At 46.0% G+C, this 128,409-nt stretch overlaps 3 protein-coding genes across 9 annotated transcripts; 1 reads left to right on the top strand and 2 right to left on the bottom strand.

Annotated features, from left to right (window-relative positions):
• Positions 1 to 4,855: 4,855 nt before the first annotated feature.
• LOC119171843 (cytochrome P450 3A4) lies at positions 4,856 to 41,674 on the bottom strand. Of its 3 annotated transcripts, none has more exons than XM_075892483.1 (14): positions 41,572 to 41,674; positions 30,487 to 30,583; positions 29,496 to 29,548; positions 26,998 to 27,094; positions 24,260 to 24,385; positions 20,767 to 21,007; positions 19,206 to 19,339; positions 18,544 to 18,619; positions 16,280 to 16,358; positions 14,233 to 14,341; positions 13,082 to 13,173; positions 12,857 to 12,997; positions 9,437 to 9,599; positions 4,856 to 5,288 (listed from the first exon to the last, which is right to left on the bottom strand). In XM_075892483.1, exons 1-14 carry the CDS (start codon positions 41,646 to 41,648, stop codon positions 5,193 to 5,195), a joined length of 1,581 nt encoding a protein of 526 aa, XP_075748598.1. In that variant the 5' UTR covers positions 41,649 to 41,674; the 3' UTR covers positions 4,856 to 5,192. The 3 variants fall into 3 exon arrangements, with proteins under 3 accessions (XP_075748598.1, XP_075748599.1, XP_075748600.1); XM_075892484.1 differs by having other exon boundaries at positions 16,280 to 16,352; XM_075892485.1 differs by lacking the exons at positions 12,857 to 12,997; positions 13,082 to 13,173.
• A 14,526-nt stretch (positions 41,675 to 56,200) lies between these two features.
• On the top strand, positions 56,201 to 57,685 carry LOC142814332 (uncharacterized). Its single transcript, XM_075893012.1, has one exon. It carries the CDS (start codon positions 56,312 to 56,314, stop codon positions 57,683 to 57,685), a length of 1,374 nt encoding a protein of 457 aa, XP_075749127.1. The 5' UTR covers positions 56,201 to 56,311.
• A 1,263-nt stretch (positions 57,686 to 58,948) lies between these two features.
• Positions 58,949 to 111,671, bottom strand: Cbs (Cystathionine beta-synthase). Of its 5 annotated transcripts, none has more exons than XM_075892482.1 (14): positions 111,451 to 111,671; positions 79,262 to 79,400; positions 77,302 to 77,408; positions 75,717 to 75,851; positions 74,039 to 74,253; positions 72,960 to 73,121; positions 71,958 to 72,083; positions 67,141 to 67,225; positions 66,237 to 66,420; positions 64,111 to 64,245; positions 63,482 to 63,590; positions 62,667 to 62,751; positions 61,835 to 61,894; positions 58,949 to 59,119 (listed from the first exon to the last, which is right to left on the bottom strand). In XM_075892482.1, the coding sequence occupies exons 1-14, from the start codon at positions 111,464 to 111,466 to the stop codon at positions 58,992 to 58,994; spliced, it is 1,686 nt and encodes a 561-aa protein (XP_075748597.1). In that variant the 5' UTR covers positions 111,467 to 111,671; the 3' UTR covers positions 58,949 to 58,991. The 5 variants fall into 5 exon arrangements, with proteins under 5 accessions (XP_075748597.1, XP_075748594.1, XP_075748593.1 ...); XM_075892479.1 differs by lacking the exon at positions 111,451 to 111,671 and adding an exon at positions 110,193 to 110,316; XM_075892478.1 differs by lacking the exon at positions 111,451 to 111,671 and adding an exon at positions 89,265 to 89,416.
• Between the last annotated feature and the right edge of the window lie 16,738 nt (positions 111,672 to 128,409).

Here is a 128,409-nt window from a genome sequence, read left to right as displayed (position 1 = left end):
TGTTTTTTTTTATTCTGCTCTTGGCTAACTTACAAGCTACAGATCAGTTACTGCTGCTTGTACAAAGTTCCAATTAAGGCTTGCTTTAATTTACTATAATAAAAAAATGCTCTAGGAACATTGCAGGCCAAAATTTCTATTGGTTTGGTATGGTCACTCAAAAGACATTAAAGTTTTGATTATAGGGAGTCGACTGTTATGCATGGGCAATGCATTCGCACCTGTAATATTGATATCGAAGGAGGCACGGACACCGACAAGCATTAGCAGTGGTATAGCGCGCACCATCCAGTCCTAGCCATGGACATGCGCAATGCTGCCGACTTGAGTGTTGTTGTTGTGTCGGTGGCGATGACTGAATAGCGCGCACTATACAATTTCGAATGCCTGCTACTGTTCACGTTTGGTTTGATGCCAATAGCACTTGCAAAGGAATATCCTGTGTGCTTGAAAATATACGCCAGCTTAGGCATAGCATGGAAGTGTGTTGTTTGTTTTGTGAATGTGTAATGCCGCACATGTGGCAAGAGTTCATAGGTGGGCTAGTTGGTATAGTTTCATTATGGGACATCATCTTGGCTGTGCAAATCAATGGGACAAAGAGTAGGACTACGAATAAGCGGATCTGTCAATTATTTCTGTGCGTATTCGTGTCCTACTCTTTTTTTCTCTCGCTTGTTTGCGCTGCGAAGTTGTCATAATGCATATCTGGCATTTTATGCTGAAGTGTTGTTCTTCCCCGTTTTTATTGCTGAATGCCGCTACAGAAGGTGACGCTCTGCCTGTTTCCGACGTTGCCACATCCTCAAAGCAGTCAATGCAACTTGCTTAAATTCCAGCGTTCACAGTATGAAGCTTTACTAGTTGTGATGCTCATGCATTGTTCGTTTCCGAAACCATTATGTAGGAGTCACTGCAAATGCCGCAGCATCTCTAGTCGCAGTAATGTTTGTGTGTTAGCACTGTTGCCATTGGATGAACTTAGGGAACCTATATGATGCATGATTAAAGGGGAGCTGGTAGGAATGATGTTTCGGTTATAGCTTCTCACTCATCTGGTGTTACATTTGTTGCTGAACACTGTGAGTGCCATCATATCCTGAGTTGTGGCTCACACATTTTGTGACCACTATTCGATAAATGAGGTTTCAGGCAGTCCCTGCATCTGCATAATGCGTGCAGCCAAGAATAAAGAATAACTGGGAGTGCCCTGTGATTGGTGTGGCTTGAGCAGTGTCTTCCAACTCTGTCCATGCAATTTTTTATTCAAACTCAAGTCCCTTTGAAGGAGTCGGAGGAAGTGCAGCATTCAACTTGAAGAAACTGCAAGCTTTTATATTTTCTGGATGACTGCAACATAACTGGTTTCGTGAAGCCCTCATGCAGTGTCTGCTCACTACCCCCTTTCAGACTTATTTCTTAATGTTCCCACCAATGAACAAAAGCAGAAATGATTGGACATTGCACAGAAATGTGCAGGGACCCTCCATTAACACTAGAATATTATACAGGTCACTTTAGTGTAGGAAATAAGGTGAATGAAATGTATTATTGAAGAGGTGCTCCGGTTAGTTCTATTGAGTTCCTTTGTATCACAGTGCTTTTAAATCACTCTTGTGTCAGGTGGCTCTCACTGGAAGTATTCACTGGCACTTTTAGGTATATAAAAAATGTGTCATTTTCAAGACAGTGTGTCAGCTATATAAGGTATACATCTGGGGTAACTTCATTTTCCTGACAGTGAACTGTCTCGTAGAATGTTCCAGGTGTTTATGCTACAAGTTCCAATTCTTCTTAAAAGGTTGAAATTTTTCATCTTGAAAAATAAATGTCGAAATTCGGACACCGTAAGAACACTCAAACTTTGAGTTCTGAAGAGGTAATGAATGTGCTTGTGAGTTTTCTATGAGGTAAAGTGTACAAATGCTGCCCAAATGTGCAAGAGTTGTTTCAGTGCAGTCGATAGATCGTGCATCCGTCACTCTTGTGGGGTGGACTATATCACAGAGCATTTTGTTAAAGGAGTGTTGGAGATCATATCTTGAGGTTTCATTCTGTATTTCACTCCGAATCTGTATTGCAGTGGCGAAAATGGCATTATTCTTTAAGCACTCTGCTTGCCCTTGGCATAAACAATGTGTGGTGTTTAGCGATTAAGTTGGAGTGAGAGAACTGGTGTGCAGTTGAACCCATGATGACTGTTGGGAGGTCACAGTTTGTCACAAGCAGCTGCTACTATATCTGCATCACTATTAAAGGATGCTTTGTTGATTGTAACTTTTATACTCAGTTATACCCAGATCAGTTTGCCATTTATCACATAGGAATGCAGTTACTTCAAAAAGCTTTAGTGACAAGAAGTCATCGTTTTTAGTGCCATTGTGAGCTTGTAAGTTCATGGTAATTGTTAGCTGAATACTCGGCTGGTGTTCACTAAGCAGCCAATTTTTTAGAATTTTTTTTCATGTTCATTGCCAAATAGAGCAGTCATGAAAGCCAATTCAGCTGGACGGTCCTAATGATATTGTTTTGCTTTTCTGTGCAGTTTTAATGGACCTGTCAAATGTGTTTGTTTAAGCTATTGCAATCTGTACTGTGTGTGAATGCATGAAGATGTATGTCAATGCTTGCTTATAACGAACTGGTAAAAATTTTATATAGAGTCTGAAATCTACAACACAAGTTAGTTTTGTTGTACATAGCTTAGTTGCGCATGGTGCCTTAGTTTAGACCATGCAGATTTTTCATGAAAAGGCTATGAGTAACAAACTTGATATCTATGCAGGAGGATATCTATGCAAGCAGAACATACCTCGGCACCAATCATACGAGTTGCAGAACACTAATGAAAACCTGTCATTGAACTTTTTGGTAGCTCCTTGGAAACAGCTGTTTGTAATGCAAATTAGGAGGCAGTCACATTTCATTGCACCAAACACTTTCTTTTTAGTCTTCAAGATTGTCTCATGCTGAATATCAGTGGTCAATCCAGGCAATATCCAATCCAAAGCCTTGCGTAGTGCTGAGGAGGCTTGTCATCTTACTATACGCGGCGGAAAACACCCCTTGACAAAAAGCACAGCGAGGTACGAAACAAAGCATCATGACGGCAGCTAAACTTGCCATGTGGGACTCTGCTACATTCTGCCATATTAGTGTATTTTCTGCAACGCACCCTAATTCAAGATTAGTCGTGGTGTGTTCTGCTTACATTGAATGTTGCTGTTTCATTAGGAATATCGCAAGCTTTATGCAGTTTTTAGTATTTTCAGAAAGCACAGGAGTAATAAAATTGTGGCTACTTTCAAACTGGCTTTATAGACATCAACTTTCATGCCAAGTTAGGTTGTTGCATTTGACTACCTTATTTCTCTGTCTTATCTTTCTTTTGTTGGTTGAGCTACTGCCAGGACACAGTCTCTTTGTTGAAGATTAGAAAAAGTGTCCTTATGTTGTGAATTTTGATGAATTAGCCATGTCTTTAAGCTTCCTGCTTGTCGGATTTCAATAGCATGATGTCCTAATACTCTTTGTATACTTACTTTGGTACATAGCTGCACCAGTGCAGTGGAAATTCTGGGCATTGTCACTACATTTAGCTGGTTCAGATGTTCTTATTTTAACATTAAGTTGACTTGTTGCATTTGAACGAGCCATTCCTTAAGACAGGTACTATATACTACAGACAAAATAAATTAAAAGCTGCAAAAATTTCATTTTTCTTGTTCACATAAAACCAGGGCAAGCATTCCCTGAACCTTTTCTATGGTCTGATCAGCAAATGGATTTCGCTGAAGCAATCTCTATTCTGTTACATGTTCTCTCTCTATCTGTTGTTGGTGCGAATGTGTGGCAACATTGTCTGACTAGCCCAAGTTACTGAACCCGACTAGGTGTACTCTGCTGTATGAAATATATATGTGTGTGTGTGGACAGCCGTATACAAGAACAATGTGCACGGCCTTGGCGGCCCATGTCTATTGTTTTCAAAGTGTTTTGCCGTTGCTGCTGTCTCGGCATCCACTTGTATCAAGGTCTTCCCTCGGCGCATGGTGCCATGTGTGCAGCTGATGCTGGAGTGCTCTCTCGCATGCTCTGCCACTATTGTTGCTATTTTATTAAATAAAGTTTGTTTTGTATGCTACAAAATTAGTCTCCGAGAACAAGTTCTTTTGGAGAATCCTGAAATCATGTGGAAATATAGCAAATATTGCGAATGTTGTATACATCGACTGTACACATTGCTTCACATAGCTAAAGGGGATGTCAAGCATCGCCAGTGACCTTGACTGAAATGTACAGACATGTGGCCTCTTTCATGGGCTAAGAAGGTAGATGTGCATGGTCATTCAAATGCGATGTACAGTCAAATCTTGTCGACATGACAGTGTGCAACACGTTTATCTGCCTTATGCATTTTTTTTCGCTGCCAGCCAGCCTTATTGGTTAACATGATTTTTGCATAATGCATTCTATTTTCCGGTTCCTGTGACAACTGTATCAACAAGATTCCATTGTACTTCGAGCTCACAACTGTCATCGCCTGATGCGTTTATGATATAGTGGCTATTCGTGGCGCATATTGCGCCTGCTTTAGTTCTGCCAGCGTCACCAGTTGTACAATCTACTTAGCCCACGATGTGATGCCAATCAAAGGCGTGAGCACGGAGGGGGTAATGGCGCCCCCTAATCACCAAAATTGGTGGGGGAAGGATGGCGCAAGGTCTGCCCCACGCGCTTACTCAGTTATGATCACACAGGTTTTTATTTATAACAGCGGCTGAAGGGCCCTGATGATTTCGAAAGGATTCCAAAAACGTACCCTTCGTATTCATGAAAGCCAGAGACCAAAGGCTGGCTATTGTCGGAAGCATGTCATTGCTTCATTTTTATTTATTTTTTATCAATTGTGAACCATGTTCTTTGGACTCGACCAGCGGGCAGGAAGGGAGGAGGAGGTCTTGCAATGTAACTTTCCCTTAACAGGGTACCCTGGGCAAGCCCGTTATCCTGATTGTAACAGCAGTTAGTACAGTGTAATGCGATGTAGTCTAGTGTGAAAGTGCTTTTGTGATGCAGTGCTTTTGGGCACAGTTCTGTGCACCCTTAAATAATCTTGTGAGCGTATGTGGAGGAAAGGTAGTTCATGTGGCGGTGAATGCAAACGATGCTGATTCTGCTGGCTCCGATGTTCAGGCTTGCTCTTCATCCGGTATGGGCTTGAATTTGATCCAAGGGCCCTCACGAGGCTCGCACACCATTGAGTAGAAGCGAAGCTCGAGGTTTTCCTGAAACCGGTTGCATCAACCTCGCTTAAATTTTGGCAAAAAATGAGTATCATCAGTGACCCTTAGTATCTATTAAACCCGCAGGGACAGCCAAAGCGGAGGTGTATGTATACGGCGCATGCATGACTTCATCGAAGAGCTCTCGGCTCGTACGTCTGCTAAGGAACGCAATGACACACAGCACTTTCCACGGTAGAAAAATGGTTAACAATATTCAGAGCACTTCCACTGATGTGAAAACAAAAACCATCGGCTGCGGTTGCTCGTTTTCCGTCCCCTCCATGGAAAGTCCGTCGAGTAACTGCTGATTGGAGAGGTTTAACAGGTGTGGAAATATGGTTAGGCAGCACGGTAACGCTCTTCCTTTCCCGCTCGTTGTGCTTTTGCTGCTCCCAGTTCCAGTGACAGTGCATCCCCGAAGGACACGGCACGTGTCTTGTTAACAATGCATAGGCTGACAGGCATCGATGAGGCGCGACAAGCCCACAGTAATTTTTCAAAAAAGCTTTTGTAGTGTTGGGGTGCCTTCACTGGCAAATTGTCAACGACTGGAAAAGGAGGAGCGGTACCGTCATATGGTAGTGTACTTTCATACCGTTTTTGCGCAACTTGCTAAAACTATAATTAATAGAACTAACTGACAACAATGCCAATTGTAGAGGGGATGATGTTAGATGCAATTGTAACGCAAACGGGAAGAGAAACGTGGACGAAACCCGGCAGGAGCATGTCACGTGAGTGGTGATGATTGATATGTGGGGTTTAACGTCCCAAAACCACTATATGATTATGAGAGACGCCGTAGTGGAGGGCTCCGGAAATTTAGACCACCTGGGGTTCTTTAACGTGCACCCAAATCTGAGTACACGGGCCTACAACATTTCCGCCTCCATCGGAAATGCAGCCGCCGCAGCCGGGATTCGAACCCGCGCCCTGCGGGTCAGCAGCCGAGTACCTTAGCCACTAGAACACCGCGGCGGGGCCGTGAGTGGTGTTAAGTGGTTTTGCGTCGCGTGGTAGTGCTAAGTGAATTTAGCGGGAACATGTCACGTGAGCAGTGTTATATAATTTGAGCGGGAACACGTAACGCGACTTGCTACGTGATTTTAACGAAATGCGTCACGTGACTATAGGTTTACGTGATTTTATCGGGAAATTGTCTCGTGACCAGTGCTAAGTGAATTTTGCGTGAACGTTTCACGAAGCAAGTGTTGCTTATTCTGGCGGGAAAATTGCACGTGCCTAGTGTTACGGAATTTTACGTTCCATCGACAAACAGTATTATTGCATCCCACGCAGCACAAATCGGCACATGTTTCTTTTTTATATATATAAGAAGGAGAAGATGGAAGAGGACGAAGACAGCATCGTTTCTTGGTGATGATAATTTCTGTATGCATTATATGGCGCACTAAAAGGGAAAGCAGCTGCACTGTTAAAAAAAAAGCACAGAAGAAGTATTCTTATAGAACCAAAGACCGATACCAGTCTAAAAATAATAAAGGATTGCATACAGGGATATTGTAAACACGAGAACCACGAAACTAACAACTTTGTTGAAGGATATATGAACGGCCCTCTTTCAGTCAATGATATTTTCCCCCTATTTATGCACACATGCGATGGACAAATTTCAATGCATTGCGAAAAAGAAGCTTGTCACCAATCGCATCCTGCGGATAATTACACCGAAATCAGTCACAGAAAAGATAAATCTAATATGATTGTGGTGGGACGCTATACTGAAATAACGAGAATGACACTATCTTTATAAGTGCGAGGAAGCGTCACTGGCAACTACCAACAGGCAACTAAGTGTACGTGTACGCACAATAAGCTGCATACATATCGAATCCCGGCTGCGGCGGCTGCATTTCCGATGGAGGCGGAAATGTAGGCCCGTGTGCTCAGATTTGGGTGCACGTTAAAGAACCCCAGGTGGGCGAAATTTCCGGAGCCCTCCACTACGGCGTCTCTCATATTCATATGGTAGTTTTGGGGCGTTAAACCCCACATATCAATCAATGCATACATATCGAATGAATAGCCATTGCACGCAGTGCATAAAATTAGGCGAAATTCGGAAACGGCATCACGTTGGGCGAGTGCACGATGTTATTGACCCGAGGCAAAACAAAACTGAAATTGTGACATGCTTTTGAGATATGCTGGTGCTGGCGTGAATAACTCGACCGTAGGGGTAGAAATAGAAAAAAAAACATAGAATTAGTATAAAATATCTATTCGAAAAGTGTCCTAGTGTGAGGGCGTGTGCTGCTGCGCTCAATGTAGGAAAAAAAAAAGAAAGTAGAAAGGCCTGCATTAGCATAAAACATGGCCAAAGACAAACGTTTGAAAGAGAAAAATTCAACGCAATTAGCAGCGCGCAGATATCAGCTTTCTTGGCCAAGGCGACGTCCCTTCATTCATGTCGTTTCAATTTTATTGTTTTCAACGCATCACCTGTCAAGAGAATTAGGGTATGGTTTAAGGCAGAATAGACTGTTTGACCGAACAGCAAGGCAAGCGGGCGGGTGCGTAGGTTGAGAGGAAGGACGCAGTCGATGAAGGGTGGTTCTCCTTTACTATAATGGGGTTCATGTTGGACACCGCAACAGTGCCACACATGCAAAAAATTGGCCCCGTATCTGCATGTTTCACGATAAATGTCGTGAAAGACGACATTGTCTTGCGTCTGGAGAGAGTGAACAAAACATTCATTTGATGTTCTGCGCGAGAAAATCGATGAATTGTACTTTGGAAGCGCTGCGTTTGAGTGTCTGGATGCGTGCAGCAGAGGCGAACGAGCGCATCGAGGCATGCGAGACACGAGCGCAATCTGGCAGTCATCTCCGAAAACGATGGCGTGCGCGCCTGTCTCGGAGTCGATAAGGTGTAGAACGCAAAGCGACGGGTAGGCACCACCACCGTGTTGTCTTAGCAAAGCTGGGGAAATGGTAGTATATATAGGTGTTCTGGGGCTATGGGGCATTGTAGTTACCCTATCAAAGCGTTGGGAACGCTTGCCTTTTTGTGCATAGCGTTGCATTGTCAGCGCATGCAGCGTGATAAACGCTACGGTCCTTAGAATTACTTATGTATGCCTTCTCTAGTACAAAGAGACACATAGAGAATATTTACATGTTGTTATTATGCCTCAGATATGCACACTAATTGATTTTTCATTGACAATCGCACAAGTATGGACGCTGAAACTTGAGCATAGTGTGCACGTGCGTCACGCAGCGCCCCTTCGTCACTTCCGAAATGCGCCACCGCCATGCCCGGGTACCTACCGACTCCGTGGACTACCGCTGCCGTGTTGTCTCCTCGTGCATGCGCCCATTTAGTTTTGCCTCACGATGCAAGTTTGAGGGCTGCTAATGCAGCAAGTTGATTTAGTAGTCCCCGAAGAGTGAGCAGAGCTTCGGGGTGTTTCTTCGGGGGGGGGGGGGGGGGATGCTGCTGCTTTGATGGCGTGGGCCACAGCAGTATATTAATATTAATATTATATATCCTGGAAACTTTCCTAGCTCTGTACGACTCGTTTTCGATGGGAGCTGCGGCGCTTCGCTCATCGACTCTTAAAATTGCGGCTCGAGAGACTTTGGGCTTTCACTTGGGCCACGCAATTTGTGGTGTTTGTAGTGAAAGCGAGATAACGGGCCCTCGTAGGTCGTGGCGGGCAGCCGGTGTACGCGGTGGCTGGCATCCGTGTCGCGCATCTTGATTTTCTGGTCCTGAATCTTGTGAACAAACGAGGCCTTCTTGATCCGATGAGCTCGTTAAAGTACGACAACCAAAACCACAGTGCTTCTCTTTCAACATCGTACACAGCAACAGATAACGAGCCCCCCCCCCCCCCGAATCGCACTGCAGCACGCGAACTGCCGTAGGTACCCAGGGAGGTACCCAGACATGGCGGGAGAGGGCGACAACGGCGGAAGTGACATCACATGAACACTATGTATATTGGCGGACGCTGCGGATGGGGTTGGATTTCGGCCAGACAGACAGACGGACAGACCAAAATGTCTGCGTTGAAGTACCCCACGTTTCCCAAGAAAGGCTATCGTCTTTAAAAGGTGGCGTGAGTGAGAGAGGCGAGGCGAGAGAAAGCGCGCACGTGTCGTGCGAGTCGCACTCACCTTCTGCGAAGGACCAGGCTCGAGGCTGAAGCGTTCCACAATGCGACCCACCGTGTAGATGATCTCGATAAGCGCAAGCCTCTTTCCGATGCAGTTGCGGGGCCCTTGACCGAATGGCTGGTACGCCATGCCGTGCTGTTGGGCCACATTTTCCGGCAGGAATCTGCGCGGAAAAAGGGTCGCGACACTGGAATACCTGAAAAGCATGAGGCCCGTGTAGCTTTATTCGTCAAGGCGAACCTTTCGTTGAGCCTTAACAGCAAAGTGTGGTGGTTCGGGCTAGTTGCCAGGACATGATGACAGTTATAGCGCGAGAACAGAAGGATGACAAAGAGACAAGAAGGAGACGAGCACTCATCTTCTTCTTGTCCATTTGTCGTCGTTTTTTTCTGTGCTGTAACTTATCATTAACAGCAAAGCTGTTTAGCAAATCGTGTGAGTCAATCGCCGAGAGCTATCTTCATTCTCACGTGTATACGTGTCCGTGTGCAACATACCAGATAAATCCCACTATTCATCACCATTCCACAAAAAATAAACAAGGCAACAGTTAGCCTCGGTGACCAACTCTGGGCCGTCCAGCAGGCCCACGAGGTGGCGGTCAGGCAAGGTCTTGGCGTCCCCACGCGGGAGACCTAAGGTCCGGTCGGTGAAAGCTCTGCCAGTCTTCCAATAAAGTTCTTACCAACCAACCAAACAGTTAGCCCAACAAAGAGCTGCGAAGAGTGGGCGGCGAGCCGAAGACTCCAAGTATGTAAGATAGTATGCGTACAAGTACGTAAAAGAAGTACGATGATGTCCCTCCTTTCCCGCTCGTTGCGCTTATGCCGCTACTAGCTGTAGTGACAGTGTTCCCTGATCGACAGGTGTCTCATGAACAGTGTGGAGGCTGACAGACAGGATTGAGGCGTGACGACGACGCCACTGTAATTTTTGAAAAAAAGAAAGAAAGTTGTGTGGTATTGGGGTGCCTCCACCGGTTCAAACGGTCGATGACCAGGAAAGGGTCGGTATCGTCATACAATAGCTTAATTGCGTACCGTAGTTCTTTAACTTGCTAAAGTCCTCTACCTACTTCGCGTGCTGACGCTCATGGTGAGAAACCGAGCGATACTGCATTGAGTCGTCTTTGACTTAGGCAGACAGCATACACAGTGCATGAAACAGGTTCCGCATCAGTCGTTCCTTCTTTCCCACAACAAGCCATCATATCAAGCCCTTCGTGGCTATTTACTCTGGAGTTTGGCTAACGTCGTATCTGTGACTGCCTGGTTTAACTCGAACATCTCTGTGCTGTAGGAGCAGACAGTCTTCAGAATAGTCCAGTTTTCTTTGTGTGCGGGTGTGTGAGTGTGTGTGTGTGTGTGTGTGTGTGTGTGTGTGTGTGTGTGTGTGTGTGTGCGTCTGCGTGTGTGTGTCAAGCCTTGCGCGGCTTGTTGCAAGTGATCGCCATTTTTTTAAGATGCGAAGTTCAATCCAATGTGCGTAACCTCCCTTACTGCGCGTGCGCAACAGCTAGCCCAAGCACTGCCAGAACGCGCCCACGCGTTAGCGCGTTCCAGCCTGTGTAACGGGCTGGGTAGGACGCTGTAACCTCCCCCCTCACACCATCTCCTCAGTCACGTGATTGCATCGGAGAACGTTATTCTGCAGACGCGCGATGACCCCACGTGCTCCCGCGTGGCGTGGCGACGAGCCCGCGTGGCGTGCCCCAACAAAAGTTCGGGCTGCGTAACAGCAACAGAAACTACAGTGAATTCACGGTGTGCTCCACTATCAAGGGCGCGTTAATATCGGACACGGTGCCCGTGATGAACGGAATATTTAGTCGACCCATGCGCTGCTTCACATGCTACTCGATCATGAGGGGTGTAGCCAGCGGGTAGCACACCAGGCACTTGTCCTGCTCCCTCCTCCACCACCGAAATTTCTTTTTCGCCATAGCAAAGAAAACAAAAATGGCCATTTTAAGGGCGTGCCTCTCCCGAAATCGAGAAGACAGGGTGAGGTCATTCAAGATGGGCGTTGTGATTATCTATACACGGAATAATGCCCTCTCCTGGGGTGCCTCTCCCGAAATCAAGGGGACAGGGTGAAGTCACACAAGATAAGCGTTGTGATTATCTATACCACGGAATAATGCCCTCTCCTGGGGTGCCTCTCCCGAAATCAAGGGGACAGGGTGAAGTCACACAAGATAAGCGTTGTGATTATCTATACCACGGAATAATGCCCTCTCCTGGGGTGCCTCTCCCGAAATCAAGGGGACAGGGTGAAGTCACACAAGATAAGCGTTGTGATTATCTATACCACGGAATAATGCCCTCTCCTGGGGTGCCTCTCCCGAAATCAAGGGGACAGGGTGAAGTCACACAAGATAAGCGTTGTGATTATCTATACACGGAATAATGCCCTCTCCTGGGGTGCCTCTCCCGAAATCAAGGGGACAGGGTGAAGTCACACAAGATAAGCGTTGTGATTATCTATACCACGGAATAATGCCCTCTCCTGGGGTGCCTCTCCCGAAATCAAGGGGACAGGGTGAAGTCACACAAGATAAGCGTTGTGATTATCTATACCACGGAATAATGCCCTCTCCTGGGGTGCCTCTCCCGAAATCAAGGGGACAGGGTGAAGTCACACAAGATAAGCGTTGTGATTATCTATACCACGGAATAATGCCCTCTCCTGGGGTGCCTCTCCCGAAATCAAGGGGACAGGGTGAAGTCACACAAGATAAGCGTTGTGATTATCTATACACGGAATAATGCCCTCTCCTGGGGTGCCTCTCCCGAAATCAAGGGGACAGGGTGAAGTCACACAAGATAAGCGTTGTGATTATCTATACCACGGAATAATGCCCTCTCCTGCACCTGACGTTCTAAACTTCTGGAAGAACAAGTAACTATTCCAAGCTTGATATGAGCTTCAGAAAAGATATATTGGTAATTGCGGCTATTACGCAGTGCGAGCAGCGAACAGACCTTCAGTTAGTCGGGATATGCGACGCAGGTGCGCCGCACTTCACTGAAGCCTGAATCATTTGGATAGCTTATTTTTGCAGGACAACTCTTAATCGATGTATGTGCCGACTTTCACATGTGTCATTTGCTTACGTTTCACTTTGTTATGTTGAATAAAGTGCCACATTATTGGAAAACGACATTTTGCCTCCGCAGAAAAACTTCATATTGTCAGCATGGACGGGGCCGGACCCGGGCCTTTGTTTTCGTACGCCAGCCTGGGCCAGGCGGTCTCACAGCCGTCTAGCATCGAACGGTTCTTAGACGCAATCAGCGGGCCCGGGCCGGGCTCTCAAAATTCAGCCCGCGTGCAGCTCTATAACTTTTTGGGGGCTATTGCCCCTTTTGCAGCCCCCATTCCAATACCCATGGGCTCAGGTCAAGGGATGTTCCGTACCTATCAGGATCGAAGCGTTCGGGTTCGGTCCATGTTTTGGGATCCTTCTGAACTACCATGGTAGGAGACATGATGCTCAGGCCGGCGCTGTACTTCACGCCTTTGTACTCGAAGCCTTCTCGCGCAGACCGAGTGGTGAACCTGCAGTCGAGTATAGCACATTGTTAAACGACGCGGTTCAACATAGGTGCCTTACAGGTGGGGTCTTAGATGAATCATACGCACGCAACGACCACAGGGAATACACGTAATGTCTCATCCACCACGCAGGACAGGTACTTGAGGCCCTGCGCCACCGCCGTGTAGTCCAGGGTGCCCTGCATCGACATTACTATAGTGGGACAGCGAACAACAATCGTTTTTTAGATGGTTTCACATATTAAGTTCGTACGGAATGTCGTATTGCTATAGGGTGGGGTCTTAAACTGACATCAGGTAGCGGGTCGCTGCGACAAAACTTTGAAATTTGGTATCCCGCAGAGGCCGGGACTGTGACAAAACATAAATCAAGGTTGGAGAGTTGTTTGAAAAAGGTGTCGACTTTCGTCGTCACTTAAATGAAAGCAGGCTTTACTTATATCCTATATCCGAGTCATTTCTGAAAGAAATGCGCGACATCGGAACTGAAAGGTTATCGACATTTCAACTCCATTATAACGCCAAAATCTCAATGGAAAGCGCATGCAGATTATTTTAATGTAGGTGAGAAATTATAACATGGTAAGTCTTAAAATGTTCATTCCTCAGAAACCACATAATTGAAGTTTGTCATAAATATATGAACGATACATAAGCTTAAAGAAATAATGATATACTGCTTATACGATAAAGGTAACGTGAGAAAATGCAATTCAGGTCCAAGCAAGAAAATTACCAAAAGCAAGATGGTAAACTAAAAAAAATCGCCGTAGATAGCATTCTGTAGAAATTCTAGAAGTAAAATTTTAAGTTTGCTGTCTAGAATGCTTTTTTTTTTGCTGCTATTTTTTCACGGGATCTTGGGAAACTACTTTTTTTATAGGGCGGCCTTTTTGAACTAATCACAGGAACATCAATGTCTAGTAGCTTTTCTATTTCGGCCGGAGAGCTCATGATAATGCACATTTGACACAGCCATTTGACACGGGCTCTAAACATAACTGTAACCATTTTCCCCTTTAAATTTCTATTGTCAAGAAACTAGAGAAATTCAACTCTACAGCACAAGCAAGAAAGAAATTTGCTAACTTTAGGAGAAAAGAAACACGCGTTTGTCGATTAGCATTTCCTTTCAAATTTTTTTACTATACTTTCTTTCAAAGCTTTTTTTTGTTGTTTTCAGCCAGAAGCAAATGCGAGCACATTAGATAATGGAAACACTATTTATGTGCACTTACATATTTTCTCCTGACTTGCCTCACTTCATCCCTGACTCTCTCCTGGATGTTGGGGTGATTCGCGAGCATGTAGCACACGAAGCTCAGAGCCACGGAGGTCGTCCCAAAACTGGAACGGGACAGCATGCAGAGTGCATTTAGTTAGACCATGCCACCATCCTCCTGTCCGGCTAGGTTTTGTTGCACAGGTTTTTAGAAACCTCATTAGGGGCAAGAATTTCCTCATAAGCATGCTTCAGTTGCACGTTCGAAATAATCGGGCTGTCAAACGAAGAAAAAGATTAAATAGGCGAATAGGAATATGAAACGGTAAAAATGCGAACTGACAAGTGTCACAGTTTGAGAAAACAAAGAACAAACGCATATATGTTCCAGAGGGGTTGAACCCATAAACATTAGGACCCACTGAGGCCTTAAATAAGGCAAGCATTATTTCATAAACTGTTTTGTTTTAATGAGCACGCCTTAAAAGCTGGTTTCGATGTGCGCTGGCATGCTATCGCAGGGTGAGCTAACGCATTCATTACGTGTCGAGTCCCTCCCGACAGCCCCAATTGCGTCTTGGGCCGTAGCTATTCTCGCAATGCTTAGCCGCTTGATAGCGCAGCCGACTAAGACCGCACTAGCAAACTGCAGTGTTATATTTGGGCAATATAATTTCATCCAGAAGCACATTTGGTTTTAAATTTTAATGCGTACAAGTTTTCGTTAACTGACTCTCGAACATTTGGACCGACCAACTGACTGTGACATGACGTCTCTTCTCTCTCTCTCTCTCTCTCTCTCTCTCTCTCTCTCTCTCTCTCTCTCTAGCACACACAAATACACGTGCGCACACACAAACACGCGCGCAAATGTGTAAGCGTGCATACAGTGAGTGATGCTACGCGCACACACGAGTGACAGCGCACACGCGCACAAGATGAACAAGAATAAAACAATTTTTTAAATATTTCAAATGCATGATATGAAGTGAAGGTTAACACAGTTAGTTGTAAACTGAGAACAAATTTAAGTTCCACCCGTACAACCATGTTGCCGTTGCGCTTCCGAAAGGCCACAGCAGATCCTGCCAGCTGATAATTTTCGGAGCGTAAATACTTCATATCCACGAATGTGCACGTGCACTAAGCGCACTAAGAAATTCGTTTAGCTGCTGCTGTCAAGGTCTCTGATTATATTTACGGGAACATTGTTTTTGACACAAAGCCAACTGCACACATGCTTACATGACAAAATTAACGATTTTGAAAACGCGAAAGTCATGGCATCCTAAAATGAGCGAGCGCAATACAATTTGTGCAAGCTTTTTTTTGTTGCTTGTAGTGCAACGACTCAGAACAGGACTTACGTATTTGACTTTACACTGTAAGCGACTAGAGTACAGAAGCGCGATACTGAACACTACGCCACAGGCGTGGTCGCGGTGAATACTTCTGCTGAGGTAATTACGCCTCTTCCTGTTTGAAAAAGTCAGTAGCAAGTTAAATTTGAAGTCGAAAAAACCTCTGTGCACTTACTAGTGTGCTGAGCATGAACTGACGTCATCTCATGACAGCACAATTTTCGGTGATATGTGACGTCATGACGACGCCACATGATGACGCCATAGCAAACTGCTCGCTCTCCAGACGCCACTCACTCGGAGGAGCTGACATGATAGTGGCGTGATTGCACGCCATCGTAGCTTTGACAAAGGTTCTCCGATCACAGAGGCCGTGAAAAATCAGTTGAGGTGTCTCTAATCCCGGAGGCAATGAGAACAACGTTCGGCGCTGAAGGATTTCGGAGGGTAGCGTGGCAAGGCAAATACATCGACTGAGAGAAGATTGCTTTCGCCTATGCTGTCGTCTATAGGTGAGTGCCTATGGGACCCTGTGAGATACCACGCTGCTAAGGTTTTCGTCTTAGTAATCAAGTTGCCTCGTTTTCCTTGTGCAGGGATGCGAATCCTGCCTTGGCGGCGTTTTACGGACTGAGAGATGAGTGCCGCATACTCACGCGAATAATCGCGATAAATAGTTACACAGGCTGCGCGTTGTCTTACCCAGCGATTAGAAGCATTGCCGTGTTTACAGAGAGTTCCGTCGAAGACATCTTCTTGTCGACTTTCAACTGACCTGAAACTAATAAAAAATAATTGGGGTCAGTTTGCACTAACGTCGCGCTAAGGTTGGCTCAGAAAAGCACCAGCGACGTAGCCGCTCCTCGTTGAGTGGCACGTTCAGCTTCAATATGCGCGGCTTCTTCCTCGGTCGCTTTACTCTACCCTTCTCCTTTCCCTCCTCTTCACCCTCGCATCTCTCCTGACGCTCACTTTCCTTTTTCACCCCTTTGCCGCACTATGCTATACAAGACACTGGTAGCGTGCTTGGATAGCCGGAAACGTTCTTTAGGTAAATAGCCATTCGCATCGCAGTATTGTATTGCGCAACCAACCGACGGGACGCATGAAAGGCATCCACACAACAGAGCGCCCAAACAACGAATAATGAATTTTATCGAATTTTCTGGCAGAATAAATACAAACATATGAGCAAGGAAACTCTTTTGCATAGGTCGACTGACGCCATGCGAATACGCACAAGTCACACAGGTGCGCGATTTCGCCTTTTTCAATTATCTCGCCCGCCAGTTTATGGCCATTTCTTTCTCACGACGAAGAATTTTTCACAGATTGGTTGGCATCCGCAATTGCACAACAAATTTTATTTAATTTAATTTTATTTATCCATTTACAAATACTACTAATTCGTCGAAGGATTATAGCAGGAAGAACAAGAATGATGACAAAACAATGAATAAACAAACTACACACACACGCGGCGCATATATATATATATATATATATATATATATATATATATATATATTATTAGCGCAAAATACAAAATACAAATACAAAAGGTATCTACAGTGTCAATTTTTATGAAAGGAAACGCGGCGACGCGTGGCCTGCGCGCTTCGGAAGCTGCTGGCAGCGCGTTCAAGCGGGAGCGATATCAATCAACCACAGTCTCTTTTCGCTCCATCTCATGGCGAGAAAAACAACCATTCATTGCTTATATAGAACGTCGAACTTACCAGCTCTCGCGTAATCGCCTTGAAGGGGGAGAGGGGTCGCAATCTTGGCGCTGCTTCCATAACAGCAACGAATGGTTGTTTTGCTCGCCGCGAGATGACGTGAAAAGACTGTGGTTGCTATCACTCTCACTTGAACACACTGCCAGCAGCCGCCGGATTGCGCAGGCCACGCGCTCCTATGTCCCCTTTCATAAAAATTGACACTGTACATCGTATAACATTCAGAATGTGGCCACTAGTTACAAATAACTTTTTTTTTAGAACTTGAAACAAACGCCTCAAGATAGTGTGCGCAGGTGTATCTAATACATAGACGTATAATTATGCACGATGTCAGAGTAAAAAGCGTACATCTACAGTAGTAATCCCGAGGGGTCCAGCAATTTTTCGTCTTACGTTATAATTGTGCTCCTTTAACCGGTCGTTTCGACAGCGCCACGTCTATCTTATATAAATTGCGCCACATATATACTTTCTAAACCACTCCTTCAGTGTTGCGCATTGAACACGCGCGAAAGAGTCGTAACAATGTCCTACATTCACTCAATTGCGCTTCGTGTAAAGAAATTGTGCAAAATATCCGATGTCATAATTTCCGTACAGCGAAAACTGGTGAAAGTTTGTTGGTTGGTCAACCCGGGTGCTAAACAAAATCGAGGCTGTGAAACAAGACAAGAAAAAGTTTGTTGACTATGCTGAAGGAGTGACAGCCAACACATATGGCAACAAAAAATGTATTAATCGCAACTCAATGACATTTTTATTTTTTGATACTAAATTTAGAGTCAAGGAAAAAAATTCTTTGTTGGCGATGTATTTTGTTTTTTTTGTATACATGTTTAGGATTTGTTCTGTATGATATGCTAATGTGTAGGGTCATTGTGTGTGTCAAGTTACCACACGGCGTTATGCGTATCCATATTCAACATTCCAGCACGCATGGATGGATGGATGAAAAAGTTTTATTGGGGTTCTGAAGGATTCCACCCCTGTTTTACGGTGGTTGGATCACGGGCCGCTCCCGGACGGGGAGGCCCAGCCTCGCACCACCGCATCGTGGGCCTTCTGGGCAGCCTTGAGGTGTTGTATGAGAACCGGACTTGTGGGCATTAAATTAAAGAAGTTTTCGGAAAATTTTTCTTTTTTTTTGTAAAGAGGCACCTCCAGCATGCTTGATATCAAAAAGGTGAAAAGTGTTTCAAAAAAACCTCATCATGTTTAACCTACCGTTGGTAACTTCATCTTTGACCTCTTCTTCGGTTTCAGCGTCTAGAAGTATCTGCAGGATGTCCTTCTTTCCATTCTGAAGAAAATTAAAAGTGAAATAAACGAGTATAACAAAGTTAATATATATGTATTACTTCTAAAAAGAGCCCCTTCAACATATACGACATTGAGGTCACTTCTTTATTGAATATCAACACCATGTACAGAATACTAGGATGGTGTCTTTAGCGACAACTCGCAAGAAAAAAAAAGAGAAAGTCAAAATGCAATCCCATCTGCTGAATCTAACTCTACATATTTGTAGAAACAGAGACAGGCAGACATCGATGCTGGAAGTCCAACAATTATATATTTTAGCAGCTCTTTTGTCGGACGAGAACAAACATATGCAGCCGCTTCGTGCTTGTCGTGTCGCCATCGTGTTCTCCTATTTGGATTCTTGTGACATATGCTAGCGCGATTGGCGTTCAATCTAACGTACTTGGAATAAAACCATAACAGTCAGGCTGTATGCACTTTGGTACCCATATATATGCACTGTCAATGTGACAACTCGACGGCATACAGCCTTGCCCGGACTATTGACATATCGTAAATGATTCGAAAATTCGTCATGTGAAAAAAAAAAATCAAAGAAGTGTAGAAGTAGATGTGCTGCTCACGGGCAGTGGGTTCTTGCGCCTGACGTCGACGGCCTGGTAGGCAAGCTTCGCAAAGCGATCGTAAGTGAAGCTGCCAATCTTGCTGTTCAGCCAAAACAATGGAGCCATCATGCTTTGCAACGTCGTCGTACACTCTGCGAGACAGAAAAGGTTCGTAAGCATGGTAAACTATAACTTATTCCGGGTATATAGAGAGTCAGACAACTTTCTACATATTCCACATTCAACCAAATAGCATTGATATGTCGCTACTCTAGAAATATTTCTATAGCACAACTCCACAACGCCACCATAGTTTCTACGAGAACTGAATTTGGGCGAATCGGTAAGAACACATTTGAGCAGGTAGCGCAAAGTACGAAGAAACAGGCACTCGTCTATTCTATTTGTCCAGTGCTTGTGCCTTCGTATCTTACGCTACTTGCCCAAGAATGCACCACAGCGCCATTCTAACACAACTCTAACGCTGCTCTAGGATAACTCCAGCTCATCATCAACACCTAATATTTATACTTGTCGCATGTTTGCCACGAAGCCTTCGAATAAATGTGGCGTAATAGGGATTCTCGAATTCTCTGATTGGGTGTTTTCACCGCATGATGCTTGCACGTCTTCTGAGCTGCTTTTGCCGTGAGACACGGGCCAAATAGAGATGGCGCCAGTGTTCCCACTGTGGTGCCACCTGACGGTGAGGATACATGGAGTCCATAAGGAACGACGCTCTTTTCTCTTGGCCCTGGTTGCTCGTCAAGCGTGTTGAGGAACTGCTCTTGGACGATTTCATGGAGTACTTCCGGTTACCCCGAATGTGCTTCCGTTTGCTAGGCATGACATAAAAACGGATAACTTACTACTTGATGATCATAGCACTCCAATATTAAAAAAAAAACATGCCAATTAAATTACACGTCATTGGTAATCTAAGCTTCGTTATAAATTGTCACCGAGTGGTCTGGCACGTAGTCATTAGACGATACAATAAACAACAAAAATAGTTAATATATGAATGGGAAAACAATAGAAGTCAATCCCGTTGGAGCACGCATACGTAGATTTCTAAAGGAGAATTTCTGAGAATTTCGGGTAAGGAAAGTGAGATTTACGCAGCAGTTTTTCAAGAAAGAACAAGTAAAAAAATAACGAAAGGGAAGCTTATAAAACGATAAGTATGTAGCAGGAGAGAAACCTTTGCGAGGTCTCTCTCAAACACTTTCAGAAATCAATACAATTCTGCGTCGGCTCGTACAAGAAGATAGTATCCGAGTACCTGTATTGAATGAACTTGAATGGTGTCGTGACGTCATTGTAATGAGGGAGCGTATTTGGGCAGTATATTCACAAAATTATTTTTCCTCTATAGCAAACTGGCATATACATATACTGCGCTGTTAGGCTGTCATCGGCATGTGACGCCATAACCGGGACCTGCGTATGGCATTTCTGCAAATGGAAGTCGTCGATTCGTAGACTTTGTCCAACAGAAGTTATTTAGTCCATCGTGCGCACCGTGCATATGCTACATTAGGTCTACCTGCCAAGACGAAAAAACGTTGAGACTCACGGGCGATCATGTGCATGGGGCCGGTCATGGTTCCTGGAAGCACCTGAACGGCCATACGGAAGAGTGGGTGCTGTGTGGCCTCCTGAAAGTTGTTTGCGATACCGAAGCTGCCACGGGAAATGTACTCCATGGCGAGTGGTTTGAACAGCTCGTAGGCGGCGACCTCTTTCTCACCACCATCACCCGCTTTGACCAGCAGGTCCAGGAGCCGGTCGCTCGCGTCGTCCAGGTGTGGAAATACCTGCAGTAAACAAAAAAAAAACACAAAAATGCTTTATCCCTCCGTCATAGGAATCGGTAAACGACAAAAGTAAAACGCGCCCTTACAGTAGTTTAATGTTTACTGTACATTGATGTAAGAGAGCCTAGACAATGTCTATTGTTGTTCGACAGCTATAACACCGCTTAACGTGGATGCGTCCACGCTGACGCTTAGTTATAACTTCATCTCAAAACAAACCCTTGTGGTCGTAAGTGAGTACGGAACTATCTCGAGAGAGTGGTGTGACAGCCAGAAGAATGCGACTGAGTGCGCAACGCTGAACTTGGGCTATAAGGTCACGGCATGTTGGAGCTATTGAACGCGCCACGGCCAGACCAGAGGGGAATTCAGTGCGCATTGTGTCTTGTCTGTTGGCCGGCCACGACGAGTGTCAGCGGCGAACGCTCAGTACATCCAGACTATATCTATAAGATAATCCAGATGAAGCAGGTGCATTGCTCTATGCGTTGCAGAACTATTTTTCTTTTTTGTATGGATGAATGCTATGAGTGACACTGACGCTTGGGGTATATTTATATGATCACTGCCTGGGGGCGGGGTTTGGCGTTGACAGAAATTGCACATACTCCTTTTAGAAACGCGCCGTGTGAGCTACACGCTTATATAAAAACGACGCGTTGAAGGATGAACTAATCGGGGATGTCACGATCATGATGCTTTACTGAACTTTACCAAGAACGCTGAGAGGACTCTGGTAGACATAAAAGGCGTATTTTTGAATGGTTCAAACTATGTGACTATGGCGCAGAGGATAGCATGACTGGCATTTGCTGCCACGGACCCAGAGGTCATGGGTTCTCCCTTGGCAGAATTTTTTATCTACTGATCGTGAGTGTTTTTTGACGTCACTTCCGTGAAGGAAATACGTCAATGACGTCCTGGTGGGCTCCGGCATAAAACGCTTTCCTGTAAAAATGGTCGAGTTTTTGCCAACATATATGGACTTTGCATATAACGGTGAAACGTGCACGTATTCATTGTACTTCCACAGCGCGGGTCTTGTTCACGACAAGCTTCCTGCATTTTCACGAGGCATGTTTTGTCGGTTCGATAGTCCGTATTTTGAGAGCATAGAGTTTTCTAAAATTAACTGGAGGGGACACTGGCGCTGCGATCGTTCATCTACCATAGGAATTATGGGTATGACGTAGATTTGCTTATTCTTCGCACGTGTGGGCGGCGAACTGCCCTTGTGGCTTTGTTTATTGCTGTGTTTCGGTTTAGTTTCGAAGGAAAGAATAAACCGTCTTGAACTTCGTGACCCGTTTTGAAACGGCAAGCCTAAAAGAATAAGGTGGTGAAGCGCAACCGCTGAACATTTCCTGATTTTTGTTTCGTGATAAAACAGCTCCAAGCCACACGAACACGCACGGGATCGGAAGTACGAATATTAGACAAATCCGTGTACTACCCATCATTCCCATGCTCGCTGAAGCGTCGTGCGTTGTAGCTCCCATAGACACTAGCGCCAGAGTTTCCTCTAGCGTATATTTAGGAAACTTCATGTTTGAGAGAGTTCACGCCCATTAAATTCAGTTTCATGCTAATACGACATAACGACAAAACACACCGTGCAAGGCCTACACTACGTCTATCACAAATAGAGATATTTTGCTATATCGCCAAACACGGAACCTGTGCCTTGCGAGCTATGCCAGGAAATAGTCATCAGCCACATGAATTGTTCGTTGTTTCTTAACATATATAAACGGCGTAATAACACATTAACATATGTGTTAATACGCCTTCATTTTGATTCTGAAGGTCACAGGTTTTATCCGCGCCGCAATGGTCACATTTCGACGGAGGGGAACTGCTGCAGGGCCGTATTCTGGGCGATATCCATGCACATAAAAAAATACCCGATAGTCAAAATTTCCGGAGCCCTACTCTGCAGCGTCTCTTATAATCATCATGATTTTGTTGTGTTAAACCCCGTATTGCGGCACTGTTGGAGACACTGAGCGCCCTTTTCCTGCCATTCAGATCTATTTGCAGGAAAAGGCTGCGCTGCAAAGTTGAGGACGAAAAACTGGATTGGCACAGGGATTTGGCCGTTCCCTTTATATAGTTGAAAAGCCATGCGTCGCAGGCCTTTGGCCTTTTCTTGTTACGTTGTGACTTGTTGACATTCATTGGTATGTTAATCTACATTCATGTTACCGTATCTGCCGGATAAGGATGATTCGTCACTCGATATATGTTGACGTTGTAGCGGACTTCCCTAGGAAATAGCGCAGACGAGACTGGACGATAAAGAAAACAATATTATCTGCTTTCGACAAGTGCCGCAGAAGATACATTGTTTTGCATGCGTTATCAATCAACGACGTCCGCCACTAAGCCCAACTGCGCGCGGTACGAAAACAAGGTCGCGTTAAATATCGTGTATAGGGAACGGAAGACAAGGTAAAAAAAAAACAAAATGCGAGTTTGCGATGGAGATTCAACATTCCGCATAATGCATACAAAAATGTCCAGAGACTCACGAATGAAGCCTGTCTCACAAACTACTGCTAATATTTGCGGTTTTAGGTTGGTGTAACGTCACCTCCAACCCAGTTACACAAAAATCAACAATTTAGAAAGGGTTGGAAACTGTGCGAAATTGGTATAATTATTAGCGTAAGGCACTGCGCCTGTGTGGCAGATTTTTCAGGCACACCGCATAGCAATGGTCTGCATAGTAGTTTTGCACGTCCAGGTTATTTTCACCTGTATCCCATATGCAAACATTATTAAGAACCTTGCATATAGTCCAAAGATCAAGTATTGTTTATAATGTTGGTTTTATGTACGTTAATGCATCTGTAATAGTTTTATATTTCGTTAAATGTACTGTGCGCTGCAGACATTGAGGTGATTATTTTGGTGCGTTTTTTTTTCTTCTACATCGAGTCGTATACTATCTTCTAAATACTTAATCGTCTAACTCTGTGAAGAGTGCATGCATGTGGTTGACGTAGTTTAGCTGTATGCACGTCCCGCTCTCTGACCGCTTGCACTCGAATTTGTCGGCGCAATAGTTCAAGGAACTGCTAAATCGAGTTCGGGAGATGTATGACTGAAAAAAAAGCGCCAAGTGAAAAAAGCGCCAAGATCGTGATGGGCTTCAGCACCAAATGATCTCGTTGAGGGTCGGAAAACGGGTCAATGAGGCTGATACTCTCAACGAGCTTCAGCGCAGATGCCTTGAGTCAGCCGACGTACCTGTCTGAACTTGGCAGCGGTGAAGGCGTGCGACGTGACGCTCCTGGTGCGCTTCCACTGCAAGTCGCGGGCGTGCAGCAGACCTTGTTTCAGGAGTGGATGCTGCTGGTCGGTGCGCATTGTGGTCTGCGCATACAAATTACATCGCTGCATGACGCGGGTCTTCAGCGAAACTTACGGCAGAAGCAATAACAACAGCGCTGTCGAGGGGGTAGAGCCAAAAGTCGTTTAGAATAAGCTAAGTGGACTTGGCACAGCACACGCTAATATACATGTGAACAAGAGCTTGGTAAACTGACAACTACATACACACACGCGCGCACACACAGGTACTACAGTTGAACCCAGTTATAACATTACTGATGTGCTGCTGAAATTCCATGGTTACAACCAATAATTTCCATAAACGGGTTGCACGACGAAAAGCAAAATATGGTGGCAGGCTGTTGCAAGAAAACTATAATATCGCATTGGATATGCCAACAGGCATTGGCGATACGAATAACAAGGCTGCGAATTTTTCGGACATGCTCGAAAATTCTACGCTTTCATGCGACCACCACAAGCTGTGTAGAACCAATGTAATGCAACATCTAAAATTCTGGATGCTGAAATTATTCGAAGTCTCAACTTTTTACCGAAGTTCCGAAAGTGCATTAACAGAAACCACCACCCCTCCCGCGGCAAAGCGCATTTTGACAGTTAGATTTTTCACAGCACTTAATCGTTGTGCTGCGGTGAAGTATATTGCACACCGAAGAGACGTGGCGGCAAGTTGGGATCGTGGATGCCTTTTCAGTAGCTCGAATTTACAATTTCCGTCTTCGAAGGATTTCGTGACCCACTACGTTTTGATTGATTGATTGATATGTGGGGTTTAACGTCCCAAAACCACTATATGATTATGAGAGACGCCGTAGTGGAGGGCTCCGGAAATTTAGACCACCTGGGTTTTTTTGACATGCATCCAAATCTGAGAACACGGGCCTACAACATTTTCGTCTCCATCGAAAATGCAGCCACCGCAGCCGGGATTCGAACCCGCGCCCTGCGGGTCAGCAGCCGAGTACCTTAGCCACTGGACCACCGCGGCGGGGCACCCGCTACGTTTTGTAATGGACACTAAACAGCCATAATTAATCTTCATAACCGACAATGTGGCCTGCAAGGATTGTTGTAAGTGGGTTTGTTTGTTTCTTTGATTGTTTGATTGGTACGTGGGGTTCAACGTCCCAAAACCACCACATGATTATGAGAGACGCCGTAGTGGAGGGCTCCAGAAATTTTGACCACCTGGGTTTTTTTGACATGCATCCAAATCTGAGAACACGGGCCTACAACATTTTAGTCTCCATCGAAAATGCAGCCACCGCAGCCGGGATTCGATCCCGTGACCTGCGGTTCAGCAGACCAGTACCTTATCCACTAGACCACCACGGTGGGGCAAGTGGGTTTGTTTCACTATAGAAAATATATAAAGGTTGACGGTGCAGCAGCTTCTGATAGTTATAACCGAGACATTGTTAAAACCGAGATACCATTAAAACCGACATCGTTATAGGTGGGCGCGACTTATTAAACAAAAAATTGAAACTGGCACTAAGTCGCAAAAGTCCTGAAACAGCTGAACTAGACGATTCTCAAGACTAACCAGGTTGCTCTTATGCTGTTTCTAGGTAGAAGACGTTGCTAGTTTATTTCTACGTTTATTCTCAGAGCAGAGAAGGTCGAGTTTCTAGTGGCACATAGCCGTTTAAGACGATGATAGTTTTTTTTTTGTTTCGACAGGTCGCACAGTGGTACGTACATATGCGATAGGCCGCACGTATACTACGACTAACCTTAGCAGCTTACATACACCAACTCGCGCAAGGCAAGGTACCGCTTAGCTGGTGAGTACCGAATTGCCCCTCGCTCATCTGAGCTTTTACCTTCTCACCTCTATTCCCACGTTCAGTACTATACCGTATTATACTATTCATGTGTATGCTTTCTCTGTGCGTTTCTATCTTGTTCTCGGTTTCTTTCCTTTCTTTCTATTTACTTCTTTCTCTCGTTCACTAGAGTTATTGCGTCCGACACTGGACCATTCAGCGGTGTGTTCTGTGAGTGAAGATGAAGAGGATGAAGAGAGCATGCACCGATTCATGACGATGATGATTCTCTTTCTACGACAAGTGGCAAACATCACCGCAAATATGCAGTGATGCCCTGCTCCCATCAATGTAGTCAAAGCAAACTGTCGCTTTTTTTAATGCTACTTTTAACTGAGCTTGCACAGAATTGTCGTCTTCGCGTGACAACGAAGACGCGTCATGGTGGCACGTTGAAGGAACCCGAATGCGCCACTTTGCCTAGCGTGATGCGGTCCGAAACTGACCTGTCCTGGATGAAGCTCTGAAGAGGCATTGTTCCTAGAGTCTTCACTGTATTTTAGACTGGATTTACAACTTGCGATCAAATTGCGGTGGACTTGCATTTTTTTGTACCTTTGTTTTCAGGTCTACAGTTATCCTCTATGTCTTGTCGAGAATACGGGGGCTGTACAGGAAAGGTTTACCTATAGTGTATGAATAGTTTTTCTTAACGCGCCATGTAAACGGTTAACGGTTTCTTAACGCGCCATGTAAACGTGCACTATAACCTCTCGCACGAGTGCATACGCTTGAGAATTCCAAATATAGTAAAAAATAGAGACATTGTACTGTCAACAGTAGAAGTGAACATGCTTCGCTTACCCCTCGGTTCATAAAGTTGCCGAAGTCTTTCACCAGCACGTAGGACAAGAAATCAAGATCTTTGACGACGAGCGTCGGCACATCTCCATTGTAAAACCTGCAAAGGGAACGGAAATGTAGTACGTTCAGCTTGGCATTGAACCGAATTCAAATCGGGTTAATTTGATGAACACCGAAGGATCGTTACAAGCGGTGAGACGGACTGATAACTGATGGGCGGTGCGATATACGTGGCTCAAAATAAAAGGCGGTATTGGCAACCCTGCAGTTTTATATGAACTCACCCAATTTTTTTGTGTTACTGAGGACGGGTTAAATCTAAAGGCAATAATAGGGACGTTATAGGCAGGGTCAAATGAATATACAGACTGCACAGAAGATGCACTGGTACAATACTACGAGAATTACCCCACTTGCCAATACATATGTACTAACCATTTCCACGCTTAGTGAAAAAAAAATAAAGGCGTGTTGCAGAAAGTAATGTATCTTTATATTTTCGTACGTAGGTTTTTTTCCTCGTTCTATCAGATTTGTGCATGGCTTGATTTTATTCTACGATGACATGACAGATCTTTATCCTCCAACAGCGTTGTTAGCCTTTGCTTTCATTAAAACGTCAGTAGTCACCACTTGCAGGTCGCGTGAACGCGATATGGGCACCAATTCAGATACAGCAGTTTCATTATTTCACCTATTTATCTCTCTTTCTCTCTTTTTACACACACACGCACGCACGCACACACGCACGCAAGTACGCACGCAAGTACGCACGCAAGTACGCACGCATGACTAAACGTAGGTTGTATTAGAAAATGGAAGGAAGTGCAAGTCATTGTTGAGTGTCACTATTAAAGTTGTGTATAGTCTTCGAGTGGTGTGATACAGTCGGCACTCTTAAAAGTTAATAAGTAATATAGAGATTAATGGATTTATACGTACAACCTTTGTAAAGAACAAACAAACAGAAAAAACAGGAATAAAACAATCGGAAGAATGCAAATTTAATAAGACAGTGAGAGAAGCAACATGTCAAAATTCATCTTGTGTGGATGTTTTGGACGAAACCAAATTTTAAGTTTTATATTCGCGATTATTTTCTTAATAATAATAAATATAGAAGTTCCCTAGCGTGGTCAATATCCATTGTATTGCTCAACTATGTATGCTTGTTAAGTAAGTTAATATATATCATCATCATCATCATCATCATCATCCTGACTACGCCCACTGCAGGGCGTATACCTCTTCCGCGTTTCGCCAATCAACCCGGTTTTGTGCTTCCTGCCGCCACGTTATACCTGAAAACGTTTTAAACTTATCGGCTTCAAATCTTATCGGATAGTACGATGTTTGAAACCTTGAAACGAGAGGAGAGGACGAGGAAGTTGGTTTTGGGGCGAGGCCTTGTTGCGACTTCAATGAAGAATCTTTGCAGGCTATTTATAGGAATTTCTAGAGGGTACAAGTTAGCCTGACAAGAGTAATGCATCTAATAAAACTGAATTCCATCGGACGGTCGAGCACGTGAGAGAGCGGGTGCATGGGATACCGCAGCTGGCGCTCTAGGGGCACCCCAATGTTAGCCATAATATCATCAACGTGGTCACTGCAGGCACGGAATTCGTTGTGTTTTCTGATGCGAAATAGTTAGCGCAGTCGTACCAGCGAATCCCTGGTGCTATTTAGCAAGAACGCCTAAATAATAAACTGAAACCTTTCAAGTGCTGTGCTGAAGGCGTCGTACGTAAAAGTAGCCTCAGTAGTGGGAAGTCTTTATTGGACAAATATCGTGGTGTATTAACGACCGGCTCAGGGAGCATGCCAATGGTATTGGTAGAAGTGGGGGTGCGCATCTGCCGCCGTAGCGTAATTCATGCCCGTGGTCTCCGCGTCTCACGCAAGTTTAAATTGTTGGCAAAAACAGAGACCGAACGGCGAGGAAAGTAATAAAAGCGTATCATAATCAGAAAGAAAAGATCCACCTGTGTCAGTGACGCATCTATATTGTGCTACACCGACCTGAATTGTGATTTTTTTCTTCAATGCAGAACTTCTGCGATGAAAAGTCTGACGTCACGCTCCCACGCCACTGCGCATGCTTGAAAGTTAACTTTTTTCCCACACTTGTACTTCAATCAATAGTTGGTTGTTGGCGCCTCACATTCTTTACGCTTGGATCATTGCGCCAGGTATAATAAGTTTATCAAGCATAAATACTAACTAGCCAGAAACAAGTTCTCTGTGAGCATAAACTAAGATTGTGATGCTAACATGTAAAATTGGAACATTGATCAAGATTTTTTTAATGTTCAGAAATTTTATTTCTACTTCTTTAAAAAAGTTGCGTCTAAAAGCAACTAGAAAGTAAAAAGCACTGAATATGTAAAAAAAAGGCTTAATATGTAAGGCACTATGTAACGCAGTCATTACTGGCAGAGAATGAAAGCAATATTTCAGTGGTATACAATCTTAGCTATATATGCACACGCACTCACCCGAACACGTCTCCGTACTTCTCACACCAATCGGCAATGGCATTTGTGATCCCCTGCGGCGAAAAGGATAGGCTCAAAGCCAATGTTAAAGTCTCGCGGCCACACCCGACACTCTTAAGATTGTGTCTTCTGAAACCCCATCGAGATCTATATATCTCCTTAACTTTGCATCTACCAAAATTAGCATAAATTTTCGTAATAGTCAGGACAGTGCAAGTACTACGAAAGAAAACAAGCGGACGCACCCAAGCCTAGCTTTCGTCAACCTACAATGGCGAGAAGAGACATCGAAACTTTTGTGAGACACTCTGAATGGGTTAAACACGAGAAATACATACTGTTTGTTCACCAAGCAACCACGCAGTACAGATCACAACGTAACGTATCGCATAAGTGGTTGCAGTGACGCCAATGACCGCTAATTATGATATGTATGCACATAATCGTAGCGTACACTTCGTTTCAATAACACTGACATCTGTCCTCCAACGAGAGTGCATATGTTTCATATTATCATTTCTTCAGGTTCCAATGTTGTCGACGTGTCTGGAAAGTGCACGATATCCACAAAACTACTTGTATCTGACAACGATGTTGAAAGGTCGCCTAACACTTTGCTCAAAGCAAAAATATGGTGCGTACGCAGCTCCTCACTGCCTGATATTATGAAATCGATTCCCAGAATGATAGAGATCTGGTGGAATTTTTTTTGCACCGGTAACTATACATTAATAGCGCAGAGAAGACAAGGATTGTAACAAAGATGGGTAACCCAAATTACGAATATCTGGAGATATCGTATAGACAACGGGAAATGCAATTAGACTTCTATACACTAGCGTGGCGGCTAAAACGTTTGAGCACAAGACATCTGAATCTACGAGCGTTCCGGAGGCCCGAGCGCTTGCGACAAATAATCCCAACATTGTTGTTTACTGGCTCAGTGTAATGAGTGATTTCTGCATTCCTAAGTGATCAATCATGCATATACCTTGTGGTGATATTCCCATAAGTTTCCCCAGAAGATGTTGGGAGTCGGTCCAGGAACTCCGAGATCTTTGAAATAGCTGAAGTGTCTTTTTCGCCAACTGCAGTAGAATAAATCCACCAATTGAAACAAGATAGAAACTGCCTGCTGTTTGCGTAGCATAGTGGCGAATATTAAACGCCAGAAAATTAAAATAGGATCTACACACAGAAGTCGCCGATTGCGAACAGGTAAAAGTTATCTAACATAATATTCTTACAAATTCATTTACTTATTAATTCATTTATTTCTTTATTCTGCAGAAACAATGAGCGAGGGGAGACAGAGCAATGGATAGAGGCAACTGGAAAAATATAACGCAGGATTTTCATACAAGTACAACCATGGACGCTATACATAAAATAGCGGCAGTGTTACAAAACAGGTCTAAATCAGTATGCAGCGGAAGAGAAGCGAAATCGTTACACAGTATTAAAATGTCTATCTGGTTGTTCATGAAAATGGTTACGGTTAGTGACTGCGAGAACAACTTCGGAAAGCACATGCCAAATCGAAAAGGCACGTTGCAGTGAGGATGAATTTAGTTTGATGTTCAGGTTTTTGCGTAGATTTCGTATGTACTCATCGGGGCTTAAACTGATTAGCAACGAGACGATACAATATGAACGCATCTACGCAGTAGACATCAAAATGACATTAACATAATGATTATAATGTTAATAAGTGAAGCTTTATACAATTATTAATATAAAGGGTGTTCTTCAGGGGGTTGCTATCAAGGTAAAACGGTTTTATTACACATGAAGGTTTTTGTCTTTCTTAATTTGCACTGTTTTAACTGGGGTACTCTGGCTAAAGATACAATTATTAGTTTATGGTTTCTTTTCTTCAAATACACCCACTTCTGTAGTTTCGTAGCAGAATTTCTAAGTGTGTGTACGTATGTAGTATATTTGCGTAACATATATAGCAAGGTGTGTAATGTTTAATTCTGGAAGCTGTGGGTTAGTGTTTTACTGAAGACAGGCACAAACACTATACCGCTTCACGACACGGTACCCTAGACACGACTTATTTATGCCATTTTGTTCCCTGTTGGAAAGAAAGAGACCACGAACATTGAGAGTATGGCAAGCGAAACATTCTTATTACCTAAAGGTCCCTTAAGTCGCTTCTGGTTGAAATATTTCCCCAGGAATGACCACTTTGGAGTAGACAGCATTGTGTTACGGTCGCTGGATAAAAAAAAGTTTTTTTTTTATCCAGCGGCCATGACTGTGCTTAACGAGGAGCACGTCCTTCAACGCTCAAACGGCAATCTATCTATATCTGCCACTTGCCGCTGCTTACGGGCATCTCGGGGGGGAGGGGGGCTATCATGTTTTCAGCATTACCAGCAAGATGGCGAAATGAGCTCGCGTAGCAACATCATCACGACGCGGCGGGGCGCGCTCTCATCTCCCACACGCACTTTGCCCCGCGAAAAGCGGGGAATTGACGCTCACTCGCGGGCCCTTATCTCGCGGTGGGGAGGAGCGTACGTTTTGGCTGGCCTTTGGCTTTTACCGGAACGATTTTGTTTTAGTTACCTGGCGCAGAAAGGTCACTGCAATCGTTGCACAGTATCCGTTTGCGAAAAGAGGACACTTTTCAGTCACAGCGAAGTAACAACTGAAACGCTTATTCACGTTCATGTGCACATGAGAGTACGTTTCATGCGCCATTCGTGCGTGAGAAACGTGGGGCACGTTTCAATCAGCTGGCCATTATGCGCACGACCTTCCAATTTGTTGCTATTGCGTTCATTGCTTCGTCTTTGCGGCAAAGCTGTGACTTTGTTTAAAAGCATACCTAAATATGAGCATACATATATTGGGAATTCCGCTCCCAGTTAAAATGTCACACGGCAATTCCGTTTTATTACTGCCGTATCATTCCATTTTATGTTTTCAGGGCACCTTTTAGAGGGGCCCTGCTACACTTCCCCAAGTAGCCATAGAATAAATTCGCTAAAAGAACTTATTGCCTCAAAAATTTACCGCCGCGCTGAAATCGCAATCTCTCTTTTCTCGTCCCGATGAAGCTGGAAGCTTTATTTTTATTTAAATAGAAAATAAACGTAGAAGTTCTGGTCACCGTTACTTGGCGACGGCTGAAGCTGCATGAACAGGGAGGGATGGCACGGGTAAAGAAAATACGTCACGCGCGGCCCATGACCTTGAGCACTTTTTCTTCGCGTTTTAGGGGCGAAGCTCCTTAGGGCGTGGGCTGTGCGTCCCCTGTAGCCTGTATGTAGCCACCTCTAGTTTAGTTCTTGCAGTGTTCACTAGATGGCGGTACCGTCCCCTGTATGTAGCCACCTCTAGTTTAGTTCTTGCAGTGTTCACTAGATGGCGGTACCGTCCCCTGTATGTAGCCACCTCTAGTTTAGTTCTTGCAGTGTTTACTAGATGGCGGTACTTGTAGCTGATGATGAAAAGATGCAAGATGTTATAAACTAGAAAGCGGTACTTGTAGTTGATGAAAGACGCGAGATCTTGTAAAATAGGAATGATGTCACATATGGCGCGTGTCATTGGTTGAAGGCAATCGTTCGATTTAGTGCGGCGACGTACGCTAGGGGGAGCGATGTAATAAAATCGAGTGGGCAAAATGTACAGATGATTCATGGTTTACCAGGTTTACCTCCGGAGCTTCGCCCACTTATCATCATTCACTTCGTGGATATGGCGGAATTTTTTCGAATACGCGGATCTTCAGTGGGATCACGCGCACGCGTGAAGAAGTCGCGGCCTCCCACGGCGACTGTTTTAACGACCGATTGCGTCATGCTCAAATAAGCCAACAGCCTTTTACAATAACTGGGACCAACAATTTTTGAGCTTTTATTGTAATTTGTGGAGATTATAACAAGCAATTTTCAGCTGACATTGAGAATTAATAGTGAATTACAACCCACGCGCTGCACTGTAATATTTCACTCGCGTGTTCTCGGCAGCCTCGACTATATCGGCAGCGTTTTTTGACTATGTTAAAAAGTGTTGTAGGGCTTCTTAGTACGTAAGCGTCAAGCTTTTACTTGATAAAAATATTTCTCTGTAATGGAACCACAAGCGTTTGACATCAAGTAAACCTTACCGCATAACAAGTGATCCACAGTGCAGCAGTTGCACACCTAACAAGAACACGACGAAAGTGCATGGTATAGAGCCTGGTTTTTGTTACCGCCGAGTCAGTGAAACGTTGCACACACTATTTAATATTCTTCATGTTAGAGAGTGACGCCGAGTACACTTTACGATGTGCTTGAATAAGAAGGCGGAACCCACACTGAAATGACGCTGGTGAACGGAGAGTACGACCACAATATACAGCACTCACGAAAGTTAGCTGAACAAACCACCATTTGAGGACGTGCATAATGAAAACGACCAGAAAAGGCAGGCAAATATCACGTCTGCCTTTTCTTTCAGTACTCAAGTGGCTGTAGCTATTATATTATTCGTTTCCACGTGTGCAGGATAAACCTTCAGCTGGTTATTTAAGAAGCTGAAATCATATAGTTTAGAAGAGAACAGGTTTTGGCCAGTTGCGTTTATTGCGCTTCATTTCATCATGAATGAATGAAATTTAGGCTTTGTGGGAAAAGTATATATCATCACGTTTCAAGATTCTGATTTGAGAAATTCGCTGCACTCAGCTCTCAAATTTTCACGCTTATCCCATTTAGTTAATTTGGAACAAAAATAATCGTTAGTATACGAAAACATGGGCAATGAGCAAGAAATGGAAAACGTATTCTGATCTTAAGGCGCGGCTAACGCAATCACTTCGTCGACATTATTTGCGCGATTTCGCTCATACCGGGTTTTTCTCCAAGGTCCCGTTCGCATAAGGCGTATATGAGCCTTTCAATTCTCACAAGGCAGCCGCATAGAACAGCCACAGGAGTCCCGGATTGCGGTCCCCCTCCACACAAGCTGAAACGATGCGACTATAGCCTCTGGTGTAACAGAGCTCACTACCTCCTCTCTCTCTCTCTCTCTCTCTCTCTCTCTCTCTCTCTCTCTATTATAGCTGTGTGCCTTCTTTTCAGCATCTGTCACAGTGCTTAAACATTGCCAAGTGTCTACTAGCTGCTACCCTGGTTATCGAAAAAACCGTGCCCCATTGACATTGACTCGCGGTGAAATGTAGCGCACCTTAGGTTGATGAACTGTAGGAGTTTGCGGTGATAAAACGGGAGCAAAGAGCACGCGGGATAGGCAACGTTTACCATCATTCACGCACGTGGAAACACTTGAGTCTTTCTACATAACAATGAAACCATTGACTCGTTCAAAACTTGACAGCCTGTTTTGTTGACGCACGTGACGTGATTGCCTATCTCTGCGCAGATACCGTGCTTTTGTTGGACTTCCGCTCAATGCTTCTGTATAGTATATTGCATTTCCTAGTTATAAACCACTGGTTGTTAGTTCAGCACCCTGTCTGTTGTTCTATCACCGTCACGCGTCTACAGCAGTGTTTTTTTCTTCTTTGTCTTAATTGATGAGCTGTGTGCCTGCAGATTTAGTTGCACGTTAAAGAACACCAAGTGGTCGAAATTTCTGGAGCCATCCACTGTGGCACCTCACAATCGTATGGTGGTTTTGGGACGCTGAAGCCCAACAATTATTATTTTTCATTTATGAACTATGAGCGACAGTACCTGTCGTGCGTGATTGACTGAACATTCAAAGCACAACACTAATGCACCCAATAACTGCAGAGCCGATTTTGACGACAGTGTGCCGCTCTTCTGACCAGTCGCGTCGAAACAAAACTCGTCTCGAGGCGCAACCCGCTGATAGCGACACTCGCCCGATAGCGTATACAACGCAGTACATGAATGCTGCAATAGCTGCAGACCACGGGGGCCAATAACTGCACTACAGGTCAACGTTGCGTAGAGTGCGTCAGCAGGTCTGTGGCTCCACTCAGCATGAGTAAGGTCATAATTTCTTTGTGTGCAACGGTAACTCGCTGACTATGAAGATATGCTGCCGAGCACGCATTAATTCACCTTTGTCTCCTCAAATGGCCCCTGAACCACACCGAGTTCAAAGGTGAAAGAGAGAAAGAAACGTTTATTTAGAAACAGTGTTCCGAGCGAGACCCGGTATCACCCTAAACTGAGAGGGTTCCGCAGTCCAGGAACCCTGTGGCTTCGACTGCCTTCTTGGCCCTGGCGACGAGTGGTCGCTGGTCTTCCAAGTCCTCGAAGACGAGTTTGGCCTCCCACATTTCTATTAGGTGGTCGTCGTTTATTCTTGGGGCTTGGTCCCGCTCCAGTTGCGTGCCGTGGTTTGCATGGCATTGACATTCCAGGAGCAAGTGAGCCAGGGTGTCCTGTACGCTGCAGAGCCGGCACATGTAGCCATGTGTCGTCGGGTAGAGGTGGTGCATTATATATGCCATGTATGTAAGTGTTGCTTTGTAGGCGTCTGAAAATCTCGCTCTCTTCTTTGGTTAGTTTTGGATGGGGTGGAGGAATTCATTCGTCATATTCACCACCATTTTTACAAGCGCTATCTCCATCTCGCCAAGTCATTTCTTCATAAAACGCGTGGAATGTTGGCACTAAGCGCTGATCCAGTCGGTATTTTGTGGTTTTCTACAACACGCTGCTATCTGCACATGCATGCGAAGTCGCAAACGCAAAAGACGAAGTAAAGCTAGTTTATCGCCCCCGATAGCCATGCGAGACATGTCTCGTGCGTCGACCGTTCGAGAGCTTATTTGATAATGACGTCACGTGAGCAACACCTGTCGTCCCGGATAGTGCCGCAAAAACAGAAAACGCCGGGAGAGAACAACGCTCTTGTTTTTTTTATTATTTACAAAAGTTGTTAGGGGATATTTAAAGAGCATTAGGGGCGATAGGATGTTTCATCGGTATACAGGAGAGGTCTCAAACACGCGTTCCGCGAACGTAGTACATGCGGCCCACCAGTTTACGAGGAATAAAATGCTTGTGACTTGGCGAAACGCTACTCGCGTTGTTTACTCGCATTGTTTACTCACCCGTATAGCGATCAATAACGCTTTGTTTGCGTAAGCGACATGACTAGTCTCAAGCATATTTTTCGTGAAGAACCCGATGCGGTCAGTCACTTGTGTTAAGAGTAATCGCGGAATAAGATGTCTGTATTCCACAGACTTGAATAATTGTGGAGATCAGTATCGATATGGCGGTCGAATCTTGACATAGTATCCGCGTTAGAAATGATCCATACAGGAGACATGCTGAATACGTTGTTTTAAATGGTGGAACAATTTTGATATTCAAGTCATTTTTTCCATGGCGCACCTACAGACGTCGTGGATACTAGCTTAATGTCGGGCTACAGTGTACTCAATGTGGTGACTTCACGCAGCAGGCTGGCTGGTTGTGATCACGTCAGGTACCGAAACTTCTAAGATGCTCACTTGTGCGTCACCAAAACATTCAAAATGGCCATTTGTGCATTCCAAACGGAGCCACGGGGCGGAGCGACTGTGAAAGCGTGGCGATATTTTGTGCGAGCATGCCACGAAAGAATCGTACCATGTTGTGACGTCTGGGCGCACAGTGGGAACCGAAACTAGCTTTCAGAAAAGCTACTTTTTAGGGTGCACTCACACTTAACAGTGCATTTTCTCGGCTCCTGAGGACCAGGCTTTTCATCTGACGCAGAATATGACGACTGAAAGTTTCCGCGTCAAGATCCCTTTATTAACACTAGATTACTGAAATTTTCGCGTGTCCCAAAGTCCAAGTCTGTAAAATTCGCAGCTGTGAGCTGCGTTTTTCAGTGAAATGTATCCAAATGCATCCAGTGAAGTGTATTTAAATTGCATGTATAGTAAATCAACTGCGTTTTACTAGTCAATGCTGGCTTTAAAGTGAACGCCATCGGGTCTCCGACATATGGGGCTTACGGTGAACGCAAGATGTCGTATACATCTTTGCATGCACTCCACAAGATATGAATAGACTTTTTTTTTGTACAATCAATTGGTCATTGCGAGATCATTTAAAGTGATTGCATTCAGCTGTTAGTACTATATGCCAGGAAATATAAATAATGATATACTGATTGATGGATATGTGGAGTTGGATATGTGGATATGTGGAGATTGATATGTGGAAAGAACGTCCCAAAACCATCATATGATTATGAGAGACGCCGTAGTGGAGGGCTCCAGAAGTTTCGACCACCTGGGGTTCTTTAACATGCACCCAAATATGAGCACACGTGCCTACGACATGTCCGCCTCCATCGGAAATGCAGCCGCTGCAGCCGGGATTCGATCCCGCGACCTGCAGGTCAGCAGCCGAGTACCTTAGCCACTAAACTACCGCGGCGGGGCAATAATAATATACTACACAGCTGCGTTAAGTCTACGCGCACTAAGCACACACCGCGAAACGGCATAAACTTGAACGCGACTAGCCGCGTTAGCTGAGCACGTATGCTGCCGCACCCAAAGTCACAGGCTTGATTCATGGCCACGTCGGCAGCGCTTCTATTGGGGTGAAATGCCAATGAGAACTCCCTTGTGTTCAGATACTTAGTGCATGGTAGGTAGTCAGAGCTCAATGCGTAGTAATTGAGTAATAATCCCGACAGCTGCTTCGTCGTTGAGATATTTCATGGTTTTTACAAAGCGTATACTTTCGCAGTTTGTACTTGAAAACTATTTAGTAATTTCTATCGAATAAAACGCGCCGCTGTTTAAATGGTTTCGTTATACACAAGCTGACCTTAGTTCGTTTGCATCATTGAGTTTTTATGCATTATGCAAGCCAAACGATACTTGTCTACTAATGCTTTGACCATTATAAATGTTCTTAGGGCTACTTTATCTCACATTTCACCCGCTTCTCATCGGCTGTAAAATAGATGTTTGAAAATTTTGACACGTGTGTCTGGTAATTTGATGGATTTCGCATGTTTTGCTACAAAAAACCAATCGTTTAGTGCATGCATCTTAGTGCGAGCGTAGTTGTCGCTTGAACAATAATTAGCCACATTTGCACAGTTTGTATCACTTATTGTTGGATTTTATCGCAACAATTTTCTAGAAACAACTTCGGCCACTGGATCGGCAGTCTGGCTGCTTAAAGTTAGCTAAATTATTGTTGTGTTTAAGTGCGAATAACTTCAGGGGCCTGGCATGTTCATTTATGTATACCATAAGGCACGATTACACCCGCAGTTAAGTGCTCACTAGTCCATAATAAAACTATCAATACTCCAAAACCAGGTTAAAATGAACACTCAAGGCTTAAAATACTATAATAACAAAAATAATCAGTAAATAATCAAAACAGTTAGCTTGAAATTGCTAAAAATGCTTTTAAAACATGGCTCAACACCTGCACCGCACTAGAAAGGCCCCTACAACAACGCTAAAAGCGTGATTTTTTCTGGCAGGAGCAACGACACTTAATATCGTAGAATATTCCATGGAATATCACCGGCGTTTTGTCGATACAATTGAAGGGCCAAAACTACCTGAATGAACTCGCTGCAGATGACACGTACCTCAACTGCCATGAAATGCAAGAAAAGGATAAAGCCCATACTAAAATGGACAGAGATGAACACACAGCGCGACGTGACGCACGCGCTCGGGCGCTGGAACGACAATTTGGACAGAAGCCAGGTGTGTACTACGTGGACGTTGCTGGCCCCACCTCCAAGGGGTGGTACACGGCGGCTGCTATTCACGAGGGCACACAGGTGGATGGGCTAACCTTTAGGGCGTATTCTGTAACACAGGCTGAGGAGGTCGCCATTGCCCTTGCGGCCTCTCACAGTAATTCCCGGTATATTATCACGGATTCGCGCCGAGCGTGTCGTAATTATACAGCCGGGTACATATCACCGTTAGCCGAGACAATACTGCGCAACTGCATAAGAGACACGGACCCTCATCCGAAACGCATTATATGGACACCGGGCCATCAGGGATTGCGGGGAAATGAGGCTGCAGATGCGGCTGCCCGAGCGCTCATTTCCGGGCTACCTTCGTCAATGCCGATGGAGACCGATGAGGAGGGTTACCCTCTCCTCCGATATAAGGAAATTCTTTATTATTATCGGGAAAGTCATCGCCGCTACCCTCCCCCCGCACGGGGGTTGAAGAAAGCAGAGGAGCGCATTTTGCTTCGCCTCCAGACGAATACATTGCTATGTCCTGCCATAGTCAAACATTTCGACCCTACGGTCACAGGACAGTGCCAGCACTGTGGGGAGGTGGCAGACACCTACCACATGGTGTGGGCCTGCCAAGCTAACGCAGCCATTACTCCTAACCCAAACCCTAGGCGAGAGGACTGGGAGGCGGCCCTGCTCGGCTGCTCAGACCTTCAGGCCCAGCAGGCCTTGGTCCAGAGAGCCAAGACGGCGGCTTTAACCAATGGGGTCCCGGAATAGAGACTCCACCTAGTCTGTAGGGGCCTCTACAGAGGTCCTACACCTCTCTTTTGTAAATAAATGTTTTTCACCACCACCACCATACAAAATATAGCGTGCATGTCGCACACCGAGTCTGTGAACCCACCACACCTGCCGGCTGCTGACAAACGCACAGATAAGGTTCATCTGCGTATTCTACCTATGCTCCGAGAAAAAAGTTGACATGCTGCCACGTGTCAATACATCGTTGCACCATATCGGGGATCGGCTCACGTTGTGTGCCGGTGAATGACAACGACGGAAAAAATTTCGACCAACGATACCACAGTTTCCTTGTAAAATAGTATGTAACTGCGAAGTTGCAGCGTTCCGTTAAAAAAAAGTGTATGATCTGCATGCATACCACAAAGTTGCACAAAACAAACTTGTAGAGGCCGATTCAGTGAAGAGTCGCTGCTGAAGAGGAAAAAAGTGCAAGTTCGGGGATCGGACCTAAGGGCATCACCTGATGCGAAAAATGAAGCTACCCAACCTTGCGTTCTAAACGCTGCCTGGAAGGTTTTTTCAGAAGCGAAGCTTACTTCCCGGGAAACTTGTCCTCTTACCCTCCTACTTTTTTGAAGAGCTTTAAAAATTGCGTACTACAATACTTTTTTTTTAACCAACGTGCCTTCTGAACTTGCTCTAAGGTGGCGGAAATCATACACGGCATAACAATGCTACTAACAATTGTTCACGAGCACAAAACAAGCACTGTGCACGTGTTTAGTTCTAATGAAAAGCGTATTCTTGAGCACTTTTTTGTTTTCATTTTGTTACTTGCGGAATTTGTGAGACTGTCCGCACTGAACGCAGTGTTTTCCGACTCCGTCTCTGACTGTACATGCATTGGTGTTCTCCGACATAGCTGCCCACTTTTATGCAACATTTTCCATGTCCATTCTGATACACAGCACAATGGCGATTCACCACGGGTATGTCCCGATTATCACTAGACTATCCACCACAGTGGTCTAAAGGTTATGGTACTCGATGGCTGACCTGCAGGTCGTGGTATCGAATACCGGGATAGGCGGCCGCATTTTCAATGAAGGCGTAAATGAATAGGGCCTGTGCATACTTAGATATAGGCGCACGTTAAAGAACACCCATGGTAGTAGCCGAAATTTTCGGCGTTCTCCGCTAAGGTGTCTCTCATAATCACATCGTGGTTTTAAGAGAATAAACCGTAACAAAGAAAGGAGTGTACATTTAAGGGCTAGTTTTCTTGGTTCGACACACTAATGATATCTAACAGACAATAATACCAAGGAATGTATAGGGAGTGTTATTAGAAGTAACTGTAACATAAATGTGAGAAAAAGAAAGTGGATGCGCTGCCCACGGCAAGTTATATTTTTGTACACTTTTCTTTCTTCACATTTACACTACATTTAATAACATCCCCTATACATTACTTGGCATTATTGTCAGATCTCCTTAATACCATAACGATTATTTAAAACTTATGCGCGCGGTAATACCCCAGATGGGCTCAATTTCGGGGAGCCTCCACTACGGCGTCCCTCATAACCGTGGTTTCGGAACGCGAAACCTCTGCAGTTATAATATAGCCGTACTAAAGCACAATCTTACTCACCGCAGAAGTTGAAAAATGGCGATGGTGGTGCCCAAGATGGTTACTGTCCAGACGACCAGCGCTACCGTAGCTAGCATGGTTAGGCAGCCAAAAGAGAAGTACCGTGAACGATAACAAACGCTGCGATTTATGGCTGCGTCGTACGGCCAGACGTTGTCTAAACCGACGTCAAACAATGGCCCAGCGATAACGTGGCTGCAGATAGTGTGGTTTCGCAGTATGGAAACAAGCTTACAGTTCATCTTTGGCACTTCATTTGCTTAATCAATAGTTTCTCTGCGTGTAACTTCGATACGATGACCTGCGCGTTCAACCTTGTAAAATGCCCCCCGTATCTAAGTGATCCAGGGCAATGAGCGAGGTCACAACTTCTCGTGATATGCACGGGAATCGTCTTCGTGGTGAGTTTTTTTTTTTCATATTAGGCTCTAGATCCTAAATTTTCATATTAATTTTTAGACATGTAGGTATTGTAATGATGACAAAGCGGCGATCGTGCTCGGCGCATACGTGGCGGGACGGAGAAGAAGAAAGAGGAGAAAGCAGAATAAGAACAGCCGGCCTGCAGCAAAGGCGTTGTCTCTTATTTCTCGTCGCTACAATGGCGCAGTCGCGAACTACCGACCCCGATATCCCTGCGTCCACTACACTTCGAAGTGGACGAGTGCTCTCGAACTCCCCACCGATCACGGACGGCGTCCAAGCCTCCACGGCGGCACCGCATCATGACTGCAGCGAGGCCATTTCTCGAGGCTTCTCTCTGTTCGCCCAAGAGCTCAAGACATCCGGGTTTGGCTGCGCCTCTTTTGGATCGTTCAACGAGAACGAAATTCCATATTTTCATGGATTCAAGGATGACCCTACCAACTGGGTAAGCGTGATAAACTCGGTTGCCCTTAAATACTCGTGGAGCGACACGATTAAGAAGTCGGTCGCTGAAGGACGTTTGCGAGGATCTGCCCAAGCGTGGCATCGTTTCCAAGGCAGTACATACGCTACATGGCAAACATGGAGCGCGGCCCTGATGTCCGCGTTTGCGCCGCTTCCGAGCGCTTACGACGACCGTTTCATGACCATGCGGTCACGCCGGCAAGGTGCAACCGAGGACGTCGCGACTTACATCTACGACAAGCTGGACCTTTTACAAGCTTGCGATATACAGTGGACCTCCTCCGCAGCCAGGCAGTACATCATCGACGGGATCCATGACTCGACGCACGCAGCCGTCTTGTCCGCCTACAACCACCCAGTCCACATCTCCACTTTCGTACGCCAGGCAATGGAGTTGCAGGACACGTCTCATCGCCGGGCGGCTGCAGTTGGCACAAAGGAGCCAGCTTCACCGAGACGCGGATGCTATACGTGTGGCCGCATCGGGCATGGGTATAAAAGCTGCCCACAGAGCCAACCTCAAGCGATGCAATATCAATCACGCCCACTTCCAACCCTCAAGGTCCGCGTCGACGGCATCGGAGAACTGACAGCTCTCGTTGATACCGGAGCTCAACGTACGGCGTTGCTTCGCCGCCACGCCTCCGAACCTCTCCAGCCTTGGACTGAGCCACCACTGCGGGGTCTCGGTGGCGACGTACTACCGGTCGGTGCCCTAAACCTGCAACTCAACACCGAGGCCGGCAGCAAGTTTTTGTCCTCGGTGCCCGTCTTCGACGACCTGCCCACAGACATGGTTTTAGGGGCCGACTACCTGCTCTCCGGGGAAGTGCGCCTCACGGTGGAAGGAAATACCGTCAACCTCCATCCTGTGGCTCCAAGTGTGCCTCCGGCGCAATCCCAAGGTGAGCTGACGACGCCACTTACACTTCCCGCAATACTCGAGAGGCACGCATCGCTCTTCGCTGATACTACTAATCAGCTTCCCGGAACTAGCGTGCTAGTGCACCATATTACTACCGACAATCATCCGCCGGTGTCCATACCGTTACGTAGATATGCCGAACGAGAGCGGATATTAATTGACCAGCAGGTGCAAGAAATGCTTGCCGCAAGCATAATCAGGCCATCTTCTAGCCCGTGGGCAGCACCTGTTGTCCTAGTCCGTAAAAAGGACGGCAATCTCCGATTCTGTGTTGACTACCGAGAGCTGAACAAGCACACCATACCAGACTCGTACCCGCTGCCACGCATTGACGACGCTATTGACGCCGTACGAAAAGCGAGGTTCTTTTCGTCGCTAGATTTAAAAGCAGGGTATTGGCAGATCAACGTGGCTGAAGAAGATAAGTTTAAGACGGCCTTCCGAACACCATCTGGCTTGTACGAGTTTAATCGGATGCCGTTCGGTCTGCGAACTGCTCCAAGCACCTTTCAGCGTGCCATGAACACAGTGTTAGGCACACTGATAGACCGTGCCTGCGTCGTGTACCTCGATGACGTTCTAGTCATCGGGGAAACAGAAAAACAACATCTACAAAATCTCGACACGGTTCTGCAGAGGCTACACAACACCGGCTTTCGACTTAACCGCGAGAAGTGCCAGTTTGGGTTGACGACAATATCTTATCTTGGTTATCAGATATCTCATAATGGCGTACGACCCTTGCCTGAACGCATAGACGCCGTTGCCAAATACCCTGCACCAACATCTATAAAACAGCTCCAGGTATTCCTAGGAATGGCGTCATACTTGCGCAAGTTTGTACCGAGCTTTGCGTCAACTGCTGCTCCACTCACGGACTTACTGAAGAAAAACGCCCAATTTCAGTGGGGTCCTTTGCAGGATAACGCCTTCCAAACCCTCAAACACCAGCTTACACATAGCCCGGTGCTCTGCCACTTTAATGAAGATTGGATGACAGAAGTCCATACTGATGCGAGTCAGATTGGCCTAGGGGCGGTTTTACTTCAACGTGACTCGAGTGGGCGTGGGCACGTCATCTGCTACGCCAGTCGTAAACTATCGGACGCAGAACGGCATTATCATTCGAATGAACTGGAGTGTTTGGCTGTAGTATGGAGTGTGGATGAAAAGTTCCGCCACTACTTGTTTGGCCGACACTTCACGGTAGTAACAGACAACTCCGCGATTGCGTGGATGTTCCAGAAGCAGCACCTCAAGCACAAGTTTGCCCGATGGATTGTTCGGCTCCAAGACTATACGTACGACATCCGTCACCGTGCTGGAGCACAAAATCAGCTTGCGGACGCTTTATCGCGAAATCCGATCGAGGAATTCTCCACACAAAATCGAGAAACCTGGATCCTGTTTTCTCAACAGGACGTGACCAAGGCTCAGCAAGCCGATGAAAGACTCGCATCCGTTATAGACTCCATTGGCGATGCGGGACGCAATGCCAAGTTTGTCTTACGTAATGGAACGCTGTATCGGCGTCACTGGGCCGATAAAAGCACCGAGTGTCATCTCCTGGTCATTCCTGACACCTTAAGATCGAGCGTACTACGCGCCATCCATGACACTCCCGAGGGAGGCCATGTTGGCTACAGAGCAGAATAAGAACAGCCGGCCTGCAGCAAAGGCGTTGTCTCTTATTTCTCGTCGCTACAATGGCGCAGTCGCGAACTACCGACCCCGATATCCCTGCGTCCACTACACTTCGAAGTGGACGAGTGCTCTCGAACTCCCCACCGATCACGGACGGCGTCCAAGCCTCCACGGCGGCACCGCATCATGACTGCAGCGAGGCCATTTCTCGAGGCTTCTCTCTGTTCGCCCAAGAGCTCAAGACATCCGGGTTTGGCTGCGCCTCTTTTGGATCGTTCAACGAGAACGAAATTCCATATTTTCATGGATTCAAGGATGACCCTACCAACTGGGTAAGCGTGATAAACTCGGTTGCCCTTAAATACTCGTGGAGCGACACGATTAAGAAGTCGGTCGCTGAAGGACGTTTGCGAGGATCTGCCCAAGCGTGGCATCGTTTCCAAGGCAGTACATACGCTACATGGCAAACATGGAGCGCGGCCCTGATGTCCGCGTTTGCGCCGCTTCCGAGCGCTTACGACGACCGTTTCATGACCATGCGGTCACGCCGGCAAGGTGCAACCGAGGACGTCGCGACTTACATCTACGACAAGCTGGACCTTTTACAAGCTTGCGATATACAGTGGACCTCCTCCGCAGCCAGGCAGTACATCATCGACGGGATCCATGACTCGACGCACGCAGCCGTCTTGTCCGCCTACAACCACCCAGTCCACATCTCCACTTTCGTACGCCAGGCAATGGAGTTGCAGGACACGTCTCATCGCCGGGCGGCTGCAGTTGGCACAAAGGAGCCAGCTTCACCGAGACGCGGATGCTATACGTGTGGCCGCATCGGGCATGGGTATAAAAGCTGCCCACAGAGCCAACCTCAAGCGATGCAATATCAATCACGCCCACTTCCAACCCTCAAGGTCCGCGTCGACGGCATCGGAGAACTGACAGCTCTCGTTGATACCGGAGCTCAACGTACGGCGTTGCTTCGCCGCCACGCCTCCGAACCTCTCCAGCCTTGGACTGAGCCACCACTGCGGGGTCTCGGTGGCGACGTACTACCGGTCGGTGCCCTAAACCTGCAACTCAACACCGAGGCCGGCAGCAAGTTTTTGTCCTCGGTGCCCGTCTTCGACGACCTGCCCACAGACATGGTTTTAGGGGCCGACTACCTGCTCTCCGGGGAAGTGCGCCTCACGGTGGAAGGAAATACCGTCAACCTCCATCCTGTGGCTCCAAGTGTGCCTCCGGCGCAATCCCAAGGTGAGCTGACGACGCCACTTACACTTCCCGCAATACTCGAGAGGCACGCATCGCTCTTCGCTGATACTACTAATCAGCTTCCCGGAACTAGCGTGCTAGTGCACCATATTACTACCGACAATCATCCGCCGGTGTCCATACCGTTACGTAGATATGCCGAACGAGAGCGGATATTAATTGACCAGCAGGTGCAAGAAATGCTTGCCGCAAGCATAATCAGGCCATCTTCTAGCCCGTGGGCAGCACCTGTTGTCCTAGTCCGTAAAAAGGACGGCAAACTCCGATTCTGTGTTGACTACCGAGAGCTGAACAAGCACACCATACCAGACTCGTACCCGCTGCCACGCATTGACGACGCTATTGACGCCGTACGAAAAGCGAGGTTCTTTTCGTCGCTAGATTTAAAAGCAGGGTATTGGCAGATCAACGTGGCTGAAGAAGATAAGTTTAAGACGGCCTTCCGAACACCATCTGGCTTGTACGAGTTTAATCGGATGCCGTTCGGTCTGCGAACTGCTCCAAGCACCTTTCAGCGTGCCATGAACACAGTGTTAGGCACACTGATAGACCGTGCCTGCGTCGTGTACCTCGATGACGTTCTAGTCATCGGGGAAACAGAAAAACAACATCTACAAAATCTCGACACGGTTCTGCAGAGGCTACACAACACCGGCTTTCGACTTAACCGCGAGAAGTGCCAGTTTGGGTTGACGACAATATCTTATCTTGGTTATCAGATATCTCATAATGGCGTACGACCCTTGCCTGAACGCATAGACGCCGTTGCCAAATACCCTGCACCAACATCTATAAAACAGCTCCAGGTATTCCTAGGAATGGCGTCATACTTGCGCAAGTTTGTACCGAGCTTTGCGTCAACTGCTGCTCCACTCACGGACTTACTGAAGAAAAACGCCCAATTTCAGTGGGGTCCTTTGCAGGATAACGCCTTCCAAACCCTCAAACACCAGCTTACACATAGCCCGGTGCTCTGCCACTTTAATGAAGATTGGATGACAGAAGTCCATACTGATGCGAGTCAGATTGGCCTAGGGGCGGTTTTACTTCAACGTGACTCGAGTGGGCGTGGGCACGTCATCTGCTACGCCAGTCGTAAACTATCGGACGCAGAACGGCATTATCATTCGAATGAACTGGAGTGTTTGGCTGTAGTATGGAGTGTGGATGAAAAGTTCCGCCACTACTTGTTTGGCCGACACTTCACGGTAGTAACAGACAACTCCGCGATTGCGTGGATGTTCCAGAAGCAGCACCTCAAGCACAAGTTTGCCCGATGGATTGTTCGGCTCCAAGACTATACGTACGACATCCGTCACCGTGCTGGAGCACAAAATCAGCTTGCGGACGCTTTATCGCGAAATCCGATCGAGGAATTCTCCACACAAAATCGAGAAACCTGGATCCTGTTTTCTCAACAGGACGTGACCAAGGCTCAGCAAGCCGATGAAAGACTCGCATCCGTTATAGACTCCATTGGCGATGCGGGACGCAATGCCAAGTTTGTCTTACGTAATGGAACGCTGTATCGGCGTCACTGGGCCGATAAAAGCACCGAGTGTCATCTCCTGGTCATTCCTGACACCTTAAGATCGAGCGTACTACGCGCCATCCATGACACTCCCGAGGGAGGCCATGTTGGCTACAGAGCCACCTTACGCAAGGCACAAGAACGTTTTTGGTGGCCGAAAATGGATAAAAGCGTGCGTTCATACGTTGCCAGTTGCGAGATTTGTCAGCAACACAAACGACGTCCTGGAGCTCGACATGGACTTCTTACGCCGATCAAGCCTCCAGAGACAGTTTTCCACACGTTGGGCATAGATCACATCGGGCCTCTTCCAATGACGACAGCGGGCAATCGTTACATTATACTCGCTGTGGACTACTTGTCCAAGTTCGTAGAGGTCGCGGCCGTGCCTTCGCTTGCTGCTAGCCATGTCATCCGATTCCTGAAAGATCGCTTCGAATGGCGACACGGTCTTCCTAACAAGTTGATCTCCGACCGGTCGACCACCTTTCGCAGTCGCGAGCTCCGCACTTACCTACAACAAGCTGGAGTGGACCATCACTTCGCGTCGGCATACCATCCACAGGCGAACGGACTGACCGAAAGGTCGAACCAGACTATCCAGGCTAGACTCGCACCGTACTGTAAGAATCACAAACGAGGTGAGGCCGACTGGGATGATCATCTCCAAGCAGCTGCGTACGCAGTGAACACGGCGGCACACAGCTCCACAGGAATTTGCCCCTACGAGATTGTCTATGGTCAGCTCCCGCAACTGAATGCTACGTTCGGTTTGGACACTCCCGTTAAAGTAGGGCGTTCCGCTGCACGCCAGACACTTTGTCGCGATATCCGTGTGGAGGCGCGTAGGAGGATTGTGCATGCTCAACAGGCACAAAAGCGATACTACGACCGACGCCACCGTCCCGCGCCGAAATACAGTGTAGGTGATGAGGTGTGGCTACAGCGAGGTGCGCCATCGTCTTCAAACAAACTGCACCCAAAGTACGACGGCCCTTACATTATTTCTGAGCGCTTGGGAGATAACACTTGGCGAGTACGTTCCACAGCTTCTGATACGCGCAGAGACAAGAGAAAACGGAATAACTTTGCGGTGCATGTGTCGCGGATGAAGAACTGCATACGTCGGCAAACGTGACATTGGTTTGTGTTTTTCTTACAGGAGTAGACCAGCTGCAGCGTGGCCGAGTGTAATGATGACAAAGCGGCGATCGTGCTCGGCGCATACGTGGCGGGACGGAGAAGAAGAAAGAGGAGAAAGCAGAATAAGAACAGCCGGCCTGCAGCAAAGGCGTTGTCTCTTATTTCTCGTCGCTACAGTATATACATCTAACGCAGAAATTCTTAGATTTACAGACTCCGAAAAGAATGGCAGTTTAGTGTAGGTAACGATGCTCTGTAAGTAACAAAAGTTACGTCTACTTAGGACAAACCTACCGCGGCGATAAAGTCGCTTTAACGCTCGATTTCTGACGTGCAGGTTTCGGGGTCAAATCCCGGCTGCGGCGGCACCTTTTTCTATAGAAGCGAAAATGTTTGATGACCATTGATTGATTGATATGCGGGGTTTAACGTCCCAAAACCACCAAATGATTGTGAGAGACGCTGTAGTGGAGGGCTCCGGAAGTTTCGACCACCTGTCATGGGGTTCCTTAACGTGCACCCAAATCTGAGCACACGGGCCTACACCATTCCCGCCTCCATCGTAAATGTTTAATGACCATGCACATAGATTGAAGTGCACGCTAAAGAGCCCCGGGTAGTGGGAATTTTCGTAGCCCTCCACTACGGCGTCTCTCTTAATCATATCACGGTTTTGGGACGTTAAACCCCACCAAATATATTACACAATTGGAACAGGTAGTGACGGTAGATTCGAATGAAGAGAGTGAAGTAACTAGACAAATAAAAATGGAGTAAAACACACTTGGCTTTCTGGGACTATGAATAGATGCTTATAATCATCGTTGGTGTTTAACGTCCCTAAACCAAAGTACGATTATGAGAGACGCCGTAGTGGAGGGCTCCGGATATTTCGACAACCTGGGGCTCTTCTTTAACATGGTCTTGAATGTAAGCAAACTGGCCTCAAGCCTTTTCGCCTCAATCGAAAATGCGGCCGCCGTGGCCGGAATGCCATGCAACGACCTGCGGGTCAGCAATCGAGTATCATAAGTTCTTCACCATTATTTTATATGACCAATAATTACTTGCGATGAACAGCTGATTGATTGATTTGTGGGGTTTAACGTCCCAAAACCACCATATGATTATGAGAGACGCCGTAGTGGAGGGCTCCGGAAATTTCGACCACCTGGGGTTCTTTAGCGTGCACCCAAATCTGAGTATACGGGCCTACAACATTTCCGCCTCCATCGGAAATGCAGCGCGATGAACAGCTGATTCTTCGCGTGTAACGTGCGATGCTTATCTGTTTCTTAACCTGTAAGCAGGCATGAAGCTCCCTTGTATATGTTAAGCGTCTTAGTACAAAAAACAACGCGGCAAATCACAAATAATCATTAGCGCATATCTTCGCCCACACAAAAGCGTTCTAATACAGCTTCTTTCCTCGTACGGTCGCGGATCGCAATGAGTTTTTAAATAGCGTATTCAGTTCCGATGTTTTTGTTAGTAAAATTCAATGCCATGTCCTGAAGGTCTAGCACTATTTGTTGTTGTTACCACTTCTACTTTCCCTGTTCCTACCCCATGTTTTTATGGCCCTGTCTTTTAACGATTGCCATACCAGTTTTAATCATGTGTTTTCTTTCTTGTATCCACCCACTGCTTTGCTTGTATATTTATTTGGCATTATACTTGAAGCCCATTCTGCTGGAGCGAAAATGTTGGCTTGCAATGGTTCAAATAAATAAATAAATAAATAAACAAATAAATATAAAAAGCGGAGCAGTGGCTACCCGAAATTCATGCACAGAGAAATAAATGAAAATGTGGATTTTCCACTCACAACTAAAAACACAAGCAAAAAACACCACGCGGACAGGCAGAGCCAACCGCTCGCATGAGTGAGGCGACTCATTGCTTTTTCGATGACGGGTGTTGGAGCCGTCTGGTCATCCTCGTGGGCCGAACAAACAGCCCCGTGATCGATATGCGACAATGTCGTCACTGACAGCGCCACAGAGTCCCGGCAGCCGTTGGAATGTGTTGAACTTGATACTGTGTTGAAAATCGACCGGGTTAAGCGACCGCTTGTAAAGGCATGCAATGGACAGGTGGTCTCGTACCCTGATGGTGCTCCTACTTTCCTCTTTTTTATTTAACACCCCTCACCCTTTTCCCCAGTGCAGGGTAGCAAACAGCACGCACGTCTGGTTGACCTCCCTGCCTTTTCTTCCTTCATTCCTTCGTACTACTCTTCCCCTTTTGCTTTTCACGCAAAGATGTGGCCACGACACGACGCGCCTTCACTCGAACATTGTCACTTCCTTATCACGGCAGTTCCGGCATGACGTCTATATAGCACAGTGGTTGTGTTTCGTGCACGCCAGGCTCGGTCATTTTCGATGTCGCCCTTAATATGAATATTTCGAAGCGCGTGTGACTTTTGTGATTTCTAAAGAAAACATGAGCATGCCATAAATTTGCATGTACTACTACAACTTTCATATATATATATATATATATATATATATATATATATATATATATATATATAAGCTGCCGATAAGTCAATAATTAGAATATTTAATTAAGCAATGTTTGGTAAGTAGGCATGGCGGTTTTATTCCATCTGAGGCATCCCATATGAGTATTTTAGCATGGACGTATAGAGTCCATGCGCGAAAGCGACAAGTGCATTAGTCTCGTAGAATATTTCACAAAGTTTATTAATAAAAAAACACCCTGCACGTCTCTGATACGCCACTAAAGAAGAGTTATATATATTGGGCTATAAAATTTTCGTTGTTGCTCTTTCACAAATATTGTACCATGAAATCGGCGCCCAGCAGTATACTCGCCACAAAAACCATCTGATTACGATAAACCTGCTGAGAGGTGCACCATTATCTATAGTTGTTACTGCTAAGATAAGCCTCGCAAGTAACACCTACAGAGGTAAACACGCTTGTTTAAAACGTCACGGCTTCAAAGCTAGACTGCACGGGCGATATCGGCAGAGGTCACGCGGTTTGTGGTGGGCCACATCTGAACACGCGTGGCTTCCGGCCACGCGCTTGCCTTGCATTTTTTCTTTCCTTGTTTGTCGCCGCGGGTACATCGACTGTTCTATACGTCAGAAGCACTGTTGGTGATGCAGCACTGAAAAAAAAATAAAAGACTACCATGGTTTCTTATGCTCTCACCTAAGATAACTGGAAGGGGAAAGGCATTGTATTTTATATGCGAAGCATCTAAGGGCGGAACATGAAGGAAGAAATGAGCGGGGTTCAATCAGGTGTGTGGCGGAAACGCCCTTACAGCGCATGTGCAACAGCTGGCCCAAGCACTGCCAGAAGGTGATCACGTGTTATCGTCTTCCGGCCTGTGGGAAGGGCTAGGCAAGACTTTGTGGCTTCTCCTAAAGCCCCTAAAACTTCGCCCTACACTATCTTAGCAAACACGTGATAGCGTGGGAAACGAGACCCTGCAGACGCGCGATGAACCACCGTGCTGCGGCATGGTGTGGCGATGAATCCGCGTAGCGTTCTGCAACAACAGTTAGGGACGAGTAACAGCAACAAAAACTACAGTGAATTCTCGGTGGGCTCCACTTGCGAAGACGCGTTAACATCGGCTAGGTGCCCGTGATGAAGTTAACTTTAAGTCGATCCATGCGCTGCTTCGCAGGATACTCATGATTTCCTTTGGTGGGCGGTGGTGTAAATGTTTATTCTTAGTCGACATATCGTTCCTTATCCACCAACCTCCGAAATCCTTCTCTACCTAGCATGGTTTTCCATTGCCTCGGAGACCGTACACTGCGCATAGTTTGTCACTGCCTCCGTGATCTGCCCACGGTTGACCAAGTATTCGCGCAATGACGTGCTCATGCGACGTCTTGATAACTTAGAAGTGTGGCAGCTTGGGCTAGTTGGTATGACATGACAATAGCTATAACGCGAGAACAGAACGATGACACAGAGACAAGAAGGACCTCATGTGTCCTTCGTGTCATTGTCTCTTTGTCGTCGTTCTGTTCTCGCGCTATAACTATCGTCTTTATAACGTGACAAATTTCCGCAATCTGTGATGCCAATTGACGTCATCACGTGATTTTTTTTTTTGCATCACTCGTGTTGGCGCCGACGGGAGATGCGGACGTGGGATGCCGGTTGATTTTCGTGTTTGGTGAACCATCTAGGGATCTTGCCCTAAAAAGGTTTACACGCGATATACTTGCGGTGGGTTGCCGGAAGTATGGCAACGCCGAGAATAATAGAGAGTTTTAGAACAGCGGAAAGCAAATCTTTGCGATTGCGTTGCACATGCGTGGTACGCTGACTTCTTGTTGAATCTACGAACGCTAACGCTATGCCCGCAAGCTTTGCGTACGGTATATTTAAAACTCTATAATTTTGTCGCATATCTTGCGTTGGACGCGCAGCCGGGCGACTCTCCGCGCTTTCTTTTTTTTTTCTTTAGTGTTTTTTAGGCGCTACCGCAGACAGTGCTTCTGACGGCCAGAACAGTTTATGTAGCCGGGACTATAGACAAAAGAGAAAATGCAAGGCTTGTAATGGCATTGCAATCCTTTCCTTGCTCAGTTGTGGCCAACCTCAAACTACGCGTTAGTTGCAGATGTTGCCCGTGCAGTGCAGAGCCCCACGCCCCGGTGTTCCAGACAAGCGTATTCACCTCTGTACGACAGGACTATAGGCATACGTTCATCGTTTGAACTGATCTTGGTCTTGCAAAACGAACACGCAGTTTTTCCTCACTTGTTCTCTCGATTAGCCGCCTTATCACACAGTTTGTGTTCACCACGTTCATAGCGCACTCTGATTTAATGTTGCTATTATTCTGACAAAAAAAAAGTCCGGTGCGTCTGCACAGCCGTTAAAGTGTACCAATGCTAAAAAGTTTATTTGTTGAAGGACAACGTTAGGGACGAGTATGGTCGCAACCTGCCACATGGCAGGTCAGCGCATTAAGAAACTAAGGCGAAATCGCACTAGTGATGTTAAGCCTGAAGGAAGCTGAGATGAGCCTACATGTGCATTGCAAAGGCTCGGATACGCTTATAAACACAACGTACACCGAATCGTATTCGCAGAATCTTCTGCAGAAAACGTTTCGTGTGCAGCTAGATTATGCCGCATATTTGCCGTGAGTTGATGAATATAGGCTGAAAGAAGCCTTCTTGCGTAACGATTACCAACGTAGTGATAAAGAACACATACCTTTAAAAGACCCTTGTACTGGATGCTCTTCGATTTGGGCGCTCAATATTTTCACGAAGTCGAAAGGCTCAACGGCAAGTTCTTTCCCAAGACATGGCTCCACGAATCGCAGGCTTGTTTCCTTGAAATGACTGTCGACGTATTGAAGTTCGCGAAAATCGACGAAACATTGTCAGCTGCTCGCTTGTAGCTGTCGTTCTGGGCCGACATAGGAAACCTGGGAGCATATCGCGAGCAGTGACGCTCAGCGCGATGAAATGGTGGAATTTCTATCCGGACAGATGAGCGCTGGCTGGTCCCGGTGATAGGCAGCATGTTTTGATGACGCACGCATCACATGATACATGGGCGACCGTGCAAATCGCGCTGTATTTATTAAGTATCGAATAAACGGCAGATCGTTCGAGCTAATGATTAGTAAATTTGGGAGTTTTTAATGAGAAAATAGCGCAAAATGATTACTAGCGGGGTTCATTGAATTGATTTTGACTACCAGCATTCCCACGTGCACCGTGGATTATTTGCACTGCATGCGACGTAGAAGATGTACAGAGAGGTATATTTACCTATGAAATATGATAGCGTGAAGCTATAAATCGGACAACGCAGTTTCTATTAGGCAAATACTGATTTCGTACTCTTTACTTCGTTGTCCAAAAGCACATTCCGTCATACATGACCAAGCGCTGATTGCAGTGTTGGTGAGGGCGATTTTACGGCGCATAGTAATAGAGCACGAACGAAGCATAAGTAGTGATTAACAAGAGGCTAACGCCTCTAATCTTTCTTTACATCTAAGATAGCGTAATACCGGGCATTATTCGACGAATGCGTGGTATTATACAGAAAAAAAGTATGAATAAATGTATCTGGTGCTTCAGACTGGCATATAGTCGACGAAGCGTGTGCGGGCGCCATCTGACGGTTTACTTACCTAAATGAATGAAAACGCTTGGACAGTTAAATCTCGCGTAGACTCGTACGTGTGCCGAATCGACATTTGGAGCCACCGTCCTTGCACATGCGCTGCGTTATTCCCGCGCTTTCGTTCCCACCCGCAGTGCGTTCTTTCAGTTGATAACTGGAATTTATTTCACCTAGTTATCCCGTACATACTTGTTCGCACTACCTTCGTTCATAATTTCCCATGCATTACGAGACCCCAAGTGAAGCAAGTCGGTCGTTATCAAATCACACGCCCCTCCACGCATCGCATGCTGCCTTAGTGCTATCCTACATTTTCAGGCCGAGGTTTACTCGACAGATGTTTACGTGTAATCAACCACTGTCCATCTTCCGTGGAACCTCACATTTTCTCCACTTACGCCTAAAATGACCCTGGAATAGCATTAGAAATCGAGCGAGAGCGCTACGATGGCGCTAATCTTGCCTACTTCTTTCTTTTTCCCGTACACCCATGAGAAGTAGCAGGCTAGAAACCCACTTTAAAGGCCGATCTCTCCTCCTTCACATTAAGCCTTGTCATCATACTACTTTCTGCAAATTCACCATGGCACGCTAAGTTGGTTGGTTCCTGAAGAATGGCTCGACCCACTCCAAGATGGCCGTAGCCGATCACCATGCGCGTTCGTAGTCTTCCCCTCTTCGAAACTGACGCGGCCCATGACATTAACGCTCGGTCAATCCTTCTATACAGACTTGGTTCATTGCAGATTCGGTTAAAAACGGATGTTTCTGCTATGAAACTTTTAAACTAAAACAGCAAATCTAGAGTGTGGTATGAAAACTTGCAAAGTTTCAAACCTCGCTTCACACTGGCTTATACACACGATTAAAAAAATAGGAAGCGCGTTACGCGAATAAAATTACTGCATATTGTTCCCAGTAAACTGAAGTAGTGGCTATTATACTTTTCGTTATTACCATTTGTGGTGTTCGCAATAGCACACCTGATAACCGAACTGTCGTTAGTGCGCATGCGCCCACTAGTGCTTAAATGGTAACGCTCAATGCAATGTCCCCCATTCCCGTGATGTACCCCCCGTCGTACGCTTCGGCAATAAACGCTGTTGTTTGCCCGTTGGACCCTTGGCCTTGTCAGTCCCTGGACGAGATTCAACACTGGCGACGAGGATGGGATGAAAAATGAAGAGTAGCGAGCAGTGTGGTGAAGAAGCGACAATGCGGTCTGGTGAGCAGCTGGGCCAGATGGTGAGCAGAGGGCAGCTGGGCCAGATGGAGTCATTCGACGTTACTGCAAGCGACTGGACGGCATACAAGGAGAGGTTGACCTCTTTTCTGATTGTCAACAAGGTTCCCGACAGCGACAAGGTACACGCATTCCTCAGCATCATCGGACCGCGTACGTATGGGTTGCTGAAGTCGTTGGCTGCACCGGACCTACCATCGGGAAAAAGTTTCGAGCAACTGAAGAGCCTCTTGGATGCACATCTTGCCCCAAAGCCGTCCATAATCGGGGAACGAGCAAAGTTTTACCGCAGAGCACAGCACGAAGGCGAGTCTCTGCCCGAATATGTTGCTGAACTTCGGAAGTTGTCCCAGAGTTGTCAGTTTGGAGCAAATTTGGACGAAGCGCTGCGGGATCGTTTTGTCTGTGGACTACTGCGAGAGGACGTGCAGCGAGTACTCTTTACCGAGGACGACAAACTGACGTTCCCGAAAGCAGTCGAGCGCGCCCTGGCCATGGAAGCAGCCCGGAAGAATGTTGCCGAGACTAGAGTCGTAGAGTCAGTGGCCACACAGCTGCACAAAATGGAGGGAGAATGCAATTATGACCCTGCTGATTTGTACGAGGCGCAAGCGATTTCCGGTAAGCAGCGACTGGCTTGTTATCGCTGCGGTTCTCCGAGCCACACTCATTCAGTATGCCCTCACGTTAATAATACGTGCTATAAGTGTGGAAAGAAAGGGCATATTCAAAGGGCCTGTCGCAGCAACGGGCAATATTGTGGCGGGTATCAGCAGAAACGGAGAGTGAAAACGCTGAAAGTGGTCACGCAGGTGCCACCCATAGGCGTTTCGGAACAAGTGGCGTCCGGCCGCACTCCTATTTTTGTTGGACTGAAAATAGATGGAGCACTGGTGGAAATGGAACTTGACACGGGAGCCGCGGTGTCTATCATGCCTTACAAGCAGTTCAAGCAGCAGTTCCCTTCAGCCAGATGCGGACCAACAGACATCGTCCTGCGCACCTATACCGGAGCACTCGTCCAACCTTGCGGCGTGGCGGTCGTCAAGGTGCAGCACGGGGAACAGACGGCGAAACTACCACTCTACCTCGTCGATCAAGCAGGACCACCACTGCTAGGGCGTGAATGGCTGCGCACAGTACGGCTAAACTGGAACCAGATTTGGGGCCTCAACCACGTCTCAAGGTCAGTGTTCGACTTGTCCTCGCGAACGAAGGAAAGGCTAGAATCGTTGCTCGAAAAATACAAAATGCTGTTTAAGGATGAGCTAGGCGCTATCACAGACGAAAGGGCCGAGCTGTTCTTGTAAGCCACCCTTTCTAATCTGTCACACCATTATCTAATCTGTCATAAGTATATGATTAACTAAGAAATTACTCGTCTAACTATCAAAATGTCAATGAGGCATATGTCCCATACCAAACGACAGCTGTGTGTGCTACTTCCAACAACGCATTAAATGCGTGCTCAATTTTAGTGTCAATAAACAAAGCCCACGAAATACGAAAAAATAAGACGTGACTGCGCTCACAGAAGCAAAAGAAAGCAGCGGCCTCAAATAATCTTAGTGGAAGCAACCGCATTGGCTCTTTTGCGTTGCCAGAGACAGCGTTTTGCACATTGGCAAAGGTTAAAGTCGTGTGCCAACAACATGTGTCGCAGTTTTGCATGGATTTTTTTCTACTTTATTGTCTACGACGCTATCACCATTCATTTCTCACGGTCAACTGTTCTCGTTGATAACGCGAGTGGATCACTGTTCTGAGCGATTACAGCCCTACTATGCAAGCTCAAGGTGGCCCGTTTATTCTGACGGGAAGTGGTAGATAGCGTGAACCTTATTTTTTTTTCTTACTACATTTCCTTCAGTGCTACTGGCTATCTCAAAGCGAGTTTGTTTGAGGGCGCGTCCTTCTGGTGCTACTCGTGTTACCATTCGTATTTGACTGGCGTTTTTATCAACAAGAAAATACGAGCACGAATTCAGTACGTTGTTGAAAGTACCACAGATTTTTCAACATGTACATGCATCTGCCTCATTGATATTTAGATAATTAGGCGAGCATGTATGTCTTGAGTTACGAATATAATTATTTCTAATTAATTGTCGTAAAAGGGTCAGTCAACAGACTCAGACTTTTTTCATCCCCCCTTTCTCCCCCCCCCAAAGAAGCTCGCGCATCTTTCCTACGCGTGACCAACCTCCTTATACGCGCAGTGACGTAACTCGGCGACGCGACTCAGCAAGCAGCCCGTCGATTGGGCTAAACCAGGTCTCAGCAAATGGTAATGAAGTCAACGTCACCGATCGCCGAGTTGACGTCACGTGGAAGGAGGTTGGTCAGGCGTACGAAAGACGCCGGAGCTTGTTTCGGGGATGTAAGAAGAAGTCGGGGCCTGTTGACTGGCCCTTCAGAGAAAAAATTTGTAGCAGCTACTCTAGTACACTGGGAACAATATTCACTAGCTTTGCTTTGCGTAACGCAGTTTCTTTTTTTTTATCGCGCTTCGTGATAACTGGGACGCCCCGTACATATACACAGGAAGTCATCAAAAAGGTTGAAGGCATCGAAACGGGGCTATAACTTTATTGGAGCAGAACCTCTCTATACCATTCACTTGTCACCACCATTGATGCCATTGTCGGTCTTCGGTTTGGATCCCTTTGTGATGAAACGCAGAAGATCGATGTTGGTAACTATGCCAATGACAACCTCTTTTGTCTTTGACACACCTGTAGCCACTGAAACAAACAACAAAAGGCCTGTAAGCAGATCATTATTTTTTTTTTCGGCAAGTAAGGAAGGAAGGAAGCAACAACAGGGAGAAGGCAGGCAGGTTAACCAGAATAACACCCGGTTGGCTACCCTACACTGGGGCATCAGGGAAGGGGACTAGAAAGATGAGAAAGAGAGAAGAGAAGGAAAAGAAAAAAAGGAGAGACTGACAGTGATTTCACTGCAGCGTGTAAAATGTTCGGGTTACTTATGACAAAGTAGAAGAAATTAACTGTAGACTAACTTAACAAGAAGGTCTTTTGGAGTTTTTGCGGCGGCTGCATTTCCGATGGAGGCGGAAATGTTGCAGGCCCGTGTGCTCAGATTCGGGTGCACGTTAAAGAACCCCAGGTGGTCGAAATTTCCGGATCCCTCTACTACGGCGTCTCTCATAATCGTATGGTGGCTTTGGGACGTTAAACCCCACATATCTATCTATCTTTTGGGTTTTTTTTTAGCGTGCACTCACATCACACAGTACAAGCACGTCTAGCATGTCGCCTTCGACGAAACGCAAACTCTACGGCCGAGATCGAAGCTGCGTAATTCCTTGAGCAGCTCAGCTCCGAAACCGCACGCCACCGCGGAGGATTTCGGACAAACAAGAGGACGCCATTCATGTGGCATCTTTCTGCACGAGAACAGTTTCGATTGGTATCCACGGCAAAAGCACCTTGCTGAAAGCAGTGCGTGAGGGTTGCGCATGTGCCATGAGTACGTGCCCAGTATGTTCAGGTGGAGAATAGTAATACAGCCAAAACTACGGTATCTGTCACAGCCCATTGTGCAGCTTCGAGTTTTATTTCTATTCCAATAACTCAAACAAATATTACCTTATTATTCACCTTTTTTTGTATTAGATTAGTCACGGTTGTCATAGCAAGCGAAGAAGAAAAGAAGCGATACTTAATATTTTTTGTGTACTCTTTTAGCCGAATGTCCCGATAATAATATAGTCAATGCCTCAAGAAACTAAGCGTGCGAAAGCAAGTCTGCATGCGACATGCATAATGCATGTTACGCATTGAAACAGCGGTTCCCCTATAGCAGGATTTCGCCAGGATGAATGGCACCACTGGAATTTTCTGAAAGTGACTATTGAAACGTTTCGGAAGCAACACACACCATATTAAGTGCGCATAGACGGTTTCAAGGTCAAGCGTTTTACCCCAGAAAACTCCCGGTCACCTCATTGACCAGCTTATAACGTATAAACTTAAAAAGGAACTTGAAAACGTGCTTTCATTGTAAAAAAAAATGTCTCTCTTTATTTTTTTATATAAGTAACGTGCTTAATGTTTAAGGAAATCTCTTATAATTTTTATATAGCTCAAAAGAACATCTACTTGAATATATTTTGCCAAATATGTGAAAGAACGAGTAGAAAATCAGCGGAACATTCTCTAAAGCTCTTCTTGCCCACCGATGCTATTTTGGCACATCGGTGAGGGAAACCAGATGTCATCAAGGAGCTGTGTTTGTAAACAGTGAATAAGTCTATATGAATGAATTGATTAAGCGATATGTATTTCGTAATAAGTCATGCAAATACATAAATTAAGCAAATTATTTCATATAAACTCGAACATCTTAATCTGAATACGAGTATTCATAACGATGACATGAAAATCATCTGCTGCGGCGACTCGGCAGATATTGCAGTTTGCTGCTGAGAACAAGGACAGACATTTGATTTTTAATAGCAATGGCTGCATTTAAGAATAAAAATACTAAAGTATGAGCTCTTTAGGTGCTCGTTTAAATCACTTGATGGAAAAAACTACTCCGATGACCTAAACGATTATCTTTTACAATCCTTGTCCTAGATTCGACATTTGTTCACGACAATGTATACAGTGGCAAGCGCAAAAAAGCAATGACGATGCTGTCATTAAAATGCGGAGGTGAAGTGTGGTTATGATGCCAAGCTTAATTGTTAGGATTTGTCGTCACAAAACGTCATAGCGCTTACGAGGGACTCAGTATGCGCAGGGGTTCAATATAACTTTCTCCTCCATTTAGAGTCATTTTAACGGCTCGCAAAACCCAGTTCGACTACCACACTGGAACGTGCGGGAGTCTAACTGGCAACCTCGTGTCTGTATAGCGACAAAACAACTTCCAAGGCACGTGAATTGTGCTTCGCGAGCATGGTAAAAATTAGTCGTAAAAACCTTTCCTCGCGCAATCCAACCTTTTCTCCCATATTTTCTCTGCCGCTTAAAGACATAACCGATACTTCTGACGCTGCTGTCATCATAGGCGGTACTCTGACGTAGGATGAAAGCTTAACATATTTCTTGGTTTCTTGTCCCCTCCACTATGACATCGCTGGTTGACCGTTCGCAAAAGCTGCAGACCCACGCCACGGGCGTTGGCAATGGGGTTCAAAGGGGACACTTGATCTCCGCCAACCCCCGACCCCTGCCACAGGAAACTCCAGTGCCCCCCCCCTCCTCCCCGCCATTTTCCCCCTGTGCTGCAATACGGTACTTGTTTTCGTGCCTTTGCAAGTGGCCATGCCCTTTTGTCGCGCTGCCTGTGGATTTCATGCAACACGGTTCGCGCTTCGCAAAACAAAATCCTGCTGACGCTTATGCGCTGCAATAGAAGAATATGCGAAATAAAGGCGCCATATCGATGAGGAGAAATGGTGTCCCGGTGTATCGTTCGTCACTCACTTGGACGTGGCAACCACAAATGAGGCGACAACGGTGCAGAAGCGCTTGTTTGCTGGCTGTCTGAAATCGTGCTCGAAAGAGGAAAATGACGTACTTGTCATTTAATTTGCCAGTATAACCAAGCGCGCTAATGCTCGCACATATTTTTTATTTACTTATTTATTTCGTCTAGTGGTAATTAACGCAGAAGTACTACAGTTGAGCGTTCATATATGCCTAATATGTGAACACTTACATTCTGTGAGTATTGCACAGCGCACGCAATAACACAATATATCATAATGATAACTAATAGATTTCCTTGTGACAGCTTCAAGACAAGCACACGCCATAACTATTTTAATATGCAAGATGCCCATCTGGATGAGCAGAAGCCCGAGGCATAAGAACATACCACTATAAATGTAGCAATATCAGTCTTCAACGAGAGCATCATGTGGATCAAGTATTTTTGTTTGTTCATTCGTTTAAGTTTGCAAGGTGAAAAAAAAATAAAAACGCGCATTGCTTTTGTGAAAATTTGTCACACTGTTCTCTGCCAAGCAGGCGGTTTCTAGAAATAATTGAGATTTTGTATTATATAGCTACAAAGAACACTGGCCCGTTGGGCATTACGAAAAATGACGAAATAAATACAGAAAGCAAAAAAAAAAGGAAATCTGTAACACAGATATCACCAGGACGATACTGTTTGGGGCAGGGCCTACCATCTTCGTAGGCCTGCTCATGCCTGAACCTTCCTCCTCTCCGTTTGGCTATGCTTACGCGCAAGACCCCCCCTCCCCCTCTATGAGATCAGCGCGTTTGAAAGTTCAGCGAGTATTAAAGTCACCTTGCACTTGTTCCGCAACCACCAGGGCGAAGTGACCATGTTCCAGCATCGTGGACAGCATGCCCAACGTCGTGTCCAGGGTGACCTGAAATGCGTCATTATGTCTTAGCCATTAGATAAACATGTCGTCTAAAATGCCAGTATCATCACGTTTCCTACAATACTTGGTAGATAAGACTCTGGCGTTGCGACCGTTCCGCCATTATGGGAATGACGCGCATAATATTCGCTGCAGCGGACAACTACTCTTGGCAATGCAGTGAAGGCTACAGAGCCAAATTGCGAGTATCCTAAAGTAATAACGAGTGTAGTCCGCGTGAGCACACTGTAGCATTATATCGACATGATTTCATGGGCGTATCGGCCACGCATAGGCAATAACACACTTTTTTAATGAAATGAGCAAGCGAAAAGACGACAATATTGACTGCACTAACTCGCTATTGTCCTAAATATTACGTGCAATTCACAATGAAGAAAGAAAGCGTACTTCGGTAAAGCGGACATTAAATAATAGAAACTGTCTGGCGTTTCCATATCTATACTGTACATTGATGGCAAACCAGTAGAATAGAAGATCGCAGAATGTACAAAGGTATACTTGAAAAAGTTTTTTTAAGTCGTACACCTGCCTGCATTGTGCAGATACAATTCATACGGATTTGGGAGAAAAAAAGCTTTTGAGGACAACGAATTCGTCTTCATCGGAAATATTGGTCTGCGCTTTTGTGCCAGATTCTTTGTACCACCCTGGGCAAGGAGTAATTGTGACTAACTGAATGCCAGAAAAGTCCATCGTCAAAATGCTAACTCGCCTTTCTGAACTGGTCATAGGCAGCCTTCGCTACCGGAGTTGTGGCATCAATCCGGCGCGCCAGTATCTTAGACATCAAGTTTCCGAGAGAGACCATTCCGAGCACGGCTCTGAAAATCAAAGACAACATGTGATTTTTAGCGTCGCCACAACGAAGCAAATCAAGGAAATGTAAGGTGTGTTGCTCACTTGCACAAACGTAAGAGAAGACACATAAGAGCTTTTTTCCACTTTTGCTCGTGTCTGGAACACTTCCCTTTTTCCCCCTTACATAAATGTAGTACCTCGTAACTCGAGCCTCAGGCATTCTACGATTCATTATGAGAACACAGTTTCTAGAAATACACTGTCAAATATATGTGACACTTCCGGAGGGCCATCGGTTTGACGTCTTTACGAGCACTCCAACAGCGGAAAGATTGGTATCAAGTAAAACATTGTAAGAGTTAGGCTAAGACTAGGTCCTATTAGGTTGGTGCGAAGTGAAAGTACATTGAACAGAGCAGTAATATATAGCTGCGAACTATATATAGCTGCGAACTTGCAATGCCATGCGCGTGGCACGTTTCGTGTTCTTATCCACTAGATGCACTTGATCTGTTCCACGAGAAGGACAAGTGAATGGCTGACCCGCTTTCCTCAACGACGGGGACCTGGTCGATGCCTTCCGCACTCATAAGCTCCACAGAATCCTGGCAGGTCACGCTGGGCGTTACTGTCAGCGGTATGCGCAGGCGCAGAGAACGCACAGTCTGGTTCCACCACCTGCGTGCGTAAAGGATCGCCATAATGCTTCCGCAGCTCACACAGCACACGCACATTAACTTAAGTGGGCTTTGTTGACCTAATAATATAATAATGATATGTGGGGTTTTACGTCCCGACTTCGTTGACCTGCGTTCCTGCAGCCTGAAAGGTTTATCTGTCTACGCGGTAGCTGCTTCATATCGCGCCGGATCAAGTCATCTGGACGTAATGGTACTTATGCGATGGAAACATCGTTTCGTTATGTTTTTTTGTGTCTTAACAAGACGTCTTCCTTGACCTGGTAAAGTATTGCGGGATGTCCTGACTATGATTGTATGAGTACGCGAACACAGGATAAGGTATACTGTTATTAGCCCCTTTTTAGGTATACAACAATTATTCACACAAAAATAAGAGTTTCACAGAACGAATCGCATACACTTTAGCATTTTCGATTTCCTGTATTAGAGGCATATTCAAGCAATATCCCTGAAGCCAAGCTAGTCCGCTGTACCGACCGGATAAACAGTCTGGACGTCAGGCACTGTGACATTATGCTGCAGTGGATAAACGTTTCTATTGCGATGCAATCAGTTGCTGTACTCTGAACTTTCAATAAGTAACACCATAGCGGGCAACTTACAAAGGAAGGAACAAAGACAGTGCTGTCAGCGCTTGTCTTACATTCTCTCGTTTGTCCATTGTCCACTCCTGTACTGTTTTTTTTAATTTATTACCCCCTAGCCATTTCTCAAATCTTGCTGAACTATGCTATCTTGCGACAAATTGAATAAATGGAAGTGTTTGTTTGTTGGCAATATGTATAAAACACACAGGTTGTTCTGGTGTTTCGACATTTATATGCCAACCGTTATCGAAAGAGATCAATCAAGTCACGTTGTATGAGCGGAAAATTCTAAAGGCGGCAAGACGACAAACGTCCTCATCGACCTCTGATGTTTCTGATGTCCAAGTTATTCCGACAAGCTCGTCTATGGTTATGTAGCATTCAACGTGCCAGGAGGTACAGATCAGCGAGCAGAAGAGGCGAAGTTTGAAATATCTGATGCACGTTCTTCATGACGTCTCAAACTTCTCGCTAGGCAAGAGTGTCCGCAATCCTAAACGCGTACTAGCGCGCATGCGCTACACTCAGTGAACGATGAAGCTCGTGAGCTTGTCGTTTGCACCGTCTCGTTCCGATAGTTTACCTATGGCGGCCAATGTCTGCAAAACTTGGGCACTATGCTTAATGTTACGTATATGCCACCTCGCCAGAGCCGTGCAACTATGTGTATCTATTCAGTGAATAGAATCATTTTTTTGCACAAAGCTTATATCTGCTTACACATTCAGCCAGCATTTCGAACATGGATGATAACGTCTCAAACCCGCCGTTTTAGCTTATACCACATTGGGTGTCGGTTGGTCGAGGTCGCGGGTTCGATTTCAGGACACGGCGGTCGACCGCGTTTCGACGGAGGCAATACGTCAAGAACACACGTGTGCGTTTATTTATACGAATAAAACAAACACGCCAGCCCCGTTTAGTCTATGGTATTCAATATCCAATGGAAAACTGGTCCGAGGTTCGGAGACTCATTCGGTTTCTTTTTTAGCAAGTGAACTTCCCTGCCAGCTCCGAAGCTAGCGACTTTCCTTAGTGGTGTCCCCGTTTCCACCATCGTTCTTGCCGCCATTCTTGTTACTGCGTTTTCTCCATTGGTTCCGGAGACCACTACACACACGCTCGGCAGATGCATGGCAAAGAACTTCATGGGCTGGTCATAAATCCGAAGCCCCCCGCTACAGCGTGCCATCGTTATCTTATTGTGGTTTCAGCATGCAAAAGGCCAACCTTATAACGTATTAGTTACGCAGGCACTACGACTTGAACTTTTTAATCAAAACGACAGCTGGTTGTTTTCCAGTCAAGATACGTAGGTTAGATTAGGCCAAGGTAGTGTGGACTGCGTAGTCAAGCAGGTGGGCACGTGCGCGTAGCTCACCAATGTTTGGTGCTCATCTCGGAATAGAGCGAGATGAAGCCGCGTTCGGCCATCCAGCCGTCTGAGAGGAACTTGGTCATGTAGTTGCGAACACCGTCGGGCAGCACCACCACACACTTCTGGCCAGCTTTCAGGGACTTCGCCGCCACCACGGCGACGCTCATCGCCGACCCGCTGCTGCCACCTGCATGTGGACAAACAGGTGTACTGGCTCGACAATGCTGCTCTGAATCAAGTGCAGCTACGAAGAAATTCATTAAAGCGAAAGCCTTGCGCGGTGACCTCGAGCGAAACGCGGAAAGCGTAAAAACTGGCGCTAAAACTCCCGTGGCCTTCTATAGCCAGCAGTTGACGGAGAAAGGACGAGCGGCAAATGCAAGACAGAACAACTGAAGACACTTGACTTACGCAACCAGTTAGGGATTGCCGTAACGTCATGATATGACGTTACGGCAATGACGTTAGGGCATCATGGGCCACCGAAATTTGCAAAGTTTATCATTATGTTATGACGGGATATAATATGATGACGTCGTCAGTTGACGACGTAGCTTGATATAGGATGGACTGATCTCGGAGTTTGTGGCTGTCACGTGATTTCAGCACCGGAAAAAATACTAGAAGTGTCGGCAGTGTGCCACTGCTTACCGCACTGGACGCCAAACGTACCATGCCTTTTACGGTACCACTCCCGTCATCGCCCCACAAGCAGAGTTTAACAGCGTTCCAACAAAGCATTTTGTTTTTTGCATTAGCCAAGCTGGAGGGCAACTTTTCAAACTATCCAACCACCGCATGTGCGATGGTAATGTCACTTGATTCTGTTACTTTACCAGGCAAACAACTTTCTACGGAATCAGTTGTAATATTTAGTCGTCCTGCAGGAAAAAAAAAATCCACTCACCGCACAGGAGACCCTCCTGTCGGATCAACTTTCGGGCCATGAGGAAGGAATCTTTGTCGTTGCACTTGTACCATGTGTCTATCAGCTGCAATAAATTTAAAAGCGATGAACTCGAATTATAACCAACCTCATGGAAAGGAACCAGCTAGCGGTCGTGATTATAACGCAAGCCTAGTGAGTAGTGTGCAGTAATTGAAATCTACTGCAGAAAGCCTTCTTGAAGTGAAGAGCAATGAAGATTAGTTGGGATAGCAAGTGTCGACATTTCTTGTAAGGCATAGTCTCAGCATGACAGCATGAGCATTAACAGAAGACCCTCGGTGACCAAAAAGAAAGAAAAGGGAAAAAAGGCAACCCTCATGTGACAACAAAACACGTGGTGCACTGCCTCGATAGATATCACTGGAATGCTCACATACGCAATGAGCTCTCAGCGCTTACCTTGTATTTCCACAACAGTCAGCACGAACAACCGCTTCGCTTCTTGAGTAGCCGCAGTCGATTTAACCAACTCTTGTATAGTTACACCAGGTGGGATCCACAAAAAAAAGAAAATCGTATAACATTCCAATTTTTGCTATCGCATTCACTGCTTTGACCATGCGGCCACATTCTTTTTTTCGTTTTATTTGTTTTCATTTCGTTCAGCCTCATCAGTTGCACATTAGTCAACTGCACGTTTTATACTTCGCAGTAATGTTGCCCCGAGGGTTTTTCATGCTTTCTTGCTTCTTTTGTTGTTGTTGCTAGTCACCGATGTTCCTGTACCCATGCGCATATTGTATAGCAACGGTAGTGCTTTCCGTTAAACGTTTACAGTTTCGTGCCATCTGTTGTACTTCACTTCATTAAGAATGCATCTCGGAATGGCCAAAACTTTTAATCTTCCAGAGAGCCTTCTTTGGAGAAGCGTGAAGACAGTGCAGCGATACTGTGCAGCGACAGTGCACACTCATTGGCAGCAGCCACAAGGAACGAAGGTGAGGTTAAACTTGTTCACCCGGTCTCACTCCTACTAAGATTCTCTATAATAATATAATAACTCCGTAAGATTATTAAGAAGAAGAAAAGTGCGCAGCTTGTGCTAGTGGTGCAAGATCGGCACCATCAGCGGAGATACAGTGCTCGACTTAGGCAAGTTTTGATAGCACTGTCAAAATTTCGCTAAAGACACCAAGTTTTTGCTAGTAGAAGTAAGCATGGCTGCACATGCCCCGTGCTAAACGTGATGTGATTTTAGTACCACAACTATAGCTGTAGCGTGGTTGTTGGCGGGTGCATGTCAAGTCACTAGCAGTTACGCGATTTTGCGCGAAGAATTGTTACGTGATAATATTGCAATAGTAATTATATAGACAGTCTCAGCTGGATTTTGCCCTCGCCGCCACCGTAGTTCACGTATATGTATATGTGTATGTATATTGTCACCATTGATGAACGAGCCACTGTGGCTCATACTCATTTTTGGGGCTGCGAAGAAGAACAGAACATCTTCGTTGCTCTGGTTCAAGTGAACTCCTGGCTGCAGGTCTTGTTTTGCTCGTGACATTACTGGTGGAGGTGCTGGGTACGTGTAATTCGGCTGTGTCGGCCATCGTGGAGACAGCTACATCTCCCAGAGCAAGAAGCAGCCGCCGCCTGCGTGGGTTACCCCCTGAATTTGGTCCCTTGACATCGACACCCAGAAAGATGGCAACTCCGATGACAAGCCAGGCGGTCCAAACCAGCGATGCCCATGGTTCTCTTCTCGCCCATATTTTTCATACGCCACAGACACCAAAGCCGTTCCATGGAAACATCTTCGAGGATGTTGATGACTGGCTCGACCACTTTGATCGGGTTGCCAGTATAAACGAATGGGACGATGTTCGCAAGCTGCGCCGAGTTTACTTGGAGGATTCTGCGAAGACGTGGTACGAGAACCACGAGGGCTCCTTTGCAACATGGCAAGAGTTTAGCCGACTGCTCCGTGACGCCTATGGCAACACCGAGAGGAAGGAGAGGGCTGAACAAGCCATATCCTGCAGAAACCAATGACCGAACGAACGTGTATCCATGTTTGTCGAGGACATGCTTCGGCTCTTCAAGCGAGCGGACCCTGCCATGCCCGAGGAAAAGAAGGTGCGACATTTGATGCACGGAGTAAAAGAACAGCTTTTCGCTGGGCTCGTGCGCAATCCACCAACGACAGTCGCCCAGTTCATCAGTGAGGCAGCCACGATGGAACGTACGCTGCAGCAGTGGTCGTCACAATACGAACGCCAGATCCCGGCCACCACATGCTCTATGGGCTCTGACAGCGAGAGACAGGCCCTCGCAGACTTCATTCGAAGTATCGTTCGGGACGAATCGCGACAGCTTCAGGCAGCGGGATCCCATCCACCTGTGCCAGCCCTCGCGGATGTAATCAGACAAGAAGTCCGGCAGGCCGTCACACCCCTGGCTCCAATCGCACCACCGATTCCTGAGGCCCCAGTCCTGACATACGCAGCGGCATTGCGATCCCCTGCGCCACCGGCTACAGATACTGCTATGCGGCCAAGGTACCAGGCTATGCAGCCATTCTACGACACTGCTTCAAGCCCGCTTCTCGGCTCAAGGTTTTCGAGCACACCCACCTATCTGCCGTCTACCTCAAGACAAAGTGGTAGCAAGGCAAGCACGTGGTACACCTCGGATAACCGTCCGTTCTGCTATCACTGTGGCGAAGTGGGTCACGTGTACCAGAACTGTTAATACCAGCAAATAGGTCTCCGCGGCTGACCACCCGCAAGCAAATGGGCTTACTGAACGACTCAATAAGACAATTGCAGACATGCTGTCAATGTATGTGGACATCGATCACAAGAACTGGGACGCCATACTTAATTCCCTACGCAACTTTTGCGTATAACACTGCTGTTCAAAAAAGTACCGGTTTCACACATTTTCGCTTAGTCCACGGTAACGACGTCACGACAATGCTCGACGCCATGCTCCTGCCCGACAACTTAGGGATATACCACACGGATGCCGCCAAATTCGCGCAGTGCGCAGAAGAGGCCCGTCAACTTGCTCGTCACCGTATTCAACGTCACCAAACCGCAGACGCGCGCCGCTACAATCTTCGCCACCGTGAAGTTATTTTTAAGCCAGGTGATGAAGTCTGAGTTTGGACCCCTATCCGACAGCGTGGACGTTCAGAAAAGCTTCTTCGCCGCTACTTCGGCCCTTACAAGGTCATACGACGTTTCAGCGACGTCACTTACGAGGTTCTTCCACAATGCAATTCGAGACGTTCCCGTTTAACCCCGCAAACTGAAGTCATTCACGTTTCACGTCTCAAACCATACTTTTCGCGCTGTGAATCGCCAGTGAGTGACTGACTTTATTGGTAACTTTGCGTCTTTCTTTTTGTTTCGTCTTTTCCTTACATTTTTTCAATTTTTCTTATTTCTCATTTAACTTTTGTCCCCACAACCAACTACGTTATTCCGCCTTACGCCATTCATTTTGCTCGCATGCAAATTTTCATCTCATTTTCTTTTCTTTTTTTTTGCCTTCATGTACAGCATCGAGACGATGCTCTTGGGAGAGGGGGTAATGCCACCATTGATGAACGAGCCACTGTGGCTCATACTCATTTTTTGGGGCTGCGAAGAATAGAACATCTTCGTTGCTCTGGTTCAAGTGAACTCCTGGCTGCAGGTCTTGTTTTGCTCGTGACAATATACAGGGGAAGGATGCTTGATTGATATGTGGGGTTTAACGACGGGGAGGGATGCACTAGCTCCCTTTTCTGCCGTGCGAACATCGCCTTTCCGGCCGGGCTCGTCTGCGCGTACCAGCTAACAATGGTGTGGGGGGAGGGGGCGTTTATGGTTGCCGCGCTATCGCGGCAACGATCAGCGTGCTGCCTTGTGCTCCCACAGCAGGCGGGAGCTTCTACGGGCTGCGTTCTCAAAGCGAAAAAGCAGTGCCAAGAGTGTACTTGGAGTGGCCGTGTTCTGTTACACCAGCGTTTTTGTAGAGTAGCGTGAGATCAGATCTAAATGCGTTGACTGCCAGCCTCACTTTGCATATCAACACCGTCTCCACGCAAGAGCCCTGTTCTGGTCATCTACGGCGGCCGCGCCGCAGGAAACTTGGTTGGTTAGCAAGCGAATGTTTACTACAATCAATATTGCTCCTAAAAAAGCTGGCCTTGCTTCGGAAGACATTCGAATATGTTGCTATCGCATTCATTACTTCGCTCTTTTGGCCGAACTGTGACTCTAACTTTTTAATCACGTAACTATATATTTAAAAGTTAAAAAGTCACAGTTCGGCCAAAAGGGCGAAGCAATAAATGCGATAGCAACATATCCGAATGTTTTGTGAAGCAAGACAATCGCGTAACTATATGTTCGGCGATTTTTATCCAGGGGAGTAGTTTTATGGGGTTACATGATTCTACTCACGTGATTAGTTACGTGATGTACGTTATTGTGAGTCGCGTGAGGTATGTTACGCAATTTTAGTCACTGACTAGTTATCACGTGGTCTTACGTGATTTTATTCACGCGGCTAGTTGTCATTTGATGTTACATAAACTTTAGTGCCGTAACAGACTTGCCCATCATGATTGTTGTATTGCACGAAAAATTGGCAAACGACTTGTGGGAGTAAATCAAAAGTTGAAGAGGGCGAAACGAGCGTGTACTGCTATATGATGATGATAATTATTGTTCGCACCACCCGGCGCGACGAAAGGCTTAAAATACTCTTTTCTTTAAAAAAAACTCGCTGTTATACATTGTACATCGTGTAAACACCATAAATGACAAGTGAAACCTTACGCTTCTGTCGAGGACTGTGGGTACGAAGTCGTAGCCGATGCCTTCCACCTCGTACATTGTCACGGAAGGGTCGTTGGGTTCAGCATCGATGGCCAACTCCGAGCCGTGTGGATCAACGCCTACAATCTGCCAGGCGGAAAGTTTGGAGAAATACCATTAATCGAAGCGTTCATATCCTGAAGTATATACTCGATTGTTACACGTGGACGCTTTTTATTTGCACTGATGGACAACTGAATCAGTGGACTGATACTGAATGAAGATGACATTGCTTCTTTGAAGCAGTCAGGTAGCATCACCCTACATTGACGGCCGACAAAGAGAAAGAACTCACACTTAGAATGTCATGAGTGCATGAAGTCACAATGCCCGGCTGCCCTGAACTGTTGTCTTCCTTGTATTTGTTATGCGATTCTGCATGACTGCCTTTGTTACTCGCTAAACCCATGTACCGCGTTACAGCTGTAGTGCTATTCTGCGTTGAAATGGAAGCCTCTATACGCAATAACGGTGTGCATGCGTCACCTATTTGGTCATTAGGAATGTGCCAAAACGAATCCTATGAGTTACAGACACCGCCAGGTACGCATTTCCTGGAAAATAATTACATTTGCGAAAAAGTCGGAATACGACCCGAGCTGCAGGTTTTTCAATCTTCATATTTTACGTAGGTAAGAAAATGAAAGAGGGGATGAGGAATGACGCTAATATTTGAGGAATTCGTCGGGTTGATAATAGTGCAATACCGTAAACCAAATTCACCTTAAATTCTTTAGAAGTTTTGATGCTCCCCTTAACAGAGTTCCTTCAGTGTCTTTGCTACAACTTCGCAAGGAAAGATTCTTAAGAATATGACATGGCTGCTTGCAAATATGGGGCAGTAGAGACGCAAAGAATTGGAGCATCAGTGTCGAGTTCATGTGTGCAGTCGAAGTACGTTCTATGATGAGCAGCAATGCCACCTCATCTGAAGTATGACAACGAAGTGTTTGTTGCTCCTACCTGAACGTTGGGGAGTCGCTCCTTGAGCTTCCTCGCGACTCCAGTGGCCGTGCCACCGGTGCCGGCACCCATGACCACCATGTCCAGATGGCCACCGCACTGGTCCAGTATCTCCTCGGCCGTCGTGTCGTAATGGGCCAATGGGTTACCCGGATTTCGGTACTGCAAGTTGTCAGGAGTGTCGTCTCGAAACTATCCTTTGGACTCTTCATTGAATGACGCGACAGATAACGAAGTAAGCAATTAATTGAAGGGGAAAATGGGAGCAATAGCGTCCCGTCACATAGATCTGCTAATTAGATAAGCATTTTATTAGACCAAAGTGCTATGGCTATAGTGCTATAGTTAACCTAGTGATGCGGGCGTCTTCAGAAAAGTATGGACATCTCGGAGTTCACTGAGGAGATAGCCTTCAACAAACAGGCATGAAAAAATGCTGGAGTCCAAATTGGCCCGCAGGCGAAGCCAGAACTACCATGTTGCCATGGGCAAGATAAAATTTGAGCTTAGAACGTGGAGAATGTGGCAATTTCCCCAAGCACTCTGGGAGTTTAAGACGGCGTCGTATACACACACATGTTCAATTTGTCTCTGTGTTGCTGGTTCCTTCTAGAAGCCTCAACATGGCGATTTTATTACATTGTGTAAGCAATACCCATTCGGATTTAATAATTTCGTCAGGAACAGTGATCTCTTCTTTTATAATGAACCTAGAATTCATGTTAGCCGAAAAAAATATATTTCTTTAATGAGGCATCACCAAAAACAAAATACAACGCTTCTGGGCGAAAGTCTGGGAAAATGCTCGCTTCACATTTGTTACTAAGATGGCGCGAGAACTTCAAATCCAGCTTTTTTTTTTCACGTCCTTAATCTTGAATCTAGACATGGGACAAAAGATTACGTATATGTAACTATTTCCTCCGAGCTTTCGACTAACTCCAGGTGCATCTTGCCACAATATTTAAGTTCGTCAGTACGTGTGTGTTTTTGAAGTGGGGGTGTGTTGAGGCGAGAGCATAGGTGGTTGCAGTGTCACGACGATGAATTTTATCGCGCAATAAAAGCAAGCAACGCACCTGATCGAGGATGACGGCACCCGGGATTTCGCGGCAAAGGCTGAAGGCGACCGAGATGTGCGACTCGGGCGAATCGTAGCGAGCGCTGGTCGGTGTGCGCACGATCTCGGCTCCCAGCGCACGAAGCACGTCCACCTTCTCGCGGCTCATCTTCTCCGGCAGAACGATGATGCAGCGGTAGCCACGAATAGCCGCCGCCATCGCCAGACCAATGCCTGCGCAGCGGGACAGGATGCCGCAAGTGATTGCATCTGTCCATAGAGTTTCCCATATACACAATAGAGAGAAGTGGCGCTAGTGCCGGTCGGAGCTGCAATCCTATGGCGCTTCAGCGAGCTTGGGAATCACGGGTAGTACACGGATTTGCCTACACTCTTCGTACATTACGTTCCTTTTGGCTTCATGTGACTTGAGGATGCATGCTTTGTCACGAAACAATCAGCGGCAAACGTTCAGCAGTTGCACTTCACAACATTAATCTTTTATGCTTACCATTTCATATCGGGTCACAAAGTTCGATAGGGTTCGTTCTTTCCTTCGAAAAAAAAAAAACGGGAACAGCAATAAGCGAAGCCACAAGTGCGATTCGCCGCCCGCAAGTACGAAGACTGGGCAAATTCATGTACTATACATAATTCCCATGATCGCCAATGGATCGTAGCGCTAAAGTACCCTCTAGTTAATTTTAGGATATTGCATGGCACTCTCCAAGCACTTATAGGTAAGGAGCTATCTTGTAAAAAGGTCATGTACTACGTGACGCCAAACAGGCAAAATAGAATGATCCACACTCGCCGTAATAGCAACAGGTGTCGCTGACTGGCGCTTCCACGTTATATGCTCATACATACCCTATAAAGTAGACAGGGGGACGACCACCAGCTTATCTAGCTCAGTGGTTGAGCATCGGACGCGTTATTCGAAGGTCGCAGGTTTGGATCCTGCCGGTGGTAAGCCATCTTTTCGCCCCTTTTCTTTTTTCGCATTTACACTGTGATTACTTCAAATAACGTCCCTATACTTTCCCTGGCACTGTCAACGTGCGCTGAATCTCATTTATATTGTGTCTAACAAAGTAAACGACCCCTTAAATTTACACTTTCTTTCGTTTTAAACGTTGATTGCTCGGTTGATGGAGCCCAGCGTTGAAGCCACTCAGTGTTTCTTGACGTGCTTCCATATCGCATAATAGACGAGCCTCTCGTTTCGCCTCCGTCTAAATCCGAACGCTGTCACCGAGACCGAATTAGTGTTTTTTTTTTTAATCAGCAACCGTGTAAGCAGGGCATCCCCACAACGGTCCGTGCGCTCTATTACTGTATTATGCAGACATGCCTCATTGAGACGCCTTTCAACAGGCAAGAACCATAATTTACTCATAGGATTCGATGTCATTTGTTATCTGATGAGAATAAATGCAGTGATTAAGAAGCGCACCTTTTATTTTACTTTTTTTCGCCCTCAAAATTTACATCGATTTCTTTTTCAGGCGAAAAACATCTTATTAGACAAAACTAACTTAGAAACCAAATGTTTTGGCTGTAATTCACACAGTAAATTTAATCGAAATTGGAAATAGTGATCCGAACCTTGCGTTCGATCTTATCTACGCACACCCAGTAGGCGTCGCGATAGAGTGCCACTAAAGATATAGCGGTAGCAAAGCACAGAGGCTTACCCGTGTTTCCGGAAGTGGGCTCGATGATGACCGAGCTGGGCTTGAGGATGCCGTCCCGCTCGGCCTCCTCGACCATTCGCAGCCCGATGCGGTCTTTGATGCTGCCCCCAGGGTTGAAGAACTCGCATTTAGCCACTGCGCATGGCGAGGTATGCATTGGTCCGAACATTTTCGAAAACCTGCACACCATCTTGGCTTCGTTACTCGTTACTGTAAGCAAATAGCCGTTATATTCGGGATAACTTCATTTTCTGATGTTGCGCGCCGTAGGCTACGTTTTCCTATACGGCAGGGCTCACGACATTGATGGCGTCCGGCAATAAGTTTTCATTGTGAAAGAGTAAATTGTCAGCCATCTCGTTACGTCAACGGTATAGCGGACGTCTGTAGAAGCCACACAAGAGTTAAAAATTAACATTCCTTAGATTATTAGATGGTGGTGGTAGTGGTTAGAAGGAAGAGGAAAAAGGCACCTAATTTCTGTCTGCCTTCAGGCGACACGGCGCAGTGCCTTATAGGGGTGGGGGGAAGAAAGGATAAAAAGAATAGAAGGAAAATAGGCGAAGAAGAAGGCATAGATGCGAAGCAGCGTATGGCGGTAGCAGCGTCCGTCTCTCCCTCGTTCCTTCCGGTGGCGTCCACTTCCCACTGCACATGCACGTCTCCTCCTCCTTTCTCTCCCCTCCCGTGGCGTTAACACATCCACAGAGCATTCGCGTCTCCTTCCCTCTCTTTCATGTGCCGCCCTCTCTCTTTCCTCAAGGAATCACCACTTTCCTCTAGGAATCCTCTACTCTATGGAGCGGCGAGCACCGGCGTGGTGAGACAACTGCCTACGCCGCTAGGGGGCGCCACACTTGTTCCGCGAAATAAAATAACGGAGCGCGAGCGCGCCGTTCTCTCCTGCTCCACGCCGCGATGAGAGCCAGCGTCAACGCCAGCACCAGTGTCAGCTTTAGTGCCAACACAGGCTCTCAGTGAAGTACGCTATCTGCCGCTCAAGCGAAGCTTCGCATTCACACATGGTTCCCTTTAGCGGGAAATGGTGTAATCTTTTCACCAAACGATTGCTTCACGTTACTCCGTCTTTAGTTCCTCCTCAAACTTGTTCAGATTTCATTTGACGCTGATAGTACATCCTCTGCCGAGTGCAGCGATTCTATATTTTGACTCGCATGTTCATAGTAGCCTGGAATACCAATTGACAGCGTTTTTCGACCATGTTCAAAAAGTGTCGCAGGGCCCTTTAAAGTATGCACTATGCTACGCCCTCTTGTCCATGCGACGCCGATCAGGTTTGTCACTTTTTTTTCCCTCGCTCTTTGACGTAAGGATGCAATTTCAAGCTACCGATTCACCGTGTAAAAACTTTAATAAATTTCAGTATTTTTGTGCCTTTCATTTTGCCAAGTATATATAAAGCTACCGATTGGTCGGATAAAAACATTTGTGAAGATCAGTATTTTTTGTGCATTTCATTTTGCCAAGTATATATAAGCACTAACTCACTACAAAAAAAAAAAAACTGCGCATTGCTGCTCCAACCTGACTTAGTACTTTTTATGTCGCTTGCTGAAGTACTCACATAGCTCACATTCCAAGCCATACTCTTTGTTTATCCTGTTGATGCGCACCATCGGTGTTTCTCCGACATGATGGAGGATGTCTGGGTAGACTTTTGGCTTAGGTGCTCTGTAAAATAAACACCAAGTCGTAAACTGCAATGACACAGACACCACAAGGCAAGGAACAATCACCTCTAACAATTGATCTTTTCCCATTGATTTTCCTTCGTTTTATTTACGCAATTAATTGACATAACTTCTATTGCTTATGCTTTGTTTTCATAGTCAGTCATTTAGAATCGCAGTGATCTTAAAAAGATGAACCCATTTGTCTTAATCATTATTTTCTTTAAGATTAGACAAGGCATATGAGTCATTTCAGACCAAATAAGAAGTGTTTTGTTTTAAACACACACTATGACAGAAATACACTGACACACACATTGCAAATCACTTCCTTCAGTATGTGCCATTCGTAAACCTGAATTAAAGAGGCACGTTTTCGAAACGTCATCGTCTGAGATGACCACGGAAAAAAATATCCATTAGTGCCAGAGAACTGAACGTATTATTCTTCTAATTTCATAATCTGAGGAGATAAGAAAAAATTGAGACGTTGCATTTTGCATTTCTTCTCGACAGTGGCGACACTGGTTGCTTCCAACACCGCGCGCCTATTGTAGAGACATGCCGGAAGTCTCGCTTCATAGCAGTCGGCATGCAGCGCATGCTGCAACAGTTTTCGAAACATGATATTTAAACGGTCCCTAAACTACTTCGTGTTCGAAGACGAGACAGCGGTTCCCATTTCGCTTTTAGTACTTTCCCTACCGGCGCTTCCTCGCCACTTCTTTGACGAGAATTGAGCCTATCAGGTGTACGCGATTTCCTTATCACCACTTGCATCGTCGAAAGCGCGCGAAATGAAGCGAAATCAGTCGACCGCACACTATAGTCCGGCGAAACGAAGCAAAACGGGCGTGCGACTGCATGGTAAAGCAGGGTAGCAGACAATTCACTGCTCATATCCCTCTTATAGGAACCACTTTCCACCACACATGACGTTACGTGAAAAGACTGAGAAAGTAACGAAGCAAGCCGAAAAAAAAGGCGGGAAACACCAGGCTCGTTCTTTGTATAGTCAGAGATCGTTCAATGGCCCTCAAAAATGTAAACAATCCTTTTCTTTGAAATGTTTTCATTCTATTTTAACGCGCTCAAGAGCCGCCATGCTAAGACCAGGCGAACGTCACGTGTGACTTTTTATAGGCGTCGACAGGCTATTGTGTTCGAAGGTGCAAACCGGCGTTGCATCGCGACAGGAATAGGGCAAAGTACTAGCATTTTATGAAGGGGGCAAGTGCCCATTTCGCTCCCCTCTAACGACGTCCATGGTGACTGTGCCTGTCAAGCTAATCAAAACGCAGAAGCACCAGCGTCACGGTCCCATGACGAAGCGTCACTTCCGATGCCGAAAGTCGCCTTCGCGCGTCGCTGTAGTCGGTGCAGGAAGTAGTTTCTATGCTCACGCTTATTCACAATTCCCTTATTGTCGGCGCTCCTACCTGCGGTGTGATATCTCCGCATTCCTGAGCACCAGAGAATGCTAAGAGTACGACATGCTTAATTTGTGTCGCAGAACCCTGTTATCTCTCTCTCTCTTATGAGAGGTGCCAGGAGAACGTAGCTGCGCTTAAAACGTTGCTTCAAGGCCGTAAACCGAACAAATGTTGGGGCAACTACGCATTTGCGGTGCGAAGACAGAGGAAACAGGAGAGCTATATATACCCTGCTCCTCACACTTGCTTCTCTTTCCACCCTCATAACCTTCCCAGGACTGCTCCTCATCCTTACTTCTCTATGCGAAACGAGCTGCGTACATCGAAAATAATGTGGGAGTGAAAGGGTTAAAAGCGCGTCATGCCGATGTCAAGAAAAATTTGCTGCCTTGAAATGCAAAAGCGTTTGCAGAGTACCCACTTAGTGACATGCCGATGTGGAGATTCTTCGACTGGCCTACCGAGCTTCCAGGAGCAGACGCTGTCCTTATCCGGAAGTATGATGCTCTCTGTCTTATGCGTGCAGTATTTTGTCCACGATGCTTGCGGTGAGCAGTCACCTACGCAAAAAACAAAAAGAAAGAAAGATGGAATCGTCATTCATTTTGTCACATGGCATTAACGCAATTGAGGCTCACCGCTGAGAAGTTTTTCCCCTATATTGACCGGCTATTCAATGCCACCAGCCTTTAGTTTGTTAGTTTACTTACTGCTGATGAGCGGTACAGACAGACAACCGGAGTGGCGCCACTGGTTCAGACAACGATTTTACGGTGTCATTAGCTTCGATTTCAGTAAGCGCACCATGCGCGCACTCTAAAAACGTTGCTCTAAAGCAACATCGCACCCTTAAGGGTGCTTTGTGTGTCTATAACACCCTACAAGGAAACAGCAGAGCTAGGGCAAGCACCCTTAAAGGAGTAAACTGGTTCACAGTGTGAGATTATCAAAAGTACAGCACCAATACTCAGCAAGCGAAGTAGATCCATCGTTATTATGACAAAGTTCGCTCGCTCATTACGAACGTCTCTGAAAACATTGCAGTTGCGCTCTTCAGCGTTTATAGGTTTTCCTTTCGTCACGTAAACTGATCTAAATTCATCTTTCTGCAACGTTTATCAGTCGTGGCTTTTTTTTTTACTCTTCGCAAGAAATTCTCCGATTCTCCTGTTTCACTCAACCGCCTGTCTCCACTAATAAGAAAAATCAAGCTTTAGTTAAATATGTCACCACACAAAAAAGTAATTGTGAATGCAACGAGCACGTAGCACATTAGCCTACTTTTTAAAGATTTTTGGACACATTTCAGACATCCTTGATAGTCTGTCCATGCATGCCTGCGTACCTGTGCATACTAGCTTCGCATCAACTGTTTGCAACAGGCTGTTTGGTTCACAACGTAAACATCATATGAGCTATTGATTCCCGCATTAGAAATAGCATCGGAGGAACACTGCGTGATAGTTTATTATCTTTTGAAAAATCGCTGCCATAAATAGGACGCGCAGGACAGCGATTCACGATGCTCAAATTCAAACAATCCACGACTGCCATATTAATCCGACTACTATCCACAACATCAACTTCCACAGTGTGTGGAATCTGAGGTATTTTTTAAATGCACCATACATTCATCAACGTCATATAGATGAGGTATGTGTACGTCATCCTCTTCATACATGCGTTATATCCACGGATGTCACCTGAGAGCGCCTTTGACGAAAGGTGCACTCCGATGACGTGGTGCGCGCAATGGTGAAATAGTCTTGCCACTAACGATCTGCGCATGTTCCGAGCCTCACAGTTGCGTAGGTAGGTGTCGCTGACGGCACAGAGTGACACGTGTTCACACTGAAAGTGCTCACGGATGTACATTACATAAAAGGAAGCGCATAGTGGCCAGGCTATTGCGCATTTCGTGCATACCTTCCTCCTCATTATGCGTACGTTGTATACCTTCTGCTCCAGCCAACTGCAAGTTTACGTACAGATTTTTTTCTTTAGCACTTTACGTCAACTTTTGATCTAAACGACTCTTGCACTCGGTTAAAAGCGCGTGATTAGCAGCCGAAAAGCACGGTACTTCATTTTTTCTCGTTTTACATACACGCCAGACGGCTCGAGATGCTTCGCTTATCTAACAGATAACAGCACAGATAGGTTTCTTCCAGGATTACAGTTTATGAGTGGGGACCGGGCGAGATAACCACACTTCTTCCAGAGATAACACAATGCGGTTCATAGGCCTCACTTCGTGTGAATACTTGGCTCAATCCCAACAGTGGCGTTTTCTTTTCTCACTCGCTGCCTCTTCCACATTACTAGTCACGTTTGTGCCAGAACTTATAGCCACAGTTTACTTTCGCATGCCATACGCAAAACCAACCTCATTTATCAAAGTTTTTAACGCGATAGTGTTAAAAGAGATTGAAAGACGTGGCATAAGTTTAAAAACGAGATGAACGAAGATGGCCCAACATAGCGTACTGTAAAAGAGCTCGTTTCAGAGAAATTCTGGCGTTGTGTAAGCGTGGGCGTCGTTGGTTGTGAGCGAAAAATTGTCATTTTGTCCATGACCAAAAACTCAAGAAAGAGGGAAAAAAAGAAATAAAGTTTCCTGGTCCGAAGGCGGATCGAATCCAGGCAATATGTGTGGCAAGCCGCTGCTGTGATACCACAGAGCCACAATATTATATATATATATATATATATATATATATATATATATATATAGCTTTGCATATAAGACTTCACATACTCGAAAAAATACAAGCGAATAGCAGTACAAAATGCAATGAAGGACTATCAGCATTGCGCTCACTATTGATCAGTATCTCGGCATGGGTAACAATGGTTCAACTCACCACGCAATCCACTTTGATACATCCTCTTATACCTTCAGGACTTCAAGAAGATGGCACACAGATTCGCAAGAAATATTCTCGCACAGATCGCACTTCTACATCGGCATTTTCAAAGGCATTTAGTGTTTGTCGTAAACTGTGCAGGCTCAGGAGAATAACAATCATAAGGTACTCCAGCCACGGTTTCTCGCAAAAAAAAAACAGGTGGTACGGAGACTTGACCTTTTTCAAGGCTCTCTGCAATATTTTCCAGAAAAACACTTCGCTCGAGCAATGTATAAACACGTGTTGAGTTTTTTTTTCATTTCAATACGTTAGTAACAATGTGCCCCATGGGATGAATAATCCCCTATCCTTCAACATTTTTTGAACTGGTAAAGTAACAGAATGCAGGGTAAATAAAGTTTTGACCCTTGGTGCTACAAACATTCTTCTAACACGTTTAAGAACACACATCCTGGGTCGGCACAGTATTGTACTCACAGTACAATATTGACGAGGTCTTTATACCATTTATTACGTGAGACTTCAGTCAGATACTCTATAACTAAAACCGCTTGAGGCCCGTGTACATAGATTTAAGCGCACATTCAAGAACCCCAGGTCGTCCAAATTTCCGGAGCCCTCCACTACGGCGTCTTCCATAATAATATGGCAGTTTTGTGACGTTGAAGTCAGAACAATTATCACAATTTTTTTAACGAAAATCGCACTGACGAAAAACAGGACGAAACTACTTCCTTTAGATACCCTGGATTGGTTCTTGCACATTTCCTGACGACACTAGAAATCCCGGCAGCCATAGTTGTATAACAGTTTTCAAAAAAAAAGGAGGGGGGGGGGAATCGTTCACATCCCGCAGAAGAAGAAAACGGCTGGCCAGTAGTCAATTATTTGTTGAATCTGTTTTGCAAGAAAACACTATATATGATTGTCATGCAGTGGAGGGAGTCTCCGAAGCCCATCGTATATGGCGTGGCAGAAGCGTATAGACACGCGCCAGGCGTCGACAGATGTGAATTTTATTATTTATTTATTTATTTATTTATACATACTGCCAGTCCCAATGGGGACTATTGCAGGAGGGCAACCAAAAGATACTATAGATACACTTACATTGAAAAAGTGAAAATGTATGACTACAGATCTTATATGATATTACATGGATTATATGGGAGCATAAACAGTGTGGTGAAAAACATTTAGAACACAGATTTGGTACATAATAGACGGTTATTAATAACATGCAAGAAATATCACTAATAAACATGAAAGACTTTTCCATGCGTACGACACTGATATACTTATCATGATCAAAAGGCACTCAAGAATTGAGCATCAATTTAACTATGGGTGGCCCGAATATGATTATTAAGCAACATCAAAAAAGTATTCAAGTCTTTACTATTAATTATACAGCCGGGTAATCTATTCCATTCTCTAATTGACTGTGGGAAGAAAGAATACCTGAAGCAGTTGCTGTTGAAACGGTATTCCTGTAAAGTTAATGGATGTTTATGGCGTGACTGTCTAGTTTCCAGAATTGATATGAACCTAGAGCTGTCGATGTTTAGCTGTTTATGAATGAGTTGGAAAAGCATTTTTAAACGTGAGAGTTGAGCGCGATTTCGCAATGTTAGTAACCCAGCTTTTGCGATTAATTCAGTAGGTGAATCGAGCAGACTGTATTTGTTGTAAATAAATCTAACCGCCTTTCTTTGTACACTTTCTAGCTTTTTAATTAAGTTATTTGTGGCCGGGAACCAGACTAAGTTAGCGTATTCTATTGTAGGTCGAATGAAGGTTTTATAGGCTAAGAGTTTTGTTTGAGGTGGTGCGGATTGTAGTGGGTGTGTATTAAGGCCCACTCATTAGAAAGCGCCCAGACACGTTGAATCATCTTCAGCAGCACAACCATCAGCAAAGTGAACAGCTGCATAGGTTCACGTGGTGCCCTATACGGACGCGTAGGGATAATTATCATGTAGAGGGCACTCAACAACTGTGCTTGCTTTAGACATACAATGGTGCTTTGAAACGGCCAATGTTACTCGCACAGTCGTTCGATCCCTTGTGGCAAGACTGAGGCATGCACTGAAAACCGAACATGCTATAGCAGTTCAGAAAACGATGCGCGCGATGCCCGATTACAGTATCGCGATATACTGTTGACAGTGAAACTAAAGCGTCATTTTTTTCTTTGCTTCTGTTTCGGGGCGCTCTGCACTGAGAAATTTACTACAAGTTAAATCTTCGATTAGCCCTCTTGGTGGATGATCTACCAGATACACTTTTACCTTCAACGCCGATGATCTGCTAATAACGTCTGATAGCACATGCGCACGTTTACTGACGATTGCATGCGTAAGTTATCGTTTAATAATGCGCCAATGACGACCTCTCCTTCTAAGGTGGCTTTGGTCGCATTCAATGATACTTGTAGACCAGGGCTAATGATTCGTAACATTTCTAAATGTAACATCTCTTTTACCTGAAAACCATATTTTTCGCATTTTTCTTGAAACATTAGTAATGACAAAATTATTACAACCTCATGGTGCAAGCGTACCTATATACGTCATCCTCCCACCAAGTTATTTCTTGAGTCGATCATAAATACCATTTGTGGAAATTCTTCTAGATCATCGGTGGTTCTTCACCGCAACTTACAAAGCAGTACCCCTCAAGAGCGTAAAGATCGCTTGCAAAAAATTGAGATTCAAACTCAGCTTCGCGACACCAGTCAGAGTAAGCGTCATTCATTCCGCCACTTCATCAGAAATACTTAACAGGCGAGTTAGGACTGTCGTGTGCAGTTTTTGAGCGCAAGAAAGAGTTCACCCCCCCCCCCCTACCCAATCCATAAGAGAACCGGCCACGCCCCGCCACGCCCCGCCACGGTGGTCTGTAGTGGCTAAGGTACTCGGCTGCTGACCCGCAGGTCGTGGGATTGAATCCCGGCTGCGGTGGCTGCATTTCCGATAGAGGCGTAAATGCGGTAGGCCCGTGTGCTCAGATTTGGGTACACGTTACAGAACCCCAGGTGGTCGAAATCTCCGGAGCCCTCCACTATGGCATCTTTCATAATCATATGGTGGTTTCGGGACGTTAAACCGTATATCAATCAAGAGAGCCGACCATTTTATCTCGCGGAATTATTGATAATAACCCAGTTAAAGCACAAACTATCGCTCCACCCATTAAAAACACGCCAAGACATTGCCGTTATATCTCTCATAATTGCACCCACGTCACTCGGTCTCTCGTAGCTCAATTACAACATCGTCTTTAACTATCGCATAGATTGCGTAACTACAACTCCGGCCTGATTCACGGCGATACGTGTGCTTTTATATAACTTCCCATTGGTCTTGCGTGCGAGCCACCTGTGGTACAATTTCTCAGGCTGCATCGTCCTCAATTACGACCCCATTTGCGAACACCTGCTGAAACACTTCATCAATAAAGCTTATCACGTCCATTTGTTTCTACGATTCATGCTTTCTTTTCTCTTAGTTACTTCAGGCTATTCCTTAAAGGCTTGGCTCTATTCATGCGGAAGTGTCGGCGTGCAGCTGCAGACTGCACCAATTGTGTGTATGCAGTACTTATTGCATTTCCGTTATTTTTCATAATGCATAACAGTTGCATAGTAGCGTAATTCATCTATAGTAATTCTAATATCTCGCGCTTCACTTCCGATATCAATCAATCTGTAATTAACATCGTGTTTTGTTAACTCAGTAAAAACTTTTTTTATTCGACACTTCTCAAGCAATGCCTATTATGAGGCCTAAAAGGTGAACATAAAATCGTGAAAATGCATGAATAAATAAATAAATTATTGAATAAATGGGGCACAAAATAACACTTCACCAACGGGCTGTTTCTTTTTCCTCCACTGCGTATACCGACTGTCTCGAATGAAACCACGAAATCGATTCAGTTATGAAGCCTGACTGAATGCCTTTTCTTGAAACGCAGTAGGTCAGTAATGGTCGGCGAGATTAAAGCCGCCTATGTCTTATGAACGACGTCGTGGTCGGCGGGATGTTTCAAGTTGATTCTGACCTTCCGGGGTATTACAAGAGCACACCTAGAGCGGTAAACACACGTACATTTTTTGGGCAACATTCCGACAGAAACAAGAGCCAAGCTAAGCCGGAGATCAAATCTGCGAACTCAACTGCAGCGGCAGAACGCCTTGGTCGGTGGACCAGAAACACGGGTCATGCATGCGTCATTGCACGCGGAAGAGCACGGCTTTAAACGAGGCCACGAGTGCGTTCCCGTGCACCATAACTGTTCTCGAATAAACTAGCGCGTACGCTTAGCGCTACGTGTGCTCGAGTAGCTATTAAGCGCTGCGGTCCTTCCGAGCAGACATGAGGACATCAATTTATCAAGCCGTGAGGCATGTCTCATGCAAAGGTGGCCTTGAATGAAATCATGGCGTGAGGATGAAACAGTACCAAAAAGAAAATAAAAAAGAAAGAAAGAATGAATGAACGATTGAAGGAAAGAAGGAAAGATAGATAGATAGATAGATAGATAGAAACAAACAAAGAAAGAAAGAAAGAAAGAAAGAAAGAAAGAAAGAAAGAAAGAAAGAAAGAAAGAAAGAAAGAAAGAAAGAAAGAAAGAAAGAAAGAAAGAAAGAAAGAAAGAAAGAAAGAAAGAAAGAAAGAAAGAAAGAAAGAAAGAAAGAAAGAAAGAAAGAAAGAAAGAAAGAAAGAAAGAAAGAAAGAAAGAAAGAAAGAAAGAAAGAAAGAAAGAAAGAAAGAAAGAAAGAAAGAAAGAAAGGGTTGATGATATGAGGGGTTTAACGTCCCAAAACCACCATTTGATAATGAGAGACGCCGTAGTGGAGGGCTCTGGAAATTACGACCACCTGGGGGTTCTTCAACGTGCACCCAAATCTGAGCACATGGGCTTACAACATTTCCGCCTCCATCAAAAATGCAGCCGCCACAGCCGGGATTCGATCCCGCGACCTGCGGGTCAGCAGCCGAGTACCTTAGCCACTAGACCCCTGCGGAGGGGGAGTAAGAAAGAAAGGGGCATGAAGCTTTGAATACAGCTATAGGCGTGTCGTGGTTTTCTCCATACGCACGCATTTTGTGAACCTTCACCTATCAAAAGCATCAAAACCTTGCATTCGTCATCGAGCCGCTGACGAACATGAGATGGGATTCTGCAAATGCGTCATCGTCCACTTCTGCTGCTATAGCTTTCTAATCCAAACAAGCTTCGTGTCATTTGGATTGAAAGAATGGCTGAAAAAAAAGAATGCAAAAATAATGTCATGTGATGTTAGTGGTATACTTGACATTTCCGCGTTGTGAAAAGAAATCGTGACAGTCGGCTCGCGTGCGTCTTAACGCGTGAAATAGCGCTTGCTTTAATATCACGACGTCGCCCTTACGAAGTTTGCGTTAGAGGATTGAAAGACGAGTATACCAGAATCTTGCCGAGAGGCAGGTCTCACTTATGTTCAACACACTGCAGCACTTGGAACGAATGTGGAAACTATTTGCTCGGCTAAATAGTAGTGAAGGGAAAGAGCCACACGAAGCACTAGGGATTTATGGAAAATGCCAACTGTTAATGGTCAACAAGCAGTAATACAACTAAAAACAGTATTCGGCTGTTGTCAGAGGGAGACCTGGAGAGATATCCGTGAGAGAACAAGCCAAACGACTGACAGAGATTGGGCAGCCCAGCGCACATACTATGACGATGTCAGATTCTGCTCTGGTGAAACCACAGAGCCGCTTCATCAACACGTGTATAGAAGTGATATTTCAAAATTACAGTTATATTAGTGAAGAGTATGAACACACTCGATGCCAGGAAGTAGTCAGACACGCACAAACTTCATTGTTTGAAGCTGTATACCACTATGCATATTCTTTGCATTCGGTGGGACGATGCCGGGCGTTCGGAAGTAAACAGTCCCGTTTGTCCAGGATGGAACGCCGATCGAATAGGTGTAGATTAACCGCGTCTATAACTGTGGGAATAAAACAGACGAAGCAATGGAAGGCACACACGACACAGCGTTTTTCAACTGAAGTTCCATGAATGAAAAAAACGTCACGGTTGTCTGGCGATTATGGTATACCTTGACCGCTGAATCGAAGGTCGTAGGATTTAATTCCGGCCGCGGCGGGCACATTTTCAGCGGAGGCGAAGATTCTAGAGGCCCGTGTACTCATATTTAGGTGCACGCTAAAGAAAACCAGAGATGCGAAATTTCCGGAGCCCTCCACTGCGGCGTCCCCCAAAATCATATCGTGGTTTTCGGACTTAACAAACCAGTAATTATTATAACGTGCAAATCCGGGTTGTTGACATGGTGGTAATTACGTGTATTTACGTTCACGTTTTTAAACATGACAGTAACGCTATGTGATGTGTCCCGTTCATTTCTTCGTCCACGTTTGTGGTGCTGTTTTGTCGTGAACTTTCTAGTTCACGTTGACAGTCGTACTACGCTAACTGCTAGAAAAGAAGTGTACATTTAAGGGAACATTTTCCTTTGTTAGATACTGTGTTAATGAGATCTTACAGACACTCAGGCCAAGAAATTCTGAGCACGTCGTAGGCCCGTGTGCTCAGATTTGGGTGCACGTTAAAGAACTCCAGGTGGTCAAAATTTCCGGAGCCCTCCACTACGGCGTCTCTCATAATCATATGGTGGTTTTGGGACGTTAACCCCCACAAATAAATCAATCAAAGCCAAAAAAAGTATAGGAGATGTTATTAGAAGTAATTGTATCGTAGATGTGACGCTAACCGTTAGTTAGTGACATTCGTCAGCAGTGCAATGATCCATAGTGTTTAGAGGGATTTTTTTTCGAGCTAAAGGCGCGACTGAAGTCCTTCAAAGAAATCGGTAACGACTTCTCTTATTGCTTTCAGGAAAGCCGAGTGTTCGGCTCAAGCAGACTTCGACACGGCACCACACCGCGGCAAACCAAGTCAACAATACCATAGAATTTCCACGAGTTTTACTGTGCTTACTGTGCAATTCCACCCTGTCGATTTGTCACCGTTTACTTTGATTTTCGTGTGCACTGTCCAGTCAACTGAAGCGCATCATACGTAGCGAGCATGCCGACACAAATTTATAGTCTTCAACCCACTTTTGAACGACGGCTGCGCAATCCCTAATTAAGTGACACTTTTTTTCTTTCTCGCGGACACAAAGGGACGGCGTTTAACTGGCTAGCTACGGCTATGCCTCACGCTCAAAAACGAACAGCAATCTGGCGCGGAACGTCCCGCTATATAGCGACAGGACGAATCTTGTGTTGAGTCATATGGCCATATGGAACGCGACGCGAGTAGCGCAACATGCACATTAGTGTGGTTGAGTGGTTGGGAGCTTGCATCTCCAGCAACATCCACTGCTCCGTATTTCACGCAGTAAAGTAAAATAGTTGACGTAAGTGCACGAGGACAGCCCGCCTTCTATTGCACGCGTTCTCGGTGCCCGCGCACGGCGGTAGGATCCCCCAACGCATTCAGGTGCAGAAATTATGACCAACCACTCACCCTTTGGCTGAACTGGCGCCATGGCTGTCAGCAGCTCACTGCCGCACTCGACGGAATAGATAAGTGGCGACCGGCCGACAGTGGCGCGATGGGCGCTGAGGGCGCCACTCATGTTCGGTGGATGCCGATAGAGTTGCCGTGCTTATCACGGCGCCGATAGATACACACCGCTGGCCTTCTTTGCACCGCGGAATGCGGAAAGGCCGTCGATAGGTATCGCTCAATGCTGGCGCTTGACCACAGACCACTTTCTCGGTGGCGTACTGAGAATGAGCGATAAGGCATGCAAAACACGAAGGTCTGCTAGACAAAGGACGGCCTCAGAAATTACGTAAGCTGTAGCAAGGTGACGTTTTTGTACTTAGAGAATGGTGCAGTGTAAAAAAGGCCAGTGGAAAAACCCCGGATGGCAACCTTACAGCCCAGGAGCTCCGCTTAGCACTATAGGCTATGCATGGCTATTCTGGCAGAAATATCAGCGGCAGCAGGCTGAAATCTTGGGGGATATTTAGAAAACGAAACATGTGGTGACCTGCTCTTTCCTATTTCTTGGTGAAAGGATGAATGGCAGAGCAAGGAGTGGAAAGGGTGAGGGAGTATTAATGTAGGTTAGCCCACACCATTCAACACAAATATTTGTGGGATGAGCTTAAAGGGGTCGTGAAACGCTCGCTCTAAAGCGACAATGCGAAGTCACCGGCGTCCACACGCACTAACTAGGTGACGTCCTCATAAGTAATTCTTTGCCTATCGAGGAATGCGGAACTTTTCGGTACTTGCGAGTGCGTGCAACTGGGACGCTTATCAGCGTCTTTGTCATACGCAATCAGCGCTAACTTGACCTCTGACGTCATATTAAGCAGCGTCCTTGTGGGACGCGGATCGTGTATGGCAGACACCGATGAGCGCCTCTTGCGCGAGCTCCATATGCCATAGAGTTCCGCGTTTCTCGATAGGCAAAGCTTCTATGCAGGTCCACTCGGGCTGATGATACAGTTAGCGCATGTGGCTGCCGTTGGTGCCGCATTGTCGTAGTAAAGCGACCATTTCACGACCCCTTTAAGCTGCGTCTGACTTTCTCCGTCACCATCATCATATGTTCATTGAGGAATGGTGGCCTGATGTCCAACCCACTTGGTCCTACACAAACTGATCCCATCATCATGCGCCTGCAAGTTCATTAACTCGATGGAGGCGGAAATGTTGTAGGCCCGTGAGCTCAGATTTGGGTGCACGTTCAAGAACTTCAGGTGATTGAAATTTCCAGAGCCCTCCACTAAGGCATCTCTCATATTCATACGGTGGTTTTGGGACGTTCAACTCTACATATTAATCACTGCGGCGGCTGCATTTCCGATGGAGGCGGAAATGTTGTAGGCCCGTGTGCTCAGATTTGGGTGCACGTTAAAGAACCCCAGGTGGTCTAAATTTCCGGAGCCCTCCACTACGGCGTCTCTCATAATCATATAGTGGTTTTGGGACGTTAAACCCCACATATCAATCAATCAATCTACATATTAATCAAATTAATCAAGTTCCTTCGTCGCTCCACTTACCCTTTGCCGGCCTCGGCCACGCTAGCCCAAACTGATCATGAGCAGTTTGTGCTCACGGCCTGACCTGCCTAGGTATATTTCTTCCTATTATCTGCTATAACATCAGGTACTCATATTTATTATCTCATCCGTTTTGCTGTCGTCATATCTCTTGAAGATAAGCCTATCATATTTACTTCCATCGTAGGCTGGACACTTCTTAGCGTTTGCGGTTCTTCGTTATCCATCACTCTTATTCCCCATTTGTTAGTGGCACACTACGGCGTTGTAGAAACTGGCGTCTTGCCTGACCTCTCGGAGCACATTTCAATATACGGCATTTGGAACCGGTAATATTGGAATATTATCCGGGCGTCGTTCGAAAAATATCCTGCTCTCGCTTTCAATAACATGCTCCGAGAAAACTCAGCGCAGTCACACGCCTGCACTTATGCCACTTCGCAACATTTCGCGAACAGAGGAGATAACAATCAATTGAGAAACAAGTTATGATGAACCAGCAGTAACATAACGTAGATGAGATTTCGAGCCACAACCATCCCCTCTCCCGCTCCAGAAATGTTTGTATTTTCTGTACATTAACGTGTGCGCACACAACGAAACACATGCACAAATTCTAATAAAGGGGTCAGACTATCATCGCGAAAACATTTCATGTCTCATGCGAACGTGGCCTTGAACAATATGCTTGGTAACGACTTGAAGCAGTTTTAAACATACTACGCGACTTCTCAGGCGGGAACCTATGCGAAGTGTACCAAGGCATGATAGGAATAAGTATTCATGATCGTAGCCATCGACGGAGCCATGACAAAGTCTTTAGTGATTCGTAATATGGAGTTAATAAACGGAACGTAGTGATTAACAGTAAGTGGAAATAGGTAGGAACGTTAAATAGTGAAATTAAGTTAGCGTCAGTAATCTAGTGCATCTAGTTAGGGACAGTCACTAGAGGCATTCCCAACGAAGACATGGCATCTAGTTGCTCATCACCCTTTATCTCCTTACCCCTTTCCCACCTAATCTCCAACAACCACCAAGAGTCGTCCTTTTCTTTCAATAAATACCACATTCATTGATTTAGGAATCTAATTAGGAGCGTGGGCAAGGGCGGCTAAGCCACGTATACGCTGCCAGGTTATGCTTCTTGGTCCCGTCTACAGCTCGTTTCAGGACCAGTGTGTGGATTTTCTTGTCGGCGTTGGAGAGAAGGGCCTCCCGTTATTCCTTAAGGGAGGGGAAATGAGCAAACGAGGGCCACTTTACGGGCATTCTCCATGAGCTGGCATGTTTGTTCGAATTCTCGACATTCGGAGGTAATACGTGTGTCATGTCACCATGACGGCACATCGTGCTAAGTGACGGCGTTGTGAAGTTCAATAAGGTTGAGAGCTGGGTTAGTTGGTGACTGTTTATTATACTGTAGATGCTGAAGAAGCACAGTTTTGACGAGTACAAAGGGGACACGAGAAAAAAATAGTGTAACTAGTTGTAGATATTACGGCGGTAGCAAGGCAGGAGCGTAAGCCGAAATTTTTCTCAAAAAGAGAGTGTGTCTACCCTCCCCGTTATGATTGTGCTTGTATATATGCGCACGCGCACATGTAGATACAAAGCGTAAAAAAGTTCGACGAGAGGTCCAAATCTCCTTCTTACTGTCGTCGCAAGGCGTATAAGGTGACCCTTGGGACGGCGTAGTGGCCATCATGGTAGCAGTCAACACCAAAAGAGCTTTTTTTTTAAGGATAACGCCTCGCTCGTGAACACATCTTTGTTTTTCTTTTGCACAAGTCTGTCATGGCTATCTATCTATCTATCTATCTATCTATCTATCTATCTATCTATCTATCTATCTATCTATCTATCTATCTATCTATCTATCTATCTATCTATCTATCTATCTATCTATCTATCTATCTATCTATCTATCTATCTATCTATCTATCTATCTATCTATCTATCTATCTATCTATCTATCTATCTATCTATCTATCTATCTATCTATCTATCTATCTATCTATCTATCTATCTATCTATCTATCTATCTATCTATCTATCTATCTATCTATCTATCTATCTATCTATCTATCTATCTATCTATCTATCTATCTATCTATCTATCTATCTATCTATCTATCTAAATGCGCAACGCTCCAATTTAACTGTTTCATTCTTTCTTGTCGGGAATCGGACTTTCATTTAATCATATGGTGGTTTTGGAACGGTAAACCCCACATATCAATCAAATCACCAGTTGGGCTTTTATTCACGTGCGCAACACTTCAGTTGCTAACGACGACGGTCTGGTATTCGTATCCATGCAACAGCGAAATATAGTACGAGAAATGGCATGACACCGGGACAACAGATCAGATTGTCATATCAGAAAAGGCAGGTTGCCGACAAGCACATGATTGAGGGTTAGTCAATCACTAGGAGACGGCGCATAGAAGCACGCATGCAGCCAGCGTACCTCGGAGGGCCACATTTCTGTACGCTCGCCGACACTGGGTTTTGAGCATACAACACCGCCACTAAAATTCATGCGTTGAGTAACTTGAGTACGTACTCGAAATCGTTAAACATCTTTTCTAAGCACTTGCCTCTCTATAGTGCAGGAAAAAAGAAAAGTTGTGCAGAAAAGAATAAGCACCTACGCTATCACCACTGCTGATAACTCCGCAGTAGATTGAAAAAGGGTCCAGATATTTTTCAAGTACATGAAGGTGAGTGTGCCTGATTTAATACGCTTGTTCCTGGCTGAGAAAGAGAAACGTGTGATTTCATCGAGGTCACAGCTCGTGACACTCAAGTGGCTAGCAAAGCTCTTCGACGCGGCTTGTCTCTCTAACCGACATGCGGTGCCTAAGCAGAATGCGACTGCCTAAAGGTGGTGACGTTTTTAACGAAGCGCCAAAAGGCTGGAACAGTCTTCTTTTAACCACCAAATCGCAGTCGTATTCATCAGGGACACAAAAGATACACAAAAAAAAAATGGTCGTACCTGCAACTTGAGAGGTTCCGAACATGTCCTTTTAGTAGGATTTGGGCAGTCGCTATGGACTATGGAACGCGACCTTGACCCACTTCTTTCTGCGTTTATTGTCGGTCTACTCTTGCTAGTTACGGCCACTACAGTGAACGAAGAGAACTGCTAGTTATGATGATGATGATGATGGCCTAAACGCATGGCTCATACCCACTCGGGGAGATCGGACAAGAAACGATTATTAAATGCCAAGCATTTCTTAGCGAACTTCGGCGACTTTGGGCGTATCTATCTATCTATCTATCTATCTATCTATCTATCTATCTATCTATCTATCTATCTATCTATCTATCTATCTATCTATCTATCTATCTATCTATCTATCTATCTATCTATCTATCTATCTATCTATCTATCTATCTATCTATCTATCTATCTATCTATCTATCTATCTATCTATCTATCTATCCGCCTACGACTTTTAATTAGCTCTCCTGGCCGTTTGGATAAAGGTATCGATATCAAATTTGGTACGAAATAACATGACTGTATGACGAGCATATTTGACTAGTCATAACATGAAAATCATGACATGTATCTCATGAATGTCATGATTTACATTTAATGGTCCTGCTGCTCTTGCGGTGGTTTCGTTCACATGACATGTTGCAAAACGGGTATGGTTTGACATGATTGCATGGCAAACACAAACGACAGAACCTAACATGAAAATCATGACATGAGTGTCATGTAACAACATGACTACATGCCACGCTCATGATGCGCTCGCGACCGTTTCACTAGCGTCACATGTACCAAATTTGGTATTACGGTACGTGAAAGGATGACGAAGGTTTGTGACTGGCACAAACATGATATATCATGAGATGCGTGTCATGTAACAACATGACTACATGCCGTGCTCAGGATGCGCTGGTGGCCGTTCTGGTAGCTTCACTTATACCAAATTTGGTATTACGAAACGTGATCGAATGACGAAGGCTACGGAAGGTATGAGACTGGTGCAAACATGATAAACATGAGATGCGTGTCATGTAACGATATGACTACATGATAGGCTCAAGATGCGCTCGCGGCCGTTCCGCTAGCTTCACACGTACCGAATTCGGTATAACGTGACGTGAACGGACGACATAGGTAAATAACACATCCAAACATAATAACCACGACATTCGCGTCATGTAACAACGTGACTACATGCCACACTTATCATGCGCTCGCGGCCGTCTCGCTAGCTTCACATATGCCAAATTTCATATTACGTGACGCCAACGGATGACTAAGGTATGTGACTGGTGCAAACATGATAACCATGAGATGCACGTCATGTGAGAACATGACTACATGCCACAGTTAAGGCGCCAATACATTTCGACGTGACGCGGTGCACGTGCTCGCCAGCGTTCATTTCGTCGCGTCACGTCGGTGTTGCCCCGCCAGGCACCGGTCATGCCATGTACTAGCACGCCGCGCTGCATTGCTTTGACGCATGCGCTTTTCAGCGCGTCCGGCGTCCCTCCGTCACGAAAACAGGGAGACGCAGTGTTGTCTGGGTAACGCATCGGCACGAAATGCAGCATGTCGTATTTCTCGCCGGTTGCCGTCGGGCCGCGCTGACGGACGCTGGTCGTGCTTGGCGTCAGACTATTGAGTGCTCACGTTTTGTTAACATAGCGTCGCTGTGCCCAGCGTGCGCACGCGTCCACGCTTCATTGGAGTATATGGCTCTTCATGATGCGCTCGCGGCCGTTTTGCTAGCTCCACATATACAAAATTTGGTGTTACGTGACGTCAATGGATGACGAAATACATGACTAGTGCAAACATGATAATCCTGACACGCGTTTCATGTAAAATCGCGTCAACATACCTGGCTCATAGCGGGATCGCGGTCCTTTTGCTAGCTCCACATACACTAAATTTGGTATCATGTACGTGACGTGAATAAATGACGAAGGTAAACGACACATCCAAACATGATAATCATCACACAGAAATCGTGTACGGCATAATTTAACTGCACATCGTAACGTAATGCTGATTTTACAGTGATATATCAACCTTTATCATTCGTGCTTCGCATATTATTGACTCCCACTGTACGTGGGATCTGCCATTTTTTCAGATAGTGGATCACAGATTACTTTTAAATCTAATGAATTTTAAAATGGTTAGAAGAAATAAACCTTTACTAGTGCCTCTTACACGCGACACTAATGATGACTTCATCAAGCCATATGACACATACCCACTATAAAAGGGTTCGTTGCTCATTTGATTGTCCGGCTGAGAAGCAGACTTTTTTTTAAGCTGTCCAATAAAGTAACTTTGGATACATAAATGACGTGCGGCGTTATGAGCAGCTCCAGATGAATGAGTTCATTACAAAAAAAAATCGCACCACCAAATTAACACAAAGCCTTGAACAAAGTGAGTGAAGGAGCCATTTGTGAGCAGCACACCTCCCTTTTTAAGCACTTTGTGAAATCCGCTTTGTTTTTCTAAAGTCAGGCAAGTTATGCTTGTTTGAATTTTCCTTGTGATGGCTCCTTGCCGAAGGAATGACCACCACGCAGGCGCCTTTCAGACGAGACAATGAGAAAATGGCTCCTGCCCAGCGGGATGAACGGGCGCTTTCTATCTGCACGGCAGCTTAGGAGGCCGCCCTGTCATTGTCTCATGTCTCGCGTTGGCGTCAAGCAGGTCCCACGTCTGATGCACACAAAGCTGTATTCACACCATGATGATGATGATGATGATGAACCTTCAGCTTTGCTGGCACTCGCCCACAAAGGGGGATCGGCCAAGAACCGGGCGGCAGGATCATCAAGTGTGCTAAGTCAGGCAATCAGGTAGTCTCGTAGCCGAAAATAATAACAATAGGCTAACAGGGTAATCTCTTTGTTGCCCTTATGTAGTCGCACACAGCAGAGAAAACCTCCCTGTGGCTATAACCTAATGTAATCCCTCCGAAGGATAAAATTAGTTCCACGTTTATTTTTAAACCTAGCTTCTCAATTGGTTCGACCAGGTATCTTTTCCTTTGATAAGCATAACGTTGACAGGATAAAAAGAAATGATCTATTGATTCTGATACCTTGCAAAAGAGACACAACGTAGATGCTGTTGGTCCAGCTTTATGTAGGTAGTAATTCAGATGCGGAATTCTGCATCGTAATCTGGTGATTGTAATTTATAACTGCCGAGATACACACCACTGTTTGTTCCAGCAATATCTTAGATGTACGAAGTCTCTGACTTTATCCAATGATAATTTTTCTATTTCTTTGTGCAAACAAGCCTTTCTATATCTGAGTGCTGTTACGTAGGCGAAATCAGGTAAAATAGGTAAGAGTGGTCCGCTTAAAGATGCTTTCGCTAACGAGTCTGCCATCTCATTTGGATAAATCCATCATCTTGGTATACACCATAATCTTGGTATACAGCGCACACGAGACGACGACGAAAAAAATTGCCCGCAGCTTCCCTCGGGGGAACACTGAGGAGGATGCGGAGCATATAATTGGTTAACGGGGTGTTAAAGTGCGACTTACTTGGGTCGATGGCTAAATTGGTTAACGTGGTTGTAGGAGGGGGTGTTAAATGAGTGAACACGTACACACGTATGCGAAAGGGCGGCGCTGGCCGAAGGGACGTCGATCATTGTGTTTGTGGATTCGTTGGAATTCATTTCACCGCGACCTTGGACGTCGACGTGCCGTACAAACCAACCGACGAGCGGCAACTGAGCGAGCGAGCGCCGACCTTGAGTATATATACAGCGCGACGGCGCCTGCACTGTCAGCTGTTGAATGTTCTCGAAGCGCGACGGCGCATGCGCGTCCACTGGAGAATCAGGAGAATTGTAGATGTCGAACGCTTGCCGCTGCTTTTCTCAGTGACCGAACGGCTACTCTTAAGTTGGGGGAGCTGAAGTCAGAACGGTACGAATTAGGTTCACGTGGAACCCCTCAGGGGGCAGTCGTCTCCCCGCTTCTTTTCAATATTGGCATGACTCGCCTTGCTCGCGAACTGGACGAACTCGAGGGGTTGGAAAGTGCGCTCTACGCGGATGATATCACGGTGTGGGTCCGAGGCGGTGCCATAGGGCGCCTTGAGGACAGATTGCAGGAGGCGGTCAACACGGTTGAAAGAAACATCAGTCGTATGTCTTTAAAGCTTTCAAGTAGTAAATCTGAGCTATTAATATACAGGCCCACCAGACAAGGACGGCGACCTAAGGACTGGGTCCCCCCTGAGCAGGTGGATGTGACATTATTGACTGCTAGTGGGGCTAGAATTCCCAAGGTTAGCTGTATCAGGATATTAGGCATGCTCATTTCAGCGGATGGACGTAACACGGAAACTTTACGTAGATTAGAGCAACATACTGCGGCTACGCTTCGCCTCATTATTAGAGTTTCTAACAGGAAAGGAGGCATGAAGGAGGACAATCTTCTTCGCCTCTTTCATGCCTTCCTCATGAGTCACGTTCATTATGTTGCGTCTATGCATCACTGGCTCGCTGCAGAAAGGGAGAAGCTCAATGTACTGATCCGTAAAACTGTTAAAAGGGCACTCGGCCTTCCAATCCGAACTAGCACGGAGGGGCTGTTAGCATTAGGAATTCACAACACGTTGGATGAAATTATAGAGGCTCAACGCACGGCGCAGATCTCTCGCCTCTCGGTCACCCGGGCGGGTCGGGAGATTTTGGCACGTGCCGGAATTTCTACAATACTCCAGGAAGAGCGGATGACTTCTCTTGACTCCGCCGTTAGACAGGCACTCGTAGTTTATCCTATTCCTAGGAATATGCACCCTCAATTTAACGTCGCAAGGAGAAGGGCTAGAGCCAAGAAAATTTTGGAGCAGGTGCACTCGAAGTCGGGATCGTCGACCTTCACGGACGCTGCGCGTGCGGATAGGAATCGTTATGTGGCCGTTGCGGTCTCTGAGCGAGGTACAGTAATGTCGGCATGCTCTGTCAAGGCAACCTCCCCAGCAATAGCTGAACAGGTATCCATCGCACTAGGGCTTTTGGATTCATCCCGTGTTCAGATCTACTCTGATTCCCGTTCGGCGGTTAGAGCCTTTGCCTCTGGCAGGGTCTCCCCACCTGCTGCTAGAATTCTCAGAGGTAGGACCATCACTCCACACGAGATCATTTGGTTCCCGGCCCATATGGGCTCCACGATCAGCGGCATCACCAACTCCAACGAATTGGCCCACGCCCGGGCGCGAGGACTTGCCTTCCGCGCGGGGCTTCACGGCCCTGGCACGTTGGACCGCTCCGCCCCGCCCGGGGCCGATCCTCTGGATGGGGGTGCGGCTGATCGAGGGTCGCGGGACGTTCTAGCGACATTTAACGAAGTCACTTCACATTATCGTTTGAGTCGTAGGGTCTTTCCTCCACCCCATTCGCATCTTACCAGAGGACAAGAAGTCACGCTCAGACTACTACAGACAGGGGTTTACCCCTGCCCAGCTAATGTATCTATTTATATGGATATATCTCCTGACTGCCCGGACTGTGGGTGTGTGTGTACATTTGAGCACATGATGTGGGACTGCCCCCACATACCCAAGGAACTCAAGGCGCAAATCATCCCAAGACAAGGGTTTTATTCCGCCATCAAAAGTACGGATCGTCACCGTCAGCTTCGGGCAATCCAAGGGGCCCACGATGCCGCAGGCAGGTACTCCCTGCCTGTTCCAACGTGGGAGCGGCCCGCAGGGGCGTCGGGGTAAAACCCGACTCTCCTCCCTCGGTGTACAATAAAGTTATCTATCTATCTATAGATGTCGAACGCGGTGTGTAGAGGAGGAAGGGTGCACAGATGGTGGAGGAGTGAAGCGCGCGCGGTGTGTAGAGGAGGAAGGGATGCACAGATGGTGGAAGAAGGAGGAGGAAGCTTGCGGACGGCGCCGCACTACAAGCCTCGAGTATTAGATGCTCCGCATCTAAAAGAAACGCAGACAGGCGCTGACTCGCAACTAAAATTTATTTGAGAAGAAACAGCGTACGTATATATGTGCAGTACAACTTCACCGATAAATACAAAACATTCTAGACAGCAAAACATCCTAACACGCCGCAAGCAAGGAAAACAAATGAGGGACGCGAAATCGATATTCTGTTCCTAGTGGGTGACTTCAAACACTTTTAAGTGTAAGAAATATTTTTGAACTTGCTTTGCACCCACTACGTGGCCTTGAAGGAAGCAGTGGCGTATGTGCCTTGTATAGTGGGTGACCGGCTTTAAACGATGAAGCCATGTTAATCACATGTTCTTACGCCCGATCACAATGTACGCTTGTGCCACGCATTTATTACTGCCATGTTACATGTTACAATCTGAGGCATGTATAAAGGACGCGTGCGTTTGTGAAGCATGCAAGTTACTGTAAGCAGAGGAAGTTATTTTTACAGTATTTCAGAGAAGCAGCTGATCATGTGCGCAGTGTTGTTGAGACTTTCGACCCCGTTCCGGAGTGGCTTCCCGTTCTTGACGCTTGTGTGTGTTTGCCTGACTTCTGATGAAGTATGTTGTGTGTACTTTACTGGTGATGATTTCATGCAATAAAGAAAAACAATTTTCACTGTATTTCTGATAGAACACGCGCTTCCCACCTAAACAGCCCGGGTTCTATCCCCACTCTGAGCCGGATTTTTTTCCATTCTTTAATTTGCATATTTCTCGATTTTTCGGCCAGGCAAGGAAGATGATTTTTCAATCCCAACTAACGATGCCGACACTGGCACCTGAATTTCTGCGAAAAGAGCTGTTTAACGCTATGGCGTTAAAGCAGATACACATCGATATCAGCTTCTGCAGGTGTTGCGAAGAGCACCTGCCGTTTTTTTTTTCTTCGTTATCATCTCATGTTCGCTGTATATCAACTGAGAAGAACGCATACCAACTCGCTCAAGCTTCCATTCTTGTGCTGTACTCAGTTCACGCGAATGGGAAAATCGCAATTGGACCACGCGGGGACCGTGTACTTGATTCGTGAGCGATTCGTGAAGCGACGAAGCCCAAATCACAGTTGGGATGTTTGGGGAGCAGTGCCGAAATTTTCGCTTGTAGCGTGGAATTCTCCCCTTGTAGTGTGACTGCTGACCGTCCGAATCACGTCACGTGTTACGTGACTGATTCGTCGGCGACCACGTCCGCCGTGTGAATACAGCTTAAGCCGAGTGTGCTTCACATTTGGAACGCCAGCGCTTGCTTGCCCCTGAACACCAGCGTCGACGAAGGACTGATTCGTCCGTCCGAATGCGACAGTGTGAAACGCCAGCGTCGGGTGTTAGACACAAGCCTGTATACGGAAGAGAAAAGCGGAGGCGAAACGCCAGCGCAGGGATTTGGACGTACCGTGCTCAGAGCAGCAAAAAGTAGAATGACCGTAGGAAGGAGACCATACAACAGAACAGAGATAATCACAAAGAAGTGAATTAATAAGAAGAAAATAACAAAAATGACATCATTACTTAATCGAACTAAAATAACAGAAAACAGCAGTTGAACACAGCAAGGACAGAAGGAAAGCATGTGCTAATTAAAGCTCCGCAGTTCGTACAGCGTTCGCTTGTGAAGAAACGGGTTTATAATTTTCGTATCTTGTGCCTAGATGCAAATGCGCTGCCTGTGAAGCGCCGGACGCGCAGAGCGCCTGGAGTTGAAAGAGGAAGAGCACGCCGCCATTGAAGGTGCGGATGGACGTGTGACAATGTGGGGAGGAGGAATTGGCGGGCTTTGAGCGTCACGTCTCTCGCCTAGTCCAGCAATGACAGAGGCGCGCTGGGTTGATCTCACCTGACAGTTGCTTTGGATTTTAACTGCGCCCTGCATGTGCCCATTGCGTCTGCAACTTGAGAGGCGGCGTGCCTAGTGAGGACAGACAGATCAGCAAGAAAAAATTGCCCGCAGCTTCCTTCGGGGGAACACTGAGGAGGATGCGGAGCATATAATTGGTTAACGGGGTGTTAATGTGCGACTTACTTGGGTCGATGGCTAAATTGGTTAACGTGGTTGTGAAATGGGGTGTTAAATTGCGACTTACTTGGGTCGATGGCTAAATTGGTTAACGTGGTTGTAGGAGGTGGTGTTAAATGAGTGAACACGTACACACGTATGCGAAAGGGCGGCGCTGGTCGAAGGGACGTCGATCATTGTGTTTGTGGATTCGTTGGAATTCATTTCACCGCGACCTTGGACGTCGACGCGCCGTACAAACCAACCGACGAGCGGCAACTGAGCGAGCGAGCGCCGACCTTGAGTATATATACAGCGCGACGGCGCATGCACTGTCAGCTGTTGAATGTTCTCGAAGCGCGACGGCGCATGCGCGTCCACTGGAGAATCAGGAGAATTGTAGAATGTTCTCGAAGGGGAGAAGCGCGCGCGGCACAGATGGTGGGTGACGGTGCATGCGCGCGTCAGCTGTCGAATGTTCGAGAAGGGGGAGAAGCGCAACGGCGCATGCGCGCGCGTCAGCTGCCGATGTTCTCGAAGCGCGACGGCGCATGCGCGCGCGTCAGCTGCCGATGTTCTTGAAGCGTGACGGCGCATGCGCGCTACATTATACAGCTAGCGAATGTTCGTGAAGAGGAGAAGCGCACGCGGTGTGTAGAGGAGGAAGGATGCACAGATGGTGGAGGAGTGAAGCGCGCGCGGTGTGTAGAGGAGGAAGGGATGCACAGATGGTGGAAGAAGGAGGAGGAAGCTTGCGGACGGCGCCGCACTACAAGCCTCGAGTATTGGATGCTCCGCATCTAAAAGAGGCGGACGGCCGAGTGCAAGTCGACTGTCATTGGAAACGAGCTAAAAAAGACCAATGAAGACTAAACAAGGGAGCGAGCTGAACAAGGAGAAGAATGTTCTTGGCCGAATAATCGCAAAGCTTTCAGTCCGGACATTTATAAAAAAATTCTGAGCAATGCGCAAAAAGGGAATAGCTAGAACACACACACACACACACTAGCGGCAGGGTTGGCAAACTGAAATGTAACAATAATTCTGCTTCGTCGTATGACACACGTTAGCTGGTTCATTTTCACAATTTCTCACGGAAATTCATGAGCTTCAAAGTCAGGATGCACGATATAAGTTGACGCATCAACATCACCTTGCACTGACAAGACTGGGATTTGTGAGTGTACTAGATGACGTCATATTCATTTCGGGCACTTGAGCTGAAACACGTTATAGTACCTGTATAGGCAATGGGATTATCACTGAAAATTGTGATCACGCTGCATAATAGTTTAATCATGCGTCTAGTGCAAGCTGAAAAATGTAGAAAATCAAGCACACCATTTCGTGTTATGAAGCAAGTCGATGTGACTTGTTTTGCCATGTTGAGTAAAAATTTGAGCCATTTCTGTAGCTCGCATTTCTAAGATGCAATTTTGAAGCATTTCACGTTGCCCTTGAGAGAGACGCCCAGAAATATCGCTGTCTGATATGTCGTTTCCGAACAAAATGATTTCATGATAGGCTTGAAATTTCTGCAATCAGCGACGTGAAACCTCACAAATCAAAATCAAAGGAAAAACAGCTCCAATAATAGTACGAGGTACGTGCGTAGTGACACTATGCACTACACCTATACTGCCAACACTGCGTCACAGTGTAGTACACCATGATAAAGTCACGTAAAATCCACGCCAATCAACCATGACAGCTGCCCTTTCAATCTTTTACCTCACACTGCAAGCCCTAACAAGAACTAACACAACGTTGCAATCCGAATAATAATAATAATAATAATAATAATAATAATAATAATAATAATAATAATAATAATAATAATAATAATAATAATAATAATAATAATAATAATAATAATAATAATAATAATAATAATGAACGTGGCTTATTCCTCTGTCTAGGAATCGGTATAGCGAAAGAGAAACGCGTCTTCACAGAGGAGGTTGAACGGTTATTGTGCATGGTTTCGCCACAAGTGCAAAGGAAGGAATGCTACAGCAACGAATTTTGATGTCGGGCAAAAAACGGCAAGCAGCTCGAAACTTGCAGCGCGCACCTGAAGCGAAAAGCACGCAAGCACGAAATTAGCATACACGGGACGAGCGCGGCACTTAAAGCTTGCTGCAAGAACAGAAAGAAGGACGCACGAAACGGACGCAAATGTATAAACAGGACGAGAGCGAACTGTCACAACTCTTACTTCTCCGTGTGTGAGCCGCGCGCTCCTTCGTAAACGCGAGCGCGGCAGAGAGTGAAGTTACCTTAATGCTCTCTTTGACCACTGTAACTTCAATGTAAACTTTCGTTGGAAGCACAAGAAAGCGGTAAAACCACGAGATAAGCGCGCACGCATTGCAACGTGCGGGAGGACGGCCTTTAGAGCACGCCCACCATGCGCTTCTCGCGCCATCTTGCTACTGATGACGAAAACGCGTTGAAGTTGAGGATCTCTGAGGACTGCCAACGGTATATGGTGTATATAAATGGCTCACCGTTAGCAATCCGTATGACGCTTGTTTCGTGGTCTAGTGGTTTCACACCACGCGCTGCTGAGCGAGCGGTCCTATATTCGACGCCCGGCTATGAAACTTTTAAAGACGGTAGTCTTTCTTGGGGACCTTCAACCAAAAAAATTTGGTCTGTCTGTCTGTCTGTCTGTCTGTCTGTCTGTCTGTCTGTCTGTCTGTCAGTGTCTGTCAGTGTCTGTCTGTACATTCGTCTGTTTGTCCGTCCTAACGGTACCTCAAATGGTACCGAACGGCCGAACGGCTTTTTCTATTGAAATCTTTCAGTCTATACTGTATATACTTTATACCGTCATATCCGTGACGGAAATGCATCAGCGTGGCCGTGGTGAACCCCGGCATAGAACACTTTCGTGTTAAAAGGATCTGTGATGATGTCATTTAATATCACGTTACGGATACAATATTAAAGAAGCAGTGCCTCGTAATGATTTCTATGAACCTGCAAAGCATATTCGCCACATCAGCATTATACTGTCTCTTTTTTGTCTGTCTCCCATTTGTTTAAGAGGCCGTCTGAACCTCCTCCACTCCATAACAGCGTGTTAGTGTCTACGAGTAAACGAAAGTGAGCACGAAAATATCTTTCTGTATATTTCGACTAGCATCCTTAGAGAGAAATGTTACTGGAGTTCACGTTCGTTTCACGCGAAGCAAGGCACATATAAGCGCGAATCATGCATTCTTGTACAGGTTTTCTTCAACGACTGCGGAAATAGCTGCAATTGATGTTGCACTGAAATATGTACTAGAAGAATAAGAATCCAAGGTTGTCATACTTATATATTCTCGTGCTGCCCTTAGCAGATTGTTGAGAAAAGACTGCATTGGTCCAATTATATGCAACATTGTTAAATCTGCCAAAAAATCATTATTCATGGGGTGTCCCTAATTTGCCAGTGTTCGCATGTTGGTATTCCTGGAAATGAAGAAGCCGATCGCCTCGCTTCAAGAGGCCATGCTTCAACTTGTGCTCACAACGAGTGCGAATGCCAAGAAATTTCATGCCGGTTTGACAAAGCTCCTCTGCTGATTCACCGACATCTTCTAAATCAGCATTCCGATAAGCGTGTCGTAAGCGGATTGTTTCCTCCTGGCATTCGTGGTCGCGGACTGAGTCGCCGTGACAGAGCCCTGTTATACAAGCTAAGAGTTGGTTCTGTGTTAGTCAGCGAACGATTATACCATCAAGGACGTGCTGACAGTCCGATATGTGCGTCGTGTGGCTCCTGTGAGAAACTAAAACACGTCATTTTAGAGTGCCCTAAATTCGTTGCACAGCGAGCACTACTTCAAAAGGACTATGGAATGATTGGACATAAATGCACTACCCTTGACGATTGCTTGTTCCCAGGAGGATGTGCTTCTAGGCGCGACCAGGCTCAGCGCCCTTTTAACTTAACGAAAATGGTCTTGGCGTCACGTTTACCGACATTTTTCATCTGACTATTTTTTGCGTGTGCGTGTGTTTTTTTCCTTCTTTAAAACATTCCTCTTATCCCTCTTCCTTTCTTCCCTATTTCCTTTATGCCTCTCTTTCCCGAAGGAGCACGCAGGCATTGTACGCCTATAGGTGGCAGTTGTCAGCCTGTTGCCTCCATATTTCCTCTGTCTTCGTAATTTCGAGAACTCAAACCAAATAATAATAATAATAATAATAATAATAATAATAATAATAATAATAATAATAATAATAATAATAATAATAAAGAATAAGTAGCAAGGTTCATATACAAAGGCATCACCAAAATCAATCCTACAAACACTTAAAGTCAATCAACGGCCAACATATAGGCGTATTCCTCTGTAGATTTGAATGAAGCAAAAAAAGACCGACAACAAGAAAGACGAATTATGGATGCTTTTCTATCAAGCAAGAGGTCTAAGCTGAACTACTCTCTCTCGGAGCCCCACATACAACAGGGAGAGAATGGAAGAAAAAAAACGCCTTTCTGTTAGACACTAGCGAGCTTGAATAAATCTAGCTGCTAAAGCTGAGTTCAAATCTATCCACTACCTCTCATAAGCCAAGGGGGGTGGGGGATGTAAAGGCTATTTGAAGAAAACGTGTCTTAGTGTATTGTCGGCTAAATCGAAGATTATGCTGACCGAGACGTTCGGACAAAATTGGCAATTACCTTCTTATATGTAGATACGTACATGCGTGGACCCTGGTTCCAGCAGTCACTATCCTGCACATAGTGCTCCAAAAACAGTTTGCGTGCGTGCGCGCGCGCGCGTGTGTGTGTGTGTGTGTGTGTTGTCTGCCTGCGTGTGCACGTGCATTCTGTTGTGCGCGAAATACAAGAACGACCGTGTAGAAGGTTGTTAAAGAAACCCAGCTGGTGAAAAATATTCCGGAGTCCCCCATTGCAGCGCGCCTCTTAATCGCACGGTGATATTGGCTCGTAAAAGCACATTCACTATTGCGCATGTTTAGGCGCACGTGATAAGCATTCGGGTTTTAATGGATACATACGGCGCAATGCTGCACTCCCCAACACTTGTAGGCGTAGGCCAGCAGCAGATGTGTCGATCATTAAGTTGTATACAATCAGAAATCAGATTTATTGCAAGACAGCAGGGGCCACAGTGTCAGGGAGACTGATTTAATTAGCTTCTTTGCAGTCGGCATCCACCTGTGTACGTAAGATTTCTTACTTTAATTTAAAAAAAAAGGTCACATAACTTTTGTTTTTGCCGCGTTTTCGTTCTGATGAGGCGCTTGAGGCTTCTGTCTCAATATTCCGAACACGCTTTGCCCCAAGTTCAATATCATGGTAGTCATCGGGGACTGTTTCAAGGGAGCTAATTGCCTCTGACCCGAATTCGCCAGGCCGTTCTGAAGACGGGAGCCGATGCTTCAAGCTCAAAACCGAAGAACGGCGCCGGCAGCGAAGAACAAATTATAGAATTAACGTCTCGTGACCACGGCGGGCACGGCGATGTTTTCGACCTACAGCCTCGGGGGAACAACTCGGAAGAAACCACGCACGAAAGGCGGAGCTTGGATGCACGGAAAGTTACCATTCTCAGCGCCACATCCTCCCTTTTCTGACGGCGGTCACTTCTGAAGGACGTCGCCTTGGTGTCTTCAATACATTTGTTGTCAGAGGAGCTATTCGGGGTCAATGACTGTGAACTTCCAGAAAACAGTTGTTCTCTGATTTTTTTTTCTTACACACCGGAACCACGATCCGAAAAAGGAAACTACAAAGGCCGACTTCGATTTGATTGATATGTGGGGTTTAACGTCCCAAAACCACCATATGATTATGAGAGACGCCGCAGTGGAGGGCTCCGGAAATTTCGACAACCTGGGGCTCTTTAACGTGCCCACAAATCTGAGCACCGACAGGACTGCAGCATTTTCGCCTCCATCGAAAATGCAGCCGCCACAGCCGGGATCCCGATTCCGCAACCTGCGGGTCAGCAGCCGAGTGCCTTAGCCAATAGATCACTGCGGCGGAGCTGAGGGTCGACTTTCACTACCTGAAATTCTTCTACCTGAAACCTACAGTATTCGGGTGTTCTTGCATTTAGTTGCTATGGAATTGAGGCAGCCGTAGCCAGTATATATATATATATATATATATATATATATATATATATATATAGCGAGCGATGGCAAGTAAAGTGATAGGTGTAACCACAAGAGAGAGAGAGAGAAAGAAAGCAAACAAGAGATTGGAAGGGAGGGAAACATACGAAGAACAATATAAATACCAAAAGAAGAACAACAAAAAAACTGTAATCTACTGAAACAAATAAGGAGAGGTAGGAAGAAAGGAAATAGAAACAACGAAGGCTGCCTAGCTCCACCCTCTCTTCAGGTTTGACGTCACTAGTACGAATCTGTGTTAATCTTCGTTTAACTGAGAACTCTCATTTCATTTACTACTGCTCCGTACTGTTAGCCCCGCCACGGTGGTCTAGTGGCTAAGGTACTCGGCTGCTGACCCACAGGTCGCGGGATCAAATCCCGGCTGTGGCGGCTGCATTTCCGATGGAGGCGAAAATGATGTAGGCCCGTGTACTCAGATTTGGGTGTACGTTAAAGAACCCCTGGTGGTCAAAATTTCCGGAGCCCTCCACTACGGCGTCTCTCATAATCATATGGTTGTTTTGGGACGTTGAACCCCACAAATCAAATCAGTCCGTGCTGTTAATGTAAAGGGGCGAAACCGCTGGTGGGGATAAAGTGACACCAGACATCAGGAAGATATATGGTGGCGAGAGTGTGTTAGAAATACTGGCCACGAAGCGTTTCTTGACGAGGAGGGTACCACAATCTCAGAACAATGTCAACATCAACTTATTTCATAAGAAAGAGGACGTCGGACGTCAAAAATTTAAAATTCGCAGCCCGATCAGCTTACTGTTTGTTGTCCACTAGCTATTCACGAAAATAATAGCTGATAGAATTAAGACACCACTGAGTTCAATCAGCGAAAGGACCCAGCAGGATTTCGTATGGGCTTCTCAACAATAGACCATATTCATATTATCCATCAGGTGATAAAGAAACACGCAAAATACAACTGACCCCTTTACTCAACCTTCATAGATTGCGACACAGTATTTTATTCGGTCAAGAAATCAGCTGTCTTGTAGCACTACAGGATCAGGGAATTGACGAAGCCTATAATAAGCACACTGGAAGAAATATATGGTAGATTCAAAGCCACCATAGTCTTCCACAAAGAAAGATGGGTGTAGAGCAGCGAGACACAATCTCTCCAATGCTACATATTCACCGCGTTTTCACAGGATGCTTTCAGGCGATTTTCAAGATTTAAGGATAAGAGTCCCTAGAGAGTTTTTTAGTAACCTGTAATTCGCTGATGGTATTGCCTTGAAGAGTAACTCTGGAGACGAATTACAACTCATGATTAGTGAAATGGACACAGAAAGCAGAAAAGTGTGTTTAAAATGAATGTGCTTAAAACTAAAGCAATATGCAACGGTCTTGGCAGAAAACAGCGCTTTGCAATAGGTGGCGAGACACTAAAAGTGGTAAAGGAATATGTCTACTTAGGACAGGTTGTAACCGCGGAGCCAAACCATGAGATTTAAATAACTAGAAAAATAAGAATGGGGTGGATCACATTCGGCAAGCATTCACAAATCATGAATGAAAATCTGCACTAAGCCACAAGAGGAAGGTATATAACAGCTGCATCTTACCATTACTGACCTACGCAGCATAAACCTGGAGGCTTATAACGAGGGTTCAACTGAAATTGAATACGACGGAGCGAGCGAAGAAAGGAAAGTGATAGGTGTAACCTCAAGAGACAAGATAAGGGCAGATTGGATCAGGGAACAAACCGTATATATATATATATATATATATATATATATATATATATATATATATATATATATATATATATATATATATATATATATATATATATATTAATTGGCGGCCACGCGTTCAGTATTTGAGATTTTATTGACATGAACACCGGATATTTTTCTCGATAAAAGGAGTGGGCAGGGTCATAAAACGGAAGTCGCGAGCAAGGCCAAATACAGCAATAAACGAAATAGCGAAACGTAAATGGAGAAATTTTAATATTAAGACCGTGGTCAGTATACAAGATGAGCAATGCAGTTAATAAAGAACAAGCGATTTAGCTTGCCAGATCATGCTGGATATTGTAATTAGTGTTCTGGTTCTGTCAGTTAGTTGATTTTTTGTACGAAATGCAATAATCATAAGGAACTTTCTAACTGGGCGAGAAAACCTCGTATCATTTACTAGCACGGACCAGTCTTAAATATACGAAAAGTTAGATTCGTCAATTAAACAAAGGGAGAAAACGAAAATTGACCTTGCGTGACCATGAACTCCGCTACATTCCTGGCTGAAGTCATCGCTCCTCTCATATGAAGTCTTGCAATGCAATAATTCCACGAATCCGTTCGCTTGCTACGGCACTGTCTGAGAGCTGTGCGACCACGTCGGCATCAACGTGAAAGTGAATGACATTCATTTTTTATGAAGTTACATCTGCCGCAGTGGCATTCTCGAAACAGCTGCGTCGAGTTTGCCGCTAAACGCGAAGGCGCCATTCGTTGTGCATACACTGCAATAACTCAGCTGCATAAACGTAAAGCAGATTTTGCAACGTGATTTCCTGCGGAAATTCTGGCGGGAACTGTATCATGAGCTATAGCTTTGCGAAATATGCAATGTCTCACCTTGAACGAGGTTGAAGGCGCATACCCGTCAGTGGTTGTAGCACGAATGTGAAAGAACGTGAGTAAAATACAAAAGAACGAAAACTGGAAACGAAGAAGTTCCTGTACGTAATTATTCTTAATAGCAGTAGTTTTGATCATCTCTTGTGTTATTTCGTTTAATAATATCGCTTGCTTTTGAGTGAGAACGTTCCGCAATCTGTATTTGCTGCGCTCTAAGGGTAAAACAAATATGCTCGAAGGTTCTTTAGGACATTACTTACTGCCTTCGAATAAGGGACGCAGCTGAGCATTCTGGGGACCGTATGCAGTCAGAGGGGACATATATGGAACGACGCATCACCGAAAGGTACCTATTTTTGGCCCACAACTAGGAAAAGTTACCACTTTTCCGACCCTTTGCAAGAGTTCTACGACCGGTTGAGCACAATGAACGGCGACAACGGAAAATGTCACGATAATATCAGCCCGTTCAACTACTACGAGGGCTGAAAGTGAACTGGGCACTTGAAAAAAACCCCTTCGAGCGTGACGTATAGACTGGCCCGCATTTAGTAGACGGCGCTGGCCCTACAAATGCAACTCGATGCGGCCGTGTTCGTGCGACAAACTTATCTCCCAGTCGACAGCCTCGTTTTGAACGCCTTCGCTAACACAGAGCTCGCCAAGAAAACTTTGTCGACTTGTATACATTCTCAACACAACTCTCTCGGTTCGGGTCTGTCTGTCCAGCAGCGCCAGTGACCGTTCCCTTTCGCTAAGCCACGTCGGCAGCGTGGACTGCCGTTGAATAACGCAGCAAACAATACCCGCCACTTTCTCTCGAGGCGTCACCGGTGACGTCGCTGCGACACGTCGCAGCGTCGTGAAAGAGTTATCGGGGCTCACCTGTGCCGGCTTGCATGACGACAACGCGTGGAGGGAGCGGCGGCGTCTTCTGAGGCGGCGACGGCAGCAACGTCAACTTCTACGGGCAGGAGACTGACTCACTCGACGCGAGAGCGCGGTTCGCGTGGCTGCCTGCCTGCGGCATCGCAATCTGCCGCTGCTGCCACCGCCGCTGTCGGCCAAGCCCGGCGCTACGCACCGAACGCGACCTTGGAGCACCAGTATCCGCTTGCAACACGAGACTCCCCCCCGCCAGCAGGCAGGTTTCTTTCCCCACACGATCATCGCTTTCTTCTTCGAGACGAGAGCAGCTGCTAACTACAACCGGCGGTTGCTGTCCGCTCTAGAGTTCGTAAGGCGCCGAGAAAGAAAAGGCGCAACGTGAGAGCAGCGCGAGTGGCCTGTAATTTAATTGAGTCAAAGAAGCAATTAACCATGCGTCGTCACTTGAATATCTTCAATTATTCAATAACGTGTGTGGATTTCAATGCATAGAGCCTATGGGGAGTTTCACAACTGATTTGATTGAGTAATTCTGTGGTTCTTTACCAAGCACCCAAATCTGACACGGGCCTACAGCATTTTCGCCTACATTGAAATGCAGCCGCCGCAGCTGGGATGCGATCCCGCGACCGGCGCGTCAGCAGCCGAGTACCTTAGCCACTAGACCACCGCGGCGGGGCCCCAGCGTTAGCGTTGAGGACCGTGTTAGTTCATCAATAAACTTCACTGCTCGGCTTTTGCGTGCAGCTTTATCAGAATAGTTCAAAATAATCGGGAAGGTTCCCTGACATTGTGGCGCGGCATGTGCCGGGCAGTGTTTACACTTGTAAGAGCTGAGGTACAAAAATAGAAACATTTACAAAAGGAAGCTCGCGTCAAAACATACAAGTAAAGATAGTAGGTGAGGTTTTGATAGCATTCAGTTAAATGAATGTATAGGCCTAGGCAACCATTACTAGGGCCGGTGCACATGCCGTAACGCCTAACAGATTACGTTAGAGTATAATAGACGGATAGACGAAGTCGTCGACGTGGAGGAGGACCATATAGTATTACCAAAACCATCGCTAAAAAAAAACGAACACGGGACCAGACCTGGACAGGTGTAGTCGTGGAAGCTAAAGCTGGGCTAGTTGGTGGTTCATACCTGAATGTGGAAAGAGCGCAAATATACAGACGGAGGCACAGTATAAGCGCCTTGCTAGCTCTTCTTCCATCTGTGTCTTAATATTTGCGCTGTTTTTGCATCTAGGTATAGGGGACAGGCGCTAACGATGAAGAATTAACACGCGCGAACTTACATCCTCCCTCCTTACGGAGGAGCAAAAAAAATTGCCCGCAGCTTCCCTCGGGAGAACACTGAGGAGGATGCGGAGCATATAATTGTTTAACGGGGTGTTAAAGTGCGACTTACTTGGGTCGATGGCTAAATTGGTTAACGTGGTTGTAGGAGGGGGTGTTAAATGAGTGAACACGTACACACGTATGCGAAAGGGCGGCGCTGGTCGAAGGGACGTCGATCATTGTGTTTGTGGATTCGTTGGAATTCATTTCACCGCGACCTTGGACGTCGACGCGCCGTACAAACCAACCGACGAGCGGCAACTGAGCAAGCGAGCGCCGACCTTGAGTATATATACAGCACGACGGCGCATGCACTGTCAGCTGTCGAATGTTCTCGAAGCGCGACGCCACATGCGCGTCCACTGGAGAATCAGGAGAATTGTAGATGTCGAACGCGGTGTGTAGAGGAGGAAGGGTGCACAGATGGTGGAGGAGTGAAGCGCGCGCGGTGTGTAGAGGAGGAAGGGATGCACAGATGGTGGAAGAGTGGGCGACGGCGCATGCGCGCGCGTCAGCTGTCGAATGTTCGAGAAGCGGTGGGGACGGCGCGGACGGCGCACTACAAGGCGCGAGTATAAGATGCTTCCGCATCTAAAATGCTTACAAATTAATGAAGCAGGAATAGTACACGTTGACTTTTCAGTTCATTTTAATCAAGTATACGTCCCTAGTTAAAAATCCTGGGTCTAATACTATGCCATATTTCCTCTTCTTTTTTTTTTCATGTTGTTGCATGCGTACATTCTCAAAGCCCGAAGGTTATTTGTTTAGCCATACGTGTTACGCCAGAGAATGCCCACCGCCACGCTCAAAGCGAAAGATAGCTTTCCGCCAGGAATCACAGAGCGTGTACTCCGCCATGCGTGCAAACCTCGCTCTTGTACGCATCATTGAACACGACGGGCGACTCGCTTGACTGATCTTCGACGTATATACGAGCGGCTCGCATTCATTGTTAACTGCACGCGGGTGCTCGTGGGCAGATTTACCGAGTCCTGACACTGCCAAGAGGATGGAATGAAACCTACAGCCCGGCACACCATCCATGCTAAAATACTCAATTTATATAAGGGGCACTTCCTTAACTACCCCGCCGTCATTTGGAGCAACGTAACGAAAGACCGGAACACCTTCATACGGGACTGGATGCGGTTTTCGGATGTTTAACGTGTTTTTGTGGCAATCGGTACTTCACGAAAGTTGTGTTTTAATGTGTGGACAAGCGCCCAGCGAATTGTGTGTGAACGTCGCGATGAATGTTCAGAGTTGACATTTCGGTTTTGTGAACATCAAGGTATGACGTGTGAACGTTGATTTTGCGGGGTCAATTCTTTTGTAGTATGGCGATTATTAATTTGAATGTCCATTCATGTGTAGATTCGATACTATTTTATGGTTCTTGAAAACTTTGCGATGCGTACTATCATCTTTGAAAGAGGAGTAGCTGGAGCCACGTCTGCATTCGCAAAGAATAAATGGAAGCTCCGTCCACAGTGATTGCTGGATATTCAGTGAGTGTTTTTATAGGCACCCCATCCAAATGCATTTGCTAATTTGCATAATGACAGATATACTTCAAGTGCGTTTTCGGTAAACGGCTTTTCTACCCAGACACATCTTTGTGTAGCTGGTTTCATGATGATAGATGTGAACTTACCCGCGATTTCCAGCAAAGATTCCGGCATCACTGCTGGAGCAAACGTAATAATTTAAGTGGGGATGGCGAACTCTTAATTATTATGATGTGTAGCGATTACATTACTAGCCTTGAAAGTACTTATGGTTACAATAGAGACAGGCTAGCATCTCTCTCTTGTACAGATGAATGCCAGGAGCGCTGCAATTCTTAGGGCGGATCTTACACTTGATCTTAGGTTGTAACTAACTACGTGACTCAACATTACCTTAAAGACATTTGTTAAATAAAAAAAACTCCAGCCTCTGCCGCTCATGAGGGGGAAATATCCAAACTTGAAGGGGAAGGAAGGAAACAAACAGAAAGGGAGCAGGCGGGGAGGTTAACCATGCAAGAAGACTTCTTGGTTGGCTACCCTACGCTAGGGGATTAGGGAAGGGAAATAGAAAGATGAGAAAGATAGAGGAGGGAAGAGAAAGTACAAAAGATAGAGGAGGTAAGAGAAGGGGAAAAGAGAGAGAGGGGGAGCAGGAAAGGACACAGGAACAGTCGACCCACCGCGCAAGCCTGCCGACGTGTCTGCAACACGCGGTCATTGACGTAACAAAGGCAGGGAGCCTTTGTCTGCCGTGTGCTTCAACACAACTCGGCAACAACGCTTGACGGCATCCGCCCGTAACGACAACCGAGCCAAACGAAGTGCTCTCGTTTTACAACGCAGGTTTCACACGGGCACACTTGGAAGACCTCCCAGTGGACGGCCTTCGATACAGTGACGCTTTGTCGACTCATCCAACTTGTACCGTTGCTACGCGGCAGCTTTGAAAGGACATTTAGTCATTCAAGTGTCTCTTGCAAAAGTTGTGTAGCTCTGTGGATCTTTATTTTCGCCTTCGAGTCAACCAAAGTGAAATAATATTACATTCACTAAAAAAAGCGATAAATTCATTCTTATCTTTATTTAAATATTTTCGTAACTTGTTGATACATTGTTATGTACATACGTAGTTTTTCAATTATTGAGCGGCGAAAATCTGTCAGTGTTTGCACCACCCGACACGGCTGTGACATATCTCTGTCCGTTGTACGACATCCAGAGACAGTCACTGGCGTCCGTTTTTGCGCGCATCGGCAACAGCCAAATGTCTGTGGACACAACTCTGTCAAGTGCCCGAGAGGAGACATTGCAACAGAAGGCGACAAAAGCTCTGTTGAAATTCCTACGCGACGCGGACTTGAACAAGTGGCTGTAATTGCAAAGTCACACACCGCGAAAGACGAGACTGGACAATGACTGAGTGTGCGCGCGTGTGCTGCCGATCGAATGTGCTCTGTTTATCTCTCTTCCCTCTCTGCCCTCTATCTTTCATCTGCCCCATTCCCCTTCTATGCGCAGGGTAGCAAACCGGCTGCCTATAGGCTGGTTAACCTCCCTGCCGTTCTTTTCCTCCTATTTTCCTTCCTTCGACAACACAGGCCCGTCGCCTTTGTAGAGAGCATGCGTCTAGGTTCCTAATTTCAAAGGCACAAACTGCTCTAATAAATATTTATCATTACGTATATGTACAATTTTTAATCATTTTGGTGCGACTGCATTTTCTCCCTTAATTTTGTGTATCGAGCACACTGTTTAAAAGATGCCGCGATTTTGCAGTTTTCGCTTCGGTTGCTCATGACCATCGAGATGCTATGATAACCGCCCGGGTAGCAGCTCGAACTTGACCTTTGTGTCAACAAAGTTTAAGACCTTGCCAACGCCCGAGTAACACTGTTCATGTGAATATGCTTTAGAATACAATTTAGAGCACTTTAAGGGTGGCAGGCTGTCGTGTTTTGTAAGCGTCGCGTGGCGTTACGCCAGCAAAACCCCACATCATAGCCATATATGTGGCACACGCTCGCACCCGAACAGACGTCTTCTTCCTCTTGTTCCTCGATCATATTTATGATGATTATTAGGTGCGGAGAACATTACACACAACCACGCATAAAAATCGAAAAAGAGAAGCAACCGAGAAATAGAAAGACAGAGGAAGGAAAGAAACGGGAACAAAAGTATAGATAGGTAGAAATGAAGAGAGATAAGACAGAAAAGACTGGAAAGTACAAAAGAGAGAGGAGGAAAAAAAGACAAATTCGAAAGGAACAAAGAAGGCCCCGCACTTCCTTTAGGTTTTCCACCCCTAATGCAAAGCATGACTTCATTCTCTCATTATTGGAACGTAAAATTCAATCACACCCGGCAACAGCGGAAACAACCTTGTAAGGTTGTCAAAATTTGCTATTTACAATAGCTCCTTTCCTTAAGGCTGTTCTTTCTATCTCCAATATTGCGGGTAAGTGCAGAAGCTGCCTGCGTGTCTCGACAAAGACGCCTGCGTGAGCGGCGGCGGCCACCGACTGTTACGATGCGGTTGTCAAAGTGATTAACGACTGCAACATCACGTGCCTTACTTCCTCGAAGCCCCGCTGCGAACAACGAGCCGCGCAGAGGCGCCGTCCCTCAAGCGCTGTGTAAGTTACACAAACAGCCGCCAAGTATACACAAACAATCGTACGCGGCGCGCAAATGTAAACAGATGAGGCGCCCGCTGCGGCTTGAGAGAGACTCTTGATACTTCACGCAGTGGCTGGTAGGTGTCGACACTGTTCTCACCACGTGGTCGATTGATGTGTTGACGGGGGTGTGTGTTACATATAAAAAAAAGAAGTCTTGATGTCGGCTGTCGTGTTATTTAGAGCCCAGCAGAGAGGTTTGAGGAGCAAAATATGAATGCTTGCTGAAGTCTTTTCAGTTTCAAAAGAACTGGTATTTATAGTACGCCCATAATATCTTTCAGCGGAGAGGGTTTTCGTCTTGCTGTTTTTTCCATCACAGACCTAAAGCCCTCATTGTGAGCCGTAAAGAGCATGTGGAACTGTAAGAAAATGTCCGTGAAGTGGCACATGGGATCGTCCAATAAAGTCATGGGCTGAATGTATTTTTTTTTGTACATTATGGATGCGTCATGTTTACGCAGTTACACAATATGTTAACAATTGGCGTAGGTTATGCTGTTAAAACAAAGTAGGATCAGTAGTACAATAGACTACACTGCTTACAGACTGTCTCTGAGACCAGTTGCCCGCAGTAAGTGCAACAACGGTACCAAATTGCCTTTATTTTTTTAAGCATCTATTCTCTGTCATATTCTAGTCCTCTCATCCCCTTCGCCAGCACAGGGTAGCCAGCTGGTCTGAGGACTCTGTAATCTCTCTGTCCTTCCTTTCTTCCTCCTACAATATTTAAACTTAATCGACAGTCCTAAAAAATTTTACATATATACTCGAGGTCGGTAGCAACAACCATGATGTCTCCGCACTAATTCTCCGTAGTGTCGTATACTTTGGTTACGTTGTGAGGACTTCGGTATACTAGCGGCTTAACAATACAAGAGCGCCAATAATTAAACAAATGCACAAAAGCAGGAGCTGCGATCAGCGACAATGTAATACGTTCGCAGAAAAGCAGCTTGACGCATGAAGTTATGCCCCACCTCGTGAGACCCCCAATGGCACATTTGAAGCCGCTGTTTTTCAGCCATAGTTCAAAAATAATTATTGAAACTCCTTTGTTATGTCCAAATGATAACTTTCCAGCTTCCAGGGTTTAACATGTAGAGCCAGTTCTCAGAAAGCAACCCATGATTTTGTGCGGAATTAGCTGCCGTATAAAGCTTCTCATATGCTTCTCAAGTGAACTTAAAACGTGTTAAAACGTGTGAACGATTGTACATAATAATAATAATAATAATAATAATAATAATAATAATAATAATAATAATAATAATAATAATAATAATAATAATAATAATAATAATAATAATAATAATAATAATAATAATAATAATAATAATAATTATAATGCCGGAGTGCATTTGAGGGGAAGGGCGACTAAAACACTCATGTAGGTGCTACTTTTGGTCGGCTTTTCTGTAAAATATGCAATATCCTATTAAGTTTGGTTCATCTTTCGATCGGCCAAAAATTAAAGCATAAAACGATCAGAAGAATGGTTTCGAAGCAGGGGTGTAGCGAGAAATATTTTTTGGGTGAGTGGGCAATTATGGTTGGGGGGTGGTTGGGGGGGTGGCTATAGCCCCTGTTCCGCAGCAAGCAAGACGCATTATTATCTGCACCAAAGCCTAGAATTTCTTTTTAAACCAATGTGGCAGGCAGAGGATGGGAGCGTTTCTTGATGCAGCAATCTCATGTTAGAATAAACCGTGCACTAATCGAATAGATCAACTTAATAAAAACCTGACAATGGACTAAATGAAAGGCAGAAAATGGAATACATTATAATCTTGCTGCGATAAATACGTAAATATGGGTCATGTGCGAAAGCCGACGTTTCGACAAGTGGAATTGTCTTTTTCACGCAGTTGCACCAATAAAAGAAACAAGGCCCCTCAGCTGGAGCCTTGGAAAAGACAAGTTCGCTCAGTTGAAACCTTGAAAAAGACAAGGCCTCTCAGTTGGAGCCTTGAAAAAGACTAGTCCACTCAGTCGGAGCATTGAAGTAGAGAAATATTCTCAATTAGAGCCTTGAAAAAGACAAGAAACTCAGCTGGAGCCTTGGAAAAGACTAGTCCACCCATTTGGGGCCTTTAAGTAGAGAAATCCTCTCTATTGGAACCTTGAAAAAGACAAGGCCACTCTAGTGGAGCCTCAGAAAAGACAAGTTCACTCAGTTGGAACCTTCAAAAAGACAAGGCCTCTCAGCTGGAGCCTTGAAAAAGACAAGGCCTCTCAGTTTGAGCCTTGAAAAAGACTTGTCCACCCATTTGGAGCCTTTAAGTAGATAAACCTTTTCAATTGGAGCCTTGAAAAAAATAAAGGTCACTCAGGTGGAGCCTTGGAAAAAACAAGTCTACTCAGTTTCAGCAATGAAAGAGACAAGTGCACTCAGCTGGAGCCATGAAAAAGGCTAGTCTAATCAGTTGGAGCCTTCGAAAAGACAAGTCCACTCATTTGGAACCTTCAAAAAGACTAGTGAACACAGTTGGAACCTTGAAAAAGACAAAGCCACTCAGCTGCAGCCTGGAGAAGACAAGTCTACTCACTTAGAACCTTCAAAAAGACAAGTTCACTCAGATGTAGCCTTGAAAAGACTTGTCCACTCAGTTGCAGCACTGAAAAACACAAGTACACTGAGTTGGAACCTCAAACTAGACTAGTTCCCTCAGTTGTAGCATTAAAAAAAAAGACAAGTCCACTCGTCAAAACAGTGGCTACAGCAGAACACCCTTGTTTACAAATTCTGGAAATGAACCAGTTGGTTAAACGTGGTCAAAAGTCTTTACGCGATGTACAAAGAAAACTAGACGCTGCAAAGAAATGCACATACAGAAGTTCAAGAACACGTCACGCTAACGTGTTCTGTATATGTCTTACTTCGCAGTGTGCAGTCATCTTTGCACTTCGCGCTAGGAAATTTGATCCCGTCAACACGTGTTTTACTGCTCTGCTGTACCTGCAGTCCACAGTGATCGGCACTGCGGTCTCCGGAATCGCACGCTCTGTTGTCGTAGTGACAGCTGCCAAACAAAAAGAAAGGGACGCATTTACGGTCGGTTGAAAACAGAACCGTGCGAGTCGATCAGGCAAGATCGCGTGTCAGTCTGCACGCTCTGACGCTCCCTGGAAGGATATCGCCTACCAAGCGACAAGGCGCGATACCGTGGGAACGCGTCTGGCCACCAGACAGGCGACAACGCAACGGCAGCCAGTGGTACGTTCAGGAGTCGTTGCTTCGTAGTGAATATATTTAGCTTCAAAAAATTACTGTTGCTTATCTTTAGAATTGTTTAACTGATGGTCATATACGCAGTGGGATACCTGGAGGTAGGAGTTAAATTCGGCGAACTTTTTTTTCTGCTTTTGTTATTACTAATTAGCTACACCTTCGCTCAGTGGACTGCGTTTGCACAAGACAATTATACTGGACCTTTTAACCTCAAATAAGAATAATTAATCAAGAAGCAGTCGACGGTTACCGCTTTCCACTTGGCTGTCAGAATAAAAAAAATGAGAAGCAAAAAAAACATATATATACATAGCTCTGCGTCTCGTAAGTTCAACAGCTCTCGATTTAACACACACATGACAATGTTATATATATATATATATATATATATATATATATATATATATATATATATATATATATATATATATATATATATATATATATATATATATATATATATATAGGGAAAAAGTGCATACCTAAAGGCTCGTTTTTTTCGTGTTTTGACACAATATTAATGAGATCTAACAGACAATATTGCCAAGGTATGTATAGGGGAAGTTATTAGAACGAATGGAATGTAAATAAGAAGAAAGAAAAGTGGGTGAAAAAATAACCAGCCGTGAGGAGGAATCGAGCCTACGACCTTCGAATAACGCGTTCGATGCTCTCTCTCTCTCTCTCTCTCTCTATATATATATATATATATATATATATATATATATATATATATATATATATATATATAAATAAAAGACGTGCCTTGAAAAAGACGGGGTTCCTGTCGAAACGTCGGCACAATAAACAGTTGTTATGTTAAAGCGCATCTACTTTCATATTTATAACCTTGCGGCAACCGAATTTATTGTTCTGCATATATATGCAATGTGTGTGTGAACAAAGATAGAAAGAAATAAAGAAATAGAGGAGGATAGGAAGACTCCGCAAAAGAGCAAAAGCCAGGGCTACATATAGGTGCCACCTTGTTCCGCTGTCTCAGTGGCATCGTGCCTCCATTTACCTCCAGTGCACGCTTGGCTAACTTTTTTTTTTGTTCTCGTGCAATTAAAACAAAGCGCCAGAGAGTCCAGGGAACAACGCCCCTTTCTATAATGTAGAATGTCAATTTCAGAAGAAGGTAATACAAGCTATTGAAATGGCCTCGATACGTTGGACGTTTTGGTTGAAAGGTTCTTATCCGAATATTTCGCTTATTCAGCAACTCTCGTAAGCGTACATTGGTGGGTGTGTTGGAAACCTTGGTGACCAGTGACAGCTTTCGGACAATTTCTTCCTCTGGAACGAGCGCTTTTTTCATAAATATATTTAATTATTAATTATTTAGTGGCTTGCGAGCCTCCATGACCCATACAAAGCCGATCTGTTCGATAACCACCATTACGGTCACTATCAGGACGCTTGCGCCATCTGTGGGACTCACTTCGTGAACACGAACCCGTGACACTGTGCACTGGGAGCTTTATTACTGAATGTTTTCTCACCTTCATGATTTTCCACACTCCGAGAAGCCGTGCAGATCTTCTGGGAGCTATCTTTCTTATAACGGCCGCTTTCATCTCTCTTGTACGGAGCACTGAATAGACTCCAGCAATTGAGCAATTCCTTGGCTGCCTCGCCCGAAGAGGGGCGACTGTTTCTTTGTCCGCACCCGTGGGCATTGAACTTGTTGAATAGGTAGGGGACCACTGGCAACCCTGGTTGCACACTCTGCGAACACATCAGGCGTGGTATAGGAGGGCTCACTGCTGCCGCCGTCAACAACTGGCGTGGGCAACTGGTCCCGATCTGCTTTTCGAGCTGCCTTCTTACAAAGCTACTTTTGATAAGACCAAATTTAGAAAAAAAATGGTGTCAGCGCTGCTGCCAATAATTTGTCTTCCTTTAAGCATACCGCTGTTTTTTGTTTGCTCGTGTTAAACATTCTTCGACGTTTTCTAGTACCACACACAAAAAAAATATTCATAATCAAGCGTTATGCAAAGTTAAGATTAATGTTGACGCCCTGCAGAACACCACTTAAAGGAGCCCTCTAACATTTTTCACGACTTCATAGTTTACTATGTTTTTCTATTTGGTTGCGTACGCTGACGGCTTAAGAGATACGAGCCAAAAAAAAAAACGGCAGCGATAGGGCCACGGAGTGCAAATTTATTCAGCGTAGATTATCAAAATACAATCAAACGGATGCTTACCTTCAACTCAATTTTGGCGGGCTCACCTTCCCGTGTTTCCCTCCCCCTCTGACGTCGGAAGGCAGCCCAGTGAAATGAACTGAAAGCCCTACCGTAGAGGCTGCTCGCATTACATATGGCCTGTTACGTCCAGCGTATTAAGGATATATATATATATATATATATATATATATATATATATATATATATATATATATATATATATATATATATATATATATATATACCGTCGCACACCATGGACACAATACTCCCGTACACGCCGGATCCATCTGAGTGTACACCTATTTCCGAGACAGCCAGGCTTGCTGAAGAGTGTCGCGAGCTTGCCAAGACTTTTACGACGCAAGAGCAAGAGCGGCAGAAGAGTATCCGTGATGGCTCCACCACTTCTGAGCCCACGTTCCTTCCTGGTGCGCTTGTATGGCTCTCGATCCCGACCTCTGCCACTGGCCTCTCTTCCAAACTACGTCCCAAATACGAAGGCCCCTACACTCTAAGCCGAAAAAGACTAAAGTGGGGTATGCCATTGGTCCTTTAGGGGTCTAAATGCGCTGCCACAGATTTTGAACCAATTTTGGACTAACTGCGGGAGTAACTGCAAGGGCTCAACTGTTACCCCAAGCACTTACTCCACTTGGTTTAAATGTTGGCCCCGTAGAATGCTCCAGTGGGACTAACAGTTGAACCGTCTGAACCAATGGCAAAAAAAAAAATGGCGACACTGCGTTTGTGCAGTATATTTTATGTTTATGTCAATTTAATCAGCACTGAAGATCATAGTATGTTATTCACGCAACTCGCGCACACACACACACACACACACACACACACATACGCACTATTATTTCAAAGTAAAACACCACAAACACTGACGGCCCGCGCTGTACTACAGAGAACAGATTCTCGGGTTTATATAGCACAGTATTTTGACCTCCCAGCTAGTGCCAGTGGGCGACTTTTACTCTGCTTAAGAAAACAATAAATATTGACACCGTAACGCGAAAATTTACATGGGCTTATTCGTAGCACCGATGCGCATCGATCTTTTAATATGGATCCATCTAATCTTCAACATGCCTCCAGCCCGAGAATACGAATTATCAGCTGGTATTCGACCATGTCGGTCGAACCAGCGTTCGCAGTGCTGGCGCATGAGTCCGCAAACACAAACATAGCAGCGGCGCTTGTGCGGGAAAGCCGGCGAAGCAGCCGCAGGTGCCCCGCCGATGCCATACCGTGTCGGCTTGCCGACGGCGTCGCTGGGCTTACGACGAGTACGGCTCAACGACCGCCGGCGATCGCAACATGCGGCTCGCGTGAAATTTTCGCCGTCGTTATTTTATAGTCACAAATGAACAATAGGTAAGTGCCCCATGTTCACTGTGTCTTACGGAGTGATGTAGATATCTGTATACTTACAGCGACGAGACCGTTCGCAGGCACGGTTCTTTAATCGTGCTGGTAAGGCACAAAACATGTGTACCGCTGGCCGCACGATTAGTCGTATCCGCGATCGCCTACACGTTGGATTTTTGATAACGATTGTCGCATGGATAAAAAGACATAAGTTTGCCGGAGCTACTATTTTTGTGAACTTGTACGCGACGTTTCCTTCGCTTGTGCCGGCAATGCACTCACACCGGCAGCCCGCTTGATACCGATGACGTACGAAGCCTACTTTTCCTATATATCGCTTTGAACTTGTGGTCACTGTGTGGGTACACGAGCGCTGATGAACAGCTTACCTTTATTAGCATTGTCAGTGTTCACCGTAGTTCGAACTTATTCAGCACATTAAAGCGAGTTCTCGGCGTTGCCCGTGTTTGCGGAGACTTTCACGTGGCTTCGGCTCGCCCGTGCCGGCATGGTGGAAACGCGAGGGCACTTGCTGTGTGCACTGACAGCGTGTTGTACTACTTTCCTCTAATAACATCTTCTATTCGTTTCATAGTGCTTCACTTTCACAGTGGCGTATAGCCTATTTAACTTGTTTTCATGATCGCCGACACGCCGAGCATTGCAGTGCAGCATCGACAGGAGGCGATCGCGGCGCAGTTGCCCTCCCCGTTGGTCCCTTCGTTGCCGGGCGTTTGCGCAAGACACGCATTGTCACACATTTAGTCCCTGTTGGACGAACCGTTCGTCCATTGATTTAACGACTGCAGTTAGTCCAACTTTGCCGAATTTCGGCTTAGAGTGTACCGTGTCATCGAGCGCACCTCACCCGTCAACTATCTGATCGAACCCGTTGAACAATCTTCGGACATGCGCCGCCGTGGGCGAGACATTGTCAACGTGGAGCGCCTGAAGCCTTATTATGACCCGCTCATAATAACAAGCTGTTAGGTCGCCAGGCGGCTCCCTCTTCGACCCCGGGGTAATTGTAGCGAAGCCTCCGAACTATGAAATGGGTCGAACTCTTGAGTACCTTCTAGTGGGGCTACCCAAGAAGGACGCCGCTCGCGCTGAGAGCCCGTGCTTGGCTGTGACTGTCGCCATTATATATTCTCGCTCGTTGCCGGCTTATAAACGCCTTAACAATTTGGTGGAGAGTGCTGCGATCCCTGTCTATGCCTTTGGAGCTACGATCACGTACCCTGCCATCTACTATGTACCAAGACGCTTCTCAGCAAACGCCTCCTCCAATGCCACCCCCTTGTCCCGGTGTCCCCAGAATCCGCGATCCACCCATCTTCACTGGCGCTGATGGCACTGACGTGGAGGACTGGCTCGCCATCTACGACCGCGTGAGCGTCCCCAACAAATGGGACGAGGACGGCAAGCTGACCAACTTGGTGTTTTACCTTGCCGGTGTCGCCAGTTTGTGGTACAACAACCACGCGTCCGATTTTGCCACCTGGTCCGATTTCAAGACCGCAATCGTCAACGTCTTTGGCCGCCCTGCTGTTCGCAAGCTGCAAGCCGAGCAGCGCTTGCGTGAACGTGCTCAGGAGGCTGGTGAGTCATTCACCAGCTATATTGAAGATGTCCTCGACCTATGTAACAAATCCAATCACACCATGTCCGAGTCTGACAAGATTCGAAACATCATGAAAGGCATCGACGATGATGCCTTCACGATGCTGCTTGCCAAAAACCCCGGCACGGTGGCTGAGGTCATCACACTGTGCCAGAGCTACGAGGAGCTCCGCCGGCAGCGTTCCATGACCCGACGCTCCCCACCACGAGCTGCAACGCTTGCTGGCTTGGAGGCCAGTTGTGACCAAGTGGCGTTGATGGCAGAACTGAAGTCCTTTATCCGTGAGGAAATCGCGCGTCAGTTCTCCCTCCTGCCCTTTTCCCACCAACCTGCTGTTCAACAATCGGCTACTACCGTTCTCCCTCCCATCCGCCGAGCGATTGAACAGGAAATAGCGGAGGTAATGCCTGCTTACCACCCCCAACAGCCTCCGGCTCCTGCGTCCCTGAGTTACGCGCAAGTGGTCGCCAGGCCACCCCAAGTCGTTCAAGCACCCGCCCCTCTGACCTACGCTGAAGCTGCTGCACGACCTCCGTCCGTTGCAGCGGGCATGCCCGCTACGTATGTTGACGTAACCCCTCAGCCTCAGCTTCAGTCCACCATGCAGCCACCGTTCCGTCCATCAGCCCTTGCGACATGGGTGAGACCTACCCCGATGAACAGATGGCGCACACCCGACAACCGGCCCATCTGCTTTGCCTGCGGTTACGCCGGTCACGTGGCCCGTTATTGCCATCGCGTACAGCCGGCTCCAATTTCTTCACCTGTTGCTGGCCAACTCAGCCGTCCTTATCGCGAAGAACCACCTTCTATGCCACCTCGATCTCGCCCAGGTCCATCTCGACGATCACCGTCTCCACGACGCCGTTCCCTGTCTCCCATGCGGCCAAGTGCGGCAGCTCATGAGCGGGAAAACTAGTCGTCGCAGTCCCTGAGGCAAGGACTGCGACGCTATCGCAATGTGAAAGCCCTCAGAGCAGCCCCTCGAATGTCATTGACGTGCTTGTGGACGGTGTTTGTGCATCGGCTCTTATTGACACTGGAGCTGCCGTATCAGTTATGGACGAAAAACTCTGCCGCTTACTTCGAAAAGTGACGACGCCAATTTCTGGGTTATCCCTCCGTACTGCAAGTTTGCACCGGATTCATCCTACAGCAGGGTGCACAGCTCGCGTTGTCATCCAGGACGTTCTGTATGTCGCCCAGTTCATCGTTATTCAGGCATGCTCTCATGACGTCATCCTGGGATGGGACTTTCTCTCCCGCCATGACGCCGTCATCCATTGTGCCGCCGCCGAAATTGAGCTCTCACCCTTCTCGCATTTGACGCCAGAAGACAGTCCCCCGACACTGAGCAAGATTCTAACGAAAGACGATACAACAGTGCCTCCAAACTCGACGACGGCTGTGTCTGTCTACTGCGCTGGTCTCTCCGACACCATTGGACTTGTTTCGCCATCTGACCGCGCTTGCAGCAGGAAAGGGTTGCTAGTACCTTTCGCGACCGTGCAGGTCAACCAGGGCAACACTGCTATTTTTGTAACCAACCCGTTCCCGTACGCTGTTACCTTGCTTCGAGGGGAATGTCTCGGCAGAGTGGAACCAGTCGACGACGCACAAGTCCTGGACGTACCCGATGACACGCGCGCTCCAAGGTCGTGTACCATCAATGCTGTTTCCACTTCTGATTCGTCGTCTGCTGATGTATTTGGCCCCTCCATCGCTGACAACCTTACGGCCGTACAGCGTTCCCAACTTCTGGACCTGTTACAAGAATATCGTTCTTCTTTCGATGTCGGGCGAAGTTCTCTCGGTCGCACGTCCGTTGTTACGCATCGCATCGACACTGGTGCCCATCCACCTTTACGGCAACGTCCATATCGCGTGTCGCCTGCTGAACGTCGAGTAATTAATGATCAGGTTGACAATATGCTCCGACGCGACGTTATTCGGCCCTCCGACAGTCCATGGGCGTCTCCTGTTGTTCTTGTTGCGAAGAAAGACGGTTCTGTGCGGTTCTGTGTGGACTACAGACGGCTCAATAAGATCACTCGCAAGGATGTTTATCCACTTCCACGCATCGATGACGCGATTGACAGCCTTCATGGAGCCGATTTTTTTTCTTCTCTCGATCTGCGCTCGGGGTACTGGCAAGTACCCATGGCTGACGACGCTCGACCAAAGACCGCCTTCGTCACGCCAGACGGCTTGTACGAGTTTAACGTCATGCCGTTTGGTCTATGTAATGCACCTGCGACCTTTGAGCGCATGATGGACACTGTGCTGCGCAACTTGAAATGGTACACGTGCTTGTGCTACCTCGACGATGTCATTGTTTTTGCTCCGGATTTCTCCACGCATCTCCAACGTCTGAAAGAAGTTTTCGCACGTGTGAGCAATGCCGGCTTACAACTAAATCTGAAAAAGTGCCGCTTTGCAGCACGGCAACTCACCATACTGGGGTACGTCGTGTCCAAAGACGGCATTCTTCCTGATCCTGCCAAGCTTCAGGCCGTGGCCGAATTCCCCAAACCTGCATCTGTCAAAGAATTGCGTAGTTTCGTGGGCCTGTGCTCATACTTCCGACGCTTCATACGAAATTTCGCCACGATCATATCACCGCTGACGAAGCTCCTTGGAAGCAACGGGCCCTTCAATTCGTGGTCATCCGAGTGCGACGACGCGTTCGCGAAGCTCCGCCATTTGTTGACGTCGCCTCCCATTCTACGCCACTACGACCCTACAGCCCCAACGGAGGTGCACACGGACGCCAGCGGAGTAGGCCTCGGCGCTGTCCTGGCGCAGCGAAAACCCGGATTCCCTGAATATGTCGTAGCATATGCAAGCCGTATGCTCACGAGAACCGAGAAAAACTACACCGTCACGGAGAAAGAGTGCCTGGCGATCGTCTGGGCTCTTACAAAGTTTCGACCTTATTTGTATGGTCGCCCATTCGATGTCGTCACCGACCATCATGCACTATGCTGGC

This window comes from Rhipicephalus microplus, chromosome 4, assembly GCF_043290135.1.
Source record: "Rhipicephalus microplus isolate Deutch F79 chromosome 4, USDA_Rmic, whole genome shotgun sequence".
NCBI classification, from domain to species: domain Eukaryota; kingdom Metazoa; phylum Arthropoda; class Arachnida; order Ixodida; family Ixodidae; genus Rhipicephalus; species Rhipicephalus microplus.
Note: the sequence above shows the minus strand (reverse complement) of the source record. Positions and strands in the feature narration are given on the sequence as shown.

Coding starts and splice junctions, on each gene's coding strand:
- LOC119171843 (XM_075892483.1), bottom strand. CDS start 41,648: ATGCTAGCTACGGTAGCGCTGGTCGTCTGGACAGTAACCATCTTGGGC. Junction 14,342..16,279: donor GCAATGCTTCTAATCGCTGG/GTAAGACAACGC, acceptor GTCCCGTTCCAG/TTTTGGGACGACCTCCGTGG. Junction 13,174..14,232: donor GGCAAGTCAGGAGAAAATAT/GTAAGTGCACAT, acceptor ATGTCGATGCAG/GGCACCCTGGACTACACGGC.
- LOC142814332 (XM_075893012.1), top strand. CDS start 56,312: ATGAAGAGTAGCGAGCAGTGTGGTGAAGAAGCGACAATGCGGTCTGGT.
- Cbs (XM_075892478.1), bottom strand. CDS start 89,376: ATGAGTGGCGCCCTCAGCGCCCATCGCGCCACTGTCGGCCGGTCGCCA. Junction 75,852..77,301: donor TGGCTTGGAATGTGAGCTAT/GTGAGTACTTCA, acceptor CGCCATGCGCAG/TGGCTAAATGCGAGTTCTTC. Junction 67,226..71,957: donor CCACAGTCCTCGACAGAAGC/GTAAGGTTTCAC, acceptor AATTTATTGCAG/CTGATAGACACATGGTACAA.